At 47.4% G+C, this 144179-nt stretch overlaps 1 protein-coding gene across 1 annotated transcript; it reads right to left on the bottom strand.

Moving 5' to 3' along the window:
- Positions 1 to 65336: 65336 nt before the first annotated feature.
- On the bottom strand, positions 65337 to 126472 carry ASB2 (ankyrin repeat and SOCS box containing 2). Its single transcript, XM_068252319.1, has 10 exons — positions 126372 to 126472; positions 106799 to 107046; positions 97368 to 97463; positions 85958 to 86124; positions 81788 to 81943; positions 80410 to 80655; positions 76261 to 76435; positions 73029 to 73590; positions 68278 to 68431; positions 65337 to 67242 (listed from the first exon to the last, which is right to left on the bottom strand). Exons 2-10 carry the CDS (start codon positions 107029 to 107031, stop codon positions 67100 to 67102), a joined length of 1932 nt encoding a protein of 643 aa, XP_068108420.1. The 5' UTR covers positions 107032 to 107046; positions 126372 to 126472; the 3' UTR covers positions 65337 to 67099.
- Positions 126473 to 144179: the final 17707 nt, after the last annotated feature.

The raw sequence follows: 144179 nt of genomic DNA, 5'->3' as shown, positions 1-144179 counted from the left end.
GGATCTTTCCCTACACCAATCGTTAAATATTCTCCAGGCTTTTTGGTATATTTCTCGAGTCACTTTTTTCCTACTCTGTATCAAAGTTTCTGATAGTTCATCTGAAAACCCTTTGGACTTCAGGATGCCCCATTCAGGTTCCAAGCTGAAAGGTGAAGCATGTGTAAGTTCGGATGCCATACTGGACCCTGAGATAGCAAGTGTGGCAGAGGAGGAAATATTATCGGATCTGTTACTGCTAGTGCCCTCAGTGACGTGAACCATGGTTTTTTTGGCCACAGTGGAGCTATTAAGATTACTCGAGCCCTGTCCTGTATAATCTTCTTTATCACTCGTGCTAGCAACGGAACTGGAGGAAATGCATACATCATTACTTCCCCCCAATTGATCGAGAAGGCATCTACTTTCCATGGTAGATCTTCTGGAAACAGGGCACAAAATTGTTGGCATTTCGTATTCACTTTCCTTGCAAACAAGTCTATTTTTGGGCAGCCCCATTGTAACGTCACCTGCTGGAATATTTCCTGATCTAATGACCATTCGTTCGCATCCAACCTCTTCCTGCTGAGGTAGTCTGCCAGTTGGTTTGAGGTTCCTTTTAAGTGTGTCGCTGTTAAGGATGAGAGATTCCTTTCTGACCAAAATAGGATCCTCGTCGTCTTTTCCCATAAGGATTGACTCCTCGTACCCCCTTGTTTGTTTAGGAAAGCCACCACACTTTGATTGTCTGTCCTTATCCTCACATGAGACTTCTTGATTTGGGGCCCGAAATGTAGTAACGCTTGCCACACTGCTTGCAGTTCTCTGTTTGATGACTGTGAACTGATCGTCATATTCCAGGCTCCCTGGGCCGGTTGAGAATTGAAGTGGGCTCCCCAACCCCATAAACTGGCGTCGGTTGTAATTGTATTCTGATGAGGAAAACTCCACAGACGACCTGGAGATAGATGATCCAGCTGTTTCCACCAAAGAAGAGAAGCCTTTGTACTCTGTGGAATGACGATTTTCTTGTCCAGTGACGTCATAGACCTGTTCCAAGATTTTAGTATCCACATCTGTAAGAATCTTGCATGGAACTGCCCCCACTGGATTGCCGGAAAAGAAGAAGTTAGAAGACCTAGAAGTGCCATGGCCTTTCTTAGCGATATGCTTCTCAATTTCTCTCCTTCCATCCACACGGCGAACCTTAGGTATTGTTGGCAGGACAAATGGATTGGCAGATGAAGATATGCATCCTTTAGGTCTAGAGATGCCAAGAAGTCGTCTTTCTGTAAGAGATGAACTACAGATCGGATATTGTCCATCCTGAACTTTCTGTATTTGACCCTCAGATTTAGTTTCTTTAGATTTAGAATAAATCGATAGGTTCCCTGAGGCTTCTTTACCAGGAAGACTGGAGAGTAGAATCCTTGTTCTTTTTGGCATGCTGGAACCTGACGAATTACCCTTTTCTGAAGAAGTGACCTTATTTCTGATTGAAGGGCTATTCTTAAAGATGGGTCTTTTGGACAAGGGGTTAGGACAAAATTTTGAGGGGGAGGCTGCTCGAACTCTATTTTGTAACCTTCTAATATTATATTCAGTAACCACTGATTGCTGAACAGTTGTTGCCATTTTTCGAAATAGTTGGTGACTCTCCCCCCCACTGGAATGATGGCGTCATTGCTTGTTTGTCTTTCTGGTATTAGTAGAGGTATTGGGGGGTCTTTGTTGTCTATAAGGGGCCCATCTTCTACCCCTGGAAGATTTGTTATCCGCTTCATTTTTGGCGGGGGCCCGAAATGGCCGCTTATTTTGAAAAGGGCGCTTCCTTGGGAAATTCTTCTTATTATCCGCCGTACGATCTAGTGTATCGTCCAGCTTTGAACCGAACAGCAGATTACCTTCACAGGGGATACCACAAAGCTTAGATTTTGAGGAAGTATCCCCATTCCAGGTCTTAACCCATACTCCCCTTCTAGCCGAGTTGACTAGCGCCGTAGTTCGGGCTGCCAACTTTACTGTATCATCTGCCGCATCAACCATGTAATTTGAGGCATTCGTAATTTTTGGGAAGTCATTCAGAATTTCTTCCCTAGAAACTCCATTAGCAATCTTAAATTGTAGGTCTGCTAGCCAAGTTTTCAGAGAACGACTAACTGCTGTTGATGCCACAGCCGGTTTGAAAGTTAATGAAGCCGACTCCCAAGCCCTACGCAAAACATTATCCATTTTTTTGTCTATTGGATCTTTTAGGTTACCGAAGTCTTCAAACAACAGGTCTGATTTTCTTGACACCCTGGAAAAGGAAGGATCCAGCTTTGGCGGAGGACCCCAATAAGCCTGATCATCCGGGGCAAAAGGGTAGCGCTTAGATAAAGATTTGGGCCAAAAGGCCCTTTTCTCAGGATATTCCCATTCTTTCTTAATCATAGATTTAAGAGTAGAATGGACCGGAATGAATCTAGATTGGGGGTCCGCCAAACTTTCATACATCTGGTCCAGGGGTGTCAGGGGTTTTTGCTCTGATCTAATACCCATTGTTTCATGCATGGAGGTTAGGAGATCTTTCATTAAATCTGGGGAAAAAGCAAATTTCTGTGATTTCTCAGCTTTTTCTATCTCTTCACCCTCAGATATCTCTTCTAATGCAGATATTTCCCCCTCAGAGAGTTCTGAGGCCTCTATATCACTCTCCCTACTTCTCCTAGCCTGCACAGGAATACGTGCCGGCGGAGTAGGAGAAGACCCAGTATTGATAGGTATAACAGCAGCGTCACTGCTAGGGCCAGGAACATCAGCAGGGTTGGGGGCTACAGCTTGAGAAGAAATAGCAGAATCCTTAATTTCTTTGATTGCTGAAGACATTTCCGCCCGCATCCAACCCATCAGATCTTTAAATATGACAGGGGATTCATCCTTAACCAGCTTATTTGTGCAATCCTGGCACAACTTTTTAGAGGATGAGGATGACAGGCGAGTGGAGCAAATGGCACATTTCTTCGCAGATTTGCTAGATCCACTTGATGCATGCTGACCCTTGTCAGTTTTATCATGTTTTTCAGGCTTTTCATGTTTTTCAGGCTATAAAACATAATAATAAGCCAACCATTAGCACCCTCTCTAGTACACACATATATATATATATATATACACACTGCATATCTATATTCCCATTGTACTTGCCAGAGAGGTATCTTGGGCTGGCCTGGCAGACTGCACAGGAGCTGACCCAGAAGCGTCCTCCATGCTCACATAAACCACCAGAGTGAGACAGGGAAAAGGATTAAATCCAGAATCACATGAACAACAGGGCTCAGCTGACTAGCCCATTAGCATAATTTATTTGCATAATCCCCTGTCGCGGCACCTGCCGCTTAATAGATATGCATAATTACCTCGTATTTCCGCAGCCCCTGCCGCGCTATTTGCTAATTACCTCAGCGAATCAGCTGATGCTGATTCGCAATCACCTCCGCGGCCCCTGCCGCCCAATCAGAGTCACGCTGGACGCCGCGCGTGACAACTTCCGGGTTGACCCGGAAGTACCTTGGTCTGAAAACGCGCCTGCGCTATATCTCTGCTGCCTCATACGGAGAAGCCTCCTCCACGCTGCAGGGCTCCGACTGTCCACTGTACAGCATGCCTGGAGCCCTGAAAGACGTTGCCCCCGATCATCTGTCATGGATAGCATCCTGGAGACCTCTCCTCTGCATTCCCGTCCGGGACAGGAAACTGAACTGAGTTACTGGTGGTAAGATAGTGGCTTATGTATGGCTGCCAATTTGTTATGCAAATCTTTTCTTTTGCAGTTCCTGTCCACGATTGGGAGGGAGACAAGTCTCACCAGGGGTGCTGTCCAATGACGTTCTGGGAAAAGTAACTTTAAGTCAAAATTTGTCAGGGATATGAATAATTATGGGCAGCACTGTAAATAGCATCATCCTGATTCAAATCTTCTTGTATTTACTGATGGCTGACATGGTACAATACTCTACAGTCTATATCAGTGTCACCGGCCTTCAGAGAGCTTTCCCAGGCCAGGGTTTGTCTGACTTACCTTTGAAATGATAAAGAGGAATTTGAAGGTCAGGTGAGGAGGATTTATCCTGTATAATTTCCAGCAGTAACTCCAACATCCACCCTGCAAGACAAAGCAGGACTACTATCACTGCACTGAGCCAGGAGAGAGATGAGAGCTCTAGAGACTCCTAGTGGTAAAACATGAGTAATGCACCTATCAGCACACTGCTATGCAGGGCTTCGGACAAGCAAAACTCCCAACTCAGATTTCTTTATCCACAGCACTTCCAACCTCCTCCAATTACACATACATACAGGAAATAAATGGTAAATATACATTTCTTACCATAAAGGTGTGTTATCCCTGCCAGTGTGGATACTCCAGATAATATGTAATCCTCACAAATGAAAGGCTATAGATGAGTCAGTGGTTAATAAGAGGCAAATATATGCCATTTCAATGTTGCATAATTCTACATCAATGAATTATTTGAATCTTATTGGCTATTCAGTAACCTTATAACAAAGGACCGAGTTTGCATGTTCACCCGTGTCTATATGTTTTTCTTCCGTGCACTCCAGTTTCCTCCCACATCCCAAAAACATACAGACTATGATACATACACTACACAATATAGACGTGGGGCTATGGTAGGCATTCAATTGTGAGCCCCTCTGAGGGACAGTTAAATAGGAATTGTAGTGAAAATAATACAATTGCTTATTGTGAGTTTCTTAAACCTGTCCTTGTGGCTCCCCAAAAGTGCATGGTTTGCAGGCAACCTCACTTATGCACAGGTGGGGTAATTAGTGTCTCAGCTACATGAAATCCACCAAGCGGAGACATATTTAGTCAGTCTTGGCCCATTGTAAAATCTTTCCTCTCCCTGGTTAACATTCTGAAATATATCACTGGTGTTGTTAACGTGTTCAGTTCTGCCAGGTGATCTATGCGGAATGCTCATTACTGAGAGTTCTATGCACAGAGTGAAATACTGCTTGCTTGGCCGTTGGAAAAAGCCGTTATTTCCCCCCACAATGCAATGAGGTTCTCAGAGAGCAAACGGTCAAGACCATGGTCATGACATCACACTGTGGGAGGGGTTTCACCACAATATACAGACTCCCCTGATGATCTATTAGAGAAAAGGTAAAGCTTTCTCATGGGAAAGGGGGTATCAGCTACTGACTGGAATGGAGTTTATTCCTTGGTTAATGACAAGACACTATACTGTGTACAGCTCTGCGTAAGGTGTCGGAGCTATATAAATACTAAATAGTAATAATAAAACTTTATAACTGAACGGGTTCACTTTTGATTACATACAAATTTTAATATGCATCAGAGTCAGAAATTGGTTCGAAACGTAAACACCCATTATCCTGATCTGAACCCATGACTCGGATATGAACCCATGACTGACGCCATGACCTTGATCTGAACCCATGACTCAGTAGCCACAATCCTGATCTGAACTCACGACACTGTAGCCATGACCCTGTTCTGAACCCACGACTCGAAGGCATGACTTATCCGAGCCACTGACTGGAGTCCTGACCCTGATCTGATACCATGAACCTGATCTGAAGCAATGACTCTGTAGCCATGACCCTGAACCTATCACTTTGAAGCCATGATCCTGATATAGCGGCCCTGATCAAAGTGATCTGTGTACAAAGTCAAGTGTCAACTGGCTCCACACTTTTATTAACATTAGCAACATTTCTCTGCAGCCTGGAGGTGCCTTGCTGGCCCCGACTCTTGTCTATGGTAATGAAAATAACTTACCTAGATGTGGATCCAGAAGGTGAGGCTGCTCCTGATAATTGTCCATAATAACTACAATGAAAGAAGAGAGGATGGTGAGACTCAGACAAGGAACATACAGGCTTCTTGTTTCCTACCCCTGCCTAATCCCCAAGCGCAGAGTTCAATCTATTACCCCAGCAATCCCCCCTCCACCTCTACCCACAAACAGATTCTGGATCAGCAGGACTCACTATGTCCCGCAGTCACACACATATGGATCTAGCGATTCACAGTCTGGTTTGCTCACCTATAAACCTCTGTGCGCACACATCTCTGCTCACCGGCTCCATACAGGACATCTGTAGGTTGACAATCTGGTCTTGTGTGTTTGCTCTCCGTAAAATATCCCAAGATGTTACCGCTCAATACAATCTCCGGGCTGCCATCTTCCTCTCACTCAGCACGGTCTGCCGCCATCGTGAGGATTCTGAACTAGAGACGCTAACGGCTCCCATCTAAACACACAGAACAAAGGCTTTCCTGAGCAGTCATTATGTTGCTAGTTCCAGTTGAATGACCTCTGTATGAGCACAGCACCATCGCAGGAATATAGTCTCCTCCACATCACACATTACAGAAGTCTAACTTGGTCAGGCAGATCTGGCTCCTGATTGGCTGCTACAGATGGCAGAATAATGTCAGCAGCTGCACATACAGAGGGGATTATTCAGTTCCAAACACATCCAAATGCCAGCAGGAAGTATGCGGCCCCTTTCACACTGCATGGGTTTCCATCTGATTATTGAGCCACATGCAACCGCAAGAACACCAGCGCTGATCCCAGATCCCGAGAACAGCTGATCCCATTCTCTGAATGTGGCATTTGTGCCATAATGCCATACACCATTCAATACAACTTTTACTGCCGGTACAATTGCAAAATACAAGTGCACAGGAAAACAATTGCCCCCTTCCTACACACTTTATACTGTGAGAGGGTCCGTTTTGTCTGGTTCAAAAAGAGTGGGGAGAGACAATATAGTGTAGTAGGTCCTGAGGTCCTTTGTCTTAGCCATGACTGTCCACAAACCAACTGCAGAGAGCCACGGATTTTAATCTGTTCAGTAGATTACAGCAGCTGTTCCAAATTAATCAGGGTAATTAGGATGCTTTAGAACAGCTTGGACTATTTGGAATGGTATAGAACTTTGGATTTCCCCTCAGACTGACGGTTTGAAGGGTATGAATAATTTTGGACTGGTCACTTTCTGTTTAACTGTATGTTATTTTTCCCCATAATGCCTCTTGTACATCAGCTTATCTTTTGGGAGACACCCATGTCCTTTCACATCAAAAAAAATTACTTGTTGGTTGAATAAAAGTAACAAAGTCAACATTTCCCAGAGGTATGAATAATTATGGGCAGCACTGTATATGACTAAACCTTGTTAGGAGTTGCCTGTGATTAGGAGTGGCTGAACACCACAACACATTGTGATGCCCCATTGACTAATGATAGGCAAATTTCTAAACCTTCACGGCATCCCTGCAGCCACAATTACTTAAAAAAAAAAAAAAAAAACGTTTGCAAAGTGTCCAAAAACCCAGATAGAGTCACTGCAGGGGGGGGGGGGAATCAAAAGCAAACATTTTAGCCAGTTGAGGACTACAGGCTTACACCCCCCTCGCGACCAGGCAATTTTTTACACTTCTGCACTCTGCACTGTCTGCAGCTTTAACAGCTCGCAGCAGGGCCATACAACATAGCAAACAGATTAATCTTCCCTCCATTTCTTCACACAAATAGGCCTTTCGGTACTTATCCGTTAGCCGGGCGCATCCTCTAGGTGGCGCCAAAAGTCCACCAGAGTTACATCTTTCCCTACTATCCATGTCGGCCTGGAGGGGGAATAGTAATTAGCGCCACCTGCCGGATGCGCCCGGCTAACGGATGAGTACCGGCCTTTCTTTAAGTGGTCTGTGATAGCTGCTGCAATGGTTTGTTTTTATTTTGTTTGTTTAATTTCTACATTTCTCCCTCCACCTACCTCCCCCCCCCCCCCCCCCCAATTGGCCCTAGGCTGCAATCCATTGTTTTTTTCCCCACTTCTCATTGGGCATTAGCATGGGGAGGGGGCTGCGATTCTCATTCTCATTGTGTGTCGCAAAATCAATTCACGATTTGTGCTCCCAATGTGAACTCGCCCTTACAGAGCTGGCTGCTGCTGCTATGTGGTTCAGTGAGTCAGGCTGTAATTACGGTTTACTAATATGACCATGCCATACTAACTATCACAACAATGTGATGGACTCTGACCTGCTGGAGCATGGTTGGAGGAGATTTGTACAATTGAGAGATTGAGAGGTGAGAACCACTGGAGACGAGCAGTGGAGGCTGATATCCCATGGCAAGAGGGAGGAGCAGCAGATTAACATTACTGCAGCTGCAATAGGAACTGGGAAGCAAAGGTTTTATTTAAACAGACACACAGCACAAAATAGCCTTTATGGACGACCTGTCAACTCAACAGCACTCCAAGAGTTCAAAAAACACACTGCAGGTATCCACATTATTTTAGAATTCTGAAAAAGCAGCTGAAAATGCGCAGGCCTGGGGTGCCGACGCTGCGGACCGCGGGTCGGGGCCAGCGAGGCACCTCCAGGCCGCAGGCCTGGGGTGCCGACGCTGCGGACCGCGGGTCGGGGCCAGCGAGGCACCTCCAGGCCGCAGGCCTGGGGTGCCGACGCTGCGGACCGCGGGTCGGGGCCAGCGAGGCACCTCCAGGCCGCAGGCCTGGGGTGCCGACGCTGCGGACCGCGGGTCGGGGCCAGCGAGGCACCTCCAGGCCGCAGGCCTGGGGTGCCGACGCTGCGGACCGCGGGTCGGGGCCAGCGAGGCACCTCCAGGCCGCAGGCCTGGGGTGCCGACGCTGCGGACCGCGGGTCGGGGCCAGCGAGGCACCTCCAGGCCGCAGGCCTGGGGTGCCGACGCTGCGGACCGCGGGTCGGGGCCAGCGAGGCACCTCCAGGCCGCAGGCCTGGGGTGCCGACGCTGCGGACCGCGGGTCGGGGCCAGCGAGGCACCTCCAGGCCGCAGGCCTGGGGTGCCGACGCTGCGGACCGCGGGTCGGGGCCAGCGAGGCACCTCCAGGCCGCAGGCCTGGGGTGCCGACGCTGCGGACCGCGGGTCGGGGCCAGCGAGGCACCTCCAGGCCGCAGGCCTGGGGTGCCGACGCTGCGGACCGCGGGTCGGGGCCAGCGAGGCACCTCCAGGCCGCAGGCCTGGGGTGCCGACGCTGCGGACCGCGGGTCGGGGCCAGCGAGGCACCTCCAGGCCGCAGGCCTGGGGTGCCGACGCTGCGGACCGCGGGTCGGGGCCAGCGAGGCACCTCCAGGCCGCAGGCCTGGGGTGCCGACGCTGCGGACCGCGGGTCGGGGCCAGCGAGGCACCTCCAGGCCGCAGGCCTGGGGTGCCGACGCTGCGGACCGCGGGTCGGGGCCAGCGAGGCACCTCCAGGCCGCAGGCCTGGGGTGCCGACGCTGCGGACCGCGGGTCGGGGCCAGCGAGGCACCTCCAGGCCGTTCTTGGTTACTGTCTGTAATGTAAACCCCAAACGTGTTGTGTTGTGTTGTGTTGTGTTGTGTTGTGTTGTGTTGTGTTGTGTTGTGTTGTGTTGTGTTGTGTTGTGTTGTGTTGTGTTGTGTTGTGTTGTGTTGTGTTGTGTTGTGTTGTGTTGTGTTGTGTTGTTACATACCCTAAATACATGTCCAGTGCTGCATAATATGTTGGTGCTTTATAAATACAATAAATAAACATACATAGATAGACATATATACATACATACATACATACATACATACATACATACATACATACATACATACATACAGTGATGTGAAAAACTATTTGCTCCTTCCTGATTTCTTATTCTTTTGCATGTTTGTCACACTTAAATGTTTATGCTTATCAAAAACCGTTAACTATTAGTCAAAGATAACAATTGAACACAAAATTCACAACAGTGGAGTCATGAACACTGACCTTAATTGAGGCAAGTGAGGCCTGCAGTTCTTTCGATGTTGTCCTCGGGTCTTTGGTGGCCTCTCGGATGAGTTTTCTCGGTGCTCTTGGGGTAATTTTGGACGGCTGGCCACTCCTGGGAAGGTTCATCACTGTTCCATGTTTTTGCCATTTGTGGATAATGGCTCTCACTGTGGTTCGCTGGAGTCCCAAAGCTTTAGAAAGGTCGTTATTTCCTTTACCAGACTAATAGATCTCAATTACCGTACTTAATAATTAATAATGATCTTTTGAATGTGTACAGGCATCTTTGTGTGCAGCATCTTGCAAAGATTTTATCTGATGGAGACTGGAGAGTGCAGCTCCATAGAATAGACTGTGTAGAGTATGGCTCTCATACTACATGGAAGGGGGTAAAATTGGTCTGTGATCTTTCCTTTTCCAAAGACTTATCTCAAAGTGTGTATGTAGCATAAGACAGATTCAGCGCAAATTCAGGGCAAACAGAGGCAGTTTTAAAAAAATGCACATGTAATGGAATGCTGGGGCTGCCTCTTCTGTAGTAACGCTGTCTCTGGAGGAGAAAATGTATCAACTCAGCAGCTTCTAGTGTTTCCGCAAGCCTACCAACTGCCTAGAGCCAGCCTAGTTCGGGAAAATACTGCAGTGCTATCGCAACTGTAAACATTTTTATGAATGAGCACACAGAAGTCTAAAATACTGAATGCGGTATTTTCACGCACAGATTTTCTTTTTACTGCAATGCTTTTATGAATGATAGCCAATGTGGGCTGCACTGCCACTGTCTGGAACCTAGTACTGATGTTAACTGACAGCTTTTTTTTTTTAAATGTATTTTAAGGCCTCGTTCACATCAGGGCCGTTTCTGTGCGCTTTTCACAGCGCACTGCCCTGTGCGATCAGCAAGGTATTTATTTTCCCATGTAACTAAATGTAGCTGGTTCACATCTATGCGCTGCGCAGCGTTACAGAAACGTAGGGTTGCATGCATTTCTGTGCGTTGAGCTGGAAAGCACACATCAATGCAAGTGAATGGGTGCGTTTTTAGCGCATAGAAGCGCGTACAAGCGCATGCGTTTTTTACCCCTAATTGGAGAAAAAAATACATTTACATACAAAAAAAGTTTTATTGACAACTGCTGCTGGTACAACAAGCAAAACGTGCTTTAAAGAAGCGCAGCGCAACGCACAGAAATGCGCACTAAAGCGCATGCGTTTTTTACCACACTCTTTCACGCATTTTTCAGCGCAGCAGATGTGAACGAGGCCTAACTCCCCACATAATCAATTAGCGTTTCTCTTTAATAAAACATGATGATACATGCATCATTTACCCTAAAAAACGTATTAAAAGCAATTTAGAGGCCACTTCTGGTTTTCTATGCGGATATCTAAATAGGTCGGATATTCGCGGATAACGCGTTCGGATATCCACATGAACGTGAATAGCAGAACGTTTGGATGCGGATATCCAATCCAGATATCTGGGTATCCGGATCAATTCGGATTTTGAAAAGGGAGTATCAGAGCACCCCTGAAAACCAATAGAAAGTGTATTATATTGATCCAGGCCCCATATAATACACACACACTTAACACAGACCTGTTATCCACCACAGCAGCATATCCACCATGTGTACTGATGTATAACCCACCTGCCTTCCAAAATAACACATCACCCCTCCCCCAAATAAAAAACAAACACCTTCAGGAATGCACTTCACACCAGACCAATTCCCCTGGTGGTCAGAAAACAGCTTATAGTTGGAGCTAAGACCACCTGTGTGCAGGAGGCGGGAACTCCCACAATGCAGTAGTAGGGAGGGTCAATAAGATGCAAATGCTAACAAGTTGATGCAGGATCATGCAATTTTATATGCAAATATATACAGCTTGGAAATTGGCCAGATAAATCCTGCCATGGTGATTATCCATTTTCAAGATGCATACATTTGCATGTAAATTTTGCATAATACTACACCAGCTTGCTATCATTTGCATTTCATTGCCGATCCCTAGTCAGGGACTCTAACAAATACTGGCTATATTTTAATGGTCAAATTCTAAGCAGCAAAAAATTGCCTCCAATCAATATAAAATTGACATCAACACAAAATTGTTACCATTTCATTGACCAGGGGCATTGCTAGGGCCCTGGGAGATCTGGGGCACCAGGCCAGAGTCAAGCTGTGACACGTGTTCCCGACCCACATAGAAATACCATAAACAGGCAGCATTTTACAATAATGGCAGAGCTTCTATGTTGGCCTGGGTGTGGTGCTCGGCTGGCCTGCCGGTGATGTGGTGCTGGCTGGACTGGCAGTGATGGGAGCAGTGCTGGCTTAACAAGCTTGTGGAACTGTGCTGCCTGGCTTAATGAACTGCTGATGCGGACTGTGTTGTGTCTGCTGGCTGAGTGACCAACTGACCTGGTGATGCTATGCTGTGTGAGGCCCAGTGCACACCAAAACCGCTAGCAATTTTTGGTGCAGATTTCAGAGATTTGGCCCAGTGCACACCGAGCGGATTTGGATGCGATCTGCCGGCCACATCCGCCTGTAAATCCGCTTGGCTATTGTATGTCAATGGGCTGGTGCAAACCGGCGGTTTGAGGTTTTTAGCAAACTGCAAATGTGCAGCAGGAGGCACGTTTGCAGTTTGGCAAAAAAAAAAAAAACCGCTGGTGTGCACCAGCCCATTAAAATACATTAGCCAAGCGGATTTACAGGTGGATGCGGCTGGCGGATCGCATCCAAATCCGTTTGGTGTGCACTGGGCCTGACCTAAAGTACTGCAGGATGGCTGACCCATACCAACTGGCAGGCAGCAGACGGTACAGTGAACGGTTCTTTTCCCTTAGCTGGGCGCATCCTGTTGGAGGCAACAAATCTCGGTACTTATCCATTAGCCGGGCGCATCCTCTAGGTGGCGACAAAACTCCACCAGAGTTACATCTTTCCCTACTATCCATGTCGGCCTGGAGGGGGAATAGTAATTAGCGCCACCTGCCGGATGCGCTCAGCTAACGGATAAGTACCCAAATCTCTACCAGAGTTACATCTTTCCCTACTATCCATGGCGGCCTGGAGTGGGAATAGTAATTAGCGCCACTGCCGGATGCACCCGGCTAACGGATAAGTACCCACGGAACTGCCCAACAAGCACACAGTTCAACCTCCTGTTTGTAATTAAGGAAACCCAAGACTTCCAGACTACAAGCATTTATAGTTACCTGGGTGCTTTCTCCAGCCGTGGGCTTCCTCATCATCCTCCCAGTCCCATCCATTTATCTGCTGTCCAGCTCGGTAGTCTGGAAGTTCTGCAAATGCATGACTGTGAGCATCCGTGGCCGCACTCCTGTGGCTAGGAGTATTCTGCGCAGACAACCGGCCACAGAAGCACCATTGGGGCTGCACACAGTCAGGTATACACAGGGGAACATGACTGAGCCCAGTCACAGCTTTAAAGGGAACCTAAACTGACAAGTATATGGATTTTTCCTTTAAAAATAATACCAGTTGCCCGACTCCCCTGCTGAGCCTATGTCTCTAATACTTTTAGCCACAGCCCCTGAACAGACATGCAGATCAGGTGCTCTGACTGAAGTCAGACTGGATTAGCTGCATGCTTGTTTCAGGTGTGTGATTCAGCCACTACTGCAGCAAAAGAGATCATCAGGAGTGCCAAGCAACTGGTATTGTTTAAAAGGAAACATCCATACCCCTCAGTTAAGGTTCCCTTAAACCAGGCCAGCCAGCGGAGGAACGGAGCAGCCCTGGAGGATGGCGAGGGAGCCCACAGGGGGCTGGAGGAAGTGCCAAGTATAAATGCTTGTACACTTTAAAGTAGGGATGATCAATGAGATGCAAATATTTGACTTCATGCAGATTTATGCAGAGCTGTGGAGTAGCTACAAAAATCATGCAACTCTGACTCCTCAGTTTAGTGAAACCAACGATTCCAGGTACCAAAATTGCTTCAACTGACTTCGGCTCCACAGCTCAGGATGTATGTAAATTTGTATGCAAATATATTCAGCTTGAAAGTTGATCAGTCAAGTCCCACACAGGTTCAATTGATTGGTTCATTTTCAAGCTGCATATATTTGCATAAACATTTAGACAAATACGCATGAACTTATTTGTGTTTCATTGATCATCCCTACTTTAAAGGGGGGCTGAAGAGAGAGGTATATGGAGGCTGCCATGCTTATTTCCTTTTAAGCAATACCAGCTGCCTGGCAGCCATGCTGATCCTCTTCCTCTAATACTATTAGCCATAGCCCCTGAACAAGCATGCAGCAGATCAGGTGTTTGACTTTAAAGTCAGATCTGACAAGACTAGCTGCATGCTTGTTTCTGGTGTTATTCAGATACTACTGCAGAGAAATAGACCAGCAGGGCTGCCAGGCAACTGGTATTGATTAAAAGGAAATAAATATGGCAGCCTCCGTATACCTCTTACTTCAGTTCCCCTTTAAAGTACAGTGGGCTCTATTCAGAAAACACTATTGCATTTGTTAATGCTCAAAACAGCTGATTTTTCTGATCACCTTAATAAATTACAATTCACTAAACTTGTTACCACACAAACAAAAAAAGAAAAAAACAGTTCCCGACTAGTGAGGTAAATTACCGACTTATGCCGGGAAATGTCAATTCACAATGCTTTGCACACTTCATTTACTGGACAAAAGCGTTTGGTAATTTTCTCCAGCCCACAGCAGCCAACAACCTGCTCTCCTCATGCTGTCTCTGTGCAGTAACTTGACAGACAGACTTTGGGGAGAACCTGGCAGCCAATAGGGAGAGCCACACAGCCTGCTTCTCATGCTAATTGGATGCAATAAGTATGCAGGTTGGACTTTCAGTGTATCAATGCAGAGACAAGCTACAACTCTGCCGGCATGCATTTAGATGTGCATATTTGTATTTTAGCACATAGAAGAGCTCCCCCTGGTGGCTCCAGCACATCTACAGGAATGACAGGTGGCACAGTCTGGAAAACCTCTGAGTCACACACACAGCTCCCTGCCTGCTAGAAGGCTGCTAAGTGAAACTTACTGACCAGGGCTTAGTGGATTGAGGCAGTTTGTTCGGTAAATTACTAAACTTCTGCCTCATGGGAGAAAATGTTTGTGAATTTGGAATAAAAAGTGTAAAATATCGCATGAGGTATTTTATCTCCAATTTGTTTTTCTTACCGAACTGCTTATTGTGAATAGAGCCTATTGAGTACAAATTCATAAAAAGGTAAACCTCTATTTTCTTGCAAACAGAATTGCCATAAGTGAGGTTCCTAACTTAGTATACTTTGGGGTAGGGGTGTTAAGGGCAGCACCATGACTTACCTACTGGGGGCTACTTCAAAGAATCCTGCAGTACACTCCCAGCCGCAATGTATACTGGGAGCTGTAGTATGCAGTGCGGCCAGGAGCGCACTCTACAGTGGGATTCTTTTAGGTGCGGCAAGCTGCAGCTGGCAATCATCGCAGGGACAAGGGGCTACACGAGCAGCCCCCAGGTAAGAAATGGTGCTCCCTAACCCCCATACCAAGTTCCAAATCTCCCTTATAGAGAGGTTCCATTTGGTACAAAAGTTCTACAGGTGCACTTAAAGGAAACATGAGGCAAACGAAATCAATGTAGCTTTACTTACCTTGGGCTTCCTGCAGCTTCTAGAAGTCTGTGTCCCTCGCAGCAGTTCTGTTGTCCACTCCATAGTGGTCACTGGCTTCTGCACATGCATGGGTGCATGCAGCGCTCATGCGCCTGGGAGTGTTCTGTGCATTAGTACTGCGCTTGTGCAGAATGCTCCCAGGCACGAGAACTCAGGATTGCACGCGCACACCCGTGCTTGCACAGAAACACTGCTGAGGGGGACAAAGGAAGAATGGGTGGCAGCAGAACTGCAGCAAGGACTACACAAGACTTCTAGTCCTGGAGGAGGCTCCAGGTAAGTAAAGCTAAACTGATTTAAGGCTAGTTATACATCAGGACGTTGCATTTAGGGGACGTAATAGGGCACATAACGTGCCCCTAACGCAATGCCTGGTGCTCTCTGGTGTGGACGTCGGAGTGAGCCGCGTTGTGCAGCTCACTCTGGCGTCCGTGATGCGTACTCTTGGACGCATGCAGCATCATCATGTGGTCCTGGCCGGCCAATCGCAGCACAGAGCGGCCGCTCCAGGAAGTAAACACTGCACGTCACAAAATGCAGTGAATATTAATTAGCCATGTGTTCGGCGGCTCTCCCCTCCTCCCCAACATGACTGAGCATGAGCAAACAGTCTAACGCGGCTTAGCCGCGGAGAAAGCACAGCATGCACCACTTTGCTGCGTTACAATGTAACGCAACGTGGGCAGTGTAAACAGTCCACTTGTGTTACATTGCTGTGCGTTGGGGGAGCGTTACAGGCTGCACTAACGTGCGCCTGTAACGTCCCTGTGTGCAAGAAGCCTAAAGGAGGAACTGTAGTGAAAATGACAACAGAATTACTTATTGTTTACAATATTCATCTATTGATAATTTAGCAAGTGGTTTCCTATTGTAAAATATTTCCTTTCCCTGATTTACATTCTGAAATATATCCCTGGTGGTGAGTGACATCTTTAGTTCTGCCAGGTGATCTGCACGGAATGTTCATTACTGACTTCTATGCACAGAGGAAGATATTGCTTGCTTGTTGGTTGGAAAAAGCCACAATTTCCCACAATGCAGTGAGGGTCAAAGACAGCAAACTGTCAGGACATCACACTGTGGGAGGGGCTTCACCACAATATCCACCATACAGACCCTCCTGATCTATTTGAGAAAAGGTAAATATTGCTTGTGGGAAAGGGGGCATCAGCTACTTACTGAAATGTAGATAAATCCCTGATTTAAAAGGAACCCAAGGTGTGAGACCTATGGAAGCTGACATGTAGTTCCTTTTAAAAAATGCCAGTTGCCTGGCAGTCCTGCTGGTCTATGTGGTTGCAGTAATGCATGAATCACACCAGAAACAAGCATGCAGCTAATCTTGTTAGAACACTCAGAACCACCTGACATGCTGCAAGCTTGTTCAGGGTCTATAGCTAAAAATATTACAGGCAGGGGATTGGCAGGAAAGCCAGGAAACTGGTATTGCTTAAAAGGAAATAAATATGACAGCCTCCATATACCTCTCACCTCAGGTATCCCTTTAAGCGTGCTGGTGGCTACTCTTGCTGTGATAAGCAAGCTGACACAAGCCCAGTCCTAATGCAGTTGGCCACTTACCTACACTTTTAAACTCAGCTCTCCTCTCCCTGTGTGATGGGGAAGGGGGCAGATGCAGCTTCTGTGTGACTGGGGAGGCAGCTGCAGCGTGACTGGGGGCAGCTGCTTATGGCTGTGTGATGGGGGGGGAGGCAGATATGGCTTCTGTGTGACTGGGGAGATGCTGCTGCTGGCTATGTGATGGGTGCTGCTGCTGCTGGCTGTGTGCTGGGGGTTTGTGCTGCTGCTGGCTGTGTGCTGGGGGTTTGTGCTGCTGCTGGCTGTGTGCTGGGGGCTTGTGCTGCTGCTGGCTGTGTGCTGGGGGCTTGTGCTGCTGCTGGCTGTGTGCTGGGGGCTTGTGCTGCTGCTGGCTGTGTGCTGGGGGCTTGTGCTGCTGCTGGCTGTGTGCTGGGGGCTTGTGCTGCTGCTGGCTGTGTGCTGGGGGCTTGTGCTGCTGCTGGCTGTGTGCTGGGGGCTTGTGCTGCTGCTGCTGGCTGTGTGCTGCTGCTGGCTGTTGCTGTTGTGCATGCACAATCTGTGTCCCTCTCCCTCCCCATAACAGAGAATATGTGAGCTCAGCTAGTTAGGCCTCCTTTCCACTGACCGCTGATAGGCAGTGAAATGCCTCTCAAACTCTCTCAACTGCTCACTTCTGCCTGGTAAATGCTTGCTGAGGCATGAGGCTAGCTTCTGCTGCTGGTGCAGGGGAGACAGGCAGCACGCTGTGGGATTCCACTCCAAAGGAATCTATTTCAAACAAGTCAAGTGCAGGAGGCAGAGCTATTCAAGCTTTTTCCTATCTGCCTCCTTTTGACATCAAATCCACGCCCCCTGCCAGTGATTGGCCAAGTGGGCAGTGGAATTTATTGTGACAGGCTCAGCCTCAGCCCATAGTGATAGCTGCAGGCTGATGCTAGTGCCAAGCCCCGCCCAAAACATGTTACAATGGGCTCTATTCATAAAACATTTGCAGTAAAAAAAATCTTGGAGGGAAAACACCACATTGGTATTTTAGATTTTTGTGTGCTAATTCATAAAAATGTTTACACTTGCGATAATAGGTCGGGGAATTCCCCACTAAACTGGCAGTACTGGCTGAGTTGTTACATTTGCTGGCTGAGTTGATACATTTTCTCCTGCAGAGACAGCTAGTATAAAGGAGGCAGCCCCAGCATCCCTTTACATGTGCATTTTTCTGCCTATCCTCCTGAATCTGCGCTGAATCTGTCTATTAGTCTTCCTAATCAATCTATTTAATTGCTGCAGCTTAGAAACAGTTCCAGAAATGTTACACATGCAGGCTTTCTGATGTGAAATTTATCTGAAAACAGGTACCCAAGGGGTTAAAAAACACAACCTTGGTATTCCTGAATGCCTTGTCTGCTCTCCTCTCACTGCAGCTGCCTGGGAGGTCTGTCTCTCCATTAGCTTGCCTGTCATTGCTGGCTTATGCCTTATCTAAACAGCGGGGTTTCTCTGCACACATTCCACCTGCTCTAATCTTTATGAATTAACCCTCAGTGACATGTGTTGTGATAATCTCCGCACAAGGCGGTAATTTCCCGTAGTGCACAGGAATGTCAGATTTTCATGCGGAAACAGCCTTTATGAATGCCCACTTTGCTAAATGGTCGGGAAAGTCAGCTGTTTTGAGCGGAAAACTTACGGTAAAGTTTTATGAATAGAGCCCATTATGAGTTCCCTGCTGTATGATACAGTCCCACCCCTCAGTTTAGCCAGTTACTGCAACCCAGCCTCAGCCTTTGTCCCTCCCCTTGGCCAATGATCTCTCCAGTTTATTTTTCCCTCCGATTTGGCCCCATGAGGATGTGGTAGCGTGAGGATGGTTATGTGAGTGGCTGACTGCAGGAGCATTTCCCAGCATTGCAGAGGCTAGATTGGATGGCTAAGGAAGCCTTTGTATAGACAATGTTCTCTTTGCTGCAACTCACATTTCAATGGCAGCCCTGATAATAGAGAGGCTGCAGCTGGGATATCACACACACAGAACCTGTAAGTTCAAAAATGTCCCCGGGGGGTACTTACCACGGGAGGGGGAAGCCTCTGGATCCTATCGAGGCTCTCCCTGTCCTCCATCCCACAGTGGCTGCGCTGGGCCCCCAAAACCACAAGGAAAGTCGGCTGTGGCAATATTAACCTTCCCCAGTGAAGGCGCAGTAGCGACTCTTTGATCGGGATCAGGTGGAAATAGCCGATCCTGATCGGGACCACTCTACTGTGCAAGCGAATTTCGCCTGTGCAGTAAAGCAGATCCGATTGGGATTGACTATTTCCACATGACCCCGAGCTTAGAGCCGCTACTGAGCTGGAGCCGGGAAGGTACATATTTACATGGCTGCTGTTCGGGGACTGCTAGCACTGCGAACGTGGGATGGAGGAGGATGGGGAAGCCTCAATAGGATCCAGAGGCTTCCCCCTCCCATGGTAAGTACCCCCAGGAAACATTTTTTAAAGTTACAGGTCCTCTTTAAGGTGTCCATACATCAAGCAGTGATGGGCAGATTTGACCAAGGGATAGATCGCTCTCTGATCAGAGAGAGATCCATCAGCTGCCCATACACCACAGGCCGATTTCCAATCAATTTCATGCTAAAATCTTTTGAAAATGGACCCAGTGCGCAGCCTTGCCGCTGTTCCCTGGTGTGCACGTGTGCATTTATACATTACCTCTGCTGTGTCGCAGTACCATCCTGTGTCCCAATCCACCGCTCTTCCATCACACATGCTGATGGCATATATGGGGCTGATGGGAAAAGGGGCAGGACACCGTGACATGGGACAGGTAATGTATAAACGCACACGTTTTTACAATGTGGAAACCGCTCCGGTGGTTTCATCGCTCTTTGTTACTGCCGCGCACCCGATCAAGGAAGTTGGCTCTACACCTTGCAGCTTGTCTGACCAATTCATGCACCAATTTCAAGACAAAATTAATCGCATCGTCGATCGGGCGTGCACTTGGCAGCACAGATTTCCGTCCGATTTGATTATAATTGAATCGGATAATCGATTGGCCACCAAGTCCCCTATAGAGTTGGGCCGAACGGTTCGCCGGCGAACGTGGTTCGCGCGAACTTAGGTGGTTCGCGTGCGGGTACCGCACGCGAACGTTTTGCGGAAGAAGTTCGGTTCGCCCCATAATGCACCTGAGGGTCAACTTTGACCCTCTACATCACAGTCAGCAGGCCCAGTGTAGCCAATTAGGCTACACTAGCCCCTGGAGCCCCACCCCCCTTATATAAGGCAGGCAGCGGCGGCCATTACGGCCACTCGTGTGCCTGCATTAGTGAGAGTAGGGCGAGCTGCTGCAGTCTCTCATATAGGGAAAGATTAGTTAGGCTTAACTTCTTCCTGGCTGCATACCTGTTCTGTTCAGTGAGCCCTCAGCCCACTGCATACCTGTACTGTGATCCTGCCACTGCATACCTGTTCAGTGATCCTGCCACTGCATACCTGTTCTGTGAACCCACCCACCACCACTGCATACCTGTTCAGTGATCCTGCTGCCACTGCATACCTGTTCTGTGAACCCACCCACCACTGCATACCTGTTCAGTGATCCTGCCACTGCATACTTGTTCTGTGAACCCACCCACCACCACTGCATACCTGTTCAGTGATCCTGCCACTGCATACCTGTTCTGTGAACCCACCACTGCATACCTGTTCTGTGAACCCACCCACCACTGCATACCTGTTCAGTGATCCTGCTGCCACTGCATACCTGTTCTGTGAACCCACCCACCACTGCATACCTGTTCAGTGATCCTGCCACTGCATACCTGTTCTGTGAACCCACCCACCACTGCATACCTGTTCAGTGATCCTGCCACTGCATACTTGTTCTGTGAACCCACCCACCACCACTGCATACCTGTTCAGTGATCCTGCCACTGCATACCTGTTCTGTGAACCCACCACTGCATACCTGTTCTGTGAACCCACCCACCACTGCATACCTGTTCAGTGATCCTGCTGCCACTGCATACCTGTTCTGTGAACCCACCCACCACTGCATACCTGTTCAGTGATCCTGCCACTGCATACTTGTTCTGTGAACCCACCCACCACCACTGCATACCTGTTCAGTGATCCTGCCACTGCATACCTGTTCAGTGAACCCGCCACTGCATACCTGTTCTGTTCAGTGGACCCGCCACTGTATACCTGTTCTGTTCAGTGAACCCGCCACTGCATACCTGTTCTGTTCAGTGGAGTTTGGTGTGTCAGTGTGAAGCAGTACCTTAATTACACTCCCTGATTGATGTATACACATGCAAGATGTTTTAAAGCACTTTAGGCCTGTCATTTAGCATTCAATGTGATTTCTGCCCTTAAAACGCTGCTTTTCGTCAAATCCAGATTTTTCCCGGGGACTTTTGGCGTGTATCCCACTCCGCCATGCCCCCCTCCAGGTGTTAGACCCCTTGAAACATCTTTTCCATCACTTTTGTGGCCAGTATAATTATTTTTTTTTTTCAAAGTTCGCATCCCCATTGAAGTCTATTGCGGTTCGCGAACTTTAACGCGAACCGAACCTTCCGCGGAAGTTTGCGAACCCGGTTCGCGAACCTAAAATCGGAGGTTCGGCCCAACTCTAGTCCCCTAATGTATGGCCACCTTTATGGATTATCCATAAATATATGGTAACATTTGTAACAGTCATGGATCCATTGTTAAAACTGTTGTAGTCATATTGGTTTATTTTGGAGGGAAACCGTTGGCAGATCATGTGTATGTTGGAGGGAATCTGCCAGATTACGTGCATTTTGTGTGAAATGCTGTTAGATTATGTATATATTGGGGGGAAACACTATGGCGGTGCTCAAACTTCCTCCGTAGGAGCACTTACATGGCTGCTAAGGTCATGTATGTTTGGTACCACTCATGACCGAGCCCATGTTCTTTTGCATTGCCACACCCATTTTGCAGCTGCATGGGGCGTCACTCTTCTCCTGTGACTACCTCTGGCTGCAGCTGTGCTGTCACTCCTCTCCTGTCACTACCTCTGGCTGCAGCTGTACCATCACTCCTGTCACTACCTCTGGCAGCAGGTGAGCTGTCACTCCTCTCCTGTCACTACCTCTGGCTGAAGGTGTGCTGTCAATCCTCTCCTGTCATTACCTCCTGGCTGCAGCTGTGCTGTCACTCCTCTCCTGTCACTACATCTGGCTGCAGGTGTGCTGTCACTCCTCTCCTGTCACTACCTCTGGCTACAGCTGTGCCGTCACTCCTCTCCTGTCACTACCTATGGCTGCAGCTGTGCTGTCACTCCTCTCCTGTCACTACCTCTGGCTGTTGCTGTGCTATCACTCTTCTCCTGTTACTACCTCTGGCTGCAGCTTTGCCGTCACTCCTCTCCTGTCACTACTTCTGGCTGAAGCTGTGCCATCACTCCTCTCCTGTCAGTACCTCTGGCTGCAGGTGTGGTGTCACTCCTCTCCTGTCACTACCTATGGCTGCAGCTGTGCCGTTACTCCTCTCCTGTCACTACCTCTAGCTGCAGGTGTGGTGTCACTCCTCTCCTGTCACTACCTCTGGCTGCAGGTGTGCCGTCACTCCTCTCCTGTCAGTATCTCTGGCTGCAGGTGAGCCGTCACTCCTCTCCTGTCACTACCTCTGGCTGAAGGTGTGCTGTCTCTCCTCTCCTGGCACTACCTCTGGCTACAGCTGTGCTGTCACTCCTCTCCTGTCTACCTCTGGCTGCAGGTGTGCTGTCACTCCTCTCCTGTCACTACCTCTGGCTGCAGGTGTGCTATCACTCCTCTCCTGTCACTACCTCTGGCTGCAGCTGTGCTGTCACTCCTGTCCTGTCATTACCTCTGGCTGCAGGTGAGCCGTCACTCCTCTCCTGTGACTACATCTGGCTGCAGTTGTGCTGTCACTGCTCTCCTGTCACTACCTCTGGCTGCAACTGTGCCGTCACTCCTCTCCTGTCACTAACTCTTGCAGCTGTGCCGTCACTCCTCTCCTGTCACTACCTCTGGCTGCAGCTGTGCTGTCATTCCTCTCCTGTCACTAACTCTGGCTGCAGCTGTGCCATCACTCCTCTCCTGTCACTACCTCTGGCTGCTGGTGTGCTGTCACTCCTCTCCTGTCACTACCTCTGGCTGCAGCTGTGCTGTCACTCCTGTCCTTTCACTAACTCTGGCTGCTGGTGTGCGGTCACTCCTCTCCTGTCACTAACTCTGGCTGCAGCTGTGCCATCACTCCTCTCCTGTCACTACCTCTGCCTGCAGCAGTGCTGTCACTCCTCTCCTTTCACTACCTCTGGCTGCAGCTGTGCTGTCACTCCTCTCCTGTCACTACCCCTGGCTGAAGGTGTGCTGTCACTCCTCTTCTCTCACTATCTCTGGCTGCAGCTGTGCTGTCACTCCTCTCCTGTCACTACCTCTGGCTGCAGGTGTGCTGTCACTCCTCTCCTGTCACTACCTCTGGCTGCAGCTGTGCCATCACGCCTCTCCTGTCACTACCTCTGGCTGCAGCTGTGCTGTCACTCCTCTCCTGTCACTACCTCTGGCTGCAGGTGAGCAGTCACTCCTCTCCTGTCACTGGCTATGGCTGAAGGTGTGCTGTCACTCCTCTCCTCTCACTACCTCTGGCTGCAGGTGTGCTGTCACTCCTCTCCTGTCACTACTTCTGGCTGCAGCTGTGCCATCACTCCTCTCCTGTCACTACCTCTGGCTGCAGGTGTGCCGTCACTCCTCTCCTGTCAGTACCTCTGGCTGCAGCTGTGCCATCACTCCTCTCCTGTCACTACCTCTGCCTGCAGCTGTGCTGTCACTCCTCTCCTTTCACTACCTCTGGCTGCAGCTGTGCTGTCACTCCTCTCCTGTCACTACCCCTGGCTGAAGGTGTGCTGTCACTCCTCTTCTCTCATCTTTTCCATCACTTTTCTGGCCAGCATTAATGTTTCTAGTTTTCAAAGTTCGCTTCCCCATTAAAGTCTATTGCAGTTCGCAAAAGTTCATGCAAACCGAACTTTCCAGGGCCGCACAAAATCACATCAGCACGACCTCGCACAGAGCTGCCGGGTGGCCTTCCTCTGGGTTTGCCTCTACCTTTTTTTGTCCATATCGGGGGGGGGGGGGGGGGGTGAAGTGAAAGGTATGCACTGACTTGACTAATACAATGTGCAGTCACACAGGTGCAGTTAACAGGTATGCACGGAGTGGTATATCCCACTGCGTGCACTCACGTAGGTAGGTGGGTGCACTCAACACAACAGGTAGGTGTATGCAGTGATGGGTATTACAAATGTGCACCTGGCACATGCACGTACCGTGAACAGGTACAGTGACTGGTGGTATTACATATCACACTGCGTGCGCTCACGTAGGTAGGTGGGTGCACTGAAGAGAACAGGTAGGTATATGCAGTGATGGGTATTATAATGTGCACCTGGCACAGTAGTAATTATACCACCAAGGGGCCAAAGGCCAGCTGCAACTGACTGACAGGGCTCTATATAATGCAAATGGGCCACACACACACACACACACACACACACACAAAAAAAAAAAAAATCACAAGAAAAAGATTAGCTCTCAAAAGAGCTGTTGAGGGGTGTTTTTTTTTTGTTTGTTTTTTTTGTTTTTTTTTAGCAATAAGGATGAGCAAGGAGCAACCTAACAAGCCTACAAGAGCCCAAGTAAGCTTTCCCTATAGGTCTCTGCACAGCAGCTCTCCCTTCTCTAATTACTGCAGACACACGAGTGAATGAAAATCCTGACACTGCCTGCGTTTTATAAGGGGGTGGGTCTCCGGGAGTGTAGCCTGATTGGCTACAATGTGCCTGCTGACTGTGATGTAGAGGGTCAAAGTTTACCCTAATGATGCACTATGGGGGTGAATGAAACGTCCGGAAAAGTTTGCGGTTCTCCGCGATCGCGAACCACGGAAGTTCGCCGGGAACCGATCGGGCCATCTCTATTTCTAAATGTTTTCAAGTTCCAGTGGGTACAATGCAAAGTGTTATTAAAAGATGTCCTGCACTGTAGAAAATCTCAGAGGACGTGGTCGAAAGCCAAAAGTGACACCTGTGCTGTCCAGGAGGACAGTGAGAGGTGAAAAACAATCCAAGGATCACCACCAAAGCCATCCTGGTGAATCTGGGCACTTCTGGTGGCAATGTCTCAAGGCAGACAATAAAACGGACACTGCACACTGCTGGGTAGGGATGCTCATTTGGATTCCGCGGAAATGCAATTTCCGAAATTCCGATCGGAAATTGCATTTCCACATCGGAATGCGGGAATCGGTAATGCAAGTGCCGTAGGCGGATTTCCGACGGAAATCACGGAAATATCCGCCGGAAATTCCACCCGACTAACATCGATTTTCTCAAAAACTATAATGTCTTTTTGAAAACTTTTTTGCATCTTGTTCACAAGATTCAGTTTAATAAACCCTGAAAATTTGGTGTTTCAAGGATTTAAGGGGGCTTTGCTATTAACCGCTAAGGCCCGGTTCACATTAGCGTTCGCTATCTGGATTTTCTGGATCTGATCCGGACCGCATACTGTACAAACGGAACGTACGTTCCGCATAGCAATGTAAAGTCTATGCGGACGTTCACACGTGTCCGTTCCGTACAGTACGGAGCCGGATCGGATCCGGACTCCTTTCCAACATGCGCTATTTTTTGGGTCCGGATCTCCGGCCAACGCACCCGGACCAGAGGCGGACCTGAGCCTGACAGCACCATCAGGAACACAGAAACCAATGGGGAACGGAAGGCACATAACACACTGCCTACAAAAACCTGACGTTCTACCCCACTTCCTATGCGTATCCAAGCGGCCATTTCGGATGGGGACACATGGGCCAAGCATGTCTGGAGTGGAGCAGCAGTGAGAGACGTGCTGGAGCTGTTTGGCAGAATGTCGGAGGTGGAGGTGAGGCCTACAGCGGAGGAACCTGATTCTACAGGTGCACCAGGTGCACCTTCTGCTGACCAACATTTTTTTTTAAATTTCGCTATTTTTTGCCCACGGATCCGGATGGCAGCCTGATGCATGCCTGATACAAACGGACCGGATCCGGATCGGAACCGTACGGTTCTGATCAGGATCAGGTCAGGATACGATCAGGATCCGATCAGGATCCGGTCCGTTTATTTGCCAAAACGCAAGTGTGAACGGGGCCTAAAGTCGGCGGATTTTTTTCTGTAATGTAAAATGCAGAAAATCTGCATCTGCCTATTTTCTGCATTTTACATTACAGTAAAAATCCGCCGACTTTAGCGGTTAATAGCAAAGCCCCCATAAGTCCTAGAAACACCACAACATTTTAGGGTATATTAAACAGAATCTTCTGAATAAGATGCAAAAAAAAGTATTCAAAAAGACCTTATAGTTTTTGAGAAAATCGATGTTAAAGTCAGGCAGAATTTCTGCGATTTCCAGCGGAAATTCCGCATTGGAATGCGGAAATTGGTAATGGAATCGGTAATTGGTACATGACGGAATGCGGATTTACAGCAGAATTGGAAATTGGCATTCCGACCATCCCTACTGCTGGGTTCCACAGATGCAGACCAAGGAGGACACCACTTCTCCAGATAAAGGCACACAAAAGCTCATTTGGCCTTTGCAAATGCTCATCTGGACAAAGAAGAAGACTTCTGGTCTTCTATGTTATGGTCAAACGAAACAAAAACACACAATACATGAGAATTCTCAACGACAACATCAGGCAGTCTGCTTAGAAACCTGGCCTTGTGCTACGTACACACATGCGACAACGATCGTTCGTTGAGAACGACGAACGAGCTTTTAATTGATGAAAGAACGACCTGAGTAAAGTTAGTTTTTAAATGTGTGTAACGATCTGATCGTTAGAACGAACGTTACATCACGTAAAGCAACTATTGCGCCTGCGCATAAAAATGAGAAGTTTCAGGGAGAAATAGTGAAATGCGCATGTCAAGCCTAGTACGAACGACCGTTTGCAACGATATACTACTTTTGCAAACGATCGTCGTTGGTTAAAATCCGCCGAGACAGAACTTTCTTTTGTAGCGATTTGGCTCGTTCGTCGTTTGCCTTAATAGTCGGTGGTTCGTTTTTTGTAACGATCGTCGTTAGTAAAGATCGGGGAACGATCGTTACAAACGACTATAGTCGCATGTGTGTACGCACCTTTGGGCACCAGTGGATATTTCAACATGGCAATGACCCAAAACACACAGCAAAAGTGGTGAAGAGATGGTTAGCAGACAACAACATTAACGTTTTGAAGTGGCCCAGCCACAGTCTTGACTTGAATCTAATTGAGCTAAAGATCAGGGTGATGGCAAGAAGACCCTCCAACTTGAATAATTTGGAGCTTATTGCTAAAGATGAATGGGCAAAAATACCTGTGGAGACATGCAAAAAGCTGGTCTGCAATTATAGGTTTTGATCGCTATAATAGCCAATGGAGGTTTTTCTATTGATTATTGAGAAGGGTATGAATAATTTTGGACTGGACACTTGCTCAAATGAAAATAAAAGCTGAGATTCTACCCCCCCCCCACACACACACACATACACACACACACACAATAATGCCTCTTGTACGTAGTCTTATCCTTTGGGAGACGCATTTCCTGTCAAAAAAAAATACTTGCTGGTTGAATAAAAGTAACTTTAAGTCAAAATTTGTCAGGGATATGAATAATTATGGGCAGCACTGTAAATCGCATCATCCCGATTCAAATCTTCTTGCATTTACTGATGGCTGACATGGTACAATACTCTACAGTCTATATCAGTGTCACCGGCCTTCAGAGAGCTTTCCCAGGCCAGGGTTTGTCTGACTTACCTTTGAAATCAGAGGTGGCCTAAGAGTACGCGGGGCCTGGGGCGAGTGTCATACGCGGGGCCTAGAGACATATGCTGTGGATACACACGTTGTGGAAGCACACACTCTGTATAGGTTAGATAGGTAGGTGCCTCCAGTATAGGTTAGATAGGTAGGTGCCCCGCAGTATAGATTAGATAGGTAGGTGCCTGCAGTATAGATTAGATAGGTGGCCGCAGTATAGATTAGATAGGTGCCCGCAGTATAGATTAGATAGGTGCCAGCCTGCAGTATAGGTTAGATAGGTGCCTGCAGTTTAGGTTAGATAGGTGCCAGCCTGCAGTATAGGTTAGATAGGTGCCAGCCTGCAGTATAGGTTAGATAGGTGCCAGCCTGCAGTATAGGTTAGATAGGTGCCTGCAGTTTAGGTTAGATAGGTGCCAGCCTGCAGTATAGGTTAGATAGGTGCCTGCAGTTTAGGTTAGATAGGTGCCAGCCTGCAGTATAGATTAGATAGGTGCCAGCCTGCAGTATAGGTTAGATAGGTGCCTGCAGTTTAGGTTAGATAGGTGCCAGCCTGCAGTATAGGTTAGATAGGTGCCAGCCTGCAGTATAGGTTAGATAGGTGCCAGCCTGCAGTATAGGTTAGATAGGTGCCAGCCTGCAGTATAGGTTAGATAGGTGGCTACAGTATAGATTAGATAGATGTCAGCCTGCAGTATAGATTAGATAGATAGGTGCCAGTCTGCAGTATAGATTAGATAGGTGCCAGCCTGAAGTATAGGTTAGATAGGTGCCAGCAGTATAGGTTAGATAGGTGCCAGCCTGAAGTATAGGTTAGATAGGTGCCAGCCTGCAGTATAGGTTAGATAGGTGCCAGCCTGCAGTATAGGTTAGATAGGTGCCTGCAGTATAGGTTAGATAGGTGCCCCGCAATACAGGTTAGATAGCAAGAAGGCTGCAGCGGTGGGGAGAGGGCATAGTTGTTAAAACTCACGTGTCTTCATCGATGCTCACACTGTGAGTCACAGCTACCATCTATTTCCTCTCCCAGCATCTGTGTATTGGTGACAGTGCCCCCCTGTGGTGACATGCGGTCACGTCATCATAGGGGGCGCTGTTACCAACACACAGATGCTGGGAGAGGAAATAGATGGTGGCTGTGAGCATCGGTAAAGACACGTGAGTTTTAACAACTATACCCGCTCTCCCCAGCACTGCAGAGGGTGCGGGGCCTCCTCAGACGCGGGGCCTGGGGCGATTGCCCCACTTGCCACCCCCAAAGGCCGGCTCTGTTTGAAATGATTAAGAGGAATTTGAAGGTCAGGCGAGGAGGATTTATCCTGTATAATTTCCAGCAGTAACTCCAACATCCACCCTGCAAGACAAAGCAGGATTACTATCACTGCACTGAGCCAGGAGAGAGATGAGAGCTCTAGAGACTCCTAGTGGTAAAACATGAGTAATGCACCTATCAGCACACAGCTATGCAGGGCTTCGGACAAGCAAAACTCCCAACTCAGATTTCTTTATCCACAGCACTTCCAACCTCCTCCAATTACACATACATACAGGAAATAAATGGTAAATATACATTTCTTACCATACAAGGTGTGTTATCCCTGCCAGTGTGGATACTCCAGATAATATGTAATCCTCACAAATGAAAGGCTATAGATGAGTCAGTGGTTAATAAGATGCAAATAAAACTGAGATTATGCAGAATTATGCAAATATTTTCCATTTAAATGTTGCATAATTCTACATCAATGAATTATTTGAATCTTATTGGCTATTCAGTAACCTTATAACAAAGGACAGAGTTTGTATGTTCACCCGTGTCTATATGTGTTTCACTCCCACATCCAGTTTCCTCCCACATCCCAAAAACATACAGACTATGATACATACACTACACAATATAGACATGGGGCTATGGTAGGCATTCAGTTGTGACCCCTCATTGAAGTCTATTGCGGTTCGCGAACTTTTATGCGACCGAACCTTCCGCGAAGGTTCGCGAACCAAAAATCGGAGATTCGCGACATCTCTAATACAAATTATAATATGGCATCAGAGTCAGAAATTGGTTCCAAATGTAAACACCATTACCCTGATTGGCTGCTACGGATGTCAGAATAATGCCAGCAGCCAGTGGCGTAGCTACAAACCTCTGGGCCCCGATGCGGAATCTGGATGTGGGCCCCCCCCCCCCCCCCCCCCCCACGGCAACAACAGCCCCCCCTCCCCCGGCAACACCCGACGCACACACATATCCGAATCCCTATAGCTAGCTATAGGTCCCCCCAGTATAGGTAGCCAGGCATAGGTACGCCAGTATAGTTGCCCCCGGTATAGGTTAGCCAGGTAGGTGCCTCCAGCATAGGTAGCCAGTATAGTTGCCCCCAGTATAGGTTAGATAGGCAGGCGCCGCCAGTACAGGTTAGCTAGGTGGGTGCCTCTAATATAGGTAGCCAGAATAGTTGCCCCCAGCATAGGTTAGATAGGTAGGTGCCCCCAGTATAGGTTAGTTAGGTAGGTGCCTCCAATATAGGTAGCCAGTATAGTTGCCACCTGTATAGGCTAGCTAGGTGCCCCGAATACAGGTTAGACAATTAAGTGCCCCCAGGTTAGATAGGTAGGTGCCCCCCAGTATAGGTTAGATTAGGTAGCTGCCCCCCAGTATAGGTTAGATGAGGTAGGTGCCCCCCAGGATAGGTTAGGTAGCTGCCCCCCAGGATAGATTAGGTAGCTTTCCCCCAGGATAGGTTAGAGTAGGTAGCTGCCCCCCCGGATAGGTTAGAGTAGGTAGCTGCCCCCCAGGATAGGTTAGGTAGGTAGCTGGCCCCCCAGGATAGGTTAGGTAGGTAGCTGGCCCCCCCAGGATAGGTTAGGTAGGTAGCTGGCCCCCAAGGATAGGTTAAGTAGGTAGCTGCCCCCCCCCAGGATAGGTTAGGTAGCTGCCCCCCCAGGATAGGTTAGGTAGCTGCCCCCCCAGGATAGCTTAGGTAGGTAGCTGCCCCCCAGGATAGGTTAGGTAGGTAGCTGGCCCCCCAGGATAGGTTAGGTAGGTAGCTGGCCCCCCAGGATAGGTTAGGTAGGTAGCTGGCCCCCCAGGATAGGTTAGGTAGGTAGCTGGCCCCCCAGGATAGGTAGGTAGCTGGCCCCCCAGGATAGGTTAGGTAGGTAGCTGGCCCCCCAGGATAGGTTAGGTAGGTAGCGGCCCCCCCAGGATAGGTTAGGTAGGTAGCTGCCCCCCAGGATAGGTTAGGTAGGTAGCTGGCCCCCCAGGATAGGTTAGGTAGGTAGCTGGCCCCCCAGGATAGGTTAGGTAGGTAGCTGGCCCCCCAGGATAGGTTAGGTAGGTAGCTGGCCCCCAGGATAGGTTAGGTAGGTAGCTGGCCCCCCAGGATAGGTTAGGTAGGTAGCTGGCCCCCCCAGGATAGGTTAGGTAGGTAGCTGGCCCCCCAGGATAGGTTAGGTAGGTAGCTGGCCCCCCAGGATAGGTTAGGTAGGTAGCTGGCCCCCCAGGGTAGGTTAGGTAGGTAGGTAGGTCGCTAGCTGCCCTCTCCCTCCCTTCCTCTCCCCCTCAGATGCAGAGTGCGCAGCGCACGGAAGCGCTGTAGGCAGAACTCACCTCCGTCCCTGCGCCGCTGGTCTCCTCCCGCTCTGTATAGATGTTGTTACACACTGCTTCCTGTTTAGCCGGAAGCAGTGTGTAACAGCAGATCTATGCAGAGCGGGAGGAGACCAGCGGCGCTTGGAACGCAGGCAGGTGAGTTCTGCCTACAGCGCTTCCGTGCGCCGCGCACTCTGCATCTGAGGGGGGGGCCCGGGGAGAGGTCGGGCTGCCCTCCCCACGGCTGCAGCTCCCCCCTCCCAATAACGCACGCAGGGATCTCCGAGTCCAAACGGACATGGGCCCCCCGGGCCCCTCCCCCGCCTCTTCAGGAGCCGGGCCCGGTCGCCGAGGCGACCGTTGCGACCACAGGCCCTATGCCCCTGCCAGCAGCTGCACATACAGAGGGGGTTATTCAGTTCCAAACACATCCAAACACCAGCAGGAAGTATGCAGCCCCTTTCACACTGCATGCATTTTCATCTGATTATTGAGCCACATACAACCACAAGGACACCAGCGCTGATCACAGATCCCGAGAACAGCTGATCCCATTCTCTGAATGTGGCATTTCTGCCATGATACCATACAACACCATTCAATACAACTTTTACTGCCGGTACAATTAGAGATGAGCGTAATGACTTAATTACGATTTCGCGAAATTTTGCGTAATTAGTGTAATTACGATTATGGCCGTACGTACATAAACGTAATGAAGAAGGATTTCGCGAAATTCCGCGTAAGCGTAATTTTCGCATAATTTTCGCATAATTTTCGCATTACAGTGGGTATCGCGAAATTACGTTTGCCTTGCATGCAACCGTTTGTAAGCGTAGTTACATAACGTAATTTCGCGATAGTTCATATTACTGTAAGCGTTAATTTTCGTGTCGTTTTTCACGTTACGGAATGCTATTTCGCATATAAAATTCGCCATGTAGTGATATTTCGCATCAAAATTCGCCATGCAGATGAAAAATGCCTTTTGGGAAAATTCGCGAGCAACCCTGCTAACAAGTAATTACAAAATTCGCGAAATTACGAAGAAATGCGAAATTACGTTATGGTTTAACGCGAAATTACGTTATGGTTTAACACGAAATTACGTTATGAACGAAACGTGAAATTACGCGTTGAAAATTACGCTTACGGTATTTTCAATTACGATTTTAATGGCAATTACGCTACCATAATTTTGCATTGTAATAGCAAATTTCGCATGCGTAATTATAGTAACGCGAAATTTCGGCTCAACACTACCAATGAGGCTTCCCCGACCTCTGAAGCTTGGAGGAATCCAGCGCTGGCTCCCTTTTGGCTATTTCCGCCTTACCCGAATGAAGAGCGGCTATTGCTCCTGCGCAGGATCGCGGTAGGTATATATTTACCTCGCCGCACTTCGGAGGTTCCCGGCACTTGAACGGAAGCACAGAGGAGGATGGGGGAAGCCTCCTTAGGATCCAGAGACTTCCCCCTCCTGAGGTAAGTACCTCCCCAGAGGTGGGGTTTTCATTACAGATTCTCTTTAATGAACCTAAAGGCACATACAGTAGAATGCAGTAAATTATTAAGAATACCCACATTTACAGTAATTTTCTTGCTTTCAGCATCAGAAATGCGTCCTTCTTATTGCTGTATATTGCTGTATATTGAAGTAGCCCCGCCTTTCCAGTGATATTTATCCTAGGCTGTTTACCTATGCGGAATTCTCCTCCCAGAGCATTCTGGGAGACCAGGTATATTTTGTACTGGCTTTGGAACTCTCAGCAAACAAACATTCTGCAGAGTTGCACCTGACAGCACTAAAAAATGTTGCCGCCTGTGATAAATTTCAGAAAGCAAGTCAAAGTGAGGAACGGTTTTGCAATGGGCAAATTAATTTATAAATAAACATTGTAAAATCAAAAAAGCAAAAATCATTATGTTGTTTTCACTACTGTTCAGTATAGTAAGTTTACACACGGTAAATGAATTGAGGATCTGATCAATGTTGCCATGTACTTGTTCATTATGGATTTTAATTCTGATCGAAAATAATGACTGCCATTTCTTTTTCACATTACAAAAGTGATTCATGAGTAGCTCATAGGCCTGGTGCACACCAAAACCCGCTAGCAGATCCGCAAAATGCTAGCAGATTTTGAAACGCTTTTTCTTATTTTTGTGTAGCGTTTCAGCTAGCTTTTTGCAGTTTTGTGTAGCGGTTTTGGTGTAGTAGATTTCATATATTGTTACAGTAAAGCTGTTACTGAACAGCTACTGTAACAAAAACGCCTGCAAAACCGCTCTGAACAGGCGTTTTTCAGAGCGGTTTGCGTTTTTCCTATACTTCACATTGAGGCAGAAACGCCTCCGCAATCCAAAAAATGCCTCACCCCGGGAGTATGCGTTTCTGCAAAACGCCTCCCGCTCTGGTGTGAACCACCCCATTGAGATACATTGACCAAGCGTATCCGCAGCCGCAAGCGGCTGCAAAAACGCTGAAAAACCCGCTCGGTGTTCACCAGCCCATACTCTTGTGCTTAGCATAGGCAGAATGTATTAGCACTTCAGTAGAGGGATGATAATGATTATAAGAAGTCAGTTTTCTACTTTAGCAGCAGTCACAGCATCTTCAGAGCACATCATCATCCAAAGCAGAGGTCAGCACACACTGTAGCTTGTTTACTATTAGTATCAGAGTAACAGAGTAATGAATAAATGGCATCGTACTAGCCTTGTTTATTTAAAAAAGGTTCATATTAACAATGCAGTGATCAGGGCCCCATTCACACCTAAAAACAAAAACGCAAGTGTTTTGCGTTTTTGTGCGCTTTTTTATCCCTCCCGGCACTCCACTGCGCGCTGCGTTTTTGTAAAAAGCGCTTTTGTAATCGCTTCTTCAGAGCAGTTTTGTAATTCACTCCCTGACGCAAGTTAGGAAGTGAACTCTTTGACTCGGAAAAGAATAAATTTATACTAAAAAACGTGAACACAATCGCTGCACAAAGCGATTTTGTGAGCGTTTTGCGTTTTCCCTATACCTTCCACTATAGCAAAAACGCCTCAAAAATGGCCCCTGCAGCACTTCCCTGAACGGATTGGAAACAAACCGCTCAGCTGTGAACTCTCTCATAGGGAATCGTTGCTCAAGCGTTTTGTGGGCGATTTTAAAAACCACCTGTGCTTGCAAAAAAGGGAAAAAACGTCCCTAGTGTAAACGAGCCCTTAAAGTGAATCTTAAAGGTTCGTATACACGTCCGATAAAGATCGTTCGTTACGAACGATTCGTGACGTTTACACGATATTCAAATTCGACCGAAAAGATCGTTCATAATGAACGATTGTGTACACACGTGAACGATATAAGTATAAAGTACTGAACGACGAACGATAAGAAAATGCATGCGCAAACGGAAGTGACGTTACGACAGGCAATAAGAACATGCGTACTACTTCACAGATAATCATTATCGGACGACCTTTGTACACACTGCAACGATTGAACGATTATCTTTCGAAAAAATCCGTCGGGTTGGATCGGCCGGATTGAACGATAACAGTCGTTATCGTCCAAAAAACGATCGTTGGAAAATTTGGAGCGCACGATTATCGGTCCGATTGTCGTTATCGTTCGTTTTCGAACTATCGTTATCGTACGTGTGTACTTAGCTTAAGCCTAGTAAAAAAAAATGAGTTTTACTCACCTGGGGCTTCCCTCAGCCCCCTGCAGCCGATCGGTGCCCTCGCCGTGTCTCTGCGATGCTCCAGTCCCCGGCGGCGACCACTTCCGGTTTCGCCGTCAGGACCCGACAGGCATGGGAATGCGAGTGATTCTTCGCGTTCCCAACCAAAACATCGCCCCCTATGCTGCTATTGCAGCCTCCTAGCAGCATAGGGGGCGATATTTTGGCTGGGAATGCGAAGAATCACTCGCATTCCCATGCCTGTCGGGTCCTGACGGCGAAACCGGAAGTGGTCGCCGCCGGGGACTGGAGCGTCGCAGAGACATGGCGAGGGGCACCGATCGGCTGCAGGGGGCTGAGGGAAGCCCCAGGTGAGTAAAACTAATTTTTTTTACTAGGCTTAAGTGCCACTTTAAAAAGGAACCTCAACCAAAGATTAGAGATATCCCGAATGGTTCACCGGCGGACAGTTCCCGGCGAATTTCCGCTGTTTGCGTTCTCCTCTCTAGAGCGGTTCCCTCTATTGGCTTAGAAGATGATCGCCTCTCATAGGCTGATGTCTATGAGAGCCAATCACACTGATTGGTTCTTATATTAAAAAAAGCAGCATTTAAATTATTATTATTATTAATAATAATAATAATAAAAACAATTCAGCAGCAATCAGATGGGGCAACAGTAAGCTCTGGTGGTGGCAAGAAAAGGGGTAAAAAAATGTGTGTGCTGATTTGAACAGCCCTGCAGCGAGCTATTATAGCTGCAGTGGCCTGAATTGTAAAAATAGCCTGGTCACTAGGGGGTGTAATTGGTGTAAAAATTGGTATAACAGAGATGCCAACTAGGATAAAATACCCTGAAAAAAGTTTTAAAAGGAAGTCGTGGTGGACTTACCTCTTCCGAACAGAAGACAATAGTGATCTGTTTCAAGAACAAAACTACTTCATTTGGATAAACTCCACTTGCAACATGTTTTGCAGGATTTACCTGCTTCCTCCCTTATAGGAGAATCTGTGTGCAGACCTCCTTGGCACTGAAGAAGCAGGTAAATATGAAACACGTAGAATTTGGAACTGTCTTTAGTGTAGTTTGGCCTAGGTGGCGCCTCTGTTACACCAATTTTTTTGGGGGCTCGTTCCCACTGTTGCGACGCGATTTTGGCCGCATTCCGACGCTTGTAAAAACGCATGCGGATGAGTTTCCGCATGCGTTTTTACCCGCGATTTCGCATGGCAGGGTGCCATGCGAAATTAACCATGACACTGCCAGGGCTAAATAAAATTGAAAAAGGTGCGAAATCGCACGCGAAATCGCGGGTAAAAACGCATGTAACAAACGCATGCGTTTTTACTATTAAATACATTAGCGGCGATTCGCACGGATTCCCGACGCAGGCGAAATCGTTGGCTCTTTTGTGCGTTTTTTTCACGCTGAAAAAAACGCACCTCAACAACGCTACAGTGGAAACAGGCCCATCCACTTGCATTACATGTGCGGATCTGCATGCGTTGGACGCATGCAGATTCGCGATAGTGGGAACGAGCCCTTGATGACAAATTGTAAGCAGCTCCGGAACTGGTCCAGTCAGAATCGTCTGGAAGCGTATTTGACTGCATATAGTTTGCATGCAAACCGAATTAATAACTGCCTCGATCGCCATCTCTCTACCACTAAGGCCTCTTTTTCCATGGACTGTTGATAGGCAGTGAAATGCCTCTCAAACTCTCACAACTGCTCACTGCTGCAGTACCTGCCTGGTAACTGCTCGCTGCTGCCTGGTAACTGCTCGCTGCTGCCTGGTAACTGCTCGCTGCTGCCTGGTAACTGCTCGCTGAGAACACAGTTCGGGCTGGGATCTGGAGTGTTTTTTAGAACACTTGCAGGAGGAAAACCGCTTGGCTAATGAAAGTGAATGGGATGGCGCACACCGGAGCGGTTTGTTTTTTCCACAAACACAAACTCGGGGGCTGCAGCATTTTTTAGATTTCGGAGGCGTTTCTGCCTCAATGTTAAAGTATAGGAAAGTGGAAAACCGCTCTGAAAAGCGCTAGATCAGAGCGGTTTTCCTGGCGTTCTTGTTACAGAAGCTGTTCAGTAACAGCTTTACTGTAATAATATTTGTAATCTGCTACACAAAAACGCTCCAAAAAAACGCTAGGCATGTTTAAAAAAACCTCTTTAAGGCCCCATTCACACTAAAGCATTTTGCCGGCGATTTTGGCAAAACGCTCAAGCGCTAGTGCTTTTTGAAGCACTAGTGCTATAAAACCCTATGGGCCCGTTCTTACTTGGGCGATTTGCATTAATTGCCGGTGATTGACGCAGATCGCCAAACGCAAACTCGTAGCCTAGCCTGCACCATTTTCAGGCGATTTCCTGGCAATTGCGTTTCAGAAATATAGAAGCGATAAACGCGATCGCGGAAAAATCGCTGCAGTGTCCAGTGCAAAATCACTCCTGCAAAACGCTTTTAAGTGTGAATGGGGACTAAACATGCCTAGAATAGCTCTGAAATCTTCTTCAAAAACCTCTAGCGGTTTGCAGATCTGCTAGCGGTTTTGGTGTGCACTGGGCATTAAAGGATACCCCAACTGAAATGTGACATAATGAGATAGACATGTGTATGTACAGTGCCAGGCACACAGATAACTATGCTGTGTTCCTTTTTTTCTTTCTCTGCCTGAAAGAGTTAAATATCAGGTATGTAAGTGGCTGACTCAGTCCTGACTCAGACAGGAAGTGACTACAGTGTGACCCTAACTGATAAGAATTTCCCCTTTTTTTACCTCTTTCTTGCTCTCAGAAGCCATTTTCTGCTAGGAAAGAGTTTTATAGTTGGAATTTCTTATCAGTGAGGGTCACACTGTAGTCACTTCCTGTCTGAGTCAGGACTGAGTCAGCCACTTGCATACCTTATATTTAACTCTTTCAGGCAGAAAAATAAAAAAAGGAACACAGCATAGTTATCTGTGTGCTAGGCACTGTACATACACATGTCTATCTCATTATGTCACATTTCAGTTGGGGTATCCTTTAAACAGTCCATGGAAAAGAGGCCTAAGAAAAGTACTAATAATCACCAAAGCTGCTCCACATAGCCATAATTATGAAACAGTCAGGCCTGGAACCCACTACAAATCAGAATTGGCTACCACAGTCACTTTTTTAATTAGCGTACTATAAGCTAATTCATGAGCGCTTTCCGGCGATTTTGGTAGCGATTTTAAAAAGTGTAAGTTTTTAGCCAGCGATTGTGATAGCGATTTGCGATTAGCGATTTTAAAGAGAAACTCCGACCAAGAATTGAACTTTATCCCAATCAGTAGCTGATACCCACTTTTACATGAAAAATATAATGATTTTCACAAACAGACCATCAGGGGGCGCTGTATGACTGATTTTGTGCTGAAACCCCTCCCACAAGAGGCTCTGGTACCGTACGGTACTCTGGGCAAACTGCCACAATGTAACAATGACACACACAGGAAATGGCTGTTTATAGCTGTCTGTTAAAGCCAGAACAGCTACATAATCTGCCCACAGTAACAATGTCACCATGTAATACATGTCAGAATGTGAATCTGGGAGAGGAAAGATTTTACAATGAGCAAACTCTGACTAAATCATGTATACATAATTATTGTAAAAATTAAGCACCTTTTTATATTAAATTATTTTCACTGGAGTTCCTCTTTAACCACTTAAGCTCTCAGTCGGTTTCACTTTATGCATCCGAGCAATGTTCACCTCCCATTCATTAGCCGATAACTTTATCACTACTTATCACAATGAACTGATCTATACCTTGTTTTTTCCACCACTAATTAGGCTTTCTTTGGGGGGTAAATTTTGCTAAGAGCCACTTTACTGTAAATGCATTTTAACAGTAAGAATAAGAAAAAAAAATGAAAAAAATGCATTATTTGTCAGTTTTCGGCCATTATAGTTTTAAAATAATACATGCCTCCATAATTAAAACCCACGTATTGTATTTGCCCATTTGTCACGGTTATTTCACCATTTAAATTATGTCCCTATCACAATGTATCGCGACAATATTTTATTTGGAAATAAAAGAGCATTTTTTCCGTTTTGCATCCATCACTATTTACAAGCTTATAAAAAAAAAGAGAGAAATATTTCATAGATATTTAAAAAGTTTAGACCCTTAGGTAAATATTTATGTGTTTGTTTGTTTTTATAGTAATGTTTTTTTGGGTTTTTTTTATTAAACATTTTATGTGGGCAAATTTGGGAGGGTGGGATATAAATAGTGTTTTATTTGGGGAAATATTTGGGTATTGTAATGTTTTTTTACTTTTAGATGTAGTTTTACTTTTTGGCCACAAGATGGCAATCCTAAGTTTGTTTACATGACGTCACTCTAAAGCGTACAATGAGCTACCGAATCTGCGGCCGGGAGTGCGCGTACATGCGTGCGATCGCATGCGGGAGCACGCATGTCCTCCTTGACTGTTTATACGTCAAGGAGGACAAAGTGGTTAATTCTGATTGGTCCTTTCAATTTATTTAAAATATTTTTTTTTTGTGTGCAGTAATTTAAAAATCGTACACAAATAGCTATGTGTAGCGTTTCATGAGCGATTTGCCAGCGCTTATATACTTTACATGCAGAAACGCAAACGCTCCCTTAATGCTGCATGTCCTGCGATTGTGATTTGACTAATCACAATCGCTACTGTGGAATTTGTTAGATTTGTTTACAATGGCAGAGCGCTTAGGGAAATCGCTAGAGATTTAGAGCGCTCCCTAAGCGCTCAAAAAAAGGCTCTAGTGGGTTCCAGGCCTAAGTTCACTTTTGTGTTGCTCGAAATTACACTTTCACAATCTCCCCAAAATTAGGAACAATTCAGCTAAACCTGCGCTGGGAGTGTCCTGGGCACTCGCCATTTCTCCAGGATCCCCCCCTCGCCTGTATTGACTGGTCACACAGCTCCATTCACTGAGTTCATTATAAGCAAACAGACAATGAGGATTTAACAGACTGAAGTGGTGAGGAGTAAAGGGGATTGTTTGGCCAAGATATGCTGATGCTGGGTTTACACCATACAATTTTCTGTAATGCTGGGCATACACAGCTCGTTTTTTAGTATCAATCGAGCCGCTGGCGCTCGATTGATAATATCCGACGTGTCCGATCACCGCGCGGATCGATACCGCGCTCGAGCGGGAATCGCTCAGCGCGGACGAGCGGGGACGCGCCGGCATCGAGCCACCGGCTCGATTCCGGCGCATAATTGCACCATGTATGCCCAGCATTAGATTTACCTGCCAGATGGATAAAGTTCAACATGTTGGAAATGATCTATCTAACCATCTATCTGCCGAGCAATTAGGCCTTGTTCTACTCAGCAGGAGATGACCAGAAGACAATGCACCAGAGATAATGACCAATCTCTACAGAAAATAATCTAATTATGCATTCTAACAGAAAATCTAAAGCCCCGTCTACACGGGGAGATGTGGAAGCGATCCGGCGGCTCGATTAGCCGCCGGATCGCCTCTTCCGCATCCCCGCGCGTCCCCGTTCGCCGCGCGTGCGTCGTATTCGATCCCCTGCTCGTCCCCGCCCAGCACCGCTTATCTTCCGCTCGATTCCCTGCCATTGTCCCCTGGTGGGGAACAAGCAGGGAATTGGCGACTCACAGATCGGACCTGTCGGAACTTATCAATCGAGCCGCATCAGCGGCTCGATTGATAAGGAACATCGCCGCTTCATCTACGCGTGTAGATGAGGCTTTATGCTGGGAATACACGGTACAACCCGGCAGCTCGATTAGCCGCCGGATCCACTCCCGCCACGTCCCCGCTCGTCCCCGCCGCTGTCCGGATCGATTCCCGCTCGAGCAAAGTCATCGGACCTGTCGGAAATTATCAATCAAAACCATCAGCGGCTCGATTGATAAGGGGGGAAACGTACCGTGTATCCCCAGCATTGCAGAGAAATCTAACAGAAGAATCTAACAGAAAATTGTATGGTGTAAACCCAGTAAGAGACCCCCAGACTAGCGATTTTCCAACGAGCAATTAAGTGATTGATTTTTTTTTGGTGTGATCAACTACATTGTGGTTGATTGAAAGTCGATTGACCAGTGGCCCACACACTACAAGCATATCCTATGCCATTCTCCTTCACTAATCGATCTGAACAATGTTGTGCCTAAGGCCCCGTTCACACTGCACGCGTTTCCAGCCGCGTTTTGGAAACACGTGCGGGGGGCCGACACACACGACATCAGACAGTGCATAGAGTGCAATGTCTGATGTTCACACTGCATGCGTTCCGGACCTGTGCGGTCCGGGAACGCATGCTGCACGCATTTTTTGCAAAAACGCGTGGCTGTCCCATTCACTTTTCAGTGATGGGATCAGCCACGCAACGCACAGAAACGCGGATGGCGTGCGTTCGCATGCGTTGCGTTCCGCACGCATGGCCATCGCGTTTGTAATGTGAACGGGCCTTAATGTTCTGAAGCCAAAAATTGGTTCTTTGTCGAAATCATGTGAACAGTAGCCAATTCCTGTACAATTGTTCGATATTTTCCTTCCCTTGTGATCGAGTAAATTTGTTGATTCGACCAGATATCAGACAATTTACAACGATCGATCAGAATGGAACATAAACGATTCTCCCCCATCCGAAATGATCAAATCTTCGATCGATCGTACAGGAAAATCGAGTAATAAATAGGCGCCTTTACAATCATATGTCTGCGACCAAAGATAACCCAGTAATCCTGCGACAGACGATATGATCTGCTTATTCCAAGCAATGATCGCTGCAGGAAATGGTGAGAAATCGTCTGTGCATACTGACAAACGTATTTCCATCCCATTTATACTGACGGTCAGCTGGAAGTTTCACGTCATTTTCTGTTGAACTACAAATCGATTGTATGTTATTAGATAACACATGGCGATACAATCTGACTGTACAATATTTGTACAATCATCCCAACCTCAGCTATGAGGAGGACCGATAAACTGGCTCTCACTTGGGTATGAGAATATTGTTCAGGTAGGTCCTTATAGTACAGAAATCTGGTAAGAATGGGGATTGGTTGCACCATCAGATTGCATAGTGTATGGTCCGTTTTTAAAGGGAACCTAAACTGAGAAGGATGTGGATTTTTCCTTTTAAAATAATGCCAGTTGCCTGGCTGTCCTGCTGATCCTGTGTCTCTAATACTTTTAGCCGCAGCCCCTCAACAAGCATGCAGATCAGGTGCTCTGACCGAAGTCAGACTGGATTAACTGCATGCTTGTTTCAGGTGTGTGATTCAGCCACTACTGCAGCCAAAGAGATCAGCAGGACTGCCAGGCAACTGGTATTGTTTAAAAGGAAGCATCCATATCCCTCTCAGTTAGGGCTGGTGCACACCGAGCGGCTTTTTCAGCGTTTCTGCAGCCGCTTGCGGCTGCGGATCCGCTTGGTCAATGTATCTCAATGGGGTGGTGCACACCAGAGCGGGAGGCGTTTTGCAGAAACGCATACTCCCGGGGTGAGGCATTTTTTGGATTGCGGATGCGTTTCTGCCTCAATGTTAAGTATAGGAAAAACGCAAAACGCTCTGAAAAACGGCACTTCAGAGCGGTTTTGCAGGCGTTTTTTGTTACAGTAGCTGTTCAGTAACAGCTTTACTGTAACAATACAGGAAATCTACTACACCAAAACCGCTAGACAAAACCGCAAAACGCTAGCTGAAACGCTACAGAAAAAGAAGAAAAAGCGTTTCAAAATCTGCTAGCATTTTGCGGATCTGCTAGCGGTTTTTGGTGTGCACCGGGCCTTAAGGTTCCCTTTAATACGGTGACCATACGTCCCGCTTTACCCGGGACGCGTCCCGCCTTCGGGGGGCGCTGTCCCAGGCTGCATGAGGTCCCGGGAAACGTCCCGCTTTTAGCAGCGGGACGTCCCGGCCTCAGGACTCTGGCCACCGTACAGTGAACTAGCCGCAGCGTCTACTAGACGCTGCGCTAGTTCATTCCCCGCAGCCCCGCTCCAGCCTGCAATGTTCTCCTCCGGCAGGCACAGGCAGAGCAGGGCTACGGGAAGATGGCGTCCGGAGGCGGAGCCCTGTATTGGAGACTATTTGTCTCCAGTACAGGGCTCCGCCTCCGGACGCCATCTTGCCGTAGCCCTGCTCTGCCTGTGAGAGGCTGAGCGGGAGATTGAAGATCGTCCAGGCCAGGGGGAGCTGCACCAGAGGCACCAGAGGCCGGCTGCGTGAGGGGACGTCTTCTGCCAGGTGAGTAAATGCTTTTTCTTGCAGGTGAAGTGTTTGCCCACATTTTGTACTGACATATTTGCCCAAATTGTGTTCATTTTGTACTGTCATGTTTGCCCGCAGTGCGTTTATCTTGTACTCACATGTTTGCCCGCAGTGCGTTTATCTTGTACTGACATGTATGCCCGCAGTGCGTTTATCTTGTACTCACATGTTTGCCCGCAGTGCGTTTATCTTGTACTGACATGTATGCCCGCAGTGCGTTTATCTTGTACTGACATGTATGCCCGCAGTGCGTTTATCTTGTACTCACATGTTTGCCCGCAGTGCGTTTATCTTGTACTGACATGTATGCCCGCAGTGCGTTTATCTTGTACTGACATGTTTGCCCGCAGTGCGTTTATCTTGTACTGACATGTTTGCCCGCAGTGCGTTTATCTTGTACTGACATGTATGCCCGCAGTGCGTTTATCTTGTACTGACATGTATGCCCGCAGTGCGTTTATCTTGTACTCACATGTTTGCCCGCAGTGCGTTTATCTTGTACTGACATGTATGCCCGCAGTGCGTTTATCTTGTACTCACATGTTTGCCCGCAGTGCGTTTATCTTGTACTGACATGTATGCCCGCAGTGCGTTTATCTTGTACTCACATGTTTGCCCGCAGTGCGTTTATCTTGTACTGACATGTTTGCCCGCAGTGCGTTTATCTTGTACTGACATGTATGCCCGCAGTGCGTTTATCTTGTACTCACATGTTTGCCCGCAGTGCGTTTATCTTGTACTGACATGTTTGCCCGCAGTGCGTTTATCTTGTACTGACATGTATGCCCGCAGTGCGTTTATCTTGTACTCACATGTTTGCCCGCAGTGCGTTTATCTTGTACTGACATGTATGCCCGCAGTGCGTTTATCTTGTACTCACATGTTTGCCCGCAGTGCGTTTATCTTGTACTGACATGTTTGCCCGCAGTGCGTTTATCTTGTACTGACATGTATGCCCGCAGTGCGTTTATCTTGTACTCACATGTTTGCCCGCAGTGCGTTTATCTTGTACTGACATGTATGCCCGCAGTGCGTTTATCTTGTACTCACATGTTTGCCCGCAGTGCGTTTATCTTGTACTCACATGTTTGCCCGCAGTGCGTTTATCTTGTACTGACATGTATGCCCGCAGTGCGTTTATCTTGTACTCACATGTTTGCCCGCAGTGCGTTTATCTTGTACTGACATGTTTGCCCGCAGTGCGTTTATCTTGTACTGACATGTATGCCCGCAGTGCGTTTATCTTGTACTCACATGTTTGCCCGCAGTGCGTTTATCTTGTACTCACATGTATGCCCGCAGTGCGTTTATCTTGTACTGACATGTTTGCCCGCAGTGCGTTTATCTTGTACTGACATGTATGCCCGCAGTGCGTTTATCTTGTACTCACATGTTTGCCCGCAGTGCGTTTATCTTGTACTGACATGTTTGCCCGCAGTGCGTTTATCTTGTACTGACATGTATGCCCGCAGTGCGTTTATCTTGTACTGACATGTATGCCCGAAGTGTGTTCATCTTGTACTGACATGTTTGCCCGCAGTGCGTTTATCTTGTACTGACATGTATGCCCGCAGTGCGTTTATCTTGTACTGACATGTATGCCCGAAGTGTGTTCATCTTGTACTGACATGTATGCCCGCAGTGCGTTTATCTTGTACTGACATGTATGCCCGAAGTGTGTTCATCTTGTACTGACATGTTTGCCCGCAGTGCGTTTATCTTGTACTGACATGTTGCCCGCAGTGCGTTTATCTTGTACTGACATGTTTGCCCGCAGTGCGTTTATCTTGTACTGACATGTTTGCCCGCAGTGTGTTTATCTTGTACTGACATGTTTGCCCGCCGTGTGTTCATTTTGTACTGACATGTTGCCCGCCGTGCGTTTATTTTGTACGGACATGTTTGCCCAAATTGTGTTCATTTTGTACTGACATGTTTGCCCGCAGTGCGTTTATCTTGTACTGACATTATGCCCGCAGTGCGTTTATCTTGTACTGACATGTTTGCCCGCAGTGCGTTTATCTTGTACTGACATGTTTGCCCGCAGTGCGTTTATCTTGTACTGACATGTTTGCCCGCAGTGCGTTTATTTTGTATTAACATGTTGCCCGCAGTGCGTTTATTTTGTACTGACATGTTTGCCCCCATTGCGTTTATTTTGTACTGACATGTTTGCCCCCATTGCGTTTATTTTATGCTGACATGTTTGCCCCCATTGCGTTTATTTTATGCTGACATGTTGCCCGCAATGCGTTTATTTTGTGCTGAAATGTTGCCCATTGCGTTTATTTTGTGGTGTCTGGGGTAACTGTTGCTGCATTTATTATTTAATGGTCATAGTTGGCTGTGTTTGCTGCTTTGGGGTTATGGCATACTATTAAATAGCATCACACAGTTTCTGCACACCTATGATGTGAATCCACGTTTGACCACATCACGGCGTAAACACTGCTTTCTTATGCCTCGCTGTTGCATCATTACGTTAGCTCCGCCCATAGAATGTCATGGCCACGCCCATTTTTCGCGTGCGCTGCAGACACCACATTTTTCGCCGCATCCCCTGTTTTTCGGCGCTCCGCGCGCCGCAGCCGCCGCCCCCCCCCCCCCCAACTCCCCCCCCCCCCGTCCCAGGTTGAGCCTTCAAAAATCTGGTCACTCTACCTTTAACCACTTGAGGACCTAGGGCTTTACCCCCCTTAAGGACCGGCCACTTTTTTTCCATTCAGACCACTGCAGCTTTCACGGTTTATTGCTCGCTCATACAACCTACCACCTAAATGAATTTTGGCTCCTTTTCTTGTCACTAATAAAGCTTTCTTTTGGTGCTATTTGATTGCTCCTGCGATTTTTACTTTTTATTATATTCATCAAAAAAGACATGAATTTTGGCAAAAAAATGATTTTTTTTAACTTTCTGTGCTGACATTTTTCAAATAAAGTAAAATTTCTGTATACATGCAGCGCGAAAAATGTGGACAAACATGTTTTTGATAAAAAAAAACCCATTCAGCCTATATTTATTGGTTTGGGTAAAAGTTATAGCGTTTACAAACTATGGTGCAAAAAGTGAATTTTCCCATTTTCAAGCATCTATGACTTTTCTGACCGCCTGTCATGTTTCATGAGGGGCTAGAATTCCAGGATAGTATAAATACCCCCCAAATGACCCCATTTTGGAAAGAAGACATCCCAAAGTATTCACTGAGAGGCATAGTGAGTTCATAGAAGATATTCTTTTTTGTCACAAGTAAGCGGAAAATGACACTTTGTGACAAAAAAAAAAGTTTCCATTTCTTCTAACTTGCACAAAAAAAAAAATGAAATCTGCCATGGACTCACCATGCCCCTCTCTGAATACCTTGAAGTGTCTACTTTCCAAAATGGGGTCATTTGTGGGGTGTGTTTACTGTCCTCACATTTTGGGGGGTGCTAATTTGTAAGCACCCCTGTAAAGCCTAAAGGTGCTCATTGGACTTTGGGCCACTTAGCGCAGTTAGGGTGCAAAAAAGTGCCACACGTGGTATTGCCGTACTCAGTAGAAGTAGTATAATGTGTTTTGGGGTGTATTTTTACACATACCGATGCTGGGTGGGAGAAATATCTCTGCAAATGACAATTTTTTAATTTTTTTTACACACAATTGTCCATTTACAGAGATCTTTCTCCCACTCAGCATGGGTATGTGTAAAAATACACCCCAAAACACATTATACTACTTCTCCTGAGTACGGCGATACCACATGTGTGGCACTTTTTTGCACCCTAACTGCGCTAAGGGGCCCAAAGTCCAATGAGTACCTTTAGGATTTCACAGGTCATTTTTGTTTCAAGACTACTCCTCACGGTTTAGGGCCCCTAAAATGCCAGCGCAGTATAGGAACCCCACAAATGACCCCATTTGAGAAAGAAGACACCCCAAGGTATTCCGTTAGTAGTACGGTGAGTTCATAGAAGATTTTATTTTTTGTCACAAGTTAGCGGAAAATGACACTTTCTGAAAAAAACCAATAAAAATCAATTTCCGCTAACTTGTGACAAAAAATAAAATCTTCTATGAACTCACCGTACTACTAACAGAATACCTTGGGGTGTCTTCTTTCTAAAATGGATTCATTTGTGGGGTTCCTATACTGTCCTGGCATTTTAGGGGCCCTAAACCGTGAGGAGTAGTCTTGAAACAAAATTTCTCAAAATGACCTGTGAAATCCTAAAGGTACTCATTGGACTTTGGGCCCCTTAGCGCAGTTAGGGTGCAAAAAAGTGCCACACATGTGGTATCGACGTACTCGGGAGAAGTAGTACAATGTGTTTTGGGGTTTATTTTTACACATACCCATGCTGGGTGGGAGAAATAACTCTGTAAATGGACAATTGTGTGTAAAAAAATCAAAAGATTGTCATTTACAGAGGTATTTCTCCCACCCAGCATGGGTATGTGTAAAAATACACCCCAAAACACATTATACTACTTCTCCCGAGTACGGCAATACCACATGTGTGGCACTTTTTTGCACCCTAACTGCGCTAAGGGGCCCAAAGTCCAATGAGTACCTTTAGGATTTCACAGGTCATTTTTGTTTCAAGACTACTCCTCACGGTTTAGGGCCCCTAAAATGCCAGCGCAGTATAGGAACCCCACAAATGACCCCATTTGAGAAAGAAGACACCCCAAGGTATTCCGTTAGGAGTATGGTGAGTTCATAGAAGTTTTTATTTTTTTGTCACAAGTTAGCAGAAATTGATTTTAATTGTTTTTTTTCACAAAGTGTCATTTTCCGCTAACTTGTGACAAAAAATAAAATCTTCTATGAACTCGCCATACTCCTAACGGAATACCTTTGGGTGTCTTCTCTCTAGAATGGGGTCATTTGTGGGGTTCCTATACTGCCCTGGCATTTTAGGGGCCCTAAACCGTGAGGAGTAGTCTTGAAACCAAATGTCGCAAAATGACCTGTGAAATCCTAAAGGTACTCATTGGACTTTGGGCCCCTTAGCATACTTAGGGTGTAAAAAAGTGCCACACATGTGGTACCGCCGTACTCAGGAGAAGTAGTATAATGTGTTTTGGGGTGTATTTTTACACATACCCATGCTGGGTGGGAGAAATATCTTTTTTTTACACACAATTGTCCATTTACAGAGAGATTTCTCCCACCCAGCATGGGTATGTGTAAAAATACACCCCAAAACACATTATACTACTTCTCCTGAGTACGGCGGTACCACATGTGTGACACTTTTTTGCAGCCTAGGTGCACTAAGGGGCCCAACGTCCTATTCACAGGTCATTTTGAGGCATTTGTTTTCTAGACTACTCCTCGCGGTTTAGGGCCCCTAAAATGCCAGGGCAGTATAGGAACCCCACAAGTGACCCCATTTTAGAAAGAAGACACCCCAAGGTATTCCGTTTGGTGTATGGCGAGTTCATAGAAGATTTTATTTTTTGTCACAAGTTAGTGAAAAATGACACTTTGTGAAAAAAAAACAATAAAAATCAATTTCCGCTAACTTTTGACAAAAAATAAAATCTTCTATGAACTCGTCATACACCTAACAGAATACCTTGGGGTGTCTTTTTTTCTAAAATGGGGTCACTTGTGGGGTTCCTATACCGCCCTGGCATTTTACGGGCCGTGAGTAGTCTGGAAACCAAATGTCTCAAAATGACTGTTCAGGGGTATAAGCATCTGCAAATTTTGATGACAGGTGGTCTATGAGGGGGCGAATTTTGTGGAACCGGTCATAAGCAGGGTGGCCTTTTAGATGACAGGTTGTATTGGGCCTGATCTGATGGATAGGAGTGCTAGGGGGGTGACAGGAGGTGATTGATGGGTGTCTCAAGGTGTGATTAGAGGGGGGAATAGATGCAAGCAATGCACTGGCGAGGTGATCAGGACTGGGGTCTGAGGGCGTTCTGAGGGTGTGGGCGGGTGATTGAGTGCCCTAGGGGCAGATAGGGGTCTAATCTGATAGGTAGCAGTGACAGGGGGTGATTGATAGGTAATTAGTGGGTGTTTAGGGTGGAGAACAGATGTAAACACTGCACTTGGGAGGTGATCGGACGTCGGATCTGCGGGCGATCTATTGGTGTGGGTGGGTGATCAGATTGCCCGCAAGGGGCAGGTTAGGGGCTGATTGATGGGTGGCAGTGACAGGGGGTGATTGATGGGTGGCAGTGACAGGGGGTGATTGATGGGTGATTGATAGGTGATTGACAGGTGATTGACAGGTAATTAGTGGGTTATTACAGGGGAGAACAGATGTAAATATTGCACTGGCGAATTGATAAGGGGGGGTCTAAGGGCAATCTGAGCATGTAGGCGGGTGATTGGGTGCCCGCAAGAGGCAGATTAGGGTCTGATCTGATGGGTAACAGTGACAGGTGGTGATAGGGGGTGATTGATGGGTAATTAGTGGGTGTTTAGGGTAGAGAATAGATGTAAACACTGCACTTGGGAGGTGATCGGACATCGGATCTGCGGGCGATCTATTGGTGTAGGTGGGTGATCAGATTGCCCGCAAGGGGCAGGTTAGGGGCTGATTGATGGGTGACAGTGACAGGGGGTGATTGATGGGTGGCAGTGACAGGGGGTGATTGATGGGTGATTGATAGGTGATTGACAGGTGATTGACAGGTAATTAGTGGGTTATTACAGGGGAGAACAGATGTAAATATTGCACTGGCGAATTGATAAGGGGGGGTCTAAGGGCAATCTGAGCGTGTAGGCGGGTGATTGGGTGCCCGCAAGAGGCAGATTAGGGTCTGATCTGATGGGTAACAGTAACAGGTGGTGATAGGGGGTGATTGATGGGTAATTAGTGGGTGTTTAGGGTAGAGAATATATGTAAACACTGCACTTGGGAGGTGATCGGACGTCGGATCTGCGGGCGATCTATTGGTGTGGGTGGGTGATCAGATTGCCCGCAAGGGGCAGGTTAGGGGCTGATTGATGGGTGGCAGTGACAGGGGGTGATTGATGGGTGGCAGTGACAGGGGGTGATTGATGGGTGATTGACAGGTGATTGACAGGTGATCAGTGGGTTATTACAGGGAAGAACAGATGTAAGTAATGCGCTGGCGAATTGATAAGGGGGTGTCTGAGGGCAATCTGAGCGTGTGGGCGGGTGATTGGGTGCCCTGCAAAGGGGCAGATTAGGGTCTAATCTGATGGGTAACAGTGACAGGTGGTGATAGGCGGTGATTGATGGGTGATTGATGGGTAATTAGTGGGTGTTTAGGGTAGAGAATAGATGTAAACACTGCGCTTGGGTGGTGATCTGATGTCGGATCTGCGGGCGATTTATTGGTGTGGGTGGGTGATCAGATTGCCCGCAAGGGGCAGGTTAGGGGCTGATTGATGGGTGGCAGTGACAGGGGGTGATTGATGGGTGGCAGTGACAGGGGGTGATTGATGGGTGATTGACGGGTGATTGACGGGTGATTGACAGGTGATCAGGGGGATAGATGCATACAGTACACAGGGGGGGGGGGGGGGGTTGGGGCTGGGGGGGGGTCTGGGGAGAATCTGAGGGGTGGGGGGGGGGTGATCAGGAGGGGGCAGGGGGGAGGGGGGGGAATAAAAAAAAATAGCGTTGACAGATAGTGACAGGGAGTGATTGATGGGTGATTAGGGGGGTGATTGGGTGCAAACAGGGGTCTGGGGGGTGGGCAGGGGGGGTCCTGATGGGTGCTGTGGGCGATCTGGGGCGGGGGGGGGAAAATCAGTGTGCTTGGGTGCAGACTAGGGTGGCTGCAGCCTGCCCTGGTGGTCCCTCGGACACTGGGACCACCAGGGCAGGAGGCAGCCTGTATAATACACTTTGTAAACATTACAAAGTGTATTATACACTTTGTATGCGGCGATCGCGGACTTAACATCCCGCCGGCGCTTCCATATGGCCGGCGGGATGTTGCGGCGGGTAAGCGCCACCAGGCGGAGGCGGAGGATCGCGTCACGGATGATGCGATCGCTCCGCCCATGACCCTACAAGGACCGCCGCCTTTGGGCATGAGCTGGTCCTTGTGGGGTCCACTTCCCGGCCACCTCTGTGCGTTAGGCGGTCGGGAAGTGGTTAAAGACAAACTGAAGCGAGGAGGATATAGAGGCTGCCATATTTATTTCCTTTTAAGCAATACCAGTTGCTTGGCAGTCCTGCTCATCCTTTGCCTCTAACACAGGGGTCTCAAACTCAATTTACCTGGGGGGCCGCAGGAGGCAAAGTCAGGATGAGGCTGGGCCACATAAGGAATTTCTCAATCGCAGCGCATCGCCGCCTCTGCCCGCCCCTCTCACTCTTCCTTCACAGAGAGGGGCAGGGAGAGGCGGCGATCCGTGCTCGATTGACGTCAGGAGGGGCAGAGCTGAAGCTAAAAGCTCTGCCCCTTCCAGGAAATGCCGGCGGATTGCCCCCCGGGCGATTTGGGGGCTCTGCAGCCCTCGTTTAGCGGCGGGATGCGGCGGATTACTTGGGAGCACTGAAGCGAACTATAAGGAAGTTTTTGCCGGCGAGGGCCACAAAATATTGTATCGAGGGCCGCAAATGGCCCGCGGGCCGCGAGCTTGAGACCCCTGCTCTAACACTTTTAGCTACAGACACTGAACAAGCATGCAGCAGATCAGGTGTTTCTGACATTATTGTCAGATCTGACAAGATTAACTGCATGCTTGTTTCTGGTGTGTTTCAGACACTACTGCAGCCAAACAGACCAGCACGACTGCCAGTGAACTGGTATTGTTTAACAGGAAATAAATATGGCAGCCTCCATATCCCTCTCACATCAGTTGTCCTTTGAAAACTGAAAACAATTCCTTGAACATACAAATGAAGAAATTGACGATTAGAACTGTAATTAATTAAAACTGTAATAAAGACGTTAATTGTGACTGAGATGGTATAGGTGTATGTGGCCAATTTGTGTGAATTTTCTTTATAGTAATCGTCAATTTCTTCATTTGTATGTTCAAGGAATTGTTTTCAGTTTTCAAAGGACAACTGATGTGAGAGGGATATGGATATGTAAACCTGTGCGGGGGGGCGGGGGGGGGGGGGGTGGTTAATCTTACCTGTTTGACGTCTTCTCCGTCTGTCCCTCGGCGCCTCCCACGATGCGCTCCAAGCGGTGGTCAGGTGATTACAAACACTTCCTCCTTCCGGTGCATCCGCTCCACGCGCATCGTGGAAGGCGCCAGAGACAGACGGAGAAGACATCAAACAGGTAAGATTGACCCCCCCCGCATAGGTTTATTGGGAGATATCCGGATAGCAACTATCCAGATGTCTCCCAGTTTCGGTTTTGAGCAGCCCTATTGACGATCTACTCCACACCATTCAATCCTCATCACAATTCATCGAATTAATCCACCACTCCTGTTCTTTCATCAAAACAATTTGATCAGATCTCTCGAATAAATTGAAAAAAAGCTTTGAATTTGTCTGTACAATCATTTTTTTGTTTGTTTTTTTATCAGATTGCTGTTAAATTAGATCATTTTGTTGTATTGTGTGTGTGGTCATCTTGTATGTTTTATGCTGCATACACACTTGCGATAACGATCGTTCGTAAACACCAATTAACGATCATTGCATAAAGTTCTTTCCGTCGCGATCAGAAGCGATCGTTAAGGAGAGCGAGGAAAGTGCAATCATTGCACGAGCGAATTTTCCAACAAGTTGGATCCTATCGCGCGATCATCGCTGTTAAAGAAAGGTGTGTACAGCAATCATGCGAGAACGATCGTTACAGAATGTAGTGCGCAACTGCGCAAATAGCTGGAACCTACGTATTTCCGGTGTATTGTGTTTGGTAACGATCGTTCTGTGAGAATTTTGAAAAAAAAAACAACAAAAAACATTAATCTTGCTGTTAATCCAAATGTTTTGTAAAACATTAATTACGTCATATCCGTGTGCGCACGCAACCATTCTTCACTGATCGTTCGCTTCTGCATTAACAATCGCTGCGCTACATTCTCAGTTGCCTAATTTGCATTTACTGCTCTGCTCGTCCAACTATCGTTCGTCGTTCCTAACGAACGACCGTTATCGCAGGTGTGTACGTACCATTACTCAGTATACCCTTCTAATACATAGATTTGATAAGATTGTACAATGAAGATTGTATCAATAAAGGACAAATATGGAGGCTGCCATATTTATTTCCAATAAACAATACCAGTTGCCTGGCAGCCCTGCTATTCTATATGGCTGCAGTAGTGTTTGAATCACACCAGAAACAAGCATGCAGCTAAATTTGTCAGATCTGTCAATAATGTAAGAAACACCTGATATGCTGCATGCTTGTTCAGGGTCTATGGCTAAAAGTATCAGAGGGAGGCAGAGGATCAGCAGGACTGCCAGGCAACTGGTATTCTTTTAAACCTAGGAACACACATAGCACAAACGCTAGCGTTACGTAAAACGCCGGGTTTTTACCGCGAATGCAAGTCAATGGGCCGCATAAAAAAACCGCATATAGAAAACGCATATGTTTTTAAAAACGCGGTTGCATAATTTTAAAAACGTACATAATGAAAGTCAAAGGTAACGCAATTCCATGCGTTTTTATATGTTTTTTTTAATTGTATTGTGATATATTTCCGATTTGCATAAAACGCAATATTAAAACGCATGGAAAACGCATATGCATTTTGTATATGCGAACTGCAAATACATAAAAACGCACATAAAATGCTTGAAAAATGCATATGCGGGAAAAAAAAATGCCAACGCAAACGCACCAAAATGCACACAAAAAAACCCCGCACATGGCAGAAAAAGCGCCCTTTCACGCATAGCCATGTGTGCATCCGGCCTCAAGGAAATACATATGGCAGCCTCCATATCTCTCTCGCTTCAGTTGTCCTATAAGGGGCCATTTATTTTCCTCAGGTGCAATCATATTTGCGGAATGGTAAGTAATTTGAACGTAATTATCGATTGTCCCCATAAACAGGTTGAACTGGCTCTTTCGCTATTCAGATATTGTACAATCCAACATCCAGATCGACAAAATTCTTATCAACCATGAAATCTTTTCATGTCAATTTTCTCCACAAACGGTGTGGTTTCCTGTACAATTCGATTGTATAAAACCTGATCAAATGATCGCCTCCAAGGAAAATATTGTACCAATAATGGGATAATAAGTGCAGGTGCAGACCTAGGGGCGTCATTCACTAAACCGTGATAACTCATATCAGGGCCACGCTAGCGTTTTCGTGCGCAATTTCGCGTTTTGCAAGCTTTAACGCGTAATTGCGACATTGCGCATGAAAACGCTAGCACGGCCGTGATATTACGGTTTAGTGAATCCAGCCCCTAGAGCGCTTGAGGCCTGGAACCCACTACCAAACGCTATTGCTAATCGCAATCGCTAGCGTTTTTAATGAGCGGTTTGTAAGCGGATTTATGAGCGATTGCTGGTGATTTTGGTAGCGTTTTTAAAAAGTGTCAGCTTTTTGCCAGTGATTGTGTAACAATTAGCATTTTAATTCTGATTGGTCCTTTCAATTAGGCTGGATTCACACCAGGACGTTGCGTTTTAGGGGACGTTATGGTCGCATAACGTGCCCCTAACGCAACGCCTGGTGCTCTCTGGTGTGGACGTCGGAGTGAGCCGCGTTGTGCAGCTCACTCTGGCGTCCGTGATGCCGTGATGCATACTCTTGGACGCATGCGGCATCACGTGGTCCCGCCTGGCCAATCGCCGCACAGAGCAGCCGCACCAGGAAGTAAACACTGCACGTCACTGAGTGCAGTGAATATTAATTAGCCATGTGCTTGGACGCTCTCCGCTCCTCCCCAACATTACTGAGCATGTGCAAGCAGTCTAACGCGGCTCTGCCGCTTATAAAGTACTGCATGCAGTACGTTGCCTTGTGACGCAGCGTAACAATGTAACGCAACGTGGGCACTGTGAACAGCCCCATTGATTTTTCATTACTGTGAGTTGGGTTGCGTTACTGGCTGCTCTAACGTGCACCTGTAACGTCCCACTGTGAAACCAGCATTAATTTAATTTTGTTTTACAGTGTGAAGTCATGTAAAAATGCTAGCAAAATTGCTCTGTGTAGGTTTTGACGAGCGATTACGCCAGCGTTTACATACTTTACATTGCAAAAACGCTAACCGCTAAAAATGCTGCACGTCCTGCGTTTTGTGATTTTGGTAATCACATTCGCTCCAGTGGAATTTGACCCATCCGTTAACATTAGCTGAGCGTTTAGGGAAATCGCTAGCGGTTTGAATCGCTCCCTAAAATCTCACAAAATCACTCTAGTCGATTTGAGCCCTCAGAGCGCATTTAAAACCGCTAGCGCTGTGAAAAGCGCTTTCCTAATGTATTTGAATGGGATGGATCACACCAGAGCGATGTGATTTTTTCCCAAACGCAAACACGGGTCCTGCAGCATTTCTGCTGATTTCTGATGCGATTCTGCCTCAATGTTAAGTATAGGAAAGTGGAAAATCGCTCCAAAAAGCAGTACATCAGAGCGATTTCCCAAGCGGTTTTTTTTTTTTTTTTTACACCAAAAAATTCCAAAAATTGCTAGGCACTCAAATCGCTTTGAAAAATAGCTTCAAAACACGCTTAGCGTTTGCGATTACGCTAGTGCTTTTAGGTGTGCACCAGCCCTTTAATCGATGCGTTTTCCCACAATCTGTCGGCGTTCTGTGATATCGTGTATATCGGCGTCAGAAGATCACAGGCGTCTTGAGGGATTTTTTGTTTTTTTTTCCTTTGTTTTCTTTAAGGAAATTCTCACGGCAGTTTTACATAGTAAACATTTATTTAAAACTAGATCTGTAAACAAAGCATAGAAAAAAACAAGCTTGTAAAAAAAAAACAACTGTTTTATACAAATACCAAAACTTAAACACACGCCCAGTCGAGGAGGAGGAGGAGGGGCTAAGAAAAGTGCTCTTGGCAAAACAAGTAAATTAATTGCACATTTTTAAACTAGAAATATTCAACTCTGTATTTCCCGGCCATATATAGAAGTCACCATGTTTTCAGGAAAAACACCAGGCAAAAAAATAAAATAAAATCAACAACAGTTCATATCTTATAATATGTTCAAAAAGGACTATAAAACGCACTTTCAAAGTGTTGGCATACTGATTTTTCAGGGAGCTAAAAGTGGACCTGAACTCTTGCACAGGACACAAGGAAAGCACAGAGAAATCCACCCTGTTTATGTTTAGAGAGAAGAGCCTGTCTAATTCTCCCCTCATCTGCAAGTAATCACAAGTGTAATTTGAGCTCTCGGCTGTGTCAGCTAATATGTAAACACAGGAAATTAACCCCTTCTCTGCTTCCATGAAAGCAGGAAGTAGAAACAGTGCATATGTATTGCAGGATTTCTGTAAGCTTTAACATAGAAATGTTTTTCTTTAAAGGACACCCGAGTTAAAAATAAACTAATGAAATAAACAAATTGTATCTATCCTCCTTCTCCTAAAAAATGACTTTTTAAGATATTCCGCAGTTTTATTTTGTATTTAAATCTACTTTTTCAGTTTTATTGTTTTTCTTCAATGACACATTCTTGAAGTATGCCAGAGCTAAAATCTATGAACCATTGACCCATTTTCTCTCTTTCCTGCTCTCAGAAGCCATTTTCTGCTAGGAAAGTGTTTTTGGGCTGGTGCACACCAAGAGCGGTTCTGAACGTTTTTTTAAATGCTTTTGGGGGAAAACCGCTTTGCTAATGAAAGTGAATGTGCTGGCGCACACGAGAGCAGCTCGTCTTTCCCCCAAATGCAAACTCGGGGGCTGCTGCATTTTTTAGATTTCTGAGGCGTTTCTGCCTCAATGTAAAGTATAGGAAAGTGGAGAACCGCTCTGAAAAACGCTAGATCAGATCGGTTTTCCAGGCGTTTTTGTTACAGAAGCTGTTCAGTAACAGCTTTACTGTAACAATATATAAAATCTGCTACACAAAAAAACGCTCCAAAAAAAGCTAGGCATGTTTACAAAATCTTTCTAAACATGCCTAGAATTGCTCAGAAAAACAGCTTCAAAAACTGCTAGCGTTTGTGGAATCCTTTAGTGGTTTTTGGTGTACACCAGCCCTTATATTTGGAATTTCTTATCAGTGAGGGTCACACTGTAGTCTGACCCAGTCAAGAACTGCCACTTACATACCTGATGTTTAACTCTTTCAGGGCTGGAACCCACTAGAGCGATTTTTTGAGCTTTTAGGCTAGCGATTTCCCTAAACGCTCTGCCAATGTAAATGGATGGTGCAAATTCCACAGAAGCGATTGCGATTAGCAAAATTGCAAATGCAGGACTTGCAGCATTTTGTTAGCGTTTGGGCTTCAATGTAAAGTATATAATCGCTGGCTTAATCGCTCATCAAAAACTTACACAGCGATTTTGCTAGCGTTTTGAAGTTACTGCACACTGTAATAAAATTAATTGAAAGGACCAATCAGACTTTAAAACGCTAATCGCTACACAACCGCTGGCAAATTGATACACTTTTTAAAATCGCTCCCTAAAACGCTCAGGAAATCGCTTACAAACTGCTCATACAAAACGCTAGCAATTGCGATTGGTGATAGCGTTTTGTAGTGGATTCCAGGCCTTAGGCAGAGAAAGAAAAAAAAGGAGCACAGCCTAGTTATTTGTGTGCTTGGCACTGTATATACCAATGTCTATCTCATTATACAATACAATACAATACCATTTGTAAAGCGCTTTTCTCCCATAGGACTCAAAGCGCATAGTTGTGTCTCAGATGTCACATGTCACCTCGGGTATCCTTTAAACTGTCTCAAATTGAGGCTATGAAGAGTAAAGCAATATTCTAGCATTATTTTAGCATTACTGATTTAAACTCTGTTTTAAAAGACACCTGAAGTGACAGGGATATGGAGGCTGACATATTTATTTTCCTTTTAGGCTGCTTTCACAGTGGGACGTTACAGGCGCACGTTAGAGCAGCCTGTAACGCACCCCACCGCACTGCAATGAAAAATCAATGGGCTGTTCACAGTGCCCACGTTGCGTTACATTGTAACGCAGCACGTCTATATAACGTACTGCATGCAGTACTTTACACGCGGCTAAGCCGCGTTAGACTGTTTGCACATGCTCAGAAGGGGTTTTTTTTCATTTTATGGGCGGAGAGGAGGCGGGGAGAGGCGGCTACGTAGCCAGGCACATGGCTACTTATTATTCGCTGCACTTGCAATGTTTACATCCTGGAGCGGCCGCGGATTGGCTGGCGGGACCACGTGATGCGGAGAGCTCCGCTCACGTGGTCTCCGCAGCGCCTCCGACAGAGCAGGCGCACCAAGAGCTGCATGTAACACGGCTCTTGGTAGCGTCCTGCTCCAACACCACCAGGCGTTGCGTTAACGTCCCCTAAACGCAACGCCCTGGTGTGTAAGTAGCCTTAAACAATGCACATTGCCTGGCTGCCCTGCTGATCCTCTGCCTCTGATCCTTTTAGCCATGAACAAGCATGCCCCTGAACAAGCATACAGCGGATCAGATTTTTCTGTCTGAAGTCTGACTGGATTAGCTGCATGCTTGTTTCAGGGGTGTGATTTACACTGATGGAGCAGAGTGGTCTATACACGCAGATAGGCACACAGTATAACAAGTTAGAACTCTTTACTGAAGAAAAGCATGCAAACGAGATAAATCATACACCACCACCAGGAAATGGCGGTATACAGAATACGGAGTGAATACAGGAAATAACAATCCCATTAAGATTACCATGATGTTTTACACACAGTGACAGACAATACTGATGCCACAAAGATCAGCAGGGCAGTGAGGCAACTGGTATTGTTTAAAAGGAAATAAATATGGCAGCCTCCATATCCCTCTCAGATCAGGTGTACTTTAAAGTCAGACAGAATGGAAATGATTACAGGAGGGAGGAGCAGAATGATGAACCAGATGCTTGCTGCACATTCACACTGCCCAATCAGCAGTTTGGAGGAGGAGCTATGCCCAGTCTGCATTTTTCTGCCACAGATGAGACCGAGGGGAGGACACAGAGCTGTGAGTAAAACTTTAAAGCCATCTATTTTTACACAAATCAACAACGGAGACAATCAACAAGAGGGCAGTCATTCCAGCTTACGTAATAATTCCAATAATTTTAATGCAAATTGTATGCAGTTTGGAACTGGGCCAATCTAAACCTGCAATCTAAAGTGCATTTGATTGTCACATTTCCAAGCTGAATATAATTTCCAGTAAGGCTAGGTCCACACTGGTCCGCTTGCAGATCGAATCCGTTACAGACGGATCAATTTTTCCAAACTTTTTTTTCTCCCCCCGTTTTTCCTGAAAATGCATTGTGTAGCATATGATTCCAGTCCGTGGAAACGTATGCCCAGCTGTGGGGGGGGGGGGGAGGAGGTCACCATGCTGGAGGGGTTAGCAGCCAGGAGGGGGGACAGCGGTCGGCGGGGTCATTCCCCCCCACTCCCTCACCTCGGTCCCCCGTCCTTGCTCCCTCTCCAGTGAAAAGCCTGTAAAATGCATAGCAGCAGCGAGCCGAGAGCTTACCTTCTTCTTCCACTCACTGCTTGACTTCTTGCAATGCCTCCCTCTATACTTCGGAGGGCGGTGTTGCAGGAAGTGATGCGGGGAGCGGAGGAAGAAGGTAAGCTCTCGGCTCGCTGCCGCTATACATTTTAGATTTTGCGCAAAGTAGCTGGAGGGGGAGCGGGGACGAGGGATCCAGGTGAGGGAGGGGAAGATAACCACCCTCCCAGCCGCCCGCTGCCCCCGTCCTGGCTGCTACCCCCTCCAGCATGGCGGCCGCCTCCTCACCCACAGGCTGTGACACAGAAACCGATCAGTTTCTATCTGTGTCCAAAACTGTCTGTGTAGAGGGGGATCCGTTTCCCTATTCTCCTGCATTACCCCTCCGTGTATCCGGATCCATGTGCGGTCTGAAAAAATGCTGCAAATCCAGACCGTCCATTCAGGTTTTTAAATCGGATCCCCCCAGTGGCGTAGCTAAGGAGCTGTGGGCCCCGTTGCAAGTTTTACAATAGGGCCCCCCAAGCACTCTATACATAACAATTGATATGGCGCACCAAAACCTGCCAATGGCAACTAGTGTCAGAAGTGCAAGAAGGGGATGGGGAACAGTTTGTTAATGATTACCACTGTTCAAAGTATCTATAGAAGTGATTATTATGCACACAGAACCAATAGAGAGCTAATACTATAGTTGAGGAGGGCCCTTCGGGGCCCCTCTGGCCCAAGGGCCCCGATGCGGTCGCAACCTCTGCAACCCCTATTGCTACGCCACTGGATCCACCTAAATGCAGATGGATCCGTTTTTTTTGTTGGGTAAAGACAGCTGCTATTTTTATCATTGGTATCCGTGTTTCTGGTTTTGATCCGGGCTGAAAAACTGAGCCACGGATACGTTTTCGGAGCTAGTGTGAACCGGCTCTAAATTTGCATGCAACTTGGAATTTTTAGAATCATATAAAAACGGGATTCCCACTTAGCTAATTCTGTTTGCAATGCTCTAAATCGCCACAAGGGGTCTCTGTATTCCTGTTACTTGAGAAGCATTGCATCTGATTATGAAACCGTCAGCTAAGAACTTGTGGCTGTGTTGGATTAAAGGAGACCTCTAGAGAAAATGTAATATCTGTTGGTGGACGACAGATTATACTCACCTACATTCTCGCACGGTATCCCTGGTGAATGGCTCACTGTACAGATTGCAGCTGAGAACTGAAGGGTGTATATTCACATCCAATTTTGATTGGTCATTTCTACCACCTCTATGTAGCATAAGGGCTAGCAGATTTTGAATACTATGAACAGATAGTGTAGGTGAGCTGTCATGCTAAATGGAAGTGGTTAAATTGGCCAATCAAAGTTGGATGTGTGTATGCACCCTTACATTCCACTGAACATCCCCCGCATCACCATTACAGAATATCACCCAAACCCAACTAAAGTGAAACAGAGGTGCCCTGTCTGTGATGGTGCAATCAGCCATTGGTCAAGGGAAAAACCCTATTCTGCATAAATAGCAACTTTCAATAAAAGTGACAATCCTCTGAAGTGATCTGGCCACGATTGCTGATTGCAATCGGTAAGGATGGTTATTTGACATGCTAAAGATATTGACTTGATGCAAAATTTTATGCTAATATTATGGTAATTTATACAGCTAAGTTGTACGACGGGACAATGCACACGATACACCCCAGTTATAAATGAATAGCAATGGGGTAACGAGCGTTGCGAGGCGTGCGTTGCCGAAAGGTGCAAGTTTGAACCAAATCGGTGAAGTCTATTATTTATAACGTGGCCCCAATCGTGCCGATCGCCGCTGCAACTAATGAAAGCTGCATGACAGCAGGAAGTACACAGTCAGAGGAGTAGCTATGGAGGGGCAAGTAGGAACATATGTCCCTGGGCGCAACACTGTGAGGTCGCTCAGTACGGCCGCTGCACACCCACATGTGTGAGAGGCCGCTTTCCCAAGTGCTCCTGCTTCTCTCCCTCCCTCTGCAGAGGAGTGCAGAAAAAGTGGGGCACATCTGGATATATATTGGGGGGCACATCTGGCTATCAATAGGGGGGCACCCCTGGATATCTAAACGGGGGGAAAGGGGGGCACATATTGCTATCTATATGGGGTAAGGGGGCACATTTGGCTATCTAAAAAACATTTGACTCCACCCACGACCACATTATTATGCGTGACCACACTCATTTTGTTCAGAGGGGGGGTGCAAGAACTGTCTTTGTCCCCTAGCACTGAAAACCCCAGCTACACCTCTGTACACTGTAATTATATAAAATAATTGAAAAAGGATAAAAAAGAAAAAAAAAAGAAAAAAAAAAGTGTAAGCATTGTCTTAACTCAATACAAATGTTGCAGCCATAAACTTTTATTGGTATGGCGCTAACAATGAGTTTCGTGACTAACAACTACTTCATCAGGCCATGCTGAATCATAGCAAGTGAAGTGAATGGGGACAGGATACAGAACGTGATGATCGTCACTCAGGGGGGCAGCAGATGGTCACTTTTATAAATATACTCATCACCAAAAAATAGTTCCATTGTAGCTGCAGAAATATTGGCTATTTTTTCTGCGATCACCTGATCACCATATTATTAATTCTCCCTGGAGCGATAGGGGACTAGAGTCAGGTCAGGCAGCGGTCTGTACAGCCAGTCTAGAGTCCGCTGGCTGGAACAGCAGAGAGGACAGGACTGGAAATCATTTGGCAGTTCCTTTATCTGTGTACAGAGAGGTCTGTCTGGAGCTCAACTTTTAAACGACACCTAATGTGAGAGACATATGGAGGCTGCCATACTGTATTTATTTCCATTTAAACAATACTAGTTGCCTGGCAGCCCTGCTGATCTCTGTCTGAACCACACACCTGAAACAAGCATGCAGCTAATCCAGTCAGACTTCAGTCAGAAACATATGCTCTGCTGCATGCTTGTTTAAGATCTATGGCTAAAAGTATCGGAGGCAGAGGATCAGCATGACAGCCAGGCAATGTGCATTACTAAATGAAACAATTATGGCAGTCTCCATATCCCTCCATGTTCAGATTCCGTTTTAAGGAAATAAAATAAAAAGCAAAAACACAATATAAAACAATCACTAATAACATTCACAGAAACATATATAAAAGTTCAAGTGCCTGCACAGAAGTCTATTATACATATAAACATTTGCTGCATGGGGTGATGCATATTTTCCACTGATTTAGGGCTGTAAATCGTGAGAGGCATCGACAAACGGTGAGATCTCAATTTCCTCTATTCACATCAATCGTGTTGCGACAGTTATTGCACGTTTAGACAGGTGGCATGGCATTATTGCCATTGCGGTAAAAACAAAAAAAATTGCAAAACTTACATAGCACAGCTTTCGATATGCAATTCTCCTGCACTCCTACACTTTCTACACAAGCGAAGATACAAAAGAAAAATCAGCAGAACCGACATTTGCAATTGAGCAAAATCGGATCGCAATTGCATCACACAAATGTAAAGGTAACCGTGCAATTTATAACATAGACCCCCTTGCAATTTGTGCTTCACAAATGATCGGAAACGGCTCACAAAACGCAGCAAATGTGAAAAACGATCACATTTTTTACCGTGAAAACATCTCGACAAAATAATTATTTGTCCTGCATTTTGCCCAAAAGTAGCGGTGTTTGTATAAAAGGTGGCCATGCGTAGATATTTTTCCCCACCAATCTTCTTCGTGTATGTGCGCAGCCAAACTGCACATCCTAGGCAGTAAATGTCTTTTTTTTTTTTTTTTTTTTTTTAAAGACAACTGTAGTGAGAGGTACAGTGGTGTGAAAAACTATTTGCCCCCTTCCTGATTTCTTATTCTTTTGCATGTTTGTCACACTTAAATGTTTCTGCTCATCAAAAACCATTAACTATTAGTCAAAGATAACATAATTGAACACAAAATGCAGTTTTAAATGATGGTTTTTATTATTTAGTGAGAAAAAAAATCTCAAAACCTACATGGCCCTGTGTGAAAAAGAAATTGCCCCCTGAACCTAATAACTGGTTGGGCCACCCTTAGCAGCAATAACTGCAATCACGCATTTGCGATAACTTGCAACAAGTCTTTTACAGCGCTCTGGAGGAATTTTGGCCCACTCATCTTTGCAGAATTGTTGTAATTCAGCTTTATTTGAGGGTTTTCTAGCATGAACCACCTTTTTAAGGTCATGCCACAACATCTCAATAGGATTCAGGTCAGGACTTTGACTAGGCCACTCCAAAGTCTTCATTTTGTTTTTCTTCAGCCATTCAGAGGTGGATTTGCTGGTGTGTTTTGGGTCATTGTCCTGCTGCAGCACCTAAGATCGCTTCAGCTTGAGTTGACGAACAGATGGCTGGACATTCTCCTTCAGGATTTTTTGGTAGACAGTAGAATTCATGGTTCCATCTATCACAGCAAGCCTTCCAGGTCCTGAAGCAGCAGAACAACCCCAGACCATCACACTACCACCACCATATTTTACTGTTGGTATGATGTTCTTTTGCTGAAATGCTGTGTTACTTCTATGCCAGATGTAATGGGACACGCACCTTCCAAAAAGTTCAACTTTTGTCTCGTCGGTCCACAAGGTATTTTCCAAAAAGTCTTGGCAATCATTGAGATGTTTTTTTAGCTAAATTGAGACGAGTCTTAATGTTCTTTTTGCTTAAAAGTGGTTTGCGCCTTGGATATCTGCCATGCGGCCGTTTTTGCCCAGTCTCTTTCTTATGGTGGAGTCGTGAACACTGACCTTAATTGAGGCAAGTGAGGCCTGCAGCTCTTTAGATGTTGTCCTGGGGTCTTTTGTGGCCTCTCGGATGAGTTTTCTCTGCGCTCTTGGGGTAATTTTGGTCGGCCAGCCACTCCTGGGAAGGTTCATCACTGTTTCATGTTTCTGCCATTTGTGGATAATGGCTCTCACTGTGGTTTGCTGGAGTCCCAAAGCTTTAGAAATGGCTTTATAACCTTTGCCAGACTGATAGATCTCAATTACAGTACTTTTGTTCTCATTTGTTCCTGAATTTCTTTGGATCTTGGCATGATGTCTAGCTTTTGAGGTGCTTTTGGTCTACTTCTCTGTGTCAGATATCTCCTATTTAAGTGATTTCTTGATTGAAACAGGTGTGGCAGTAATCAGGCCTGGGGGTGACTACAGAAATTGAACTCAGGTGTGATAAACCACAGTTAAGTTATTTTTTAACACGGGGGGGCAATCACTTTTTCACACAGGGCCATGTAGGTTTTGAGGTTTTTTTCTCACTAAATAATAAAAACCATCATTTAAAACTGCATTTTGTGTTCAATTATGTTATCTTTGACTAATAGTTAACGGTTTTTGATGAGCAGAAACATTTAAGTGTGACAAACATGCAAAAGAATAAGAAATCAGGAAGGGGGCAAATAGTTTTTCACACCACTGTATATGGAGGCTGCCATATTTATTTCCTTTAGGCCTCTTTCCCACGAACTGTTGAACGGTGTGCTCAGCAAGCAGTTACCAGGCAGCAGTCAGCAGTTACCAGGCAACAACAAGCAGTCACCGGGCAGCAGTGAGCGGTTGCGAGAGTTTGAGAGGTTTCACTGCCTGTCAACAGTTCATGGAAAAGAGGCCTTAAAGGATACCCCAACTGACATGTGACATAATGAGATAGACATATGTATGTACAGTGCCTAGCACACAAATAACTATGCAGTGTTCCTTTTTTTCTTTCTCGGCCTGAAATAGTTAAATATAAGGTATGCAAGTGGCTGACTCAGTCCTGACTCAGACAGGAAGTGACTACAGTGTGACCCTCACTGATAAGAAATTCTAACTATAAAACACTTTCCTAGCCCTCGGTGCAGCGCTGACTCCACCGCCGGGAGGGACTTCGGAAGTCTTCAGGAGCCGAGTTCTCCCGAAGACAGGCGGCTCCATAATGCGCATGCGCGATTGTGCAATAGAGGGCGCTCGCGCGTGCGAAGTGTGGAGATGACCGTCTTCGGGAGAACTCGGCTCCCGAAGACTTCCGAAGTCATCTTCGCCGGCGGAGGGAGCAGTATTTGACCAATTTCGTCAAATACTGCTCCCGGGGACAGCGCTGCACCGCGGGCACCGGGAGAGGAGAGGGGAGGCTCATCAGGACCTAGAGCCTTCCCTCTCCTTCTGTAAGTATCTGGGTTATTTTATTAGGTGAAGGGTTACATTGTCTTTAAAAGGAAATAAATATGGCAGACTTCATATACATCTCACTACAGTTGTCCTTTAATTAATAAACCTTGGTGGCCATGGTGGGGGTCAGATACTGGTAATTATACATAGAGTTATGGACAAGTAAGCTGAATTCAAATGCAAAATATCCTTAGCTTACTCAAACTGAATATAACACAATTTCACCCAAAAAGTTCACAAAAATATCACATGCAAAAAAACAAACAAATAATATACAAAGTGACAAGTGTTACAGCAGTAAAAACAGCAATTCGCGTGCACAGAAATTTAACACAGAACTGTGACGTCAGCGAGGTGAAGGCTGCCATCTTGTGCCTTTGGCCTGTAAGATGTTTGACTTCAACGATCGTCAAAGATGGGCGACTTGATAACCACCCATCTTAAATTACCTCGGTGCACAATATGGCTTCCCGCCACATTTCCATGGCAACAGGTCTAGCGTCCGGCCTAAACCTGGAAAGATCCGCCAAATGCTATACTGGACAGATAATCCTCCTCCTCCTTGGACGGGCCACAGAACAGATGCAATGCTCACAAAAAGATTTGTATCCTGAACTCCGTAGACAATAGAAAAAACTTTTAACTCCTGTCTTGCAAAGTTTCCAATCATGCTCTGAAATCTTCATAGGTAGGTTTTTATTCGGTTGCCCATCTCTTGTAGCACTTAGGCTTTAGCAAGACCATCCTAAGTGATGCAATACTGGTAGGACTCACATCCTGTTACAAAGGCAGTAGTGACCCTTTTGTGACTCAGTAAATGTTGCTTTGAACGCCACGGCGATATCACCAAGTAGTATTGTGGTCAGATCGCCTCTCGAACGTTCGGCAGCCTCAGCAGAGACCACATGAGGCTCCCGTCTTTCCACAAACGTATCTCCCACTTTCTTCGGAGCATTGCTTCTAGATAAGTCAGCGTTCGTCGCACAGTTAGAACTCGTTGGAGTTGTCGTAGTTTAAGAACCGGATCAGCCTTCCCGGAAGAGGCAACGTGTGGAGGAGCTTGATACGGTTCGTGCCCACCATCCTGCGGACCTTCAGACGGCACAAGTGGCTGAGAGACCGCGGCGGCTCTGAAAGGACAAGAGAGACAATTAATAAATATGTTAGGTCATCAGGTCATTAAAGAGGTAGAAGGAGATGGGAAGGGGTGAGAGGAGTCAATGCACGGAGGAGCTGCAGATGAGGAGAGGGGTGATGAAAAGGGGGGAGTCAGTGTAGAAATTTGCAGAGAGGACCAGCAGATGAGGAGTGGTGGGGGGTGGGGGGTAGTCAGTGTAGAGGTTTGCACAGAGGAGGAGCAGGAGGAGCAGGTGAGTGGTGGGTGGAGTCAGTGTAGAGATTTGCAGAGAGGAGCAGTAGATGAGTGGTGGGAGGAGTCAGTGTACAGATTTGCAGAGAGAAGCAGCTGATGAGGAGTGGTGGGAGGAGAAGTGTAGAGATTTGCAAAGAGGACCAGCAGATAGTAGTGGTGGTGGGGAATCAGGGTAGAGATTTGCAGAGAGAAGCAGCAGATGAGGAGTGGTAGGAGGAGGCAGTGTGGAAATTTGCAGAGGAGCAGCAGATGAGAGGGGGAATGAACCAGTGTAGAGATTTGCAGAGAGGAGCAGCAGATGAGGAGTAGTGGGAGGAACCAGTGTAGAGATTGGCAGAGAGGAGCAGCAGAGGAGAGGTGGATGGAGCCAGTGTATAGATTTGCAGAGAGGATCAGCAGATGAGAAATGGTGGGAGAAGACAGTATAGAGATTTGTGGTGGTGGGATCAGCTGTGTAGAGATTTGCAGAGAGGAGCAGCAGATGAAAGGTGGGAGGAGTCAGTGTAGAAATTTGCAGAGGAGCAGCAGATGAGAGGTGGGAGGAGTCAGTGTAGAAATTTGCAGAGAGGAGCAGCAGATGAGGAGAGGTGGGAGGAGCCACTGTAGAGATGTGCAGAGAGGAGCAGCAGATGAGGAGTAGTGGTGCGGGAGGGGTCAGTGTAGAAATTTGCAGAGAGGAGCAGCAGATGAGAGGTGGGAGGGGTCAGTGTAGACATTTGCAGAGAGGAGCAGCAGATGAGGATTATTGATCTATCAGTGAAGTAGGGGCATTCATGGTGTCTGGTCCGGTTACCTGCTTTAAACTTGATGCATTCCCAGTCGGCATAGCTGTCCAGATGTTCCTGTAGTCTTGAGCAAAGCTGCACATTCCCCACATAGTCGAGGAGGACATCGATGATGGGACCAGCCCAGCGGCTCAGTTCCTCGGTGGAGACCATCTCACAAAACTGAGGGGGGGAGGTGGGGGGGAAGTGAATCAGAGACACATTGAATTCAAGCTACTTCCTCCATCAAATACTTCCTCCATCAAATACCTCTACCCTCAATAGAAATATATAGTTGTACCCCATGGGCTTCCTGCTGGATCTAATTTTCATCATGTCTGGATTTGAAGTACTCCCTCACTGCTACACGGTCCAATAGAAGGCCTTTCCATATGTAAATGAAAGCAGTGACTAGGTCCCTCTATATCCGCCAATTTTTTTATTTCTTTTTACCTGGTCTGGGTGCCGTTGCCTAAGTGCAGGAACTGTGCAGTGCAAGTCTCAGGATGCCAAGTACAGAAAGCTTCATATTATGGATAAGATAAGGACACTATGACCAGAAGGTAATTGAATCCCCCTTCCCTTTGGAGAGTTTACACAGTAATGTAATGCCTGGTACACACCATGTAATTTCTCATCAGATAGATGGGTCGATAATTTGACAGATCCAATTGGATTTCCGATCATTTTTCGAATCGATTTTCTGATCACTTCTGTGCAAATCGATCAGAAAAACAGTCGGAAATCAGATCAGACCTGTTCGACCCATCTATCTGATGGGAAATTGCATGGTGTTTACCAGGCTAGCCTGTTGTCTAGGTCAGCGTTTTTCAACCAGTGTTCCGCGGCACACTAGTGTGCCGCGGAACGTTGCCTGGTGTGCCGTCCTCTTCCCCCCCCCCCGCACGTCCCCGCGGCCACCGCTGCTATTACCTTAGCAGCGGCCGCTCTCCCCTCTCCAGCGCATGTTTTTATTCTAGCAGCGTATCTCCCGGCTGCTATGTGTGTGATGCGCAGGAGGCAGGGCTCGGTTACCATAGTAACGGCGATACATATCGCCGTTACAGGAAGCCGCTGCCCTCCTTCCTTCCGCATCACACAGAGCAGCCGGAGATACGCTGCTTGAAATATACACGCGCCGGAGAGGGGAGGAGCGGCAGCTGTTAAGGTAATAACAGCGGCGGGGACGGGCGGGAGGGCACTAAACTGGCTATACTGGGGCACTATACTGACTATACTGGGGCGCTATACTGGCTATACTGGGGCACTATACTGACTATCCTGGGGCACTATACTGGCTCACTATTCTGGGGCACTATACTAGCTATACTGGGGCACTATTCTGGCCATACTGGGGCACTATACTAGCTATACTGGGGGGCTATACTGGGGCACTATACTGGCTATACTGACTATACTGGGGCACTATACTGGGGCACTATTCTGGCTATACTGGGGCACTATTCTGGCTATACTGGGGCACTATACTGGGGCACTATACTGGCTATACTGACTATACTGAGGCACTATACTGGGGCACTATTCTGGCTATACTGGGGCACTATTCTGGCTATACTGGGGCACTATACTAGCTATACTGGGGCACTATACTGGGGCACTATACTGGCTATACTGACTATACTGGGGCACTATACTGGGGCACTATTCTGGGGCACTATACTAGCTATACTGGGGCACTATACTGGGGCACTATTTTGGCTATACTGGGGCACTATACTGGGGCACTATACTGGGGCACTATACTGGCTATACTGGGGCACTATTCTGGGGCACTATACTAGCTATACTGGGGCACGATACTGGGGCACTATTCTGGCTATACCGGGGCACTATACTGGCTATACTGGGGCACTATACTAGCTATACTGGGGCACTATACTGGGGCACTATACTAGCTATACTGGGGCACTATACTGGCTATACTGGGGCACTATACTGGGGCACTATACTAGCTACACTGAGGCAACTAAACTCCCTACACTGGGGCAACTATGCTAGCTATGCAACCGCACCCCAGCCCCCCCCCCCATAGCCTGCTGCGCACGGCACTGTCCACTAGGTCGCGCAAACAACCGGGGGCCGTACCCCCCCCCCCCCCCCCAGTAAGTTGTGACAGTAGGAAGGGAAAATGAACACTGAGCTGAGGGAAAAAAAAAAGAAAAGGGCGGAAGTGATGTCACTTTTGGTATCACAGAGAAACAGTAAAGATGGAAACCAGCTGAAATATTTTTTATTTTCCTTTCTTATTTCTCCTAAATCTGACAGTGACCACTAAAACAACAGGATAGGTAAGCTAAATAAGTAATATCTTATTGGATGATTTGGATTGATTTTTAAATGTGGAGTTTTATGCTACTTTAAGGTCATCTAATTTTTATTGGCCAAATATTGACCAATTTTGCTATTTCCATGTATTATGAGGGCCAACAAATGTTGAATACTAAGTATTGGTAAGCTCTCATACTACAAGGAGGTGTTAAAATTGACCAATCAAAATTGCATGTGTGTATACACTCAGAAGGCCACTCTTTAGCGTTTGGCAGTATTGCTCAAAGACTCCTTACTGGCTAGCTAACGGCGACGTTTGAATCCTGATCTTTAACCAGTACATTACACTCGCTAATTAAAATTGAATGTGTGTACAGGGCTTAAGGATCTTAAGCCTGGTACACACTTTCCATTATGATTGGCCAATCAATTACCGATTTTACCACCTCCATGTAATATGAGAGTTTACCTACACAATCAGCCCATAGTATTCAATATCTGTTGAGACTCATACTACATGAAAGTAGTGTAAATGGTCATTAACTGGCCAATCATAATTGAAAGTGTGAACCAGGCTTAAAGAGGAACTCCAGTGAAAATAACGTAACGAAAAAAAAGTGCTTAATTTTTACAATAATTATTTATAAATGATTTAGTCAGTGTTTGCCCATTGTAAAATCTTTTCTCTCCCTGATTTACATTCTCACATTTATCACATGGTGACATCTTTACTGCTGGCAGGTGATGTCTGTGGAAAGAGATGCTGCATTCTTTGGCATTTGGAAACAGCTGTTATTTCCCACAATGCAACAAGGCTCCCACAGTGTGATGTCAGGACCTTGGTCATGACATCACACTGTGGGAGGGGTTTCACCACAATATCAGTCATACAGACCACCCTCTGATGATCTATTGGAGAAAAGGAATAGATTTCTCATGGGAAAGGGGGTATCAGCTGCTGATTGGGATGAAGTTCAATCCTTGGTTACAGTTTCTCTTTAAGGATGGTTTTAGTGTGGCCAACAGGGGGGAGGAGCTTGGACAGGGTGACTCTTCTAGACTGCAAACACGAGACATACGACTCATGAAAAGAACCTTAAAGTGGATCCGAGATGAAAAACTAACTATAACAAGTAACTTGTCTATATATCTTATCTAAAGTTTAGATAGTTTACAGAACAAATCTAGCTGCAAACAGCTTTAATAGAATATGATTATTTCTTCCTGTGATACAATGACAGCAGCCATGTTGTTTGTAAATATTACACAGAGGCAGGCTTATCTGCATCTTGAGCAAAAAAACCTAATTTCCCCCTCCTCCTCCCCTCTGCCTCTGAAATCTCTGGCTAGTAATACCTCCCCCTCCTCCTGCCCAGACTGAGCTCCCATGAGCCCTTGCTACTGTCTGAAAGTGCCTTGGCTCTCTGAAGACCTGTGGGCGTGGCTTGTTTAGTTTATAGGGAATTACTGTATTAAAACAAAACCAAAAAAGTATTTGGCTTGAGGAATGCCCTATAAACAATAGGAAAGGAACACAATTATGCAATGAGTAAAAGTTCATCTCGGATCCACTTTAACTATAAAAAGGTAGAGAACAAACACAAACTATTCACAAACTTTAGTACACAGCAAGGAAATGAGCAGCGCTACTTAAAAACAGACTAGTGCCTACCTGCAAAAGAGTGCAAGCCCCACTTGTGGGGTTGAATACACACCGAGCATACACATGACCTGTCTACCACTAGAGGAGGATGTTGGTTTCCATTAACAGCTTGCATGCAACCTATTAAGTACTCGTCCCTCCCACTGGCATCTCTGATGGAGGCCATTCGGAGGCGGCCTGGTGCTGATCCACCTTTTGCGCAATTTTCAATTTTATTTGATTAGCCGCACCCAGGCTATGCATATACATAGGTTAGGATTTAGTTAGTGTTAGGCCCCTCCCATGGAGGATTGACTTCTTCGCAGTGGGAGGGACGAGTACTTAATAGGTTGCATGCAAGCTGTTAATGGAAACCAACATCCTCCTCTAGTGGTAGACAGGTCATGTGTATGCTCGGTGTGTATTCGACCCCACAAGTGGGGCTTGCACTCTTTTGCAGGTAGGCACTAGTCTGTTTTTAAGTAGCGCTGCTCATTTCCTTGCTGTGTACTAATGTAATTCGTTTTTGGTCAGCTGCTCCCACTTAACAGCCATGCTTTTGGTGTATATGCAGAGCTTCTGTTTGGGTTCAAGGTGCGTTTGTAGTTCCTGGGGGGGCTCAGCGCATCTCTGATGGAGGCCATTCGGAGGCGGCCTGGTGTTGCGCTGATCCACCTTTTGCGCAATATTCACAAACTTTGACGGTTTCCAAATTTAAAAGAAAAGGAAAACATATACTGTAACAAAATATAACATATTCAAAAACAGGAAAAAAAAAACAAATAAAAAATACTACATTCGCTTGAAGATATCTCTGCCCTTTGGCCATGTTAGGATCCCGTGTTTTACCTGCACGATTCTGGGCTGTTTGCGATCTTGAGGGGTGTCTTCCCTTCGTCTCTCATCCTCGATGGGCGGATGCATGCCGCTCCCGTATTCACATTTAAAGCAGGATTCTCCGTCACAGCCGAGGTCCATGAGGAACTTCAGGACGCTCAGATACTTCATGGAGAACATGATGGTGGCCGGGAAGGAGGTCGGGTGTGTGGCGACGTAAGGGTTAATGTTGGCCCCGTGGTCCAGCAGCATCTTCATGGTGGTCAGGCAGCCGTGGCGGATGGAGATCAGCAGCGGGTTGAGGAGATCGATGTTGGGGTTGGCTCCGGCCTCCAGAAGAAGCTTAGTGGCGTAAATGTTGTTGTTCATGACAGCAAAGTAGAGCGCCGTGCTGCGCCGGTCCTCATATAGCCGGGCGCGGTCGAAGGACAGTGTGAAGTTGACATCATAGCCGGCATTGACAAGTTCTTCCAGAATGTCATCGTTATTGCGTTCCGCTGCCAAGTGAAGGGGGCTTATCCCGCTCCTTTTCACTCTTGTGCGACTAGTTACCGGAATCAGCATAGACACAATCCTACATGGGGGACAGATCACATGGAATTTTATGGGTGTTTATAAAACATACAATGTCATCTGCAAACACTAGGCTAGGGTGTTGTACCGTGTTAGCCATCACTAAAAGCTTTGAATCAGGATGATACCATTTATTGGCTAACTTAGAGGAAAACAGAAAGTAAGCTTTTGGATAAAAAAAAAACTTCTTCTGACTTTGTTCCTGTGTAATCTGGTATATCTGATCATGTGTGCAAAATGCCCCAAAGGAATTTATGTGGGAGAAACAGGACAAACTCTACATGAGCGTATAAAACACAGGTTCACTATTAACAGCAAAGAAAAAACAACAACAAAAATAAATATGCTGATGTTCCATTGCCCGCACACTTCTGTTCACGTGGACACAGTTTAAGCGGTCTTCTCGTCACTGTATTAATGGGTGGCTTCAAATCTCATAAAGAAACACTAACAAAAGAGACAACATTTTACACATTGGTTCAAAATTGTATATGAAGGTTTAACCAAGGATTCTAACTTTTTGGGCTAGTACGATGGGTTTAAATGCCACAATTCTTTTCAATTTTTATTTTGTGTGCTGGTAAGATGCTTTTTTTAATGCCACAATTCGTTGTATTTCATGTGCTTATAGCAAATAGTGTATGTAAGTTAAGTGTGAACTCTGGATTTACGATGTCTCCCTATCTGGCCAGAGTCTGAGGTATGTGATGTTTAACTACATAACGACCACGTCACGCCAACAGAAATGACCACGGCGGCAGCCCCAGGACCGCCCAACGCCAATTGGCGTCAAGTCCTGGGGCTTGGTTTTGCAGGAGATTGCGCGCGCATCTCCACTTGGAAGGCAGAGCTCTGCTCTGCCTTCAGTCTCCCAGCGGAGCTCGCCGCTCGGAGACTGTTAGACGGTGAAACTATTTAGTTAGGACAGCACTGCGATCTACAGCAGCGCTGTACTGGGGACAGCCATGTGACACGGCTGTCTCCCTGGGGGACACAGGAGCGATCGGCAGTGATAGGCAGACGGGGGGAGGGAGGGGAATGAAAATAATTTAAAAAACAGCAAAATTTAATAAAAAATAAAGATATAAATATTTATATAAAAATAAACATCTGGGGGGTGATCTGGGGGGGGGGGGGGGGGAGCTGAACTCCACATCAGAAAAAAATCTTTGCAAGATGCTGCATGCACAGATGCTGTACAGACACAAAAGATCAGTATCTGCAAAAGATCTGTTCCTGCCAAAAATCCAGTCCTGCAAATTGCAATGATAGTCTATGAGATCTGCAGATCATCATACACACATGATTTAACTGACATTCATCTGCAGATCAAGCAATCATCCGCAGATCTGAAAATCCATCCTGGTGGATCTGATCTGCAGATGAATGTCAGTTAAATCATGTGTGTATGATGATCTGCAGATCTCATAGACTATCATTGCAATTTGCAGGAATGGATTTTTGGCAGGAACAGATTTTTTTGCAGATACTGATCTTTTGTGTCTGTACAGCATCTGTGTGTGCAGCATCTTGCAAAGATTTTTTTCTGATGGGGAGTTCAGCTCCATAGAATAGACTGTGTAGAGTATGGCTCTCATACTACATGAAGGGTGGTAAGATTGGTCTGTGATCTTTCATTTTCCAAAGACTATAGTCTGATGTGTGTATGCACCTTAAAGCCTAGTACACACTAGCAATTTTAATTGGCCAATGATTGGTCAATTTTACCGCCTCCATGTAGAATGAGGGCCAAACAGATTTTCAAGTCTATGCAGATTATATAGGTAAATGGTCATACCACATGGAGGTGGTAAAATTGACCAATGATTGGCCTATCAAAATTGCTAGTGTGTACTAGGCTTAAGATTCCTGTTTTAAGAAATGTGGTATCGCAGTTAGGGCTCTTTCAAACAAGCAGCTGACAGGCAGTGCATTCACCGCCTGTCTGCTGCTGGTCTTGTGCACCGGCCAGATACTTATTAGCTCTCAGTAATGGTGACACCCTCCCCCCATCAGGAGTCACATCTGTGACCAGGAAACTGGTATTGCTTAAAAGGAAATAAATATGGCAGCCTCCATATCCCTCTCACCTCGGGTTCCCTTTAACACTAAAATAAACATCTCTGGCTGGAGTGCCACTTTAAAGTGTGCCAGAGCTGACAAAATGAAAAAGATTTATACATACCTGGGGCTTCTCCAGCCCCATCCGCTTCGACTGCTCCACGATCGGAGCGGAGGGGGTTGGAGGAAGCCCCAGGAATGTATAAATCTTTATCATTTTGCTCAGCTCTGAGTCCCTTTAAGCTACACGCAGGCCACCATCTTTTGAGGGACTACAAGTCTCAGCATCCTCAGAGAGACTTCTACTTCCACAGCAGCGGGAGGTCCGCACGCAGGTTACCCTGGGCTGGCAGAGATAGAGACTGACATTCAGAAGTAGATGGGATTCCTGAGCGCTGACATAAGACCCCCAGCTCGGGGGGGGGGTTGGGGGTGCTGCTGTTAGTATTTCCAGTGCCAGATACATTACTCATGATTTGCAGGATTTTCAAGATCTGTCAGCCTAATCTGCTTCCCCTGAGTGCTGAGAATATGGAGTGTGCGGGGGAGGGGGGGCCACGGAGGGGGCTGCGGTCATGGAGAGGGCTGCGCAGAAATGTCAGGCACTCACTCATCGTTATCCCTCTTTTTGGAGGCGATGTGGATGGGCAGCAGTCCGTCTTTGTTGGGACGATTGGCGTCGGCGCCTTGCGACAGCAGGAACTCCACTATGTGGTCGTGTCCGTTCTTACTGGCTTCAAACAGGGCCGAGGCGTTGTCGTTGGCTTGGGTGTTAATGTCGGCTCCTGAAACGAGAAAAGATCGCAGATCAGTAAGGGCAGTTTTTTCCATTAGGAATAGTAATCTCACTGCGATCGCGATTTTACGCAGACCTCCTACACTCACTGCCAACACGATTATGCTGCGATCTGACAGGTGCCGTGTTGCAATTGCGGCAGAAGAGAATAAAAAATGCATTAAAAAAGTAAATTACCCGACCGCACGATAATCAATTAGCTCCGCGATTGCTAGGCGACTTTCTTGGGCTCCTGTACTTTCTGCTCAAATGCGTGTAAAATGCAGCAGAAGCGACGCATGAGATTGGAGAAAAATCGCATAGCAATCGCATCACACATATCTAAATTTACATGCGCAGTTTCCATTAGTCCTCTTGCACACTACATGCGATTACGATTTTTTATACAATACGATTTTTGATTTGGATTAAAAAACGTAGCAGCATGCAGTACTTTGTTTAATCAAAATCAAAAATCGTATCGTATATAAAAAAAAAAAATAATAATCGGAATTGCAGGAAGTGTGCAAGAGGTCTAATGCTACGTACACACATGCGACAACGATCGTTCGTTATGAACAACGAACAAACTTTTAATTGAAGAAAGAACGACTTAAGTAAATTTAGTTGTAAAAGGTGTGTAACGATCTGATCGTTAAAACGAACGTTACAACAAATAAAGCAACGATTGCGCTTGCGCATAAAAATGAAAAGTTCCATGGAGAAATAGTGAAATGCGCATGTCAAGCCTAGTACGAACGATCGTTTCCAACGTTGTACTACTTTTGCAAACGATCGTCGTTGGGAAAAATACGCCAAGCTAGATCATTCGTTTTGAACGATCTACCTCGTCCGTCGTTAGACTTCATGGTCGTTGGCTGCTTTTTTTCAAACGATTGTCGTTTGAAATGATCGGGGAACGATCGTTTCAAACGACTATAGTCGCATGTGTGTACGCACCTTTAAAAAGCTTGTGTCCTTGTGCTTTGCAAACATTGCAGGCAGGAGAAGAAAGCCCTAAGGCCTAGTGCACACCAGAGCGGTTCTGCTGCGGTTTGCGATCCGCTTGCGGGTGCGGATCTGCTAGGGTAATGTATTTCAATGGGCTGGTGCACACCAGAGCGGGAGGCGTTTTGCAGAAACGCATACTCCCGGGCTGCTGCAGATTTTGGATTGCGGATGCGTTTCTGCCTCAATGTTAAGTATAGGAAAAACGCAAACCGCTCTGAAAAACGGCACTTTAGAGCGGTTTTGCCAGCGTTTTTTGTTACAGTAGCTGTTCAGTAACAGCTTTACTGTAACAATACATGAAATCTACTACACCAAAAACGCTTCACAAAACCGCAAAACGCTAGCTGAAACGCTACAGAAAAAGAAGAAAAAGCGTTTCAAAATCTGCTAGCATTTTGCGGATCTGCTAGCGGTTTTTGGTGTGCACCAGGCCTAAGTGGACACACACTTGTGCACAAATGCACTGATGCAAGCAGATACTGAACTGTAGTGAAAATAACATAATTAATAACATTGTTTATGGTTTACAATATTCATTTATAGAGTATTTAGTCAGTGTTTGCCCAGTGTAAAATCTTTCCTCTCCCTGATTAACATTCTGAAATGTATAACTGGTGGCGACATCTTTAGTCCTGTCAGGTGATCTCTCCGGAATGTTTGTTGCTGAGAGTTCTATGCATAGAGGAAGATACTGCTTGCTTTGCAATTAGAAAAAGCCGTTATTTCCCACAATGCAATGAGGTTTACAGAAAGCAAACTGTCAGCACCATGGTCATGACATCACACTGGGAGGGGTTTCACCACAATATCAGCCATCGTGTAATTGTTGCCTCTGAAGAAGCAGGTTAATCCTGCGAAACGGCAGACAGGCCTCCACTTCACTACTTGTCGGGAGTTTTGGGGATGAATTAAAGAGAATCTGTGCTCTCAAATTCTTACAATAAAAAGCATACCATTCTATTCATGATGTTCTCCTGGGCCCCTCTTTGCCATTTCCGCAGCTCCCTGCCGCGATCCTGGCTTTTAATCGCCAGTTTTAGGCAGTGTTTACAAACAAAAAACATGGCCGCTAACCAGGAAGTGATGTTTGTATATATCTCATGTTACAGTATACTACAAGTTTTTATTACATAGAGAATTATCTGCACTCCAGTTTGGGATTCTCACAGTTCTCAGCATGAGACAGGCAGCTTCCTTCTCCCTCAGAGAGCTCTGTCTGTGAGTAGTAAACAAATCCCTTAGAGCCTGCAGGGGGCGTGCATAACTTCTCCCTATCACAGCAGAGGCAGCACATTCCTCCCTGGCTCAACAAGGCTTGACAAAGAAAAGAAGATTCGATATATTACAGAGACAGTGCAACTAGAAAAGGCTGCAGTAATCCAGATCACATTAGAACCGGTATAGGAACTTATAGGATACAATAAATAAGGCTGAAAATTTTGTTACAGAGTCTCTTTAAAGGTGTGATTGTGCATTATCCTTGATTGGTGCCCAGACTCTTTCTACTTTTCACAAATATCTATTGTCTGGTTGGTCCGGAGGCATGATCATATACACCTGCTACCCCCTTTGTCTGCCTGCCTGAGCATCTAGTGCCAATCACCTTTGCTTCTTCTTTGTGACAATATTGGCCATACCCTCTGATGATCTATTCAAGAAAAGGAAAAGATTTCTCGTGGGAAAGGGAGTATCAGCTACTGATTGGGATGAAGTTAAAGTGGATCCGAGATGAACTTTTACTCATTGCATAATTGGGTTCCTTTCCTATTGTTTATAGGGCATTCCTCAAGCCAAATACGTTTTGTTTTTTGTTTTAATACTCTAATTCCCTATAAACTAAACAAGCCACACCCACAGGTTTTCAGAGAGCCAAGGCACTTTCAGACAGTAGCAAGGGCTCATTGGAGCTCAGTCTGGGCAGGCGGAGGGGGAGGTAATGCTAGCCAGAGATTTCAGAGGCAGAGAGGAGGAGGGGGGAGGTGGGGGGATTCGTTTTTTTTCCACAAGATACAGATAAGCCTGCCTCTGTGTAATGTTTACAAACAACATGGCTGCTGTCATTGTATCACAGGAAGAAATAATCATATTCTATTAAAGCTGTTTGCAGCTAGATTTGCTCTGTAAACTATCTAAACTTTAGATAAGATATATAGACAAGTAACTTGTTATAGTTAGTTTTTCAACTCGGATCCGCTTTACATCCTAAGTTAAAGTTCCTTTTTAATGTCCACTGAGAGCCGTTTCCCATCAACGGTGATCCTGGGACGATAGTGCTGCGATTGGTAAATGGCTAGCACAATGCCTTCTTATGGGAGAATTCACGTTGCAGCATTTGTGATCGCATAGCGAGCTCTATAGCACTGCATGTAGCGGTTTGATCACAATTGCAATTTTGTATTGATTTTTGGTATGAAACAGCCGTTAGGGTCCCTTCACACTGTGTCCATTGCAACAGACAATATAATCGCATCTCAATGCACTTATATTTCTACGGTACTTTCACATTGGCTGCAGTGTAGCAGGTTCTGTCCGGGAGCAGCGCATGTTGTGGTTTACCAGACAACATGCGCATTTACAGTGGCAGTGAAGCATAATTTCAATATACTGTATGCTTCGCTGCATGCATTCTAGCTTGCGATGCAACTTTTCAATGTGTGTAGTGTGAAATCCACATATGTATACATGAAAAGGGGATGAGAACAATTTTGTAGCACTGCCTCTTTTTTCTCAATCCGATAAGCAGACATGGAATATAGATGTAAAGGGTCCCTAGGCAAGGTAGTAAATCTGGTGACTCATTGTGGTCCGTTTGGTAAGGTGAAGTGGAGAGAGGTCAGAGAAGATGGCGGGTGGGCCCCTTAAAACCTACTGGGCCCCAGGCACCTGCCTAGGTTACCTGGGGGATGATCCTGGTCTGCAGATAAGCAAATGAATCCCCCATATTACATCCAACGTGTGAAAACCGTCACTTACCGCATTTGGCGATGTACCGCAGCGCTTCTAGCTGTCCGCTCTGCGCCGCCACAAACAGCGGAGTGATGCCGTAGCAGTTCTTGGCTTCCACCTTCGCCCCTCCTTTGATCAGGATTTCGATGATGTCCAAGTCGTTCCTGGCCACAGCTTCATGAAGCGCCGTCCAGCCCTGGTTACATCTGTGATTGACGTCGGCCCGGTATTCCACCAGCAGACGCACCGCGTCAGGGTTCTTCCGCTCGCAGGCTGCGGGGAGAGAAAGGGCGGCACGTGAGCTGACTCTCAAAATACAACAAGCCAATCTTTCTACAAAATTATGTATTCAAATCGACCATAGAATTCTTTCACAATGATTTTCTTTACATGCTGCATAGTTTTCTATACAACTCCATCTTAAAAATCTGATTGAATGATCTCATCTGAGAAAAGCATTGTACTGTTATTGAGCACTACAGGTGGTGTTAACCTTATGGACCAGAGCAATTTTCACCTTTCAGTTCTCCTCCCATTCATTCGCCAATAACTTTATCACTATTTATCACACCACAATGATCTATATCTTATCTTTTTTTGCCACTAATTAGGCTTTCTGATAAGAAGAAAAAGTTGGGGGAAAAAATAATTAGTTTTCAGTTTTCAGCCATTATAATTTCAAAATAAAATGTGCTACTGTGGATAAATTATGTCCCCAATACAATGTATGGGGACAATATTTTATTTGGAAATAAAGGTGTATTTTTTCAGTTTTGTTGTTCGTTTACATTATATCACTAATTACAAGCTCTTATTTGTAAAAATAACAGTAATATACCCTTGTGACATACATATTAAAAGAGTTGAGTCCCTAAGGTATCTATTTATGTATTTTATTTTTTTTAAATGTCACTTTTTTTTATTTTGGTAACTATGGGAGAGGGGTTAATTAATAGGGAATTTATTTATTTTATTTAATCTATGTACATGTCTTTTTACTTTCTGGCCACTAGATGCCCCCCCTCCCCCCCCCCCCCCCCTCTTTATTCCTTTGCACTGTGCACAGTACACAGGATGTGTTGTGTGTGTTTTTACTTTCGCTTTGTCATTGCCGGACATGCATGGTGCTGTGTCACACTGATGCTAGTGATCTTTGATTACAGGCACTGTGATCGGCTTTGGGAACACATGTTCCCATTGACTGAACAATGTACTAAAGGGCGGCAAAGAGAACGCGCGGGACTGCGTGTGGTGAGTATCTCTACGCCCCTGGAGCTAAGATGAAGTCTTAAAAGGTATAGATATACTGTCGCCGCTCCAAAAAGTGGTTAATATCAGGCTTCAGCTGAACAATTTTTAGAAAAATTTCGTGTAGGAGTACAGATAAATTATTCGGAAACGTTACCTTTATACAGCGGCGTCTCCCTCGCCTTGTTCACGATGTCAGGCTCCGCCCCGTTCTGCAGCAGGTAGCAGAGGCAATCCAAGTGTCCCCTCACTGTGGCAAAGTAAAGGGAGGTCTCCTCCTGCAGAGTGCGCTGGTCGATGGTCATGGGATACGCTGAGAACAGAGAAGAGAAGCAGGCTTTAGAAAATGTTACAGTTTATGAGATACATATACACAGACAGGCGGTCCTCTCAGAGCCAGATCATGGACAAGGCAAACCTAGGCAGTTGCCTAGGGTCTGGAGAGAGTCTAAGGGCCTGGTGGATGCTAGCTCCCAACAAATCTTACAAAAAAAGCCAGTTGACCATCAGCTGTGGGCAAAAACTGCCATCTTGCCTGGGCCCCCATTTCACCTCAATCCTTTTCTCCTCTACTTACAAACAGTCCCCTACTTACAAACAGGTACCTTTCCAGGACATTGTTTATAAGTTGATTGTGTAAGTCGAGCTCTGTGTAAAACATGCTGAAACATGGATAACTGATTTACTTTCGGCCAACTGTGGATTTGGGATTTTGACATATACAGGTAGTCCCCGGTTAACGAATGAGATAGGGACTGTAGGTTCGTTCTTAACCTAGATCTGTTCTTAAGTTGGACCATTGTGCCATCTCTGTCCCCTGTACTTCCTCTGTGCCCCCCTGTGCCTCCAGTGTCCCCCTCTGTGTCACCTCTGTCCCCTGTACCTCCCCTGTGCCTCCCTGTGCCTCCAGTGTCCCCCTCTGTGTCACCTCTGTCCCCTGTACCTCCCCTGTGCCTCCCTGTGCCTCCAGTGTCCCCCTCTGTGTCACCTCTGTCCCCTGTACCTCCTCTGTGCCCCCCTGTGCCTCCAGTGTCCCCCTCTGTGTCACCTCTGTCCCCTGTACCTCCTCTGTGCCCGCCCCCAGTGTCCCCCTCTGTGTCACCTCTGCCCTCTGTACCTCCTCTGTGCCCCCCTGTGCCTCCAGTGTCCCCCTCTGTGTCACCTCTGCCCTCTGTACCTCCTCTGTGCCCCCCTGTGCCTCCAGTGTCCCCTTCTGTGTCACCTCTGCCCTCTGTACCTCCTCTGTGCCCCCCTGTGTCTCCAGTGTCCCCCTCTGTGTCACCTCTGCCCTCTGTACCTCCTCTGTGCCTCCCTGTGCTTTCAGTGTCCCCCTCTGTGTCACCTCTGCCCTCTGTACCTCCTCTGTGCCCCCCTGTGTCTCCAGTGTCCCCCTCTGTGTCACCTCTGCCCTCTGTACCTCCTCTGTGCCCCCTGTGCCTCCAGTGTCCCCCTCTGTGTCACCTCTGCCCTCTGTACCTCCTCTGTGCCCCCCTGTGTCTTCAGTGTCCCCCTCTGTGTCACCTCTGCCCTCTGTACCTCCTCTGTACCCCCCTGTGCCTCCAGTGTCCCCCTCTGTGTCACCTCTGCCCTCTGTACCTCCTCTGTGCCCCCCTGTGTCTCCAGTGTCCCCCTCTGTGTCACCTCTGCCCTCTGTACCTCCTCTGTACCCCCCTGTGCCTCCAGTGTCCCCCTCTGTGTCACCTCTGCCCTCTGTACCTCCTCTGTGCCCCCCTGTGTCTCCAGTGTCCCCCTCTGTGTCACCTCTGCCCTCTGTACCTCCTCTGTGCCCTCCTGTGCCTCCAGTGTCCCCTTCTGTGTCACCTCTGCCCTCTGTACCTCATCTGTGCCCCCCTGTGCCTCCAGTGTCCCCCTCTGTGTCACCTCTGCCCTCTGTACCTCCTCTGTGCCCCCCTGTGCCTCCAGTGTCCCCCTCTGTGTCACCTCTGTCCCCTGTACCTCCCCTGTGCCTCCCTGTGCCTCCAGTGTCCCCCTCTGTGTCACCTCTGTCCCCTGTACCTCCCCTGTGCCTCCTTGTGCCTCCAGTGTCCCCCTCTGTGTCACCTCTGCCCTCTGTACCTCCTCTGTGCCCCCCTGTGCCTCCAGTGTCCCCCTCTGTGTCACCTCTGTCCCCTGTACCTCCCCTATGCCTCCCTGTGCCTCCAGTGTCCCCCTCTGTGTCACCTCTGCCCTCTGTACCTACTTATACAAGTTTAAAAGCCTTTTTTTCATTTGAATTTTTAAAAATCGATTTTCTCAAAAACTACACGTCCAATTTGAAACAAATTTAGTTTGACTTGTTCCCATGGAAACAGAATCCATGCCATTCGTATCGGCAGATCGTTTGTAAGTCGGGCGTTCTTAAGTCGGGGAACACCTGTAGTATAACCTTTTTTTCCGGTTGTTTTCAATGTACTTTTAAAGTGTTTTAAAGGGAACTCGAGATGTGAGGGATATGGGGGCTGCCATATTTATTTCCTTGTAAACCATGCCAGTGGCCTGGCAGTCCTGTTGATCTTCTGGCATATGAAGCAAAATAAAACAGTAAAACCTGCTGTCTGCTGAGTCAGAGTACCTGATCTGCATATGCTTGTTCAGGGTGTATGGAGAAAAGTATTAGAGACACAGGATCAGAAGGGCTACCAGGCAATTGGTATTGTTTAAAAGGAAACAAATATGTCAGCCTCCATATCACTCTCACCTCAGGTTCCCTTCAACCCATTAGCATCTTCAATAGAGCTATCTCTAAAGGCTCATACACACATCAGACTATAGTCTTTGGAAAATGAAAGATCACAGACCAATCTTACCACCCTTCATGTAGTATGAGAGCCATACCTTCACAGTATTTTCTATGGAGCTGAACTCAACATCAGAAAAAAATCTTTGCAAGATGCTGCACACACAGATGCTGTACAGACACAAAAGATCAGTATCTGCAAAAGATCTGTTCCTGCCAAAGATCTGTTCCTGCAAATTGCAATGATAGTCTATGAGATCTGCAGATCATCATACACACATGATTTAACTGACATTCATCTGCACATCAGACAATCATCTGCAGATCTGAAAATCCATCCTGGTGGATCTGATCTGCAGATGAATGTCAGTTAAAGAAGGTGTGTATGATGATCTGCAGATCTCATAGACTATGAATGCAATTTGCAGGAACGGATCTTTGGCAGGAACAGATCTTTTGCAGATACTGATCTTTTGAATGTGTACAGCATCTTTGTGTGCAGCATCTTGCAAAGATTTCTTTCTGATGTGGAGTTCAGCTCCATAGAAAAGGCTGGTGTAGAGTATGGCTCTCATACTACATGAAGGGTGGTAAGATTGGTCTGTGATCTTTCATTTTCCAAAGACTATGGTCTAATGTGTGTATGAGCCTTAAGATGAATGCACTGCTTTTGGCCTCAGTCAGCAGAACTCATTGTGCTGTAAATTCTTTAAAAGCTTTGATCTCCCTCAGCTAGCAGAAAATATAGAAACTGAAAGCAAAAGTCCTCTGTTATTGTCTCACACTGCCCCCTAGTGACAAGTGGCCATAAATACACATTACAGCAGTACTAATTAGAGGCAGGGAAATGGGACAAATAAGAAATAAAAAAAATGTGATAAAATAATTTGGCCTGGAGCACTCGGAAGGCTCTAAATATATTTGTCTGCTAAAGGGTTAAACTACTTGTAACAGTTCGTACAATATTGTAACACTTAACAAAAATATGTAATAAATAAAAAAAACAGTATTGTATAGTTTATACATGAAGACAACTTTGTTTCAGAGAGTCAATTGTACGTAGGAGACTGTCTGTGTGTAGCTAGATAGATAGACAGACAGACAGACAGAGACAGACAGACAGACAGACAGACAGACAGATAGATAGATATTGCACTAATTAATAAATAATAATAATGATTACTGTCGTATGCATTAAACAAAATTAGAGCCTCCGACAGGTTACACATCGATCTTAACATTCTAGGTACAGTATTTTAATAATTATTTGCAGTATTTTTTATTTATTTATTTTTTTACAAATAAATACTTAATGAGTGTCCTGTTGCAGCCATGGCTCTCCCCTTGCAGAGCATGTTAGATTGAGTAAGAAAACCCAACATGGCCTTCTTAACCTGTATGAGCATGCTGTTGCTGGGTGGGTGGGTGGGTTATTTAACTCCTATGTGAGTCAATCTGCTGAGCAGTTTTGCCTGATCTCATGACCACATCTGTGGAAAATCTGCTGCCCTCTACTGGAAACTTGCCAACATTCCTGCTCTAAACATTCAGCCTCCGTTGTCTATCTACCTCCATGGAATGGGTGCAAACCTTTTAGTAAGATCTTCAGACACCGCAGGGAGCCGTAGTACGCCGCCTCGTGTAAGGGAAGCCAGCCATCCTTGTTGGGCTCGCACAGCCGCTTCCCAGACTTGATCAGATCGGAGAGTCCCGCCTCATCGCCATTCTGGATCATGTCCTCGATGGGGTTTGGCTCTCTGTGAAAGAAACAAATCAAAGACCTCTGTATAAATCACACAATGGGATTATTTACTTACTCTGACTGGAAAAGAAAATAATTCTGCTATTTTATAGCAAAAGTGTCCAAAGCTCAGAGCCGAATCACCCACAAGGTAAGCTAGGCAGTAGCCTAGGGCGTAATAGCTGTCGCTTAGCACCTGCCTAGCTTGCCTCGTGGGTGATCCAACTCCGGCTATGCCCAATGCCCAAATTATACACAGAGTGCAGCTATCAACGCAATTAACACGGCGCCCAAACGACTTGCCTTGTCCCATTTCTGCTCCCCTGTAGGGGCTGGAGTTTAGCTACGATCGTTTTCCATCTTACGTAACGATTGCAGAGCTCTCGTGTTTTGCTCAGTTGACAGCGATGATGAGTCAGACCCCCGATTGGCGGAAAGCCAACATTACGCTCTCTGGGGGCCCGGAGAGCTGACACACAGCAAATTACTCAATGCCTGACCTACTGAACGGCTCATACACACCTTTTTTAACAGACAATCATCTGCAGATCTGAAGATCCATCTTGGTGGATCTGATCTGCAGATGAATGTCTGTTAAACAAGGTGTGTATGATGATCTGCAGATCTCATAGACTATGAATGCAATTTGCAGGAACAGATCTTTGGCAGGAACAGATCTTGTGCAGATACTGATCTTTTGTGTTTGTACAGCATCTGTGTGTGCAGCATCTTGCAAAGATTTCTGTCTGATGGGGAGTTCAGCTCCATAGAATAGACTGTGTAGGTGTGGCTCTCATACTACATGGAAGGGGGTAAAATTGGTCTGTGATCTTTCATTTTCCAAAGACTATGGTCTGATGTGTGTATGCACCCTTACATCGTATCCTAAACCTTTGTGTCGGGATCCCTCCGCAGGCTGCATCACTTTTCAGGGAGAAAGTCGTGCGCTTTCACGCACAGCAAGGGCCCGGATTTACAGAAGCCCATAGACACATGCGTTCTGGTGCTCTAAACTCCACCCCCTGAACACAGGCCACACCCCCAAGTAAAAATATTCTGAACTCTTATCCCTTCTTCATGTCACTAACTGTCCTTAGAATCTTGCACTCTAATCACTGTCTCATATCATCCTGAGAGCTCGTTCTCACTTAAGTGGGCAACGCGCGATTCCCGCTCAAGGCAAACCGCTAGCGGTTTTGTAAAACCCACTACAGTATGTAACACATGGCAGTGTTCTCACTGCTACGTTTGCGGTTAGCGTTAACTGCAAATGTGTTACATGCAGCGGTTTGCCGTCGATTCGCGATTAGCATGCAAAGCACACTAATCGCGATCGCTCCAAAACCGCCGCAGTGTCCAGTGATTTTTCCGTGTTAATCGCGGGAAAATCACTCCCGCAAAACGCCGGCGGTAATCACGGGCGTTTTGCGATTTTAGATGTGAACGGGCCCTTAGTGACATGAGACAAGGATTAGGGTGTAAGTGGCTGAGGTTAGGGATATGAGGCAACGAATCAGGAATTAGACTGTAAGTTTCTGAGGTCAGTGATCTGAGGAGGAGGGGCTGCCTCTCCCACATAATGCGCCTGTAGGCACATGCTTACAGTGCCTTATGGAAAATTTGGCCCTGTAGCCTGAATATAGGTGAAACTAGAATATTGTGCAATAGTCCATTTATATCAGTAATTCAACTTAAAAGGTGAAACTAATATATGAAATAGACTTACATAGCTCCCAATTGTCCCTCTTTCGGAGGGACGGTCCCCTTTTGGGAGCCCTGTCCCTCTTTCCTCCTCATTTGTCCCTCTTTCAGGACTTTGTCTCCCTTTCTATGTAAATATATATATTTCTCTACTAAAAATGTGTTTGACTCTAAACTTTATCCCCATCCTTTAAATTGATATATTACTAATTTTAAAATGTTACTATGAAGGAAAATTAATTAGGATAGAAAGGACCAGTGTGGTTTGAATTATAAAACAACATATTTTTCTTATAAAATCTTTATGGCATGTGTGACTAGGGGCGTGGTGGAGGTGTGATCAGGGGTGTGGCAGGGGCATGGCTTAAGTGTCCCTTTTTCTCATCTCAAAAAGTTGGGAGGTATGGACTTATTGCATGCAAAGCAAGGTATTTCAAGCCTTTATTGGTTATCATTTTGATGATTTTGGCTTACAGCTTATGAGAACCCCAAAATCAAAATTTCAGCCCATTAGAATATTGTGAAAAGGTTCAATATTCTCGGCTGAAAGTGTCTGACTCTAATGAGCTAATTCACCCAAAATACCTGCAAAGGGGTTCCTATTTCCAGGATGGTGGCTGGATGGTGTAATGGTTAAGGGCTCTGCCTCTGACACAGGAGACCTGGGTTCGAATCTCGGCTCTGGCTGTTCAGTAAGCCAGCACCTATTCAGTAGGAGACCTTAGGCAAGTCTTCCTAACACTGCTACTGCCTATAGAGCGCGTCCTAGTGGCTGCAGCTCTGGCGCTTTGAGTCCGCCAGGAGAAAAGCGCGATATAAATGTTCTGTGTTTGTTTGTTTGTTATTTCATATATTAGCTCCGCCTTTTAAGTTGATTGACTGAAATAAATGGACTTTTGCACAATATTCTAATTTTTCTAGTTTCACCTGTTTACGGAGAGCGCAATTTCATTACCACAGTAAACTGCCCTTCATGTCGTAGGCATGGAACATACTTGTAGGGGTGTTTTCCCTGCGACTCCCGGGTTCCCGCGTAGTGTATTCCAATTTCCAGGAATTTACATTGTATTTGCAACACGCATCATGCAGAAAAAAAAGCTGAACGCTGTGCGATTTAAAAGCGTGTGAAAAAACACAAACGAACGCTAATGACGTGCGTTTCCCGAGCAGGGCCATTGCCTTCAACTGCCAGTGCAGCCGTGCACTTTTTGCCATCCGCAGCTAAATGTTTCTAGCAGGTGTTTTCCCTGCTTTGCTGACAAAACACATAGTAATAGTAGAAGTAGTATGCACTCCAGTAAGGATGACGTTTTGATGTGCCTGGAGTAAAGGACTATAGCCCAAAGTCCTATGTCTCAATGTAAAAAGGTAGAATCCGGCACCATCTAGTACTTGCTCTTTTACTTTACGGTGACAGTGTGGGGGTCAGCCAATGGTGGCTGGTTTCCTGCATGTGTCACATTACACCTACGGATTTTTGTCCACCTTACGGAGCGCAGTCCCCTGTCAGGTCCGCCCCTGTTTAGGGGCGTGTCCTGACATGATGTCATCTGGGACAAGCGCCCGTACTGGTCGGCGTTACGGACGGCTGAGCGGGCCCCGCCTCCCTGGCTGCACACAGCGCGCTGTCACTGTTGCTCTGTGATTGGAGCAAACAGTTTGTGCATAGTAAGTAGAAGTTCCCCATAAGGTCCGCATGGCGGACGGAAGGGGATTGGTCGCTATAATGCGACAGCACAGCTGATTGGCTAATTTTTGAAACCATGTACTATATAAAGTGTAATGAATAGCATGTATTTGTAGATACTGGTGGCACTTGATAAAGGAGGTTAGTCCTCCGAAACGTTGTATTTATGCCAGTATTCTTTAAATAAAGTAAAAGAGCAAGTACTAGATGATGCAATCTTATTGGCAGCACATTTCCCCACAAAGTGCTCTTTCCCCCATGCTGCGTGCGGCTGCCTAAATATACCTCCCTCGTTCTCCCCTGCAGTGCAGCTGCCACCGCAAACACACCTCAGATTGGTGGTGAGCAGGAGATAGGAGTCAGCCACACCAGCTGCACACCAGTGAATTCAAATGCAGGAAGTGACATCATTGGTCAGGTCCAGCATTTAAAGTCCACAGTACGGCTGCTATGCGCAGGTCTGGCTGGTTCCCATCTCCTGCTCACCGCTGATCTGATTTGTGTTAGCGGTGATGAAGAGCCGTTTTGGGAGCCGAACGAGCCGGCTCTTTGGGAACCGAGCGGCCGAGCCGATGCTTAAAGAGCCGGAATTCCCATCACGAGACTGAGTCTCTTTAGAAAGCATCGGCTCTTCTGCCTTGGTCGCTCGGCTCCCTTTAAAGAGCCGGCTCGTTCGGCTCCCAAATGGCTCTTCACTACGCGGACATTTCTAAAACCCGCCAGGACACCCCAGACAGGTTGGAAAAAGTGGACCTGTCCGGGCAAAAGAGGATGCCTGGTCACCCTACATTATAGTCTAATTTAGGGGGGAGCCAATTGACTTATGTATATGTTTTTAGGACGTGGGATGAAACCAGAGTTCTAGGAGGAAACCCTCGCAAGCATGGGGAGAACATACAGACAATCATATACATAGTGGCAGTTTGCTTTGTGGTGCACTGCACAGTGGCAAATCGAGGGTATGGTAGGTATAGCACTGGGGCATGTACCACTGGGACAAAGCTGTCACCTCTCTAATAAGTGGGGTCCAAAGAAAGAAGGCAACACCATCACATTCAGCATTTAAAAAAAATAAGAATCTACAATAGAGTAACAGCACAACACTGAACATGCACATTCAGGAAATGCACAGTGCCATCTTGTGGCCATTTACCATACACACAGTCTAAGCACGGAAGTGATTGCATTTCCCAACACCCCCTACATCTTTAAAAACATAACAGTAGGGTCTTCTGACTTTCTCTAAGTAACCGACTGTACACTATGGAAATAACTACAACTTGAGAGCTTCTTTGTGGGCAAAAAATGGGAATGTGTTGCACAAACACATTATAATAATAGCATAGTTATCTTTAACGCCCTCCCCCCCCCCCCCTTCCCGATGGAGTAATAAACATCCCCAGTCCTCCCTCCATATTATCTCTGCCTAAACCTGGAAATAGCCAATCACTGCTAAAAGTTATCATGGGAAAAGTTCATTATTAGCCAGGCACTTTAATGAATGTGGCAGAATGTATACATATACTGTATATCACACAGGAAGCAGCTCTCTCTGATCAGACATATGGATTCCAAGAAACACAACCTCTGACCTCCACTTTCCACTGCCAGAGAGCCAAAATTGAAACTGGGAATTAACGGTGCCATTTAAAGGGAACTGTCACTATATAAAATGTATATACTGCTCCCCACCCCCCATTCTCCTGTGTCCCCCTCCTTTCTTACCTAAAGCCCCCTTTCAGCCTTTTCTGGGTCGCCTAAGTCGGGCATCACTGCGCCTGCGCTGAGCCGGCTGCTCGCGATCTACATCGCGCGACCACTGCTGGGAGCGATCTGCGCATTACTTCAATTATGACGTCATGTGCTCACGTAGAGCGCTCCCAGCTGTGGTCTGTAAGACACGAGCAGCCGGGCCAGCGCAGGCGCAGTGATGCCCAACTCGGAAGAGGTTGGCGGGGGGGCTTTAGAGAAGAAAGGAGGGGGACACAGAAGAACGGGAGGAGTGGTGGCCATCAGGACAGCTCCCCATACATGCTCAGATATCCTTTAAAGAACAACTGCATAAAATCGCACACCTGTGTCCAGCGGTTGCTGGTACAGGATCTCACAGCAATTGCAATCCACAAGATCAAAGGAGGGGTCCCCACACTGACTGTTTCAGGAATAGTGTACTGTTGATTGCCCCATCACACACGTACAAGCATCTGACCGTATTATGACGATCGTTTTGGGGCCAGTCCAGTCACCTTTGTCAAGGCTGGGACAGACATACTATCCTAGCCTTGGTTGGGTAGGTAGAAAAAAAAAATCTGACAGATCCGTAAGGTTTTGCACTAGTCCATCTCCTCAAGGGGGATTCTCAGGATTTATTTTATTCTTAAAAAAAATCCACCCTGAAAAGGATCTGTGCAAAGATGCCATCCAGCCCTCCTACTCACTATTTTGACACTAGGAATGAACAACTGCTGTTCAGTAAGTGCTTTGAAGACAAAAGAAAAAAAAACGAGAATCCCCCATGATAAGATGGACTACTCCAAAACCTGTCAAATCTGTCAGTCTACTGATACTACCTACTAATACCTGTACCTATTAAAACCTACTGTAAGTGACAGCAACCTAGGAAGAAAAAGTAATGTATTATTTATTTACGCTGGGACAAATGTACATCTTATATGTATGTATTGTACATTTGACTAATTTTCCCGATAGTGATCCAATAAAGTGAACCTGAAGTGACACGATGAGATAAACATATTACACACATGATATTAGCCCTACTAAGAAAGTATCTGAAGTCCCTTTCTGTTTTCCGGTACAGGAAGAGTTTTTATCTATGCAAAAGAGCTTCTCTGAGCTAGTCCACCAACTTGGTCCAAGTCAGTCCAGATTTCTAAATATCTTAAACAGCCAAGAAACAGTGAGAGACAGCTTGAGATAAGGTTTTACTGCCGGAAAGTTCAAAAGGGTCATTAGTTCTGCTTCTTTTTACAGCTTAAAAGACAGAGTGGGGATTCTAAACTGCAACTACAGAATGACCGTCGTCTGATGCAATGTTATAAATAAAGTTATACAACTGAAAATAATAATATGAGACTCTTTTCTTTGCTTCTAATGTTCTATTTATTATCCGTACTAAACATATAATTCATTATCTCATAAGTTTATTTTCGCTTTAGGTTCACTTTAAGTAAATGGTTGTTTTAGCTGTGCTCTGTTAGCGATGTCTAAATATTTGAAAGCTGATTTTCTTTTTTTAATAAACTATCATTTTTACATGTTTTTCCTTACATGCATATTATCTCAGTGAGCACATGACAGAACCTCTCTCTCTCTCTTCCTCCTTTCTAACTGAATCCCAGAAAATGAGTCATTGTTGATATTTGGAAACTGGACCCCCTCTATATACTCAGCTCAGCTTCTATACTTAGAATGCAGAGTCAGTTCACTGAAGGGTCATTTTGGCCCCTGGATTCACTGCAGCTAAAAGTAACAGAGACAACAGGACCAGCAGAGCTCCCAGCTGTCAGCCTGCATCTCCTTCCTCTTCCGCTATTCCTGGTTTTTCACCGATGTTCCCCATTCTGTTTCTCTGTTTGAACTTGTCTTCACCACATGTAAATATATAGATATAGGAAGAGTTTCTGATGCTAAAACCAGGGAAATTACTGTAAAAGTGGGGATCCTGAATAATTTGCTGCATTCCACGATATGTCACTACAGGACCTCTTTAAAGTTACCATATTTTTTGTCATATAAGACTCACTTTTCCTCCCCCAAATATGGTGAGAAAACGTCCCTGCATCTAATATGCCAAATACAGAGAGTACCCGACTTACAAACGTCCGCCAATATGAACCGGCGACCTGCCGCAATGTTGGGGATTCCCTGTATTGTCTCCTGAGTCCTCCTCCGCTCCCTGTATATAGCTATGAGCAACGACAGCGCGGCTCACCTCCATTGGCTTCAGCGGCAATCAAACCTCTCCTCTCTCTCACTGCGCCTCTAGTGCTGGCTTCTGCTGATGATGCGATCAGCAGAAGCCAGCACTAGGGGAACAGTGAGAGAGAGGAGAGGTCTCTGATTGTTGCTGGAGCTAATGGATAAGGTGAGGCGTGCCCCCCTCCCCCCTTGGGAAGCCTTCTTTTACTTTTAAAGAGGACCTGACGTCTGAACTTCCTTTCTGCACTAAATGATAAGCAACAGCATAATAACCTTTAAAGAAAAACATGTCTTTGTTACAGCTGATACAAATCCTGCAAAAAATCTGCAGTGTGTCTACTTCCTGCTTTCATGGAAGCAGACATAAGGTAAACATCCTGTATTTACAAATTAGCTGCTCTGCTGAAGCAGCCAACTGACACAGCCGAGGGATCAAATTACAGTTGTGATTAGTCTAGGGGAATTAGACAGGCTAAACTCTCTAAATACATACAGGGTGCATTTCTCTGGGTTTTTCTTCTGTCCTGTGCAAGAGTTCAGGTCCACTTTAAAGCTGTTTTGTTCCATAGGCAATCATGCCATCTGCAACCTATCCATTCAGCTGTCGATGCCTCTTCCACATTCAGCCCCTACATGTAGCATCCCCCTAGCCCATGACCTTAGCAGCAATCTTATCCAATGAAGGTCAGCAATGGCTAACTGTCCTTGCCAGGGCGGGACTACAAGGCAACCCAAACACATTTTTATGCTTATTGTAGGAGATACTAAATAAAACTTAACTTTGATTTGAACTAATGAAAATATTAAAAACGGTGCTATTTGTAGTGCTTATAAATGACAAAGACTTAGTGGGGGGGGTGGAAGATTAACGTTTTAAGAGCCCCTGTAATGACTGATAGGTCTATGAAATATCTCAGGGCTAATACCTCCATTCACCCCTCTCTATGAATGACTTTCTACAAAACACGTAACTATCCAACACCTGATCCAACATGTTTCGTCCCCAGGGGGGGGGGGGGGGGGGGTTCGTCAGGGGACATACAAAGTGCAACAGTGCTAATCGTGCATAAACAATAGGTAAAAACATTCATAATGTAATGTAACAGCTAATTGCTGGTCTTTTTTATATGTGGTGTTTCTCATCCATCCTTGATCAGGGTAGATTAGCAAGCTAGGTTGATATTCTACTCAATGGGACAGATTTATCAAAAGCAATGCAAAGAAGTTGGAGTAAGGGCCGTTTCACACTAGATTCACCGCTGGACCTACAGACAAGGGAGGTGGAACCCATGCTGTCCTATGGGAAAGCACAGAACTGTCCACATAATCCTACCCGCGAGAGTGGTCAGCATACCCATTCTACGCTGTCAGGGCGCCACTCCGGCACAAGTGATGAGCATGAATTTCGTATAATCTGAATTACAAAATTTCAGGAAAAATAAGCCGACCCGTGTATCAGCCGAGATACCCACTTTTCCTTCAGAAACCAGGAAAAAGTGATTGACTCGTGTATAAGCCCTCTCCACAGTATAGCCCCCTCCACAGTATCCAGATGTGCCCTCAGTGACCCCCAGTACAATTCAGCACCCCTTCCCATAGCCAGATGTGCCACAAGGAGGATACAGCTGTGTCTCAAGACACCACTAGATGGTGTCATAGATATGAGACACAGCGATTGCTACACAGGAAGAATCCCTGATCATTGCACCCCTGACACGTTGCTTGCACACTGCACAAGCCGGGGGACACAGGTAGTCTTGAATAGCGCACTCTGCACACCATGTTGCAGAGGATGGAGGGCACAGACACAGCAGGGAGCCAGCTGGTAAGAGCAGGATCACTAGTGCAAGATCCTTACGCTCCAATGCCAGTAACAAAACCTACTCCACCATCCGTTCTGTTCCACTGACTCGCATATAAGCCGAGGGGGGTAACTTTTCAGCACATTTTTTTTGCAAATGAAAAATGTTTTTTAAACTCAGAATGACAATTTAAAAAACATTATCTTTCATTTTTAAAGCTCCTTACTCACCACCCGACTCATCCAGATTCTTCCTGGCGGCGGGTATGCACGATGTCACGCGACGCTACACATCGGGAGCGAACAAGACTTGAAACAATTGCGGCGTTTTGCGCCGGAGACGTTATGGATATTAGCGAACCAATGCGACGGTCATTATTGCGCTGTGACTCTAAGCGACGGTCACGTGGTTGCGCACCTGTACCCACGTCGCAATATCGTGGAAACGACCGCTCAGCACTCAAATAATCTGTCAGGAAAATTGTGACGTGGGTACATACTGGTGGCTTAAAAACCATTTTCTCAAAAACTACAAGGTCTTTTGGAAAAAAAAATTTTGACGTACGGTGGCCACTGACGATACAATCTTTTTCATCCAATCTTACCATTTCTATGTAATATAAGGTAACTGCCTAAATTATCCATTCACTCAGTTTACACTCATACTACTAGATTTGGTAAAATTGGAGGAAAAAGATTGTATCGTTAGTGGCCACCTGAACTCCGACTATTCTCATCTACACACATAGCAATTTGGTGACAATAGCATGTATGGGGACTCTGCTATTAACTGCTAAAGTCGGCAATAATTTTACACAAAATTACAAACGCATTACACACAATCAATTGACCAAATCCTAATTATAGCCATAATTGTGAACATATATGCAAAATTTCATGTAACCGTAATGAGCGGATTACAATTATCACTATCTGGCACAGTGAGAGCGGCACCTGAAATTGGTGCAAAATGTGAAACAGATGCCCAAATCAAGAATTCTGATTGGCCGCAGTGAGCACTCTTCCACTTTTGCACTAATTTTGCTCCAATTTTCTTTGTACTGTATTTTGTTTGTTTGTTCGTTTAAATACAGGGCCTGAGCACACTACACTACTCTCTACAATGCAAGTGGCTGTGCGTTCTAGGCTATGTCCGCATCAGTGTGTTGCAGCGCAGCATAACAGCCGCAAAGTAGCGATTGCCGCACTACAATGCACCACCTACGTGATGTGTGGTAGGGGTGTTGTGGTATAACAGCCTTGTAATAGCATTGTAATCCACTGCAGCGCTACCGTATAAAAAAATCAAGTGTTAACAGTGAAGCATGCTTTTGAATGCCTGTATGCTTCACCGTATGCAACGCAACATGAGGATAATGTGGGGATCTGATTTCCCGTTTAGTTGCGATCCTGCTGTTACAGAGAGTGCAACGCAAACGTCACTGTGAACATAGCCTTATGCTGAACACTCTCCTGAAGACGCAGGAAGATGGATCACAGCGATGTCACCTTACGGTGACGTCCCCTGTCCATCTTCCTGTGGGTAGGTATATGCAACGTCACGCCACAGCACACGACAAGCACGATCAAGCGTTCAAACGATCGCTGCACATTGTGCGAGAGTCATTGGGGGATCTTAAAGATCCGATTCGCCGTGATTATCGTTATAGCAAAGCATTGTTCACCTAATCACACACTTGTACCCACATCGCGAGATCGTGGAAACAAGCATTCGGCACTCTAAAAAAAAAAAATCGCCAGTCTTCAGAAGAATCGCGCACAAAATTGCAACGTGAGTAGGAGCCTATACAAAATGGCTTGGCACCTGCTTTGCTTTCTGTTGCAGACCTGACCCCATTTAACCATGCTGAACAAATGTGACAGCTCCTCTGAGTTACACTCGAAAATGCGCACAGAAGCTCATCGTGAGAATACACTGCTGCACAACGCATTAGTCCTCAGCGTACGCTCGCTGATTCGCATTGCTGAAATCCGATCGTGCCCCGACACCACTGAATAAATTCCCTCAAAAAACAAAACACGTCTAAAAACAGCTACCTATGGCAATTCGAACAAGCCCCAGCGGAACCGGCAAGCACAGACCAATCACAAAGCAGCGGACATCACTTACGTGGGTCGTCTGATCAGGAAGTAGCTCCCATCGTAGCGCTTGCGCACCACACCTTGGCTGCCGTCGAGTCCGGGGTTGTGTGTGGCGGAGGCTGGCCTGGATTTCCGTCGACACGTGTGGAAGAGAGAGAGATATTCAGAGTATGAGAAGCAGATCATATCGGTACCTTTGTGAGAGGATGTTGGATGCAGGACAGAGCCCCACACACAACACACCCACCACAACACACACAACACACAGAGCCAGGCACAGCGGGAGTCAATGAGTGAGTGAGGGGCTGACAGATAATGCTCTGCAGTGCTGAATAGAAGCAGATGGTGCTAGCTTAGAAATCAGCTGCTTGGAGCACTTGATTATTTTTGGCCCTGGGAGGAAACGTCGGGGGGGATTTGAATGACCATATAAGACAACAATGAAGTATAACAAAAACCGCCCTCACACTCCCAGGGACGAAAGGGCCAGGGAGCCCTGGTCACCTCCAGGTACAGCCACAGTTGCCGGGTGATTCTAACACTGTCCCCGCATCTGAGGGAAAGGAGGGGTGTTTACTTTCTACAAACCAACGCCAACAAACGGCACACGGCGTGTAAAGGTGAACTGTAGTGATAAGCAAATACGGCCATTTTCACTTCCCCAAGTGTTTCCACAAAAATGTTCATATTTATCACACACTCACGTCAACATTGTCATGAGGTAGTTGAGTCATATTACAGCAAACGTTCCGATGTGAAGAAAAAAAAAATGATCGCACAGCACCCGACAATTTGCACCGCACGTTATAGCTGCAGTGCAACCAAAGAAAAAAAAAACACCCTCAGTATAGGTAGGTAGCCAGGTATAGGTGCTCCCAGTATAGGCAAGCAAGGTATAGGTGCCCTCATTATCGGTAGCCAGGCATAGTTGCTCCCAGTATAGGTAAGCAAGGTATAGGTGCCCCCAGTATAGGTAGCCAGGCTTAGATGCCCCAGTATAGGTAAGCAAGGTATAGGTGCAATCAGTATAGGTAGCCAGGTATAGGTGCTCCCAGTATAGGTAGCCAGGCATAGTTGCCCCCAGTATAGGTAAGCAAGGTATAGGTGCCCCCAGTATAGGCAGCCAGGCTTAGATGCCACCAGTATAGGTAAGCAAGGTATAGGTGCCCCCAGTATAGGCAGCCAGGCTTAGATGCCCCCAGTATAGGCAAGCAAGGTATAGGTGCCCCCAGTATAGGCAAGCAAGGTATAGGTGCCCCCAGTATAGGTAGCCAGGCTTAGATGCCCCCAGTATAGGTAGCCAGGTTCAGAGGCCCCCAGTATATGTAGCCAGGCATAGTTGCCCCAAGTATAGGTAACCAGGCATAGTTGCCCCCAGTATAGGTAGCCAGGCATAGTTGCCCCTAGTATAGGTAAGCAAGGTATAGGTGCCCCCAGTATAGGTAGCCAAGCAGTGGTGCCCCCAGTATATGTAGCCAGGCATAGGTGCCCCCAGTATAGGTAGCCATGCTTAGATGCCCCCAATATAGGTAAGTATGGTATAGGTGCCCCCAGTATAGGTAGCCAGGCTTAGATGCCCCCAGTATATGTAGCCAGGAATAGTTGCCCTAAGTATAGGTAGCCAAGCAGTGGTACCCCCAGTATATGTAGCCAGGCATAGGTGCCCCCAGTATAGGTAGCCAGGCATAGGTACCCCCAGTATATGTAGCCAGGCATAGGTACCCCCAGTATATGTAGCCAGGCATAGGTGCCCCCAGTATAGGTAGTCAGGCATAGGTGCCCCCAGTATATGTAGCCAGGCATAGGTGCTCCCAGTATAGGTAGCCAGGCTTAGATGCCCCCAATATAGGTAAGTACGGTATAGGTGCCCCCAGTATAGGTAGCCAGGCTTAGATGCCCCCAGTATATGTAGCCAGGAATAGTTGCCCTAAGTATAGGTAGCCAAGCAGTGGTACCCCCAGTATATGTAGCCAGGCATAGGTGCCCCCAGTATAGGTAGCCAGGCATAGGTACCCCCAGTATATGTAGCCAGGCATAGGTGCCCCCAGTATAGGTAGCCAGGCTTAGATGCCCCCAGTATAGGTAGCCAGTAATAGGTGCCCCCAGTATAGGTAGTCAGGCATAGGTGCCCCCAGTATATGTAGCCAGGCATAGGTGCCCCCAGTATAGGTAGCCAGGCATAGGTGCCCCCAGTATATGTAGCCAGGCATAGGTGCCCCCAGTATATGTAGCCAGTAATAGGTGCCCCCAGTATAGGTAGCCAGGCTTAGATGCCCCCAGTATATGTAGCCAGTAATAGGTGCCCCCAGTATAGGTAGCCAGGCATAGGTGCCCCCAGTATATGTAGCCAGTAATAGGTGTCCCCAGTATAGGTAGCCAGGCTTAGATGCCCCCAGTATATGTAGCCAGTAATAGGTGCCCCCAGTATAGGTAGCCAGGCATAGGTGCCCCCAGTTTATGTAGCCAGGTATAGGTGCCCCCAGTATATGTAGCCAGGTATAGGTGCCCCCAGTATATGTAGCCAGGCATAAGTGCCCCCAGTATAGGTAGCCAGGCATAGGTGCCCCCAGTATAGGTAGCCAGGCATAGGTACCCCCAGTATATGTAGTCAGTAATAGGTGCCCCCAGTATATGTAGCCAGGCATAGGTGCCCCCAGTATAGGTAGCCAGGCATAGGTACCCCCAGTATATGTAGTCAGTAATAGGTGCCCCCAGTATATGTAGCCAGGCATAGGTGCCCCCAGTATATGTAGCCAGGCATAGGTGCCCCCAGTATATGTAGCCAGGCATAGGTGCCCCCAGTATATGTAGCCAGGCATAGGTGCCCCCAGTATAGGTAGCCAGGCATTGATTCCCCCAGTATAGGTAGCCAGGTATAGGTGCCCCCAGTACAAAATAAAACCCTACCCGGCTACTCCTGGAACACCCAAGTGGAGACCGGTCATCGTTCTCCATGCTTCATGTGGTTGGCGGCCCCTTGTTGCGCCCCACTTTTGTGAGTATTTTTCTTTTTCATTCATTTCTTCACGTTTCTGTGACATATTGCGCTATGGGCTCCCCTTGTCTCTGTATTTTTTCTAGCGGTGTATACTCACCTCACCCTCTCCTACATTTTGAATATGGCCATTATTTTCAAGAATGAAAATTCATGTTTTCGTGTTCGAAAAAAAACAAGACAAATAACATTTCTATCGCGCTTTTCTCCTGGCGGACTCAAAGCGCCAGAGATGCAGCCACTAGGGGGCGCTCTATAGGCAGTAGCAGTGTTAGGGAGTCTTGCCCAAGGTCTCCTACTGAATAGGTGCTGGCTTACTGAATAGGAAGAGCCAAGATTTGAACCCTGGTCTCCTGTGTCAGAGGCAGAGCCCATTACACCATCCAGTTACACTCGTTTTCAGTGAACGTATCACAAAAATACATCGTACTTGCATTGTATTTTTAGGATTGAAAATAGCATTTTAGATGTGAAAATGACTTTTGCGAAATATTCAAGCTCAACTCTAGTCATCAGAGGACTTCATTTTTGGGGGTGGCACATAAAGTGGCTGAACCTAGACCTGACCAACTGCAGCGACCCCAGTCTATTTACTTTGTTAAATCCATTATTTACCTTTTTTTTTCCTGGGGATACGCAATGCGCACTCTGTACAGTCCAGCACAACAATTAAATGCATAATAATAATCAAAATATACCGTGCAGGAAATACACTCTAAGTGGAAGGGGGTGGACTGACGACTGTTTGCGCACCATCTTTTCAATTTTTTAGTGCTTTGTTAAATGGGTCCATAAAGTCCTTTAATGGGGGAGGGGCAGAGAGGCGCAGCTGTCGGCACTGGGAACTGCTATACATCACAACGCATATGTAATATTCTCCCTGCCACTAATGGAGATGGGGGTTGACATCTGAAAGGACAATGAGATTTGTATTCCGCCTGTCAGCTTGCAAAGCCGGAGAGCTGATGGCCACAGTTGCCAGAATACATGGCTTATCAGTATAAAGATTAACTGAAGATATTTTGGGTGTGATTTGCATATTCATATTTGCCAATCTCACTCTCCTCCTCTCATTTCTGGGACTGTTTATCCTATATAGTGTTGAGCTCGAATTTCGCATAATCCTAATTGCACATCAAAATTGGCAGTTACGATGTAAAATCATAATGCAAAATTTGATTCTTCTGGAGCAAGTCTAAAATGCGTTTTCAAAAAGACTTTGTAATTTTTGAGAAGATAAAATCTGTCCCAACCAACGTCTCCACCCACTATCCTGCTGTGGCTACGTTACGGCCGGACATGCGCTCAAACATACGTCTTCTAGCGTAAATGTCAATGGGCTCCAACGTCCGCCATGTCAGCCAGGTTTAAAAACGCCGGGGAAATTTGGGCGCTAGTAGAAATAGCCACGCTAGTGAAATAGCCACTAGTAGAATATTGGTAAAATCACCAATATTTTACTATTTGGCAGTGGTTGTTCCGCTAGTAAAATAGGAGTACATTTTACCAATATCTTACAATGGCCGAGGCTACTTTCCCACTACAAACAGGAATTATAGAGCAATGGAAGTCTCTGGTTACGCACAGCAAGTATAAATGAGCGATGGCGGTAGCAGGGCGCCGTGCATGCGCAGAGCGACGGTTCATCCAGTGATGTACTTCCTGTCCAGCAGGGGGTACTGTATGTCACTGAGCGGTGACAATTGCAATTGTCCTGCCCTGGGCTCACCTGCACCGTATATCGGGCTCTATTCGCAATAATCTACCACATGCGGTAAACTAAAGTCGGTATATTTCTGACCATGTTGACATTCATAAAGTTTCCTCATGATTTTTACGCATGCAGGAAAAGTGCGGTAATAATGCGCAAAGATGTTTGTAAACTGTTACTTATTTTACGCAAATAACAAAATTCACAATGAAAAAGGGGCGCATTATTTATGCCTTAACCTTTTGGGGACCGCCTCTATTACATCCTATACCGCACTTGTGGCTGTTCTCTATTACATTCTATACCGCACTTGTGGCTGTTCTCTATTACATCCTATACCGCACTTGTGGCTGTTCTCTATTACATCCTATACCGCACTTGTGGCTGTTCTCTATTACATCCTATACCGCACTTGTGGCTGTTCTCTATTACATCCTATACCGCACTTGTGGCTGTTCTCTATTACATCCTATACCGCACTTGTGGCTGTTCTCTTTTACATCCTATACCGCACTTGTGGCTGTTCTCTATTACATCCTATACCGCACTTGTGGCTGTTCTCTATTACATCCTATACCGCACTTGTGGCTGTTCTCTATTACATCCTATACCGCACTTGTGGCTGTTCTGGCCTGATGCAGCGTAGGATCTACGCCACCTGCAGTTTCCCCTCCCGACACGATCGTGCGCACCCGAGAAGGGAGATTAAGCTGTCATATGACAGCTGATCAGCAGCCATCGCGTATGGCTGCTGATCATGTGATCACTACGACCACGGGCGGATCATAGTGACCACTGCAACAGCTGCGGCGGTATGGGGGGAAAGAAGAGGATCCACTCACCTTCCTGCCATTACCCCGACGATTGGCGCCCCCTCCGCTCTGGCCGGGATCTCCGCTCGCTCTGATGATAGTGGCGGGTCCTGGCTTGATGATGTAATTAATCTGCGACCTGGAACTGAGTGGCAGTAGGAGCGAGGATGCTGGCCGGAGCAGAGGGGCCCACTGCAGCTCATCGCTGGAGCCTGGGAGGTGAATAAAGGCTTCTAGCGAAAGGGGTGACATCTGGCTAAAGGGGGGACATCTGGCCCAGCATGCCACACTGGGGTTCCAGCTGCCTGACCCCCCCCCACCGCAAGCAAATTCGCCTGGTCCGTAAGAGGAGTTAGACGGCCGGTCCCCAACAGGTTAAATATCGATTTATTTATCACCTACTAGTAGGAATGGGCTTTCAAGTTCGGACGGACTTGAATTCGGTATTCAAATGAAGTCTAATGACTTCAGGTGTGACCGCGGGATGGGGGGGGTTAACTTGCCCAGAAGTCTTCGGGACGTCGGCGTTTCATTACGCGTCATAGGCCACGCCTGAATGAAGTGTAATGACTTCAAGTCACACCTGAAGTTATTAGACTTCATTTGAATTCAAGTCCGTCTGGCCCCGAAAGCCTATGCCTGCCTGCTAGTACCTGGTGGCATTTTTCGCTTCCCATTACATTAAATGGAGTCCAAAGGCTTTAGCGCTCTGTTTGCTGGACTTTAAAACGTTTATTTTGACGATTTATTTTCTGCATTTGTTTCTGCATTTTTACCGACTGTTTTCCACGGTTTCTGACATGTTTCCGCATTTTTTATCTGCCATCTACTTGCATGCGGACATTTTTTAGTGAATGCGGGAAAAATTTATACCGTAAATTACTGATGGTAGTAATTTTGCAGGTAAGAAAAAAAACGTTGGAAGCAGGGAGAGTTGTGTGCCGTGCTTTGCAGCTCCTCTGGACGCACGCTGGTCTTTGATTCATAAAGAGATATCAGCTTAAAGAGAACCCGAGGTGGGTTTGAAGAATATTATCTGCATACAGAGGCTGGATCTGCCTATACAGCCCAGCCTCTGTTGCTATCCCAAACCCCCCTAAGGTCCCCCTGCACTCTGCAATCCCTCATAAATCACAGCCACGCTGCTGACAAACAGCTTGTCAGAGCTGGCTGTGTTTATCTCTATAGTGTCAGTCTGTTGCTCTCCCCGCCTCCTGCAGAACTCCAGTCCCCGCCTGCATCCCTTCCCTCCCTGCTGATTGGAGGGAAGGGACGGGGGCAGGGACCGGAGCTATGCAGGAGGCGGGGGAGCAGCTGAGACTAACACTACAGATGTAAACACAGCCTCTCAGCAAGGCTGTGATTTATGAGGGATTGCAGAGTGCGGGGGGACCTTAGTGGGGTTTGGGATAGCAACAGAGACTGGGCTGTATAGGCAGATCCAGCCTCTGTATGCAGATAACATTCTTTAAACACACCTCGGGTTCTCTTTAAGATGTTTCCTGGAGATGTTTGTTTTGGGGATGCTGCTGCATTTTTTTGTGAACTGCATAACAAACACACATCAGCATCGCCGAACGCTTTCACGTGGGAATTTTCCAGATAAGAGCATCCATTGTTCGCCCGCCAATCTGTCTTTAATTTAAGGAACATGTTTAATGGCGCTATAAAGTTAGGTTCCTAGAAAGAGATTCCCAATAAAAGTAGCATGTGCTGCAGAATGATGGAGGTCGACATTGCTGAATGCTGATCTACTTGTAAAAAAATGGTAATTCCCAAATGATCAGCAAACAAACTGATTTCTTAGCGATAATTAGTGGCGTAGCTAAGGAGCTGTGGGCCCCGATGCAAGCTTTACAATGGGCCCCCCCAAGCACTCTATAAATAACAATTGATACAGCGCACCAAAACCTCCCAATGGCAACCACAGTGTCAGAGGTGCAAGAAGGGGGATGGGGTACAGCTTGTTAATGATTACCACTATTCAAAGTATCTATAGAAGTGATTATTACCAGCACAGGGCCAATAGAGAGCTAATACTGCAGTTGAGGGGGGGCCCTGATGCGGTCGCTACCTCTGCACCCCCTACCAGGGGCGTAACTAGTAATAACTGGGCCCCCCAGCAAAATTTTGGATGGGGCCTCCTCCCACAAAACATGGGGGCAGGGCACTGTACAGAAGCGCCTGCTGCCCACTGAATAGGGACTGTCTACAAATCTTTGTCTGCAAAACTTTGTAGGATTTCTTATCAGCGGCTGAGCAGCTGCAGTCATTAGAACAACTGAGCAGAGAGCAGAAAGTTTTTTTCTTCATTCCCTTAGTTGTCTGTCTCTTAGTACGGGGCCCCCTGTGGTTTCTGCCCCCCCCCCCTGTGGCTGCATCCCTTGCAGGGTCTATTGTTACGCCCCTGCCCCCTATTCCTACGCCCCTGGCGATAATGAAGTTGTCAGGCTTTGCCGTTTTTGCACCCTCCATTGCTCAAGTGTAGGGATAAGCAATCGAATTCAGCAAAATTGAAAGTGAGGTCGGTACTTCCCTACAAGCTGTATATTGGTGGTTGCTGGCTTAAAGGAAATCTGTAGCAACACCGCACACACATACACAACCAAGGGATACTTACCTTGGGCGGGAAAAGTTATTTTTTTTATTTTTGTTACAGATTCTACAAAATTAGATACTTACCTAAAGAGAGTAGGGATGATCAGAGATATGTCAATTCTTCTGAGTTGATGCAAATGTATGCAGATTGTTTGCAAATATATGCAGCTTGAAAATGGACCAATCAATTTAAATCTGGGTTTAGATTGATTAGTCCATTTTCAAACTGCACACATTTGCATAAAAATTTGCATACATTAGGAAGCATTTGCATCTCATTGATCATCTCTAAAAGAGAGGGAAGCCTCAGGATCCTACTGAGGCTTCCCTACCTCCCCTATTGCTGAACGCGGCCCCCCAGAAGATTAATCATATCGGTGGCGCAGCTCCTCTTCCGGAAGCGTGGCCACGCAGCAGCCGTGCAAGCCCGCCCGCGCATGCACAGCAAGCCAGAGTTGCAGGCTCCGTGGTACTGCGCATGTGCAGACGGGCTCGCGCCACTGCATGGCCACGCTTCAGGAAGAGGAGCTGTGCTGTCCCGATGTGGAGGGGGGGGGGCGGGCTCAGCGACGTGAGGCTTCAGACCCCCGAGGGAAGCCTCAATAGGCTTTCCTCTCTTCAGGAAGGGTGGGGCTACATTCAATATACAGCAATGTATAGCTACAGGAAGTGTTGCTGATGCTGAGACGAGGACAATTACTGTGAAAGTGGGTATCCTGAATAATTCACTGCATTCTACTATATGTCACTACAGGGCCTCTTTAAAGGACAACCGAGGTGAAAATAAACTAATGAAAAAAACAATTGTATCTATCTTCCTTCTCCTAAAAATGACTTTTTAAGATATTCCAGTTTTATTTTGTTTAAATCTACTTTTTAAGTTTTTTAACTGTTTTATTGTTTTTGCTCAATGACACATTCATTGAAGTATGCCAGAGCTGATATCTATGAACTATTGGCCCTTTTTATCTCAGTCCTGTTCTCAGAAGCCTTTTTCTGCTAGGAAAGCGTTTTATAGTTGGAATTTCTTATCAGTGAGGGTCACACTGTAGTCACTTCCTGTCTGAGTCAGGACTGAGTCAGCCACTTACATACCTGATATTTAACTCTTTCAGGCAAAGAAAGAAAGGAACACAGCCTAGTTATTTGTGTGCTCGGCACTGTACATATATATATATATATATGTCTATCTCATCATGTCACATGCCACCTCGGGTATCCATTAAGCAGCCTCGATTTGTTAAGTATTCACTTAATGAACAACACTAGTCAGACTCAGACAATTTCACGAATACACTGCACAAGATTGGTCTCCTGCTGTTCCTTTGCCTATAGACAGTCACCTGGTATTTGTGGGAGGCGGCCTATGGGTGGGTCTCTGAGGCCAGGAGGAAGCAGCGGGCATTTCTGCATTGGCGACTCTCTTTTGCTGGGCCGTTGTTTGGCCACCGCCCCCCTCCGACAAGCTCTGCTCGATGGCCATCTGTATCAGCTCATCCTCGCTGAGGCTGGTGTACAGGTTGTACTCCTCTGACCCCAGCACACGCTGCGCAGGCCGCGACGGCGAGATCTGCATCGCCCTCTTCAAATCCTGTAAGAGAGATAGAAAGAGATGTATTGAAATGTGGCTACAATTATAGAAATGGCACAATACAGATCTTAAGGTGATCAGATTGAAATCAACCAGCATGTCATTAGGAACTTTCATTATGGCTACAAATGTAATGCAAATTGTATGCAGATTGGAATCGGCCAATCAAATGAGCTTCCTTATGAACCTAATTTGCCCAGTCCACGCTGCATATAATTTATCTCTGCTACAAAGGCGATTACAATCTAGACTAATTCTTGTGCAGCAGTGTAGAGTGCAGGAGAAACAGATATTAATTAGGACATTATGGCTGCTGGCTCTTGGCTAGAGCACACCAGGAAAAAACAAACAAGTTTATTCACAACTTCCTTTACAGACGCTGGATATAAATAAGAGACTTTTGCTACGTTAACACACTGCCACCCAGTGATTATAGCTAGTAGTCCATAGATATGCAGTAGAGTCTCATTTATCTTGCACAGGCAGGGATTGCTTGATGCTGAATATGTGTCCTTGTCGGTTGCTTGAAGCAACTGGATATAAAACTAACACTAATCTCCCCCGTAGTCTTAAAGAGAATCTGTACTCTAAAATTCTTACAATAAAAAGCATACCATTCTATTCATTATGTTCTCCTGGGCCCCTCTGTGCTGTTTCTGCCACTCCCTGCTGCACGCCTGGCTTGTAATTGCCAGTTTTAGGCACTGTTTACAAACAAAAGACATGGTTGCTAAACAGCTTGTGATAGGCTCAGAGAAACTCAGTCTGTGACTCATACAGAGCCAGCAGGGGCGTGGAGAGGGTGTGTATAGCTTCTATCCTATCACAGCAGAGCAGCACATTCCTGCCTGAGTGCCTGAGCCCGACAAAGCCGTCAGAGGAAAGAAGATTAGATTATATAACAGATTATATAACAGAGATAATACAGCCACTGTGAAACCAGGAAAGGCTGCAGTAAGACAGACCACATTAGAACATGTATTGGAACTTATAGGATAGAAGAAATAAGGCTGAAAATTTTGTTAGAGTCTCCTTAATGCACAGTTGTGGGCAGCAGAAGTAACCTACGAATCCCCTGGGCGCTGGACTGCTTCAGTCTTGTAGGTTGCAGAGGTTTTGCTGTGTTCTCAATGTACGGCTCCGGGGAGCCCTACAAGGCACCTGGCGGATCCGTAAGTCAATTCCGCTGTGAACATCGCTGCAAATTGTATTAGGAACAGCGTCATTCTCCCCCACCAGGCATGCTGGTTGGTTGAGACTACCGGATGCCTGAGTAACCGGGACTTGACGCTACACATAATAGACCTAGAACCCGTTTTTAATTGGGCTTGGGTCTACTAGTTTCTATATATTACCATGACGTGATACCATCTTCTTCCAGAACGTTAGAAAAGTCACACTAATTCATAACTAGCAATTTCAGGGAAAACAGCACCCCCAAGTGGTTAAACTAAGTCAACAGTACAGTGTGTCTGTGTAACTTCAGGTCTAATTCGCCCGGCAGTATAATACTTATTATACTATTCTATGATTATTATCCAGTAAAGAAAAGTGTACTTGAGGTTAAGAAAATGTGTTTATATATTTACTGTGATGATTTGCTCAGCTGCCTGTGCAGGCAGGCAGCCCTTTGACCATTGTGTAGGTTTGCATGCTGCAGGACTCTGGAAAGAAGAGCTTCTGTCAGTTTTGCAGCTTGTGCTTGCAGAGGAATTTGCATACGTTGTCATGCAAATTGCCTGGCCACATTCATTGGAGGCGTGTACTATAAGTACTATGTCTTTCCCACAATGCTTCGCTGGTCATAAGGATTTCGTCCTATGTAACACTCCTGGTGGGGTGTCAGCCTTACTCTCTGTTTGAAGATCAGCTTAGAGTAATTCCTGGAAACTGTGCTAGGCAGATTTCCCTAGTGCAGTTAGGATTGTTTATCTGTTTTGTTTGTCTGTTGCGATTGTCCTATCCCAGCGGTGGTCGATAGGAAGTCGTTCTGATCTCTATTCTTGGAGCATAGCTGGTGCAGCGGTTGCTACCCGCTATCTCTTCTGTTTTGCCTCTCTGGATCGCGCTAGCCACTTTTTGCTAGCGCTGTGGATCCTTCTGTTCTGTCTCCTGGGATCGCGCTAGCCACTTTTCGCTAGCGCTGTGGATCCTTCTGTTCTGTCTCCTGGGATCGCGCTAGCCACTTTTTGCTAGTGCTGTGGATCCTTCTGTTCTGCTACTCTGTACCTGGATCGCGCTAGCCACTTTTCGCTAGTGCTGTGGATCCTATCTCTCGCTTGTCCCTGTTTTCGTGTGTCTGTCTTGTCTGCTACGACCGCTTGCTGGAGGCTCGGTGAGGTAACCGTTAAGCAAGCGTTCGCGTCCTCTGTTTCATGTTTGTCTGTTAATGGTTAGTTAGGCATGCTTGTCTCTATTGTGCTTATCACGTGGAGACCGCGCATAACCGCGTGCACTGTTGCGAATGAGTGCGGTGTTCGCGGTTAGCTAGCGTTTGTTATTTTCCGTATCTCCTCATTGTATTATTTGCTGTGCCTTTGCTAACCTCGTATTCTGTTCTGATCTGCCTTGTGTCACGTCTGGCGATCGCACCTCTCGCGATCGCATTCCTGTTTCATATCTGCTGTTGTGTGTGCACTGTCGCGGGGTGGCGACTAGGTTGGCGCACACACATACAACCTGTCCCTTTGCTCGTTCTCATTCGCAATCGCCTCTCTTGCGATTGTGTTCTGCGCTTCGTACAATTCCTGTCTGGCATTTGTGGAGGTACAGAGGATTGGTTCCTCTGCACTCCTCAGCGCCATCTGCCGACAGGAATTTCCCTCTACAGGTGCGTAGCACCTTTTGCTGGGTGCCTGCAAATATACGCTTGTGGAGGATTTCCGCCGTATCAGCACACGCGTTGTGCGCTGATCACGGAGAAAGTTCCACAATCGTTACATTTACCTTGTGGTTCCAGAGCAGGGGAGTCAAACTCAAATGTAAAGTGGGCTGAAAGTAAACACTGGGACCAAGTCGCGGGCCAACCTCAATATCTAGTAGCCAACCTGCCTCCCTTATGTTCCCTTGTGTCTAACGGCTACCTCCCCTACACAGTTCCCTGGTGTCTAGTGGCCCTCCTCCCTCCCTTATAAAGTTCCCTGGTGTCTAAAGGCTCTCCTCCCCTAAAAAATGTTTCTGGTGTTTAGTGGTCCTCCCTCTCCTATCCAGTTCCCTGGTGTCTAGTGGCTCCCTTCCTTATACAGTTCCCTGGTGTCTAGTGCTTTCCTCCTCGCTAACCCATATGGCTTCCCTGGTGATCTAGGGTTTCTCCTCCATTATAGCTTCCCTGGTGGTTTAGAGTGGGCCAAACATAATGCAAAGTGGGAAACCACTTGAGGGCTTAAAGCGGAACTGTAGATAGACAATAAACACATTGTTTCACTTACCTGGGGCTTCCCCAAGCCCCCAGCAGCTGTCCTGTCCCACGCTGTTCCTCGACCAGCCTCCGTTCTCCCGCCGCCAGCTACTTTCGGGTTCGCCGCCGGGCCACTGCGCCTGCGAGGCTCTGGCCACGCGTATCCTTTCTTCGCGTTCCCCGCTATTGCAGAGGGGGAACGCGAAGAAAGGATGCGCTTGGCAGGGCTGCGCTGGCATCGAATTACAAGTCGCGGTACGGGACGGAGCGGCGGTGGGAGAACGGAGGCTCGCTCAGGACCTGCGCGGGACAGGACAGCTGCTGGGGGCTTGGGGAAACCCCAGGTAAGTGAAACAATGTGTTTATTTTCTCTCTACAGTTCCGCTTTAATTCAATGGCTCTTGAGGCCAAATTTGGCCATAGTTTGACATGTATGTTCTAGAGACTCTTCAGACCCCTCCAGGCTACTTCATTGACCCGGCCTTCCATCCGTATTGCCGCTGTGTGCCCCGTTCCTGCCAGCGACTGGGAGCAGTTGGAGCCGGATGCATGCGCAGTACACTTTGTGTGCCCCTGTGCATTGTGCTCCCGCATGGCTGTGCGCTACAGCCATGGCCAAGAGCATCCTGGGCATGCGCAGTTTGGAAAGAATCAAAATTGCAGGAGCGAGTACAGAAAGGGTGTGTGTATGGACAGTGAGGCATACAGCAGAAAGCCGGAAGGAATGCCGAGAGTCGGTGAGTAACGCCTTCTCCTCCTATGCTCTACTCTCGACTTTGCATGGGGGGGCAGGGTTGCCACCTCATCCCTTTAAATACTGGCACATCTAATTTATACAGGTTCTGGGTCTACTTACACATAATCAGTGCCTAAACTGCATCTAACCACAAAGCAAGTATAATTCATATGTACCGGTATTTAACCACATAACGACCGCCTAATGCCGATAGGCGCCAGCAAGTCGTTTGTGGTTTTCCATGGAGCGGCTGTTCCATGTCAGTTCACTGAGGGTGTCTCTGTGAACAGCCTGCGAGCCTCCGATCGCGGCTCGCAGGCGAAATGTAAACACGCAGGGAAGAAATCCCCGGTGTTTACATCATACGGCGCTGCTGTCGCAGCAGCGTCATTAAGGAGTTCGGCGATCCCCAGCCTCTGATTGGTCGGGGATCATCGCAGTCTGATAGGCTGAAGCCTATTAGAGGCTGTACAGGACAGATCGCTGTTCTCCTTAGCGGTGCTGCTGCGACAGCAGCGCCGTATGATGTAAACACCAGGGATTTCTTCCCCGCGTGCTTACATTTCGCCTGCGAGCCGCGATCGGAGCCCCCCCTCCCCCCCCCCCGCTAAACCAAAACAGCCGGCGGCGATCAGACCTGCCCAGCAGGACATCCCCCTAGTGGGGGAAAAAGGGGGGCAGTCTGATCGCCCTGCCTGCCTGCTGATCTGTGCTGTGGGCTGGAGAGCCCACGCAGCACTGATCAGCGAAATATCCCCTGGTCCTTAAAGGGAATGCCCAAGCAAAATAAAAAAATGAGTTTCACTTACCTGGGGCTTCTACCAGCCCCTGCAGCCATCCTGTGCCCTCGTAGTCACTCACTGCTGCTCCAGTCCCCCGCTGGCAGCTTGCCGACCTCGGAGGTCGGCGGGACACATTGCGTACATTTTTACGCATTCCCACTAGTGCAGGAACATTAACACATACATTTTTACGCATTACTGGTTCAATGCGTAAAAATTTACGCATTGAACCCGTAACGCGTAAAAATGTATGTGTTAATGTTCCTGCACTAGCGGGAATGCGTAAAAATGTACGCAATGCGTCCCGCCGACCTCCGAGGTCGGCAAGCTGCCAGCGGGGGACTGGAGCAGCAGTGAGTGACTACGAGGGCACAGGATGGCTGCATGGGGCTGGTAGAAGCCCCAGGTAAGTGAAACTCATTTTTTTTATTTTGCTTGAACCTTCCCTTTAAGTGTTTAAAGGAAACCAGAGATGAACGCTTTGGCACAATCCCCCAATAGATTTTACTAAATAAATAATACTAGACCTGGTATTTTTGCAGCTCTGGTGTGCTGTTTTTTGTGTTTTTTTTTTTACTATAACTCCATGCAAAACACAGTTAATCATAAGAGCATATTATTTAGTGGGCTGTGTGCAAAATGAAATTGCCATTTCTAAAAACCTCTTATCGGTAACAAGTATAGATTTAAAAAAAAAAAAACGTTTTTCAATATACCCTTACATTAGCAGCTCCTCCCATCTCATCACAGCTCTCTGTGATGCTGCAAATATACAGAACAGGAAAGCGGAACCAGAAGGGGGCAGGCTTGGGCTTGAAAAGACATCAGAGAAGACCGACTCCGCTATAATGATTCCTGAGCAAAGCCAGACTAAATGCTCAGTCGGGGATTTTATCACGGCTGATAACAAGCAGGCTGAGCAGTGAAGGATGAAACAGAGAGCAGGGTAGGTGTTTTCTCGAATGTCTCCACTGATATATATGGTAAAATACATGAGGGTGCCTCGTCTCTGGTTTACTTTAAAGGGATGAGGTGGAAATCCTAGGGGGAGGGACACTTGGGAAGAACGTAAGCTGTCCTTCCACCATCAGGCGCCCATAGGCTGGAGCCTCAGTGCCTTGATGGTAATCCGACCCCAATTTTTGCAAGTATGGCACCCAGTGCAGCGTATCGGCTGCTTATACTTCACAAGGTGAGTATTGGTTGGGGATAGCGGTTTGTGTCAGCTATTGAAAAGGTGGTTTAGGGTGTGGGGTAGAGGGAGGTTAGATAGGTCGTTGTGTCACAAGGTTAGGGTTAGGTGGATCGTCAGAGGAGAGGTGGAGGTCAGCCATCAGGAAAGGTATAGGGCCCTGGCACAGTGCGGCAAATTGCTGCACTGCTACCGCAGCCTAATGAAACCCTATGGGAAAGTTCATACTTCCCATGTTGCGGTACGTTGCACCAGAAGTGCCTAATCTAATGCTAGTGCAGAACTACGTTATTGTGAGTTTTTTTTTTAAATAGTTGACGTCATGGCGCGCATGCGCGGAAATTTATATGAGGGTTAAGCTGCGTACAAACGCAAGAATGAGGCGACTGATAACGACCACATGAGCCAATAATCTGGAGTAGGGACAGCAAATCCCGAAGGATCAATTTAGCCAAGCAATGGCCGACTGCTTTGTCCACGTTGCATGCCCCACCCGTCACGTGATGTCTCGTGTGCGCACTCTGTCGTCCCTCCGTCTCCCCACATAGCAACAGAGCGCGTCATCAGCTGTACAGCTGACACGCTTCTGTATAGTCCGGCTTGGCGATGTAGTCCGAGGTCATCCCATGAGGTTAGGGTCAGGAACGAGAGTTAAAATATAGTATATGTAAGATGCAGAGCAGAGGAAAAGTTGTCTCCAAAATCCGCTCAAGCATGGAGGGTGGGGGAGGGGGGGTATATGGTTTTTGGAGCAACTGTTGTTTGTGACTCATGTGAGAGGCATACTAACCAGAAATAGCCGTTATTTCAGAATTGCAACACCGGCCATTTCTTCTAAAGAACATCTGATGATTGGTGCCAACTTCACCGCCTAGGAAGGCAACCCCTTAGATTGTACCCCTATTCGGTAGGGCCCTCTTCCCCAAGTGATGATCTCCTTCACCACCATATGACTCAGGTAGTTGTCTTCTAAATTTATCACAGGGTGGTTTGTAGGCTACATATCTCCCAGGGCAAGGGGTGTAAAAATACCGCTCCCCCCTAGACTCGAGCACACTTACAATGCGGTAGCCAGAATTGCCCTCCAGTATTAGGTAGCCTCCAGTACAGGTAGCCAGAGGTACCCCCCAGTATGAGTAGCCTGTTGTTGCACCTTGTATAGGTAATCAGAGATACTCCCCCAGTATAACGTCTCCAGATGTCTCCCGGACCCTGTCTGGGGGAGGGGGGGACGTGTTTTCGAGCAAATATTGTTGGTGACTGATGTATAAGTCATATTGACCTAACAAAAATAGTTATCATTTCACAATGCAACACCAGCCATTCTTTCTGGGCCAAAACATCTGATTCGTGCCAACTCCACTCTCCAGCAAGACAAGCCGCCAAACATACAAAAAAAATCTTCTGGAGTCTATTCTCAGGGAGGTCCTGCATTTTCCCAGTGAAATTGTTATTTGTCTCCGCCCACTTTTTGGTTATGGGGATAAAAAGTATCCTATATGATATCCCAGGTAATGTACTATGTGTGTGCCATATTTCATTCAAATCCATTCAGCCATTGTTGCATGATTGAGTAAAATATTAGTGAGATTATGCTGTTGCTAATCTTTTAGAGCAGAGAGGAAGTTCTGAGTTCAGGTGCGCTTTAAGTATAAGCACATTAACACTTTCAGTATCATAGTAGTTCTTAACAAGCTGAACTTTGGTTTTCAGTGTTATCTAACCCTGATCTAATCTGGCTGCATTCACTTTGCGAAAGTGGATAATTTTATACCGCAGCATCATCACACGTGGAAACCGTCCCGGTAAACATCAACCATCTGTCCGTCCGGCCGCCTCAGTCAATCATGACTCTGACTCTGCAGGAGGAGACTGAGGGAAGCCTCTGGCCAAATACCAGAGAATTCCCCTGATCCTCCCCAGCAGGGCTCGGTGTGCAGCATCCTCAGCAGTGATACTGATTACCCAGAGATTATCTCCAGCCCGGTACACAACGCTTCTACATTCTCTCATAGCAGTGCTCCTCATACACCACATGCGTCGTTAGGGGGCGGGAGCCGGGACAAGGTCCTCCAGCACCCAAGGCTGAGACACCAAAGTGCGCCCCTCCATCCCTGCCACCCCAGCCATCACACACTGATTGCTATTAGACTAAGAGGCGCCACAGGGCCCACAACCTCCCCAACACCTTAATATCTAGTTATCTGGCTTGCAGTCACTGCCATGTATCCCCTTTTCTTATTTCTTTCTGCTTCAAACACAATTAGGAATGACAGCTGAATGAATTCTGCGCCCCCTCCTACACTGCACCCTGAGGCTGGAGCCTCTCCAGCCTATGCCTCGGCCCGGCCCTGGGCGGGATCCAGGGGCTAGAGTTCAGGATCTCCGCCCACTGTGCCCCGTATGTCAGGGCACCGTGGCGTCACAATAGGAGCTGCAGCCCATGCATCCACGAGGAGGGGCCCGCTCACGGCGGTTTTGGGGGGCAGAAGGGGTGGCAGCATGAGGGGAAAGCTTGGCCACACATTGGCGGGGGTGGGACAGTCCCCTTCCTCCCTCACCTTGGGCTCTCCCCTCAGCGCGCTCCCCTTCGGCATTAATTGGTGGCAGCAAAGAAAACATACCTCCATCCACGCGCCGGAGGTTCCAATCTCTAAGTGTCTGATGCTACTTCCTGATTAAACAGGAAGTAGCGCGAGGCACTTAGAGATGACGTTAAGGTAAGTGCCTGTTTTTAATATTGGGAGGTGGGTGCGGACGGCTCTCCCTGGTGCTGGCCACGCTTGGGGGGGGGTTGTCGCCTGCGCCACCCAACCTCCCCCTCTGGGGTGCTGCTGTGGTTCCTCATGAAGGAGGTAAGGAAGCGGTTAGAGAAATGCTGAGATTGGACCATACTATTTCTAATGTTCAGATTAACTTTATTATGCCCCTTCTGGAGTTGGTCCTTGAGAAAAATTATTTTTTTGTTCCAAGATACTTTCTTTTTACAATTACAGGGTACCTCGATGGGCTCGAATGCTGCTCCTGTTTATGCCAAAATTTATGTTGATCAATTTGAGAGGGAATATATTTATCAGAATGAAATGTATTTACAGTCTGTCTGTATATGGAAAAGATATATAGATGATATTTTTTTAATTTGGACAGGGTCTAGATCATCTTTTGAAGTGTTTCATAGCTATTTACAACAAGCTTCTCCTTACTTTTTTTTTTTTATATGCATGGCTATGTTTAAATGTTCCCCTCTGGAAAGTCCTTAGCGATTTTTTCGATAGGATATTGTTTATCTTTTGCCTGTAGCTACCATTCGCCATCTCATGTGCTGCGATTGAGTACCGCATTTATTATTTTTACAGTTCATTTTTTCATTATTACCAACAGGTGCCGGGTTGTGTCTGGTTGGAACAGATACCTCTTTACTAATTCAATTCATTTTTATGACTGTATATATCCTCTGGTCAAGGTTAGTGTTAGACTGTTTCACATATATATTTTTTCTTTTGCTTGGTTGTGTGGAACACCTATGTTTACACAATGACTTTCTCCTCTCTTTTGCATTGGCCACATGACATCTTGCTGATGGATGGCTAGTATGCCCTTGTGTTTCACTACAGTCATGCGGCTCATGATTGGTGATGAGCCATTTGATTTGTATAGTTTTTTCTTCTCTGGAATACTAATGGGTAACTTTTTCTCCACGTTGGCTCTTGTTTTCTTTTATCTTTTCTGCTCTCTTGTTTTCCACCTTCATTCATATATTCTTTTCTGGTGGGCTGTTACTAAATCACATTGAAAGTGATTTTTTTATTGATTTTAATGTGTATGTATTTGTTTAATTTATAGATAATCCTCTATGCTTTGTGAAGGCCTGACGAAGGGTCAATAACCCGAAACGGACTAGTGTCGTCGCCTGAACTAAAGTTACCTTTTTTCATCAAACAAAAGCACACAGTGTCTATGATCTGCTTTTTGTATTGCTTTTTATATGTCTGTACCACAAATTCTTCTGCTGCTTTAGAAAGAATTTTCTACCTTTTTGAAGAAGAAAAATAATTTTTTGTGAATATAATAAAGTGTGAAACAAAAATTTTGGAAACAGATGGCTATTTTGTGGCTTCACTTGATTTAAATTGATCCTCCTATAAAGAAACCTGGTACTATTTGAGCATAGTGGTGTGCTCAAGTGTGGATCGTTATACTAACAAGAGTTCCTTTTCTGTTACCTGGGACTCATTCCCAACCATATTGAAACACGTGCCGCTGTGATTCCCAGGCAATGAGATAGCCTAGGACCCCGCGGTCCCCCCGGTTGTATGGGGGCATTGGGAAGCCTCCCCGTGGCGCTCCTGGATAGTGCTAATGTAGCATGAACTAATACCCGCAGGACGATCGCTTTGCGGTATTGGTTTTTTGACACTGCATAGTTTGGCATGCGAAAGCAAATGCATATTTACATGAGCATTGCCTCATGAATAGCCAATTAGGCCAGATTTGCAAAGCCAGACTTGCTAGGGTTAAACTTGGTGTTTAAGCACGCATACATTTTCTCATGGAAAGCATTTTTTCAGGAGAAGAAGCCCTGCCCCCAGGGCCGGTGCAAGCAAGAAGGAGTAGCGCCCTGCACCCAGGGCCGGTCCAAGCAAGAAGAAGTAGCGCCCTGCCCCCAGGGCCGGTCCAAGCAAGAAGAAGTAGCACAGCAGCAGAAAGGGGGGTCGGACCCCCCCCCCCCCCCCCTCCCTCACCTGGGTCCCCCATCTGTGCTCCCCCTCCAGGACTTACGAGGCGACACTGTGAAAAAAAGTTAAATACCTGGCTGGTAGTTGTAGCCGTAGGGGACGCCATCTGCGTCTTCCGTTCCATTCCGCTGCGGGTTCTTATCAAGATGCTCAGGCCCCGACCCTATCCCTCGGGTCGTCCTGATTTTCCCCAATAAAGATGGCCGCCAGCCTCGCCGCACATCTTGCAGTGCCTGCGCAGTTCGTATAGTCGTGAGTGCGGCTGCGCAACTCTAACTCCTCCTCCAGTCCTGAACTGCGCAGGCGTGGCAAAACGTGTGGCGAGGCAGGCGGACATCCTTATTGGGGAAAATCAGGACGACCCAGGGGATGGGGTCGGGGCCTGAGCACAGGGTGTAAATTGTAAAGAACCCGCAGCGGAATGGAACGGAGGACGCGGATGGCGTCCCCTAAGGCTACTACTACCAGCCAGGTATTTAACTTTTTTTTCACAGTGTCGCCTCGTAAGTCCTGGAGGGGGAGCGCAGATGGGGGACTAGACTGACTTCATGAACAATCACCGCAATGTACTGGAGTGTATTCAGTCACAGTCAGACAACTGTATGTTGCTCTGTCCACAGTTCCATCTTTTCATTCCCTAACAGTGATAACCTCAAACCCACCCCATCTGCACAACTGTGTCTTTCAGGAAGTCTTCACACATTAATAATTATGCGGCGTATGCTACGCTGCGGGTCGGCTAGTTAGCTTGATTTCATTGCGTGACAGTCAGAGTGTGTGCTGCAGGGCTGCTGCAGCTGCTATGTGTCTGTGTGTGGGTGCTGTGCACAGACCAGGCCAGCTATTAGCCTTAGCTAGCTACAGTATAGGTTAGGGAATAGGATTACTGTGATATTGGCCTCAATTCACTAAGATCATGCTGGAGATAATAAGGCAAGAGAATACTTACCTCCACACAGTAGGAGAGTTATCTTATCTCTTCATTCCTTATGTTACCTCCTCTGTAGTTAATTTACCTCCTCTGTAGTTAATTTACCTCCTCTGTAGTTAATTTACCTCCTTTGTAGTTACGTTACCTCCTCTGTAGTTAATTTACCTCCTCTGTAGTTAATTTACCTCCTCTGTAGTTACGTTAACTCCTCTGTAGTTATTTTCACACGCAGTTAATGAACAGCCTGTCTTTAACTCTGGAGTTATTTTAAGGATTAAAGAGTTAACTTAAAGACAGAAGAGTTAACTTTAGGTTTGCCTGAGGTAAAATGTTTCCTGAATACTACATGCCTTATCACCATGGTAACAACTCGAGAAGCGTTATTAAAGACAGGAGATAAGCTTAGTGAATTGAGGCCATTGTCTAGTTAGTACTGTAGTACTGCAGTCAGTGCTAGTAGTTGTTAGAGTAGTAGTACTACTGTGTTAGCTTACTACAGAACTGCTTTGCTGCTGAGCAGTGCCAGTGTGACAGTTAGTGTCTTCTCCTCTGCTGTCTGACTGTCACTCGGCACGTGGCACTTGGCACGTGCCATGTGCAAAGTGCCATGTGCCACTGCAAAGTCCGGCATGCTCCTGGCAGACGTTACACCTGCTGCTGCATTGCCCTGCTCCTGCTGCCTTTTCTGCTCCCACCGCCTGGGTGCCATGGGCCACTGCTGCTGTGCTGATACCACCTATATTTAACCCAAAACACAATTGCTGCATAATTTTTTGGAGGTGTCTGGGCTGAAAACTGCCATGTCCCAGTTGTGCGGTTGGACTTTGGACACAATGTGGGCTGCATGACCGCTGTCTGGAACCTAGTCCTGATGTTAATTGACAACCATTTTTTTTTGGGGGGGGGGGGGATTTGGGGGGGGGGGATTTCAAGTCCCCACATCATCAATTAGTGTTTCCCTTTAAAAATAAAAACAAAAGTTTGCTTTCCTAAAACAGAAAGAATTTGCGATAATTCAGGTTGGAGTGAGCTCGAGATGTCTTTTCAGCAGGCACCACTGCTGAATATATGCAAATTAACCATTGTACCCTTAGAAGCTAAACACACCTCCAGAACCGCTGGAATGCAATGATGTGTCAGCTTGTTAATATGTACAGAGCCATAATAATCCAACATGCATACAGACTGTTTCGGATTGTTTGATCCTCATCAGTGCATGGCATGGATTAATTTGGCTCTATGGAGTAGGGCTTGTAAATCCGAGAAGCACAGACTAACCAGCAAGCTCATGGTGACCCAGAACTCATTGGAGTGTGTAAGGGACTACAATGGTCCTAAAAGCCCCCTTACTAAGATGTTAAGAAAAACAAAAGTTTGCTTTCCTAAAACAGAAAGAATTTGCGATAATTCAGGTTGGAGTGAGCTCGAGATGTCTCCCAGAGCACCACTGCTGAATATATGCAAATTAACCATTGTACCCTTGGAAGCTAAACACACAGAACCGCTACATAAGTAGCTCGTGAGTATGGGCCATTAGAGTGGTTAATCCTAGTGATCACATGATAATGAGCCATTCAGATACATTCTTCTTCTGCTGGTGGATGGGAACAGCAGTAACAGCTGTCACAAGAACTAGAAGCATTTACTTATTATCATTTAGTATGTATATAGCACCAACATCTTCCACAGCGCTGTACAGAGTATATTGTCTTGTCACATAACTGTCCTCTAAAGAGAATCTGAAGCAAGCAAAAAATCATCTTTTTTTTGTTCAGAATCTTTTTCAGCAGTGCAGCATTAGGCAAGATGATTCGCTGCATCCCCGTGGCATTACGAGGTCTTTATTCCCCCCTCAAGTCGCAGATTTTGCAGCCCGGGGGAGGCAGAGCTTTGGGCTGTAGCTCCGCCTCCAGTCCATTCAATCACCGCTAATCGCCACCTCTCCCCGCCCCTTTCAGTGAAAGAAGGCTGAGAGGAGTGGGGAGAGGCGGCTGAATTCGCATGTAATGTGCAAATTTCTGCCGCGTACGTACGTTCTTTTTTTTTTTCAAACACGCGAAAATGCAAACTTTAGAAGAAGCGCGATTCTCCATTAACTTTCATTGGATACAAAACGCATGCAAATTTTAATAAGTGTGAACCCTGCCTTGAAATGTTTATGAATGAAGGAACATTTACACAAACAAAAGCTGTAAGTGAGTTCCCCTAATATAGAGATTTCCACTCACAACTATTTCCGGCAATCATAAGTCTTCCACCACCTTAGCGGTATGGACGAGCTCAGCTCGTCCATTACCGCCAGAGGGTGCCGCTCAGGCCCTGCTGGGCCGATTTTGATGAAATAAAGAGCAGCACATGCAGCCGGCACTTTGCCAGCCGCGTGTGCTGCCCGATCGCCGCCGCTCTGCGGCGATCCGCCGCGAGCAGCGGCGAAAGAGGGTCCCCCCAGCCGCCTGAGCCCTGCGCAGCCGGAACAAATAGTTCCGGCCAGCGCTAAGGGCTGGATCAGAGGCGGCTGACGTCAGGAGACGTCCATGACATCACTCCGCTCGTCGCCATGGCGACAAAGTAAGCAAAACACGGAAGGCCGCTCATTGCGGCCTTCCGTGTTACTTTTGGCCGCCGGAGGCAATCAGAAGAACGCCTCCGGAGCGCCATCTAGTGGGCTTTCATGCAGCCAACTTTCAGTTGGCTGCATGAAATAGGTTTTTTTTATTTAAAAAAAACCCTCATGCAGCCACCCTGGCGATCTTAATAGAACGCCAGGGTGGTTAACTTCTATAATGAAGAGTGATAATTGTCCACAGTGCTGTTTGACTGTGCTGTGTCCCTCTAGAGAATCCCTCCATCCTTCACAACCACTCCCATCACTGACCTCAGCTGACCTCTAGAGCAGATTCGTGTAGCCAGGGATTTACTGGAAATGATCACAAGCAGTGCTGGTTCTGTGCAAAGGCCACATAGGCTGTGACCTAGTTTAGGATGCAATAGATGAGAGGGGCTGCACATATGACTCCTGGCAGTACAGCTTCCTTGCCATGGCATCTACCAGGAGGGGGGAAAGGGAGTTAAAGGACAACTGAAGTGAGAAGACTATAGAGGCTGCCATGTTTATTTCCTGTTAAACAATACCAGTTGCCTGGCAGCCCTGCTGATCTATTTGACAGCAGTAGTGTCTGAATCACACCAGAGACAAGCATGCTGCTAATCCTGTCAGATCTGACAATAATGTCAGAAACACCTGATCTGCTGCATGCTTGTTCATGGTCTATGGCTAAAAGTATTAGTGACACAGGATCAGGAGGACTGTCAGGCAATGTGCATTGCTTAAAAGGAAATTAATATGGCAGCCTCCATGTACCTCTCTTCAGATTCCTTTTAAAGGATACATGAAGCAAAAATAATCAGATTTACTTACCTGGGGTCCCTCTAGCCTCTGAATGCCTATGTATCCCACTCTCAGACAATCTCATGGGGTTCCCTCCGTATCGGCCGCCGACCCGGCCAAGCCGCAGGCTCCTGCGCATGCACACGGGTGGACACATAGGGCCTGATTCACAAAGCGGTGCTAACCCAGTTAGCACGCCTAAAAGACTTTAGGCATGATAACCATTGCACCATGCTGGTGAAAAGCCAGTTTAGGCGTGATAAGTTTAGGTGTGATAAGTTTAGGTGTGATAAGTTTAGGCATGCTAAGTTTAGATAAGTGTAGATAGCGTGCAAAGTCCCGCACGCAAAGCAGCGCCATTAAACTCTATGCGAAGTGCACCAGACTTTGCTAGCGCAAAACTTTTGATCAGCTGTGCACTGCGGTGCTAACGCAGTTGGTGCTTAAACTTATCATGCCTAAACTTATCACACCTAAACTTATCATGCCTAAACTTATCACACCTAAACTTATCACACCTAAACTTATCATGCCTAAACTGAGTTTAGGCATGATAAAGGGCTTTTCACCAGGGTGCTAACTGTTAGCACCGCTTTGTGAATCAGGCCCATAGGCTGCTACAGGTTGGAGGAAGCCCCAGGTAATTAAATCTGTTTTTTGCCACATGCATTCTTTAAAAGGAAATACATATGGCAGCCTCCATATCCCTCTCACTTCAGTTGTCCTTTAACCTCCTTAGCGATATGGACGAGCTCAGCTCGTCCATTACCGCCGGAGGGTGCCGCTCAGGCCCTGCTGGGACGATTTGCTTCAAATAAAAAGGTGCACACGCAGCCGGCACTTTGCCAGCCGCGTGTGCTACCTGATCGCCGCCGCTCTGCGGCGATCCGCCGCGAGCAGCGGCGAAAGAGGGTCCCCCCAGCTGCCCGAGCCCTGCGCAGCCGGAACAATCAGTTCCGGCCAGCGCTAAGGGCTGGATCGGAGGCGGCTGACGTCACTCCGCTCGTCGCCATGGCGACGAGGAAAGCAAAACAAGGAGGGCAGCTCATCGCAGCCCTTCTTGTTATTTCTGATCGCCGGAGGATGCGCCAGGAGCGCCCTCTAGTGGGCTTTCATGCAGCCGACTTTCAGTTGGCTGCATGTAATAGATTTTTTTTATAAAAAAAAAACCCTCCCGCAGCCGCCCTGGCGATCTTAATAGAATGCCAGGGTGGTTAAAGGACACCCGAGGCGAAAATAAACTAATGAAATAATCAATTGTATCTATCTTCCTTCTCCTAAAAATGACTTTTTATGATATTCCATAGGTTTATTTTATTTTTAAATCTACTTTTTAAGCTTTAACTGTTTTATTGTTTTTACTCAATGACACATTCATTGACATTTGCCCTTTTTATCTCTTTCCTGTTCTCAGAAGCCATATTCTGCTAGGAAAGTGTTTTATAGTTGGAATTTCTTATAAGTGAGGGTCACACTGTAGTTACTTCCTGTCTGAATCAGGACTGAGTCAGCCACTTACATACCTGATATTTAAAGGGACACTGTAGGGGGGTCAGGGGAAAATGAGTTGAACTTACCTGGGGCTTCTAATGGTCCCCCGCAGACTCCTGTGCCCAAGCAGCCACTCACCGATGCTCTGGCTCCGCCTCCATCTCACTTCTGGAATTTCAGACTTTAAAGTCTGAAAAACACTACGCCTGCGTTGCCGTGTCCTCGCTCCTGCTGATGTCACCAGGAGTGTACTGTGCAGACACAGACCATACTGGGCCTGCGCAGTACGCTTCTGGTGACATCAGTGGAAGCGAGAACACGGCAACACAGGCGCAGTGGTTTTCAGACTTTAAAGTCTGAAATTCCAGAAGTGAACCGGAGGCGGGGCCGGAGCATCGGTGAGTGGCTGCGTGGGCACAGGATGTCTGCGGGGGACCATTTGAAGCCCCAGGTAAGTTCAACTCATTTTCCCCTGACCCCCCTACAGTGTCCCTTTAACTCTGTCAGACAGAGAAAGAAAAAAAAGAAACACAGCCTAGTTATGTGTGTGCTAGGCACTGTACATACCCATGTCTATCTCATCATGTCACCTCGGGTATCCTTTAAAGAGAACCCGAGGTGTGTTTAAAGAATGTTATCTGCATACAGAGGCTGGATCTGCCTATACAGCCCAGCCTCTGTTGCTATCCCAAACCCCCCTAAGGTCCCCCTGCACTCTGCAATACCTCATAAATCACAGCCATGCTGTGAGGCTGTGTTTACATCTGTAGTGTCAGTCTCAGCTGCTCCCCCGCCTCCTGCATAGCTCCGGTCCCTGCCCCCGTCCCTTCCCTCCAATCAGCAGGGAGGGAAGGGATGCAGGCGGGGACTGGAGTTCTGCAGGAGGCGGGGAGAGCAGCAGACTGACACTATAGAGATAAACACAGTCAGCTCTGACAAGCTGTTTGTCAGCAGCGTGGCTGTGATTTATAAGGGATTGCAGAGTGCAAGGGGACCTTAGTGGGGTTTGGGATAGCAACAGAGGCTGGGCTGTATAGGCAGATCCAGCCTCTGTATGCAGATAATATTCTTCAAACCCACCTCGGGTTCTCTTTAACCAGCTGAGCGGTTTGGACGAGCTCAGCTCGTCCAACACCGCCAGCGGCTGCCGCTCAGGCCCTGCTGGGCCGATTTTAATGAAATAAAAAGCAGCACACGCAGCCGGCACTTTGCCAGCCGCGTGTGCTGCCTGATCGCCGCCGCTCTGCGGCGATTCGCCGCGAGCAGCGGCGAAAGAGGGTCCCCCCAGCCGCCTGAGCCCAGCGTAGCCGGAACAAAAAGTTCCGGCCAGCGCTAAGGGCTGGATCGGAGGCGGCTGACGTCAGGACGTCGGCTGACGTCGATGACGTCACTCCGCTCGTCGCTATGGCGACGATATAAGCAAAACAAGGAAGGCCGCTCATTGCGGCCTTCCTTGTTTATTCTGGGCGCCGGAGGCGATCGGAAGATCGCCTCCGGAGCGCCCTCTAGTGGGCTTTCATGCAGCCAACTTTCAGTTGGCTGCATGAAATAGTTTTTTTTTTATTTAAAAAAAACCCTCCCGCAGCCACCCTGGCGATTTAATCAGAACGCCAGGGTGGTTAAGAGTCTTGGATTTGTGCTCACAGGCCAAAGCCTAGTATGCTTGCTTGCAGTATTATACATGTTGCAGGGTTAGTGTTTGGACACATCCTTAACAGAGGAGTCTTTGTGTGGCGTGTCTAATTACACAGAATCATGCATTTCTTGTTTGTTTGTTATGCAGTCCCTTCATCTTTTAATTTGTTCTAGGGACACATGCTGAACTTTGAACAGCCTGTTTTTTTTTTGTTGTTGCTGTTATTTAACGAGTCTCTGTGCATGCATTGGTGCGCAGAGGGTTAATGATTTGCGTCAATTATGTGTAGAGAATTAAAAATCAAACAAACAAAAACTGACTAAATCCCTGCTGATGACCGTCTAACTAAAGAATAGTACAACTGGGTATGTGCTGATAATGTAACTTGCATAGTTCAGCAGCATCTTGCCGCAATGCGAAAACGCATGTAATGACTTTGAGGCCTTTTCCACTAGCCGCGATCCGCTTGAGAAAGCAGATCGCTGGCAGTTTGACGATCGCTAGTGCAACATGATTTACATGTAAAACGCAAAGCACTTTTCTCCTTAGCAAGTTTCGATCTTTTGCAAATTGCAATCGTCGGGCTGCACGATTATTGGTTAGATCGTGTTTAACTCCCAATGGTTCACAGTGCAATCACAGCAAGTAGAAAAAGAAGCTTTTGCAAACGCATTTGTGATTGCGCTTGCAAGTGGAAAAGGGCCCTGGGACCGCTGCATTTTCAGGAGGCATCTGCAATTCTGCATAGTGTTGAAAAAAAAAAAAACCTGCACTACTTTTCTGCTGAAAGCAGGCAACTCTTCCTTGAAATCAAGGTCTACTGAAAAAAAAAAAAAAGAAAAAGTCAGAATTAAATTGCGCGCAAAATGCTGGCGAGGAATCCTCTGCGATTTCCGCAGACACAAGCGTGATCCCTCCCCCTTACGAATATTAGCGAGTTGAAGTTATCCACCTGCAATAAACATGATGGCACCTTCCCAATCAGAGACAGAGGTTGCTCAGGCAACAATCGCAGTAGCCACGCGTGCATTATTACCTTAGGATGAGGGTCCGGAGGGAATTGTGGGGGTCACAGACTCCTCTTGCGCTGCACCCCAGCAGTCTCCTTTGCTGCAGGTTACGTGTGAGTGTCTCTCTCTCTGCGGTCTGGAATATTCAGTGTATTTCTGGAGCAGCACATGACCCCCAGCAACAAGCCAAAGCTTCAGAGCTCCTGGTATCTCATGTTTCCAGGGTGGCAGTTGCAGGACTTCTCACCCGCCTGTTACATCAGCCTGCGGAGAGACAGGTCCTGTGCCTGCCGCTGCTACACCGGGGTTAATGCTGCCATTGCATCACTGTTTATATGCCCCGAGCCCTGCGCCATATATGGGCACAGAGCTGCGATCATTCGAGGGCTATCCGAGCAAAATTCCCCCACGCCGAGAAACCTCAGGCAAATCGTAATTAAAGTGCATGGGCTGCTTCCCAGATTTTTTTTCTAAATCCCCCCCCCCCCCCTTTCCCTGGTAAAAACAGAGCAGATCTGTGATTTAAAAACAAAAAATCCAAGTACAGTAAGACTCTCTTCACATCTAAAATCTGAATCGCTGACGCCAGCAATTTACGATTTGCTGGGCAATTTTTTTTTCTCCTCCCGTCGCTTGGGTGGGCGCTGCGGTTTTTGTACAGCGCTTTTATAAGCGATTATGCACAGTGATTGCGTTTTTTCACTTCCTGAAGTCAGTCAGGAAGTGAACTCTTTGAACCGGAAAATAATAAATTCAATGTATTTATTCATCACAGCGCTGGGTAAATCGCTATACAACGCGCTTTTTCAATCGTTTTGCGATTTCCCTATACCTTCCATTGAGGCAAACCACTCAAAAAATGGTACAGGCAGCGCTTTGCTGAGCAGATCGGAAACAAACAGCTCAGATATGAGCTGTCTCATAGGGAATCAATGCACAAGCGTTTTGAGGGTGATTTTCAAAATCGCCTGCCCTTAAAAAAAGGCCGAAAATGCCCCTAAGTGTGAATGAGCCCTTAAAGTGAACCTGAGGTGAGAGTGATATGGAGGCTGCCATATTTATTTCCTTTTAAGCAATACCAGTTGCCTGGCTGCCCTGCTGATCTATTTGGCTGCATTTGTGTCTGAATAACACCAGAAACAAACATGCAGCTAATCTTGTCAGATCTGACAATAATGTCAGAAACACCTGATCTGCTGCATGCTTGTTCAGGGGCTATGGCTACAAGTATGAGAGGCAGAGGAGCAGCTGGATGGCCAGGCAACTGGTATTGCTTAAATAAAGCAGACCTGAACTCAGAACTTCCTCTCTGCTCTAAAAAAATAAGCAGCAGCATAATAACCTTGAAAGAAAAAAAAAATTGTTACAGCTGATACAAATCCTGCAATGAATCTACATGGGTCTACTTCCTGCTGTCATGGAAGCAGACATAGGGTTAACATTCTGTATTTACATATTAGTTGATCTGCCGAGGCAGTCAGCTGACACAGCTGAGAGATCAAATGACAGTTGTGATTAGTCACAGATGAGGGGGAATTAGACAGGCCAAACTCTCTAAATACATGGATGATACATATGGGAGAGGAGGCTGCACATGGAATGTGAGGGGCTGCAGTACATGGATGTTACACATGGAATGGGAGGGGCTGCAGTACATGGATGATACACATGGGAGAGGGGGCTGCACATGGAATGGGGGGGGCTGCAGTACATGGATGATACACATGGGAGAGGGGGCAGCACATGGAATGGGAGGGGCTGCAGTACATGGATGTTGCACATGGGATGGGAGGGGCTGCAGTACATGGATGTTGCACATGGAATGGGAGGGGCTGCAGTACATGGATGTTACACATGAAATGGGAGGGGCTGCAGTACATGGATGATACACATGGAATGGGAGGGGCTGCAGTACATGGATGTTGCACATGGAATGGGAGGGGCTTCTTTACATGGATGTTACACGTGGAATGGGAGGGGCTGCAGTACATGGATGTTGCACATGAAATGGGAGGGGCTGCAGTACATGGATGATACACATGGAATGGGAGGGGCTGCAGTACATGGATGTTGCACATGGAATGGGAGGGGCTTCTTTAAATGGATGTTACACGTGGAATGGGAGGGGCTGCAGTACATGGATGTTGCACATGAAATGGGAGGGGCTGCAGTACATGGATGTTGCACATGGAATGGGAGGGGCTGCAGTACATGGATGTTGCACATGGAATGGGAGGGGCTTCTGTACATGGATGATACACATGGGAGAGGGGGCTGCACATGGAATGGGAGGGGGGCTGCTGTACAGGAAAGGGGAGTCCCAGCGATGGAGGGAGATGGAACCAGCGACGTCTCCCTGACGACAAGCGCTCCGCCAATCCATCTTCCTTCATCTCCCAACCCACGGGTATGCACGATGTTACATGACGGGCGCGACAAGATTTCAATCGATTGCGGTACTTTGCGCAGGAGTTATCGGAGATCATAAAAATCCGATCCACTGTGACGATTGTTACCGCCACGCGACGCTAAGTGGCATTTGCGTGATCGTGCGCCTGCACCCATGTCGCGAGATCATGTAAATGGCCGTGTGTTGCTCAAAAAATCGCCGATTGATGGGAAAATTGTCGGAAGAATCGCGAGATGGGTTCGGGCCTTAAGTGGCGCAAAAAGTATAAATCCGGCCTTGGTTGGGGGAGGGGTGGATGGAACTGAAATCAGTGGATTACGTTTCTGGTCCAGCGAATGACACGTCGCAGCTTTGGATGTTAGTTAAACTCTGGCTCATGTTCCCTGTGAATAGCTCTTATCTTGTGTAGCACTGAGACTCATTCATAGCCGGGTAACAATAGATATTAATGGCGGAACCTGACTCCGGCGCAGACAGATGATCCCCTGCAGCTGCCTGTGGAGACACAAAGAGAGATCCGGCAACGTATTGTCCGCCACATCTAACGCCACACGTGCCCCGCCGCAGTACGCACCCTGCCCTTGGGTACAAGGTTACTCCTAAATGTCTGGCTGCTTCACATGGGCTTCTGCTGAGCTTCTGCTTAGCGTTTCGTTCAAACGCCGTGGTTTTTACTTTTCAGGAATGCCAGCGTTTAACAGATTAGCTTTTAATGGCTTTTGAAGGCTTTTAATGGCTTTCAGGAGAGCGTTACATTTTCTGGGCTTTTGCAGGAAGTATAGGGAAAGGCTGGGCTTTCTTTGGCTTTTATGGGCTTTCAGTGGCTTTTGCTGGCTTTCAAACGCCTTCTAGAAGCTGCATGTTGCTTTTGAGATGAGACAAGACACATAGGCAAACGCAGGGAGGGATTACAGCTGCCCAGAATCCCCCCTCAGACCAGGGCAGGTGCAGTGACTAGGGACAGGCACAAGTTGAGACATCAGAATATCTGCAGGAATCCTGCAGCTTACAGCACCGCTCCCTTTCTTTCCCAGCTACAGTTGACTTTGGATGGAGCAGCAGTGTGTGTACAGAGCATAGAGCAGCAGCATGTGTACAGAGTATGGAGCAGCAGCGTGTGTACAGAGCATAGAGCAGCAGAGTGTGTACAGAGCATGGAGCAGCAGCGTGTGTGCAGAGCATGGAGCAGCAGCGTGTGTACAGAGCATGGAGCAGCAGGGTGTGTACAGAGCATGGAGCAGCAGGGTGTGTACAGAGCATGGAGCAGCAGGATGTGTACAGAGCATGGAGCAGCAGCGTGTGTACAGAGCATGGTGCATCAGTGTGTGTACAGAGCATGGAGCAGCAGCGTGTGTACAGAGCATGGTGCATCAGTGTGTGTACAGAGCATGGAGCAGCAGTGTGTGTACAGAGCATGGAGCAGCAGCGTGTGTGCAGAGCATGGAGCAGCAGTGTGTATACAGAGCATGGGGCAGCAGTGTGTGTGCAGAGCATAGAGCAGCAGCGTGCGTACAGAGCATGGAGCAGCAGCGTGTGTACAGAGCATGGAGCAGCAGCGTGTGTACAGAGCATAGAGCAGCAGCATGTGTACAGAGTATGGAGCAGCAGCGTGTGTACAGAGCATAGAGCAGCAGAGTGTGTACAGAGTATGGAGCAGCAGCATGTGTACAGCACATGAAGCAGCAGCATGTGTACAGAGCATGGTGCAGCAGGGTGTGTACAGAGCATGGTGCATCAGTGTGTGTACAGAGCATGGAGCAGCAGTGTGTGTACAGAGCATGGAGCAGCAGCGTGCATACAGAGCATGGAGCAGCAGCGTGCGTACAGAGCATGGAGCAGCAGCGTGCGTACAGAGCATGGAGCAGCAGCGTGCGTACAGAGCATGGAGCAGCAGCGTGTGTACAGCGCATGGAGCAGCAGCGTGTGTACAGAGCATGGAGCAGCAGCGTGTGTACAGCGCATGGAGCAGCAGCGTGTGTACAGCGCATGGAGCAGCAGAATGTGTACTGAGCATAGAGCAGCAGCTTGTGTATGGAGCAGCAGCGTGTGTACAGAGCATGGAGCAGCATTGTGTGTACAGAGCATGGAGCAGCTCTGGGGAACTTAAAGGAGAACTGTAGTGAGAGGTGTATGGAGGCTGCCATATTGACTCCCTTTTAAGCAATACCAGTTGCCTGGCAGCCCTGCTGAGCTATTTGCCTGCAGTAGTGTGAATCACACCAGAAACAAGCATGCAGCTAATCTTGTCAGATCTGACAAAAATGTCAGAAACACCTGATCTGCTGTATGCTTGTTCAGGGGTTGTGGCTAATACTATAAGGGCTGGAACCCACAAGAGCGTTTTTTTGAGCATTTTGGCAGCGCTGCGATACGCTAGCGTTTTGCCAAAACGCTCAGCTGATGTTAATGGATGGGGCAACTTCCACAGGAGCGTTTGCGTTTCCCAGAAACGCAAACGCAGGACATGCAGCATTTTGGGAGCGTTAGCGCTTCAATGTAAAGTATTGAAACGCTAGCAGAAACGCTCAGCAAAACCTAAACTGAGCGGTTTTGCTAGCGTTTTGCGGTTCAGCACACTGTAACAAAATTAAAAATAATTCACAGGACCAATCAGGATAAAAACGCAAAACGCAAAACGCTACACAACCGCTGAGCAAAAAAATACAATGTTGCAAAACGCGACCGCAAACGCGCATGAATCCGCTTGCAAAGCGCTCAGACAAAACTCTAGCGGTTGCGTTTTGCGTTTGCTGTTTTCAGTGGGTTCTAGGCCTTAGAGACAGTGGATCAGCAGAACAGCCAGGCAACTGGTTTTGCTTAAAGGAGAACTGTAGTGAGAGGTATATGGAGGCTGCCATATTGATTTCCTTTTAAGCTATACCAGTTGCCTGGCAGCCCTGCTGATCTATTTGGCTGCAGTAGTGTGAATCACACCAGAAACAAGCATGCAGCTAATCTTGTCAGATCTTACAAAAATGTCAAACACCAGATCTGCTGCATGCTTGCTCAGGGTCTAGGGCTAAAAGTATTGGAGGCAGAGGATCTGCAGGATAGCCAGGTAACTGGTATTGCTTAAAAGGAAATAAATATGGTAGCCTCCATATACCTTTCACTACAGTTCTCCTTTAAAAGGAAATAAATATGGCTGCCACCATATACCTCTCACTACAGTTCTCCTTTAACAGAGTCAGGTGTGAGCACAGCCCTGTGCCCTGCTGTGTGAATGCTTCACTTTCCCCTTCATTAGCAATGTCGGCTGTCCTCATTATGATCTGTATTCAAACTGCTTCTGAGCGATCCTGTTGTCGATCGGGAGCAAACATCGGACATTTAGGAAATAATTGTGAGATCCTGTTGGACAGGAAATGTGTACCTAGCATGATGTCCTACCATATTATTATAATGTATTGTGCGTAGCTGAGGATACCTTTCAGGAATCTCCACTTTGAAAATCCTGGGTTTGCCCCTGAAATGCTGGGATCACCTGCCAGGGTTTCATGAAAGCCTGCAAAAGCTTGTACTAAACGCTCCCATTCACTTGCATGGGAGGGCGGTAGATCCCTAAAAACGTTACTTTTAAAAACGATGCGTTTAATGCCAGCAAACCGTCCGTGTGGACCAGCCCTAATGCTGATCACAGTCACTGTCAAATGCCAAGAGCCCACCATAATATTTACTCTTTGGAAGAATTACTGGAGCATATTACCTACATACAAGGGTTCTGCGAAAAAGTGTGAATTTGTCTTTACGCCAAATTTGTTATTTTTCTACCGTCTCTGACCACCTCTTCATGCATAAAATAACAATAAATGTTAATAACCCCCCCCCCCCCGAAACTTGAGTCCGGCGCAGGTACAGTTCAGTCTTTTAAGAACCTGCTTGCGAAGAAAGCTCCCTGCTACGGGCGCGTGATTGAGGCGGGCGCGCGAACAGGCGAAGTCGCGCACCTAACAGAGCCGCCAGCGGGACCACAGAGGGAGCTTAGAGGACGCAGAGGGACCTCCCGGGCTACAGGGGGCTGGAGGAAGCGCCAGGTTTCCATTTTTATGCTCTGCTCAGGGTCCCGTTAAGTGCAGAGCGGTGGCAGTGGAGCTTTATGCATTGGCGGCTGGACAGGTCCTCTTCACATGCCTGTCAGAGGCGGGAGCCACATGGTGATTGGCTGCACAGCGCAGAGCTACACTGAAGAGACGTAAGGAGGACCTGTCCCGATGCCAGAAACAGATAATATAGAACTCTCTTCTGCATTTACAGCTCTGTGTTTGTTAACAGAGGCGGTACCCCTCAGCCTCCGGGGCCCCCCAGTGATGGCAGAGGTCACAGGGGCTATCATTACACCCCTATTGGTAAGGATTTAGGAGGCGGGGGGAGGGGGGGAATTTAAAGGAGACTTATATAGCTCTATCAAATCTCATTTGAAGTTATTCTTTAAAGTGGACCTGAACTCTTGCACAGGACAGAAGGAAAATGTAGAGAAATGCACCCTGTATGTATTTAGAGAGTTTAGCCTGTCTAACTCCCCCTTATCTGTGACTAATCAAAACTGTAATTTGATCTCTCAGCTGTGTCAGCAAAGCAGCTAATTTGTAAACGCAGGATGTTAACCCTATGTCTGGCAGGATTTGTGTCAGCTGTAACCAATAAATGTTTTTCTGTAAAGGTTATTATGCTGCTGCTTATCTTTTACATCAGAGAGAAAGTTCTGAGTTCAGGTCCGCTTTAGATGTAATAAAGTGGAAGCCTCTCCGTTCCTTCACCTTGTTAAAGCTACATACTCACGGGGGACAATTGTCTCCCGTTGCATGCGTGCACGCGAACAGGGAGCGACAGCTCCCTGCCGGCGACGGCTGTCCACACGTCTCGCCAGAAAGGCAGAGACGCAGCGGAGGCTGTTTGGGAATGGAGCATCCCCCGGCCGGATGCTACATTCACTCGTGTAGGTCTCCTATCGGGACTAGCGACAGTTCCGGCGAAGTTGCGGCGAAAGCTGTATCCGGCGATTGAACAGGTCATACGCCTGGCGACAGCTCCGACGGGCGACGGTTCGGGACGCGCGCGTTATACACACGGGCGACCTGTCGCCGCAACACGCGCGTGCCACGTGGTTGCGCCGACGGCCGTACCCCGTGTGTATGGGCCTTTAGACCTGCCACCCCAGGCGGCCTGAAGACAGATGTGTCCCCCCCTCCCCCAGGCCTCTTCGGTCAGTCAGGATTGGATGTATTTTACAAGCTGCAGAGCAATGTCTCTGCAGGGCTGACATTTCAGATATAGCTATTCAGTAACAGAGCTAAGTTTAGCAGGAGAGAAAGCCAGAGATCACATGACCCGAGTGTATGTCTGCAACAGTCATGTTACCAAACACAGCCTGGGCCTACAGGGGACCCGCTGCTTCTAACTGTTACCCCAGTGTATGTCTGCCCTGCAACTGTTATCATCATACACAGCCTGGGCCTACAGGGGACCTGCTGCTTCTTACTGACCCCAGTGTGTGTCTGCCCTGCAACTGTTATCAAACACAGCCTGGGCCTACAGGGGACCTGCTGCTTCTTACTGTGACCCCAGTGTGTTTCTGCCCTGCAACTGTTACCAAACACAGCCTGGGCCTACAGGGGATCCGCTGCTTCTAACTGTGACCCCAGACCCAGTGTGTGTGTGCCCTGCAACTGTTATCATCATACACAGCCTGGGCCTACAGGGGACCTGCTGCTTCTTACTGACCCCAGTGTGTGTCTGCCCTGCAACTGTTATCAAACACAGCCTGGGCCTACAGGGGACCTGCTGCTTCTTACTGTGACCCCAGTGTGTTTCTGCCCTGCAACTGTTACCAAACACAGCCTGGGCCTACAGGGGATCCGCTGCTTATAACTGTGACCCCAGTGTGTGTCTGCCCTGCAACTGTTATCAAATACAGCCTGGGCCTACAGGGGACCTGCTGCTTCTTACTGTGACCTCAGTGTGTGTCTGCCCTGCAACTGTTATTCTGCCCTGCAACTGTTATTATCAAACACAACTTGGGCCTACAGGGGACCTGCTACTTTTTACTGTGACCCCAGTGTATGTCTGCCCTGCAACTGCTACCAAACACAGCCTGGGCCTACAGGGGACCCGCTGCTTCTAACTGTGACCCCAGTGTGTGTCTGCACTGCAACTGTTATCAAACACAGCCTGGGCCTACAGGGGACCCGCTGCTTCTTACTGTGACCCCAGTGTATGTCTGCCCTGCAACTGTTACCAAACACAGCCTGGGCCTACAGGGGACCTGCTGCTTCTTACTGTGACCCCAGTGTATGTCTGCCCTGCAACTGTTATCATACACAGCCTGGGCCTACAGTGGACCCGCTGCTTCTTACTGTGACCCTAGTGTATGTCTGCCCTGCAACTGTTATCATCATACACAGCCTGTGCCTACAGGGGACCCGCTGCTTCTTACTGTGACCCCAGTGTATGTCTGCCCTGCAACTGTTATCAAACACAGCCTGGGCCTACAGGGGACCTGCTGCTTCTTACTGTGACCCCAGTGTATGTCTGCCCTGCAACTGTTACCAAACACAGCCTGGGCCTACAGGGGAACTGCTGCTTCTTACTGTGACCCAAGTGTGTGTCTGCCCTGCAACTGTTACCAAACACAGCCTGAGCCTACAGGAGACCCGCTGCTTCTAACTGTGACCCAAGTGTGTGTCTGCCCTGCAACTGTTACCAAACACAGCCTGGGCCTACAGGGGACCCGCTGCTTCTTACTGTGTCCCCAGTGTGTGTCTGCCCTGCAACTGTTAACAAACACAGCCTGGGCCTACAGAGGACCCGCTGCTTCTAACTGTGACCCCAGTGTCTGTCTGCCCTGCAACTGTTACCAAACACAGCCTGGGCCTACAGGGGACCCGTTGCTTCTAACTGTGACCCCAGTGTATGTCTGCCCTGCAACTGTTACCAAACACAGCCTGGGCCTACAGGGGACCCGCTGCTACTAACTGTGACCCCAGTGTATGTCTGCCCTGCAACTGTTATCATCATACACAGCCTGGGCCTACAGGGAGGGGACCCGTTGCTTCTAACTGTGACCCCAGTGTATGTCTGCCCTGCAACTGTTACCAAACACAGCCTGGGTCTACAGGGGACCCGCTGCTTCTAACTGTGACCCCAGTGTGTGTCTGCCCTGCAACTGTTACCAAACACAGCCTGGGTCTACAGGGGACCTGCTGCTTCTTACTGTGACCCCAGTGTGTGTCTGCCCTGCAACTGTTATCAAACACAGCCTGGGCCTACAGGGGACCCGCTGCTTCTTACTGTGACCCCAGTGTGTGTCTGCCCTGCAACTGTTATCATAAAACACAGCCTGGGCCTACAGGGGACCTGCTGCTTCTTACTGTGACCCCAGTGTATGTCTGCCCTGCAACTGTTACCAAAAACAGCCTGGGCCTACAGGGGACCCGCTGCTTCTTACTGTGACCCCAGTGTGTGTCTGCCCTGCAACTATTATCATCAAACACAGCCTGGGCCTACAGGGGACCTGCTGCTTCTTACTGTGACCCCAGTGTGTGTCTGCCCTGCAACTGTTACCAAACACAGCCTGGGCCTACAGGGAACCCGCTGCTTCTTACTGTGACCCCACTGTATGTCTGCCCTGCAACTGTTACCAAACAAAGCCTGGGCCTACAGGGGACCCGCTGCTTCTAACTGTGACCCCAGTGTTTGTCTGCCCTGCAACTGTTACCAAACACAGCCTGGGCCTACAGGGGACCTGCTGCTTCTTACTGTGACCCCAGTGTATGTCTGCCCTGCAACTGTTACCAAACACAGCCTGGGCCTACAGCGGACCTGCTGCTTCTTACTGTGACCCCAGTGTATGTCTGCCCTGCAACTGTTATTCTGCCCTGCAACTGTTATTATCAAACACAACCTGGGCCTACAGGGGACTTGCTACTTTTTACTGTGACCCTAGTGTATGTCTGCCCTGCAACTGCTACAAAACACAGCCTGGGCCTACAGGGGACCCGCTGCTTCAAACTGTGACCCCAGTGTGTGTCTGCCCTGCAACTATTATCAAACACAGCCTGGGCCTACAGCGGACCTGCTGCTTCTTACTGTGACCCCAGTGTATGTCTGCCCTGCAACTGTTATCAAACACAGCCTGGGCCTACAGCGGACCCGCTGCTTCTTACTGTAAACCCCACTGTGTGTCTGCCCTGCAACTGTTATCAAACACAGCCTGGGCCTACAGCGGACCAGCTGCTTCTTACTGTGACCCCAGTGTATGTCTGCCCTGCAACTGTTACCAAGCACAGCCTGGGCCTACAGGGGCCCTGCTGCTTCTTACTGTGTCCCCAGTGTGTGTCTGCCCTGCAACTGTTACCAAACACAGCCTGGGCCTACAGAGGACCCGCTGCTTCTAACTGTGACCCCAGTGTCTGTCTGCCCTGCAACTGTTATCATCATACACAGCCTGGGCCTACAGGGGACCTGCTGCTTCTTACTGACCCCAGTGTGTGTCTGCCCTGCAACTGTTATCAAACACAGCCTGGGCCTACAGGGGACCTGCTGCTTCTTACTGTTACCCCAGTGTATGTCTGCCCTGCAACTGTTATCATCATACACAGCCTGGGCCTACAGGGGACCTGCTGCTTCTTACTGACAGTGTATGTCTGCCCTGCAACTGTTACCAAACACAGCCTGGGCCTACAGGGGACCCGCTGCTACTAACTGTGACCCCAGTGTATGTCTGCCCTGCAACTGTTATCATCATACACAGCCTGGGCCTACAGGGAGGGGACCCGTTGCTTCTAACTGTGACCCCAGTGTATGTCTGCCCTGCAACTGTTACCAAACACAGCCTGGGTCTACAGGGGACCCGCTGCTTCTAACTGTGACCCCAGTGTGTGTCTGCCCTGCAACTGTTACCAAACACAGCCTGGGTCTACAGGGGACCTGCTGCTTCTTACTGTGACCCCAGTGTGTGTCTGCCCTGCAACTGTTATCAAACACAGCCTGGGCCTACAGGGGACCCGCTGCTTCTTACTGTGACCCCAGTGTGTGTCTGCCCTGCAACTGTTATCATCAAACACAGCCTGGGCCTACAGGGGACCTGCTGCTTCTTACTGTGACCCCAGTGTATGTCTGCCCTGCAACTGTTACCAAAAACAGCCTGGGCCTACAGGGGACCCGCTGCTTCTTACTGTGACCCCAGTGTGTGTCTGCCCTGCAACTGTTATCATCAAACACAGCCTGGGCCTACAGGGGACCTGCTGCTTCTTACTGTGACCCCAGTGTGTGTCTGCCCTGCAACTGTTACCAAACACAGCCTGGGCCTACAGGGGACCCGCTGCTTCTAACTGTGACCCCAGTGTGTGTCTGCCCTGCAACTGTTACCAAACACAGCCTGGGCCTACAGGGAACCCGCTGCTTCTTACTGTGACCCCAGTGTATGTCTGCCCTGCAACTGTTACCAAACAAAGCCTGAGCCTACAGGGGACCCGCTGCTTCTAACTGTGACCCCAGTGTTTGTCTGCCCTGCAACTGTTACCAAACACAGCCTGGGCCTACAGGGGACCTGCTGCTTCTTACTGTGACCCCAGTGTGTGTCTGCCCTGCAATTGTTACCAAACACAGCCTGGGCCTACAGCGGACTTGCTGCTTCTTACTGTGACCCCAGTGTTTGTCTGCCCTGCAACTGTTACCAAACACAGCCTGGGCCTACAGGAGACCTGTTGCTTCTAACTGTGACCCCAGTGTATGTCTGCCCTGCAACTGTTACCAAACACAGCCTGGGCCTACAGGGGACCCGTTGCTTCTAACTGTGACCCCAGTGTGTGTCTGCTCTGCAACTGTTACCAAACACAGCCTGGGTCTACAGGGGACCTGCTGCTTCTTACTGTGACCCCAGTGTATGTCTGCCCTGCAACTGTTACCAAACACAGCCTGGGCCTACAGGGGACCCGCTGTTTCTAACTGTGACCCCAGTGTATGTCTGCCCTGCAACTGTTATCATCATACACAGCCTGGGCCTACAGGGGACCCGTTGATTCTAACTGTGACCCCAGTGTATGTCTGCCCTGCAACTGTTATCAAACACAGCCTGGGTCTACAGGGGACCCGCTGCTTCTAACTGTGACCCCAGTGTGTGTCTGCCCTGCAACTGTTACCAAACACAGCCTGGGTCTACAGGGGACCTGCTGCTTCTTACTGTGACCCCAGTGTGTGTCTGCCCTGCAACTGTTATCAAACACAGCCTGGGCCTACAGGGGACCCGCTGTTCTTACTGTGACCCCAGTGTGTGTCTGCCCTGCAACTGTTATCATCAAACACAGCCTGGGCCTACAGGGGACCTGCTGCTTCTTACTGTGACCCCAGTGTATGTCTGCCCTGCAACTGTTACCAAACACAGCCTGGGCCTACAGGGGACCCGCTGCTTCTTACTGTGACCCCAGTGTGTGTCTGCCCTGCAACTGTTATCATCAAACACAGCCTGGGCCTACAGGGGACCTGCTGCTTCTTACTGTGACCCCAGTGTGTGTCTGCCCTGCAACTGTTACCAAACACAGCCTGGGCCTACAGGGAACACGCTGCTTCTTACTGTGACCCCAGTGTATGTCTGCCCTGCAACTGTTACCAAACCCAGCCTGGGCCTACAGGGGACCAGCTGCTTCAAACTGTGACCCCAGTGTGTGTCTGCCCTGCAACTGTTACCAAACACAGCCTGGGCCTACAGGGGACCTGCTGCTTCTTACTGTGACCCCAGTGTATGTCTGCCCTGCAACTGTTACCAAACACAGCCTGGGCCTACAGGGGACCCGCTGCTTCTTACTGTGACCTCAGTGTGTGTCTGCCCTGCAACTGTTACCAAACACAGCCTGGGCCTACAGGGAACCCGCTGCTTCTTACTGTGACCCCAGTGTATGTCTGCCCTGCAACTGTTACCAAACACAGCCTGGGTCTACAGGGGACCCGCTGCTTCTAACTGTGACCCCAGTGTGTGTCTGCCCTGCAACTGTTACCAAACACAGCCTGGGCCTACAGGGGACCTGCTGCTTCTTACTGTGACCCCAGTGTGTGTCTGCCTGCAACTGTTACCAAACACAGCCTGGGCCTACAGGGGACCCGCTGCTTCTTACTGTGACCCCAGTGTGTGTCTGCCCTGCAACTGTTATCAAATACAGCCTGGGCCTACAGGGAACCCGCTGCTTCTTACTGTGACCCCAGTGTATGTCTGCCCTGCAACTGTTATCAAACACAGCCTGGGCCTACAGGGGACCCGCTGCTTCTTACTGTGACCCCAGTGTGTGTCTGCCCTGCAACTGTTATCAAACACAGCCTGGGCCTACAGGGGACCTGCTGCTTCTTACTGTGACCCCAGTGTGTGTCTGCTCTGCAACTGTTACCAAACACAGCCTGGGTCTACAGGGGACCCGCTGCTTCTTACTGTGACCCCAGTGTGTGTCTGCCCTGCAACTGTTATCATCAAACACAGCCTGGGCCTACAGGGGACCTGCTGCTTCTTACTGTGACCCCAGTGTGTGTCTGCCCTGCAACTGTTACCAAACACAGCCTGGGCCTACAGGGAACACGCTGCTTCTTACTGTGACCCCAGTGTATGTCTGCCCTGCAACTGTTACCAAACCCAGCCTGGGCCTACAGGGGACCAGCTGCTTCAAACTGTGACCCCAGTGTGTGTCTGCCCTGCAACTGTTACCAAACACAGCCTGGGCCTACAGGGGACCTGCTGCTTCTTACTGTGACCCCAGTGTATGTCTGCCCTGCAACTGTTACCAAACACAGCCTGGGCCTACAGGGGACCCGCTGCTTCTTACTGTGACCTCAGTGTGTGTCTGCCCTGCAACTGTTACCAAACACAGCCTGGGCCTACAGGGAACCCGCTGCTTCTTACTGTGACCCCAGTGTATGTCTGCCCTGCAACTGTTACCAAACACAGCCTGGGTCTACAGGGGACCCGCTGCTTCTAACTGTGACCCCAGTGTGTGTCTGCCCTGCAACTGTTACCAAACACAGCCTGGGCCTACAGGGGACCTGCTGCTTCTTACTGTGACCCCAGTGTGTGTCTGCCTGCAACTGTTACCAAACACAGCCTGGGCCTACAGGGGACCCGCTGCTTCTTACTGTGACCCCAGTGTGTGTCTGCCCTGCAACTGTTATCAAATACAGCCTGGGCCTACAGGGAACCCGCTGCTTCTTACTGTGACCCCAGTGTATGTCTGCCCTGCAACTGTTATCAAACACAGCCTGGGCCTACAGGGGACCCGCTGCTTCTTACTGTGACCCCAGTGTGTGTCTGCCCTGCAACTGTTATCAAACACAGCCTGGGCCTACAGGGGACCTGCTGCTTCTTACTGTGACCCCAGTGTGTGTCTGCTCTGCAACTGTTACCAAACACAGCCTGGGTCTACAGGGGACCCGCTGCTTCTAACTGTGACCCCAGTGTATGTCTGCCCTGCAACTGTTATCATCAAACACAGCCTGGGCCTACAGGGGACCTGCTGCTTCTTACTGTGACCCCAGTGTATGTCTGCCCTGCAACTGTTACCAAACACAGCCTGGGCCTACAGGGGACCCGCTGTTCTTACTGTGACCCCAGTGTGTGTCTGCCCTGCAACTGTTATCATCAAACACAGCCTGGGCCTACAGGGAACCCGCTGCTTCTTACTGTGACCCCAGTGTATGTCTGCCCTGCAACTGTTACCAAACACAGCCTGGGTCTACAGGGGACCCGCTGCTTCTAACTGTGACCCCAGTGTGTGTCTGCCCTGCAACTGTTACCAAACACAGCCTGGGCCTACAGGGGACCTGCTGCTTCTTACTGTGACCCCAGTGTGTGTCTGCCTGCAACTGTTACCAAACACAGCCTGGGCCTACAGGGGACCCGCTGCTTCTTACTGTGACCCCAGTGTGTGTCTGCCCTGCAACTGTTATCATCAAACACAGCCTGGGCCTACAGGGGACCTGCTGCTTCTTACTGTGACCCCAGTGTGTGTCTGCCCTGCAACTGTTACCAAACACAGCCTGGGCCTACAGGGAACACGCTGCTTCTTACTGTGACCCCAGTGTATGTCTGCCCTGCAACTGTTACCAAACACAGCCTGGGCCTACAGGGGACCCGCTGCTTCTTACTGTGACCCCAGTGTGTGTCTGCCCTGCAACTGTTATCAAACACAGCCTGGGCCTACAGGGAACCTGCTGCTTCTTACTGTGACCCCAGTGTATGTCTGCCCTGCAACTGTTACCAAACACAGCCTGGGCCTACAGGGGACCCGCTGCTTCTTACTGTGACCTCAGTGTGTGTCTGCCCTGCAACTGTTACCAAACACAGCCTGGGCCTACAGGGAACCCGCTGCTTCTTACTGTGACCCCAGTGTATGTCTGCCCTGCAACTGTTACCAAACACAGCCTGGGTCTACAGGGGACCCGCTGCTTCTTACTGTGACCCCAGTGTGTGTCTGCCCTGCAACTGTTATCAAACACAGCCTGGGCCTACAGGGAACCCGCTGCTTCTTACTGTGACCCCAGTGTATGTCTGCCCTGCAACTGTTATCAAACACAGCCTGGGCCTACAGGGGACCCGCTGCTTCTTACTGTGACCCCAGTGTGTGTCTGCCCTGCAACTGTTATCAAACACAGCCTGGGCCTACAGGGGACCTGCTGCTTCTTACTGTGACCCCAGTGTGTGTCTGCTCTGCAACTGTTATCATAAAACACAGCCTGGGCCTACAGGGGACCCGCTGCTTCTAACTGTGACCCCAGTGTATGTCTGCCCTGCAACTGTTACCAAACACAGCCTGGGCCTACAGGGGACCTGCTGCTTCTTACTGTGACCCCAGTGTATGTCTGCCCTGCAACTGTTACCAAACACAGCCTGGGCCTACAGGGGACCCGCTGCTTCTAACTGTGACCCCAGTGTGTGTCTGCCCTGCAAGTGTTACCAAACACAGCCTGGGCCTACAGGGGACCCGCTGTTTCTAACTGTGACCCAAGTGTGTGTCTGCACTGCAACTGCTATCATCCAACACAGCCTGGGCCTACAGGGGACCCGCTGCTTCTAACTGTGACCCCAGTGTGTGTCTGCCCTGCAACTGTTATCATCCAACACAGCCTGGGCCTACAGGGCTACCCACACGAACCCCCTTCCTGACACCTAACCCTGACTGGCCACGCACACAAACACCCTTCCTGGTGCAAAGCACTAACCCCCTCCCCCCCTAAAACCTAACCCTGTACAAATCCCCTTCCTGACGCCTAACCCGCCCCCCTCACAAAAAAAACCTCTTCCAGGTGCCTAACACTAAGGCCTCTTTCACAATAGGACGTTGCGTTTTGATGCGACGTCCCTAAAAAGTCTTAATGCCCCGTTATTGTTGCATACAGTAGAGAATACAGGCAATGAAAAGTATGCTTCCAAGTCATTACTGAGCATCTGAAAACAGTCCAACGCAGTTAAAGGGATACTGTAGGGGGGTCGGGGGAAAATGAGCTGAACTTACCTGGGGCTTCTAATGGTCCCCCGCAGACATCCTGTGCTCACGCAGCCGCTCACCGATGCTCCGGCCCCGCCTCCGGTTCACTTCTGGAATTTCCGACTTTAAAGTCGGGAAACCACTGCGCCAGCGTTGCCGTGTCCTCGCTCCCGCTGATGTCACCAGGAGTGTACTGCGCAGACACAGACCATACTGGGCCTGCGCTGTGCGCTCTTGATGACATCAGCGGGATCGAGGACACGGCAACGCAGGCGCAGTGGTTTTCTGACTTTAAAGTCAGAAATTCCAGAAGTGAACCGGAGGCGGGGCCGGAGCATCGGTGAGCGGCTGCGCGGGCACAGGATGTCTGCGGGGGACCATTAGAAGCCCCAGGTAAGTTCAGCTCATTTTCCCCCGACCCCCCTACATTATCCCTTTAATATTGTGTATAACGCACAGCATGCAGTACTTTCTAATAACGCTACACATTACACACAAATGCAACGTGTGCACTGTGAATGTCGCACAGACATGTTATTGCTTTGCGACTTTTTGGGGGCATAGCGTTGTAATTTGCGTTGCGACAGGGCTCTGCCTGTTCAGCAAGCTAACACCTATTCAGTAGGAGACCTTGGGCCAGTCTCCCTAACACTGCTACTGCCTATACAGCGCGTCCTAGTGGCTGCAGCTCTGGCGCTTTGAGTCCGCCAGGAGAAAAGCTCGATATTAGTGTTCTGTGTTTGTTTGTCTGTGTTTGTTTAACATTGCATCAAAATGCAACGTCCCTCTGTGAAAAAGGCCTAAAAGTCCCCCCACCCCATCCCTGCACAACCCCCCTCCCTGATGTCTACACCCCAAATCTCACCCCTAGTGAGGAAAATGTTGGCACTGCCATAGGGTTCCATTGATTTTCTAAGAGGGGAAGGGAAATTTGGGTGCGCCTCATAAATGTAATGGAACATTTT

This window comes from Hyperolius riggenbachi, chromosome 9 (genome assembly GCF_040937935.1).
Source record: "Hyperolius riggenbachi isolate aHypRig1 chromosome 9, aHypRig1.pri, whole genome shotgun sequence".
In the NCBI taxonomy this organism is placed as follows: domain Eukaryota; kingdom Metazoa; phylum Chordata; class Amphibia; order Anura; family Hyperoliidae; genus Hyperolius; species Hyperolius riggenbachi.
Note: the sequence above shows the minus strand (reverse complement) of the source record. Positions and strands in the feature narration are given on the sequence as shown.

Coding starts and splice junctions, on each gene's coding strand:
- ASB2 (XM_068252319.1), bottom strand. CDS start 107,031: ATGCAGATCTCGCCGTCGCGGCCTGCGCAGCGTGTGCTGGGGTCAGAG. Junction 81,944..85,957: donor TCTGAAGATCTTACTAAAAG/GTTTGCACCCAT, acceptor CTCTGTTCTCAG/CGTATCCCATGACCATCGAC. Junction 67,243..68,277: donor ATGCATCAAGTTTAAAGCAG/GTAACCGGACCA, acceptor TTGTCCTTTCAG/AGCCGCCGCGGTCTCTCAGC.